Raw genomic sequence first — 144,179 nt, 5'->3', positions numbered from 1 at the left:
TTTAGAAGAAAATTACATCTTTATTTGGTGAAAACCCTTGATAAAGCACAGGTGTGGGATATAAGATCCAAGCATACAAGTGTCAGTAGGAGAAGCTACTATTAAGGCGAGGCTTAAACAAGCTTGTTTGAATAAATAGGAAGGGTAGCTGGAGATTTTTTGGAAATAGAGAGACCAAAGACTATTTTAATGTGTTAGGGTTCGATGTGGGGTTCTAACTATTATAAATACCATTCATATGATTCATATGTTCCCACAACTCCCCAATCCCACTACTCTTGCAGATATTTGAAGGATGAAGTGCATACCTGGGGTAAGTTGCACAAGAGTCTATTTCATGTCTGCACTGGCCACTAAAGTGTCTGCATGTAAGAAGAGAAAGAAATGAGAGGAAGAGGGGCTCTGGAAACATGGGCACCACATTCTCTTCAACTTACAGAAGCCTGGAGAATTTATTTGGCTTCCTTCCGGTATTAACAGATGTCCAAGCAAGTCGGAAGGGGTCAGGAAATCCCAGTTGACATCTAGGTTACACTTGGTTATCTCATTTTCTAGCTGGGAACTTTCACCCATCTGTCAGAGTTTCAGGAATACAAAACATTAAGGCATCTTATGAGAGAGTATTTTCCCAGACTGCCTGGGAAAGCCATGCTCTGTGACTTCTTACTTCTACTGCCAGCCTTAATGACAATTTTAACAGGGACTAGATAAGCAATGGCCTGAAAGAAACTCAGTATGGCTTTATGAACCTGTAAAAATCAATTCCAACAGATACAGTATGTGCATAAGCAACCAGGACATTTTTAGGCAATTGAGAGTGGAATAAAAAGCAATCAATTATTAAGTGGGTCATTTTTGTCACCATCATCTCTGTCAGACTTAGTCTAGAGATGTATCATAATACAATGTATCATTTAACTTAAATAACAGTACAAACTAAAGGAGTTTTCTAGTCAAAAATACAAAGAGTTTCATCAACATTCTTTGAATTAATTAAAAAATCAGCCACTGGAAGAATTATGATGTCAGTAACCATGACGTACTTAGGGCAGGCAGGGAAATCTACCCCTTTGCCACCATATAAAAAAGAAAGGAGTATTTTCTACTAGAGATATAACTGTAAAGCATTGATTCACTGTTAATGTATCCAAGGTACAGAAGAGGGAGAAAAATACCCAACCCACTGACACACTTATTCCATTCTTTGTAACACAAAGGAGTTATAATGCTTCTTAGACGAGGGCTATAAAATACTGAGAGCTCCCCAGAGGAAAGAGTAGCCCAGGAACGAGGTTTTATTAATTGAAGAGTTTATTAAGCATGCATCAATATCTCTGCCTCCTCATATACTTAGGCTTGCTATTCATTTATAGGAATTTTTGGTCCAGAATAATTTTATCTTTCAGCCAGATGGAGGCTACAATGAAGAGTAGTTTTTACTACACCCACACGTGTGTGTGTGTGTGTGTGTGTGTGTGTGTGTGTAGTAAGAACTACTTATATACATATATATGTGTGTATACATATATACACACATCACCCACACACACACAGTTTCTATGTCGTGGAGCAATTTGTAAGAGAAGATTGAACCCGGGAACACCACAGTTTCTGTCAGGTAACTATCTCCATGTAACTGTCTTCTCTGTATACCTCCTCTGGGTCAAGTCTTGGGGGAGATATGGCACAAACTGTTGCTAACCCCAGCACACACCAGTCTACCTTACTGGTTTCCCTATATCCTGCCCATGACTTTGGAAATCTTCTCTTTTCTACACTTTCCTCAATTACCCAATTGATTGTTTCTTCTCAATCCTGCTAGAACCCTGACTAATAAAGCCTTTATAACTTTACATTATAAAATACTATCAAAGTTCAAATGGTAATTAAATGAAAAATTTAACTTCTGAACATTTTTTGAAATGACAGCTGGGTTTGTTGAGTATCTAATACCTCAGGCTTTTTCTTTAATTCAAGGCAGAATCAGTTTTCATTTCTTTCCTGAATAAATGTTGAACCAGTTTTATTAAACTAGTTATGATGTGAGAGCTTTGTTCTGAGGAAGGTGCTCAGAGTTGTTTGTAGTTAGTAGCTACAATAGCTGTGAAATATATTTCTGTTTAAAATATGTATTAAATTATACTTCTGTGAAATTTGTATTAAAGTGAGAAGATAAAAAAAAACTATGAGTTACCTTGTTAAGCAAAATTATTTAGATCATTTTACTTTATAATGAAAGTTTACTAAATGTTCATCTATGCTACAAATAAGGAAATTAAAGCAAAAAAGTCCCTTCAATCACTGTGCACTATATCATATTATGCATGATTGAATCAATGTGGTTTTTACATGTTAAATATATATAATATTATTTAATGAATTAAAAGAACAAAATTATGTTCTGTCTAGTGTTCTGAATTTTTTAAGTAACTCATTTGAATGGAATTTATTTTGCATATAATATCTTCATTATATGTTAAGAAACTAAATGCAACTCTATATTGATTCAATATCAGAAAAAAATCATCATTTTAAATCTTTTCCAAGATCTTTAAATTTTAAAAAATAGAAAAAGTCATAGCATTTTTCCATTCATCTTCATATGACTTTTCCCAATCAAATATGAAGATAAAGAATACATTGCAGGTAAAAGGGTGTAAGTAAAAAGTAGGGGCAAGGGAACCTCCAAACTATTATTTTTCTTTTATGCTCATTGGATTTTAACATTGGTACTCTGGACGCCAAATGGAAGCTTCTAAAATGTAGAATTACAGCTAGATTGGATTAAGCTGAAATTCCCCTTCAGCATGTCAGTGTTTTATTTTTTAAAATGTGGATGAAAGAACAGCTTCCTCCTCTTGCATTATCATTTTTTTCCTCCTTGCTCCTGTGTTTTGGCAGAATGGGAAGTAGAGGTGGTATGCATGGGCTACTCATATGCTAATCAATTATAAACTGGCTCCTCACTTTTTTCTGCTTACGGAGATAGTCTCTTTTTCCACTTGCTTTACACACTGGTCTGTGAACTTCTTGCTGTCACTAAATCACTTAACCTGGACTAAGATATCTACTAGGAGTGAGTTAGTGGACAACTCTGGAAGCACTGACCAAAACCTTGGTGCATGCTATCACTAAACTGCCACCACCTGACTCACTGACGTGTTCTTGTGCCATGTACTTGTCCCCTCATGAACATTATTCCTAACTTCTGTCCCTCCTTATTGAAGTGTCTCATATACAATGCCAAACTCAGTTTCCTAAGAGTTCAATTTTATAATTTCAGCAGCCAAAGATGTTCTTCATTGTATATTGTTTCCAGTCTAAACTTCAGGAAAACTTTCCTAGAGCTTCTGGGTTTGGTTGCTTTCTTCATGCTCAGTCAAATGTCCAGCTACTTCCTAGCAAAAACCTCTGCTCTGGTCATAACAGATCCAAGGATATTACCTGCATCTTACTCCCAGTAAAAACTACTCATTCTTGTTTGAACTACTGTCTCCTGCCTTTTCCGTTTATTTGCTTTCAGTTTTCTCTTTGTTGGTTTTATTGTTTCTTTTAAGACTCTTTTATGCAGTCAGTACTGAGGAGGTAGTGAGACAAAGCAAGTGGACAATTTGTTATCATGCACTGGGTTCTTAAAGCCATTGGCTTTTGACTTCAACAGCCTGGTCACAGAGCTGCGAAAGCCACACATAGCCGGCAGTCCGTTCAATTTGGAGAGAGTATTGCACACCTCCTGTATTAGTCAGGGTTCTCTAGAGGAACAGAACTAACAGAATATATATGTGTATATATATATATATATTATATATAAGATTATATATTATATATATATTATATATAAGATTATATATTATATATATACTTATATATATATTATATATAAGATTATATATTATATATATATTATATATATACTTATATATATATTATATATAAGATTATATATTATATATATATTATATATAAGATTATATATTATATATATACTTATATATATATTATATATAAGATTATATATTATATATATACTTATATATATATTATATATAAGATCATATATTATATATATACTTATATATATATTATATATAAGATCATATATTATATATATACTTATATATATATTATATATAAGATCATATATTATATATACTTATATATATATTATATATAAGATTATATATTATATATACTTATATATATATTATATATAAGATTATATATTATATATACTTATATATATATTATATATAAGATTATATATTATATATACTTATATATATATTATATATAAGATTATATATTATATATACTTATATATATATATTATATATAAGATTATATATTATATATATATATTATATATAAGATTATATATAATATATATATATTATATATAAGATTATATATTATATATATATATATATAAGTACTATTAACTCACACAATCACAAGGTCCAATCACAGGCCACCTGCAAGCAGAGGAGCAAGGAAGCCAATCCAAGTCCCAAACCTGAAGAACTTCGAGTCCAGTGTTTGAGGGCGGGAAGCATCCAGCAAACGTGAAAGATGTAAGCTGGGAAGCTAAGCCAATCTTGCTTTTTCATGTTTTTTCTGCCTGCTTTATATTCTACCCATACTGGGAGTTGATTAGGTGGTGCCTATCTGGATTACAGGTAGGTCTGCCTTTCCTAACTCACTGAACAAAATGTTAATCTCCTTTGGCACCACTCTCACAGACACACCCAAGATAAATACTTTGCATCCTTCAATCCGATCAAATTGACACTCAGTATTAATCATCACACCTCCAAATCTGTTGTTTATTTTTAACTTTATTACACTTCAGCCAGAAAACATTGCTCACATACCATTAATTCTTTGTTATTTCTTAAAACTTCCTTTGTGGGGTGGGTTGGGGTCAAATTTTGTAAATATTCCATGTATATAGAACAACTATGAGTTTGCTCTGTATACTGGGCAAAGTAGTACATGCATGCATGCATGCACACATAAATGCAATGAAAATAGTTCCTTATGTTCATATTCCCCATATTTTCTTGATATTTTTACCTCCTACAAGTTTCTATTAAAATGTATCAAAATATCCAAGGAATGCAGATTTGTCTATTTCTTCTTTTATATCTGCCATATTTTTATTTAAGTATTTTTACTTAAGTATTTATTTAAGTATTTTCAGGTTGTATTTAACTGTGGACTGTCCTTTGGGTGAGTAACATGAATCTTATCTTGCCAAATGAAAATTTTGGTGTAGCTCTACGGTAGGACTGTGATAAACCCCCAGATATACTGTATTAGGAAGAACAAATGGTGTGGTTGATACTCAGCAGATTATCAGAGATGAGCATGTGCTATTTGATGGTAAGGATGAAATCTAATTCATTTTTATGTTTGCATTGCTCAGCTTACTCTGTTTTTCTGGGAGAAAAACAGAACACAGGCAGCATATGGGCCTAGATAAAATATAATCTAGGCATTCACTCTAAAATTGTTTATTGAATGTCTACTATATATGATGTACTCTTCTAGACACTGAGGTTACAAATACATACAACATAATTCGCAAAATCAACAAAGGGACTGTAGAGGGTTTTTTTCATTTCAACTTTTATTTTAGATTCAGGAAGTACATGTACAGGTTATTTACATGAATATATTGCATGATACCGATTTTAGGGGTATAAATAGCCTCATAATTCAGGGAGTCAGCACAGTACCCAATAGTTTTTTAACCCCTGCTCCCGTCCTCCCTTCCCCCTCTATAGTCCCCAATGTTTGTTGTTTTCAGTTTTACGTTCATGTGTACTTAGTGCTTAGCTCTCACATGTAAGTGAGAACATGTGGTATTTGGCTTTTTGTTTCTTCATTAGTTTGCATAGTTTAATGGCCTCCAGCTTTATCCATGTTGCTGAAAAGGAAATAATCCCGTTATTTTTCATGGCTCCATAGTATTTTATGGTGTATAGGCGCCAAATTTCTTTATCTAGTCCACATTGATTGGCACCGAGGATGATTCCATGTCTTTGCTATTGGGGATATGCTGCTATGAACACACATACTCAGTAATGGTATTTCTGGGTTAAATGGCAACTCTGTTTTAAGTTCTTTGAAAAATTTCAGTGGCTAAACTTATTTTCATACCTACCAACAATATAAAAGCATTCCCATTTCTCTACAGCCTCACCAGAACCTGTTGTTTTTTAGACTTTTTAATAGTAGGCATTCTGACTGCTGTGAGATGCTGTCTCACTGCGGCTTTGATTTGCATGTTTCTGATGATTAGTGATGAAGAGCATTTTTACATATGTTTGATGGTCATTTGCATGTCTTCTTTTGAGAAGTATCTGTTCATGCCTTTTGCCCACTTGTTAATGGGCCTATGTGGTTTTTGTTTGTTTGTTGTTTGTTTTTGCATTTTGTATATGTTCTGTATATTAGACCTTTGTCAGATGCATAGTTGAAAACATTTTTTCCCATTCTGTAGGTTTATTCTGTTGATAGTTTCTTTTGCTGTGCAGCAGCTCTTTAGTCTAATTGGGTCATGCTTGTCAACTTTTGTTTTTGTTGCAATTGCCTGTGAGGACATAGTTATAAATTATTTCTCAAGGCCAATGTCCAGAATGGTATTTCCTAGGTTTTCTTCCAGAATTCTTATAGCTTGAGGTCTTACATTTAAATACTTAATGCATCTTGAATTACTATTTACATATGGTAAAAGGTAGGAGTCTGGTTTTATTCTTCTGCATATGGCTAGCCAGCCAGCTGTCCAAATACTATTTATTGAATAGTCTTTTCCTTGTTATTTTTATTAACTTTGTCAAAGATCAGATTGCTATAGGCGTGTGACTTTATTTCTGGGTTCTCTATTCTGTTCTATTGGTCTATATGTTCTGTTTCTGTAACCATGCTGCTTTGGTAACTGTAGCCTTACAGTATAGCTTGAAGTCTGCTAATGTAACGCCTCTGGCTTTCTTCTTTTTGCTAAGGATTGCTTTGACTATTAAGGCTCTTGGTTCCATATAAATTTTAGCATAGTTTTTTCTAATTCTGTGAAAAATGATGTTGGTTGTTTGATAAGCATAACATGGAATCTGTACATTGCTTTGGGTAGTAAAATCATTTTAACAACATTGATTCTTCCAATCCATGAGCATGAAATGTTTTTCCATTTTTGTTAATGGTCATCTCTAATTGCTTTTGGCAGTGTTGGGTAGTTTTCTTTGTAGAGATCTTTCGTCTCCTTGGTTAGATGTATTCCTAGGTATTTCAGGTTTTTTGTGGCTATTGTCAATGGGATTGCATTCCTGCTTTGGCTCTTAGCTTAAATGTTACTGGTTTATAGACATGCCACTAATTTTTATACATTGATTTTGTATCTTGAAATTTTATTAAAGTCATTTGTCAATTCTAGAAGCCTTTTTGTGAAGTCTTTAGTGTTTCCTAGGAACAGAATCATATCATCAGTGAAGAGAGATAATTTGAGTTCTTCTCTTCCTATTTGAATACCTTGTATTTCTTTGTCTTGCTTGATTACTCTGGCTAGAACTTTAAGTACTATGTTGAGCAGAAGTGGTAAGAGTGGGCATCTTTGTCTTGTTCCTTCTCTCAAGGGAAATGTTTCCAGCTTTTGCCTGTTCACTATGATGTTGGCTGTGAGTTTGTCATAAATGGTTCTTATTATTTTGATATTTGTTCCTTCAATACCTGGTTCATTGAGGATTTTTATTGTGAAGAAATGTTGGATTTAATAGAAAGCTTCTTCTGCATCTATTGAGAAGATTACATTATTTTTCTTTTAATACTGCTTATGTGATAATTGATTTTTATAGATTGAACCAAACTTACATCTCAAGAATGAAATATACTTCACTGTGGTGAACTAACTTTTTGATGGGCTGCTGAATTCAGTTTGCTAGTATTTTATTGATGACTTTCACATCTATACACATGAGGAATACTGGTCTTTTTTTTTTTAGAAAATGAATACTAGTTTTCTTTTTTTGTTGTGTCTTTTCCTGGTTTTGGTATCAAGGTGATGCTGGATTTGTAACATAAACTGGGGAGGAGCCCTTCCTTCTTCATTTTCTAGAACAGTTTCAGTGGAATTGGCACTAGCTCTTCTTTGTACAGCTGGTAGAATTTGTCTGTGAATCCATCTGGTCCAGGGCTTTTATCGGTTGGTAGGTTTTTTTTAATTATCCATTCAGTTTCAGCACTCAATATTGGTCTGTTCAATGTTTCAATATCTTCTTGATTCAACATTAAGAGGTTGTGTGTTTCCAGGAATTTATTCATTTCCTCTTGATTTTCTAATTTGTGTGCATAGAGGTATTCATACGAGTCTCTGAGGATCTTTTGTATTTCCATGGGATTGGTTATAATATCAACTTTATCATTTCTGATCATGCTTACTTCTTCCTCTTTTTTCTTTGTTAATCTAATTAGCAATCTATCAATCTTGTTTATCCTTTCAAAAAATCAAATTATAGTTTCATCAGTTCTTTTTATATATTATTGGGTCTCCATTCAGTTCTGTCATAATTTTGGTTATTTCTTTTATTCTGCTAGCTTTGGAATTAGTTTGTTCTTCATTTTCTAGTCCCTCTAGGTGTGACAATAGTTCATTAATTTGAGATCTTTCTACCTTTTTGAGGTAGGCACTTAGTGCTATAAACTTTCTTCTTAATGCTGCCTTTGATAAATTTCAGAGATTGCAATATGCTTTGTTTCTGTTTGTATTTATTTCAAATATTTTTTCAATTTCTGCCTTAGTTTTATTGCTTACACAAAAGTTATTTAGAAGCAAGTTAATTTCCATATAATTGTGTCATTTGGAGAGATCTTCCTAGTATTAATTTCTGCTTTCATTCCACAGTGTCCAAAAGACTTGCATTATGGCTGGGCACACGGTTGATCTTGGAGTATGTTCCGCATGCAGATGAGAATGCATATTCATGGTTGATGGATGGGGTATTCTGTGGATGCCTATTAAGTCCAATTGGTCACATGTCAACTTTAAGTCCAGAATTTGTTAGTTTTATTGCTTGATGATCTGTCTAATGCTGTCAGTGGGGTGTGGAAGGCCTCTTCTATTACTGTGTGGCTAAGTCTTTTTGGAGGTCTAGAAGTATTGGTTTTATGAAGCATGCTCCAATGTTGGGGTCATATATATTTAGGATACTTGAATTTTCCCGTTGAATCAAAATCTTTATCATTATGTGATGCTTTTCGTTGTCCTTTTTTACCATTTTTTTTTATTTAAAGTTTGTTTTATCTGATATAAGAATGATGGCCCCTGTTCTTTTTTGTTTTCTTTTTGCACAGTAGATCTCTCTCCAACCTTTTATTCTGAGCCTACTGGTATTGTTACTTGTGAGATGGGTCTCTTGAAGTCAAAAGACAGGTGAGGGTTTCTTTTTGGATCTAATTTCCCATTCTGTGCCTTATAAGTGGGGTATTAAGACCATTTACATTCAAGGTTTATAGATATGTGAGGTTTTCATCCTGCCATGAAGTTGATAGTTGGTTGCTTTGTAGCTATTTTGTGGTTGATTTTTAGCATCTGTAGCCTATGTACTTAAGTAGCACAAGGGGTGGATTTTTGTTGTTGTTGTTTGTTTTTATGCTAGCAGGTATTCTTTTATTTTCATGTTTAGAACTCCCTTAAGGATCTCTTGTGAGGCTACTCTTGTGGTAACACATTTTCCTGGAGCTCACTTATCCAAAAAAGATTGTATTTCTCCTTTGCTTAAAAAGTTTATTTGGGCAAAATATGAAATTCTGATTTGGCATTTATTTTCTTTAAGACTGCCGATAATAGAACCCTAGTCTTTCCTGGCTTGTAAGGTTTTTGCTGAAAGTCGACTGATAGCCTGATGAGGCTTCTTTTTCCTACGATCTGACTTTTTCCCTAGCTACCGCTAAGATTTTTCTTTAGCATTGACCTTGGACAGTCTAGTGTCTATATGCCTTAGTGATGTTTGTTTTATACAGTATCTCGCAGGTGTTCTCTGGATTCCTTGTATCTGGATTTTGGGGCTTTTCTTCGAGATGGAGTCTCATTCTTGCTAGAGGTAGAAACCCAGATACAAGGATTTCTACCTCTAGCAAGACTGGACAAATTTTCTTGAATTACTATTCCCTCAGATATGTTCTCCAAATTGTTTATTGTTTCTCCATCCCTCTCAGGAATGCCAATAATTCATAGGTTATATCACTTTACACATTTTCATATTTCTTGAAGACTTTGTTCATTTGTAATATTCTTTTTTCTTTATTTTTATCTGACTGGATTAATGTGAAAGACTAGTCCTCAAGCTCTGAAATGTTTCTTCTGCTTCATCCTGTCTGTTGATAAATTGAATTGTATCTTGAAATTTCTCGGGTGAATTTTCCAATTGCAGTTGCTCTGATTTCCTTTTAAGACACTTATCTCTTCCTTCACTTCCTGAACTGCTTTAGAAATTTATTTCCATTGATTTTCTACCTTGTCTTGGATTTCATTAAGCTTCTTTGCAATTCATACTTTAAATTGTTTATCTGTCAGTTTTGAGTTTCCATTTTGGATAAGAATCAGTGCTGGAGAGCTCGTGTGATCCTTTGGTGGTATCACGAAATTCACATGTATCATGGTATCAGAATTACTGTACTGGATCCTTCTCATCTAGAGATGCTAGCACTTCTAATTTTTGTAACTTTTTTTTCATGCAGATAAAATATTTACTTTCTTTTTTATTTTCCTTTCTTTCCCCATAATATATTTTTTTCCTCCTCTTTCCCATTACCTGCTCCCTAGGGGATGTGACCATAAAGAATGCTAGGTAGGGTCTTTTGGCTTTGTTTCTATGGGCCAAGGCACTTCCATAGCAGGTTTTATATTGGGCTATGTGGTTTGACCTATAAGCCCACAGATAGGACTTATGGGTAAGAGCTGGGTGTGGCCAAAGCAGCTGAATATATCTTGATCCTTGTTTACTGGAAGAAGTTCTCTGTTGCCTCTCACAGTGGGCTGATCTGTGGAGTTCACAGTGGTCTGAACTCCCTGGTCAGCCCCACAGGAGTGGGAGGCAAGATGAGTAGAGCATGACTGGGTAGGTCCCACAGGTCTCCTGATGACAAGCACAAGCACCAGTGCCAAGGGAGAATCCAAGGGGTGGTCACAAAGAACCCAGAGGTGTGCTTAAGTGTGGATCTGGGAAAATTCTTCAGCCCATGCTCTCTACATCGGCAGAAGGGGAAGCCGAAACCCCTAATCCAGGAGAGTGGGTACTCCAGATACCTGAAGATCTGCCTGGGCATAAAGCATATAGGGTCCTATTGTACCAGTCTCTGCACAGGAAGGGTGGAGAGGCCGAGGCTGCTAATCCAGGCAAACAGGTGTTCTGATCACCTGGACGTGAGGTGGAGCCCTCCACCTCACAGTCTCAGCACAGGAAGAGTGGGCCGGTTGAGGCTGCTGATTCGTATAAGCAGGTGTCCTGAATACCTGGAGATCTTCCTGAGCATGGAGTGAGGGCCCCACATCACCACAATCAGAAGAGGTTTTTTTGGTTGTTGTTTTTCTCTCTCAGGGTGTGATGACAGTAAAGTAAAATCAGAATGGTTGCTATTCATTTGCCCTATCTACTGTCAAAATTCTGATTCCCAACTAAGTTTATGAAAGAAAAGTTTAAATTGTGGGAAAATCAACAAAAGAAGGAGAAGGATAATGAATATAATATATAATGATGTGAATAATAATATTTGAATACTTTCTGTACTACAGCACCAATAGGTACTTTATATTGCATATCTCAATGAATATTCTTAATGGTATTATGGTTGCTATTTCTATCTCCAATTTATAGATAAAAATCAAACAACAGAATACCTAAATAATTTTTTCAAATAACTAAGAAGTTGAAAAAAGATCAAAAATATGTTAATGTCTTACAGCCAAAACCCACAAGGAATGCCTTCTAGTTGAAGAAGATTTGGTTTGTTAATTATTGCATCAAAAATCATGGGGTATCTAAGTTGTCTTTGGCTGGGTGATTTTGGGGTGAACCTACAGAAGTGGGGGTTCACTCAAGGTTGTATGCTGTCCAAAGCAGGGACCATCTATGAATGGTATCTGATAAACTTTACTGATGAGAAATAGATATAATTTATAAATAACAGTGGCAAACTTTGAACAAGTAAAAGGATGTTTGATACTCTGTGGGAGTCATAGTGACCTTGCCTCTGTCTGTACTTAGAATTATGAAATGGCCCTCCAGCCTGGGTAACAAGAGCGAAATTCCGTCTCAAAAAAAAAAAAAAAGAATTGTGAAATGACCTTGATTTATCTCCTTTTATTGTGATCTTGTCTGAGGTAGGTAAACTCGTCTGCAGTTAGTAATCTGTGAGATTGCTTATGTCTAGTTAGACAATAATAAGACCTAGGATGAGGGCCAGGCCAGCTTCCAAATGTGAGACTGCTCCTTTTTTCTCTTTTCCAATCAGAACTCAGAAAGTCATCTTTCTCCTAATTATGCTGTAGAACAAAAATATAAAGAAAGTGGAAGAATTATGCTGTATTACAAAAATATAAAGAAACTGGAAGAGTGATTTCTGCACGTCTGTTTTCTACCACATTACCACCACTTAATATGGACACATTGAGAACTATCAGAGAATAAAATGTTCTACTCCTATTTCTCAAAGGGAAAAATAATACTCTGAACCAAACTTAGTAATTCTATTAGGAACATAGACCTCTTAACCAAAGGGATATATTTATGGGCTACTTTTTCATTGAAAAACACTGCCTTTTACCACAGAACAAAAGGAACCTTGTAAAACAATGTAGGAGTAATAGTTGACAAAAGCTGTCTATGTAGGTGCTACACTTTTCTGCCTTCTCCAAGATTCTAGAACACATTCAAGAAGAATAAAAATTGACTCCGATGGCTGTAAAATTAAGTAGTTCAAAGGATAAGGGTGAAAAGCAATGGTCTTTCCTCCTTCGGAGGAAAAGAAGTCTTTGTACTTTATTAATGCACTGACAGCTGTCACTTATCCCTGATGGAAGCCAGAAAACAAAATCTTTGAAAAAAATACATCTAGTTAAACATAGAGAGATGAATCTTGAGGATATGGTTTAGAAAGAATCAAGTTACTGCACAAATTGTCGCATGAATTATCCATTAAGTTATCTGGTGAATTTTGATGAGCTTTTAAAGAATGTATTTTTTCCTAAAGCAGTTACTCTATTAAAAGTATTCACAGACAATACTCTTGGATGTTTGGTGAAAATGAATGTAATGATTCTGTGTTCTATCATATTCTTGTTTAGCCACCTATTAGTTATGTGAAGTGATCAAGTAACTTTCTGAGCCTCAGTTTCTTTTTAGATAATAAAACTACCTGCCAGTCATCCCCACAGGGCTTTCTGGTGATCAAATAAGAAAACACATATGGAAGTACTTGGTAAACTATGAAGAAGCATACATGTGTAAATTATCATTATCTAAGATACAATGTGCCCAATATCCACAAAAAGTCATCTCTACTAATTTATTCACAGACAAGACCTCTTTATATACTTTTACTTAATTTCCTTCAGTATCATCTTATACCTTAAACTCAGTGTGTTAAATATTGGATTGTCCTTACTGAATATGGGTTTACATACCAAATGTATAAACTTAACACATTACTGTGAAAATTTAGAAACATCACCATTTATTTTCAAATACATATGAGCATAATGAAGGTGGCATCTGAAATGTCGAAAGTAACAGGCCTGAAAAAAAAAAACTTATTTTATACTTTCAACATTTACATATTTTGGATGGTTAAATTAGGTTTCTAAGGGCCCAGTTTATATTGTCATATAAATAATAAAATCATGGTATGCTTCCTAAGTGTCATTACTTTTACAAAATTTTCCCTAGTCTGTGAGGATTGAATACAAGTAAATGTCATTGTATTAAAATGCTAAGAAAAAGAAGCATAATTGAATGATAAAAGCTTGACTTTTTATACTTATTTCTCATAATGATTATAACACTATTTCATTTACTTTAATTTTTAGAATTTTTCAAGATAACAGAAAGAAAAGTAGATTCTGAGATGTTTGTTGATAAACACACATATCCTTAGGAATGGTAAAGTGCTCTGTCTATAGTACATATCTAGTTTCAGCACACTACCTCCGTGCAAATCAAAACACAGAGATGATCCTTGCTATGGCAGAAATGTTAAAATAATGTATTAGGACCAGCTTGACACATATTTACCTGTTCCTTTTACCAGGCATCAAGTTAGAGCCAAATTTAGGTTGATGCAAGTAGTTAGAAAACAATTTCTAACAAAAAGATGTCTACAAACTTGTTTGTGACATGTTCTCTGTACCCACATAATGAAGTTGATATTAGATCCCTGACTTTAAATTTATAACACCTGGTTGTGTTTATAACTTCCCTTGCCATTAAACTTTAAAATCTTTTAAGAAAATATTTCCCATGAGTGATTTCCTGATAGGGACCCTTTAAGACAATGTCTCCTTTTCTGAAATTAACACTAATTTTGGATCTAATTCCTAACTCTCTGGAGTTAACTAAATAATTGAAGTCAAGATTATTTAATTAATCTGAGTATTGTATTAGCTGTCATTATACTACTCTACTATTTGAGCTGAGAAAATACAGCTGTTGAGTCAGCCCACAGGTGTAACCTTGTTCGTTTCTCTCTGATTTATATAACAGCTGTACTTTTTAGTTCAACTCCACACAGTTCAAAGGCGAGTCTTCTATAGAGTCCACTCTTGCTGGAGGCCATTACCTAATTGGCTACCCTCTTGTCTAGATCTATCAATTCTCAGACAGGTTCTTCATAGGTGAAGCAAAGTATAGGCATGTCACTATTAACGGAGAGACTCGGGCAAATATTATTGAGGTTATGATCAAAAGATAAAGAAATATGCACACTGTTTTATGATGTTATTCTCTGACAGGCTAGATAAGACAGGAGCAGTACAAGTGATTTCAAATGATCTCTAATGTTGGATTTGTGCTGCTGCTGTTACTGCTATTAGTGGTAGTAGCAGTGACAGCTGAGGTACCATTAGCATCTTAGTCAAAGTCACGTGCAAGTAAATGGAAAACTTTGGAATTAATTTATCAAAAAGATTAACTGAATACCTTCTATGGACCAGAATCTGTGCTAGGATTACAACTTGCAACATAATACAGGGACTACCACTGGGCCCTCCAAACCGCAACCACTCAAAGCCACAATGACTCATTGACCGATATTGAGTGAGAACCACAGTTCATTGCACTGTTAAAGCCTAGCTACAGATAGATAAGTAATCAAGTAAGGTACTGTCTAGAGGCTGATAAAAGATATTGCCCCATAATTTCCTTATCCTGAATCATATCTTTATCCTGATTATGGGAATTTACATATGTGAGAAACTATTTATCACAAACTTAATCTGATAATTGTGATCCCTAATAGCATTTATAAAGAGCACAAATAAAGTGATGGATGGTACAATTTTCTGAATATTAGACAGTCAGCAATTATTGATTGCTAAAGTAATTGTGGGATATGAAGTAAGTGTATTGTACTTCTAGAATCAAGGCACAAATGTATCAAAATATTAGCAATGATTCAAAATACAATAGAAGTCCTGAGTAACATTATAGAGAATGAAACTGTGAGAGTTGAGAGGAGGGGTAAGTGTAGACAACTGTGTTCAAAAAGTCTTCAGAGGGTAAAAGGAACACATTTGATTTCTTTAAGAGTAGAGCTAAAATAGAGGAGGAAAGTTGTAGGTGTAATCTTTGATTTCAGGTTATTTTGTTTACAAATTCCAAGCCAATGTTAGAATTAATTACTTCTAGGCAGTATATTCAGAATTTAAATACTACTAACTAAATAAAATGGGTTACCCTATATTAATTCTGGAAAGTGCAGTAACAGTCATCTGAGTCTTATCACTTAGTATACAACTAATCAGTTATGTCTTTTCTGTGAAAACACATGCATTCATTGAATGATTCAAATATATTTATTAATTAATAAATATAATCAGATGTCAAGTACTAGGCTGAAAACTCAGTGTGAATCTTGACAAGCAAAACAATCTCTGCTTTAATAAATATTTTTCAGTACAATGGGAAAAGTATATAATAATCAACAAATAAATACTATTTAAAAAAGTGTATAAGTACCAAAAAATAAGTAAGTTTCCACAATGCAAATAAATGCTGGATTTGGAGGGGCAGCAGTACTCAAAGTAATTGGAAAAGAAGATGATTAAAAGGAAAATATTTACCTAAACCTGATGGATAAGGAAACAACTTTGAAAAGAGGTGGGGAGATTGTGCATGCAAAGGCCCTAAATGGGGTCTTCTGAAGGTTTCCCAGGAGGGATTGTTTTGGCAAAGGCTCTGAAGTCAGACAGACCTCGGAGGATTTTCAGAATAGTCATGAACTCAGTGCAGATAAAGGAGAAAAACAGCAGGAGATCAGGATGTTGAGACTGACAGAGGCTTATTAGATTCAACAATTGTAAGCTTCCTCAATAGATGCAGAAAAGTCCTTCAATAAAATGCAACATCCCTTTATGTTAAAAACTCTCAATAAACTAGATATTAATGGTACATAGCTCAAAACAATAAGAGCCATTTATGACAAACCCATAGCAAATATACTGAGGCAAAAGCTGGAAGCATTCCCCTCGAAAACCGGCACTAGACAAGAATGCCCTCTCTCACCACTACTATTCAACATAATATTAAAAGTTCTGGCCAGCAAAGTCAGGCAAGAGAAAGAAATAAAGTATATTCAAAAAGGAAGAGAGGAAATCAAACTGTCTCTGTTTGCAGATGACACGATTCTATAGCTCGAAAACCTCAGCCCAAAAGCTCTTTAAGCTGATAAGCAACGTTAGCAAAGTCTCAGGATACAAAATCAATGTGCAAAAATTACAAGCACTACTATACGCCAACAATAGACAAGTAGAGAGCCAAATCATAAGTGAACTCCCATTCACAACTGCTACGAAGAGAATAAAATACCTAAGAATACAGCTAACAAGGAGAGAGAAGGACCTCTTCAAGAGAACTACAAACCACTGCTCAAGGAAAACAGAGAGGACACAAACAAGTGGAAGAGCATTCCATGCTCATGGATAGGAAGAATCAGTATCATGAAAATATCCATACTGTTCAAAGTAATTTATAGATTCAATGGTATTTCCATTAAACTACCTTTGACGTTCTTTGCAGAATTTTAAAAAACTACTTTAAAATTCATATAGAGCCAAAAAAAGAGCCTATGTAGCCAAGACAATACTAAGTGAAAAGAGCAAAGCTGGAGGCATCATGCTACCTAACTTCCAACTATAACACAAGGCTACAGTAATCAGAACAGCATGATACTGGTTAAAAAAAAAAAAAAAAAAAAAAAACAGACAAATAGATGAATGGAACAGAATAGAGATCTCAGAATTAAGACCGCACATCTACAGCCATCTGACCTTCGACAAACCTGACAAAAACAAGACATGGGAAAGAATTCCCTATTTAATAAATGGTGCTGGGAAAGCTAGATAGCCATATGCAGAAAATTGAAACCAGACCCCTTCCTTACACCTTATACTAAAATTATCTCAAGATGGATTAAAGATTTAAATATAAAACCCCAAACTATAAAAACCCTAAAAGAAAAATCTAGGCAATGCCATTCGGGAGATAGGTATGATGAAAACATCTAAAGCAATTGAAACAAAAGCAAAATTTGACAAATGAGATCTAATCAAACTAAAGAGCTTCTGCACAGCAAAAGAGCCAACATTAAAGTGAACAGATAACCTATAGAATGAGAGAAAAAGTTTGCAACCTATCTATATGATAAAGATCTAATATCCAGAATTTACAAGGAACTTCAGCAAATTTACAAGATAAAAAAACTCCATTAAAAAGAAAGCAAAAGATATGAACAGACTCTTCTCAAAAGAAGACATTTATGTGGTCAACAAGCATATGATGAAAAGCTCAACATCACTGATCATTAGAGAAATGCAAATCAAAATCACAATGAGATAGCATCTCATGTCAGTCAGAGTAGTAATTATTAAAAAGTCAAGAAATAACACATGCTGGTGAGGCTGTGGAGAAATAGGAATGCTTTTACACTGTTGATGAGAATGTAAATTATTTCAACCATTGGGGAAGACAGTGTGGTGATTCCTCTAAGATCTAGAACCAGAAATACCATTTGACCCAGCAATCCCATTACTGGGTATATTCCCAAAGGAATATAAATCATTCTGTTACAAAGATACATGCATGCATATTTTCATTGCAGCATTATTCACAATAGCAAAGACATAGAATCAACCCAAATGCCCATCAATGATAGACTGGTTAAAGAATAGTGGTATATATACACTATGGAGCACTATACAACCATAAAAAGGAATGAGATTACCACCTTTGCAGGGACATGGATGGAGCTGGAAGCCATTATCCTCAGCAAACTAAAACAGGAACAGAAAACCAAACACCATATATTCTTACTTATAAGTGGGAGCTGAACAATAAGAACACATGGACACAAGGAGGGGAACAACACACACTGGGGCCTGTCAGTGGGTGGGGGAAGGGAGAGCATCAGGATAAATAGTTAATGCATGCAGGGCTTAATACCTAGGTAATGGGTTGATAGGTGCAGCAAACCACTATGGCACATGTTTACCTATTTAACAAACCTGCATATCCTGCACATGTATCCCGGAACTTAAAGTAAAATTAAATTACATTAAAAAATAATTGTAGGCTTAGTGCAATTGGAGATGCATTGAATAAATAGAAGTGGTGATATCTTATGTATGCTATGAAAAGATGACTTTGGTGAGAGGGGAGCCATAAATGGCAGAATTCAAACCAAAGACTACCACAGTCATCTAAGCAAAGAAGGAAGAGGGCTGAGACTAAAGTTAAGGTACAGAAGTAAATTATTTCAAGGTATGTATTAGAAGTAAAACCAATAGGACTGGCAGGTGGATTGAATGTGGTAGATAAGAAAGGGGGAGGAACCAGGGATTGAACAAATGAGGGAGCAGTGGTGCCATTTGCTCAGATAGGAAATATTTAGGAAAGGTTAGATTCTGAAAGATAAATCAAGAGTTAACTTTTGGCTACTGTTATGTTCTGAATATATGTGCCTTCTCCTCAAATTCAGATGTCAAAACCTAACCCCCAAAATGATGCTATTATGTTGTGGACCTTTGGGAGATGGTAAGGTTAGCCCTTTGCATCCTTATGAAAGGGGCTTGAGGGAGCTTGTTAGCCTGTTTTTGCCTTTCTACCAAGTAAGGACACATAGAAGTCACCATCTATGAGAAACTGGCCCTCACCAGACACTAAATCTGCTGACGCCCTGTATCTTGGACTTCCAAGCTTCCAGAAATGTGTGCAATAAATTTTTGTTATTTATAAATTACCCAGTCTATTTTTATAGCAGCCCAAATGGACTAAGACAGCCATGTTACTTTTGACATTCCCAAGAGACACAGATATGAAGATGCCAGTGAGACTTGTCCTAATCTTGGAAGAGACATTTGAACCAGAAACATTTAATTGGCATTTTTTTGGCTATAAAGTTAGTACTGACATTTTGGAAACTAGATGGCATCATCTAAGTGTATGGTTTAGATAGGAAAAAAAGAAAACCTGGAAAAGTGCTAAAAAATGCTAATTTATAAATGTGTTATAAAAAAGATGCAGCCAACAATCCTCACTAAAAAGAAATGACCAGGTAAATAGGATGAAAACCAGGAGACTATGGTGTCTTAAACCTAAAAAATTAGAAGTGTTTCAAGGTGAAGAAGTGGTGAACCAAGTTAAATGTTGCCCAAAGTTCAAACACAATGAGGATAAAGAATCAAATTACAGGATTTGGCAACTTGGAGGTTCATGATTAACTTGACATTAAGTTTCACTGGAATTTTAGAATTAAAAGCCAAATTTAATAGGTTGATTAGTGAATGAAAATAAATAAATAGATACAATATGTGAAGACAGCTTTGGGTTTTTATAAGCTTCCTACTTTAGGGAGCAGGGAATTGGGGTTGGTGCCTGTATGGTATAGGATTTATTTATTTTAAGGTAAGTGTTTTGCTAGAGATTGCTTTCTGGTAGAAATTACTAGGCAGAGATGATGAGGCTAATTTAAAAACTTCAGTGGATAGCGGGAGTGCTGGAAGTCCTTGAGAAGGAGACGTGAAACGCATAAGGGGTTGGCCTTTGACTGCAGGAGGACAGAGCCCGCCTCATCATAGGAAAGCAAGATCTGACAGATGCATAAAGAGTCAGGCCTGCTGATGTGATCACAGTAGATCAGGAAATCTACCAACAGCTCCTTTTTTTGTTTGTTGTTTGTTTGTTTGTTTGTTTGTTTAGCAAATGGTTAGTTTGAAGAGTAGGGAGAGTGAATGAGGTAGGAAATTTAGGGAAAGAAGAAAAGTGTATCAGTTGCAAATGTGTTCGGTTATGGGTACCGAACATGGTCTTAGATTTTTTTTCTATAATTGCAGGGTGGCTGCTTCAGCCTCAGCCATTATGTCTTTGTTCTGGAATAAGGAAGGAGGGTATATAAATAACTTGCCCAGAAACGTCTGGATTTCCATATGTGTAATAGCTCAAATAGTCACATGGCCACTGATTCTGTGAAGAAAGACTGAGAAATACAACAGTTTGGTATTTGCTGCCTGAAACAAAATCATGGAGTCATTATTGCTGAGGAAGGAGTGAAAGGATATTGATAAGAAATTAGCAATGACTGTGAAATGAACCAATATAATAGTCATCTGGGAAAGAAAGGAAAAAAAGGATGGAAGAAAGAAGGGAAGGGGAGGGGGGAGGGGGGAAGATATAACATCTAGTAACAGCCTGAAAGGCCAGATGCAGCAGCTCACATCTATAATCCCAGCACTTTGGGAGGTTAAGACAGGCAGATTGCGTTCAGGAGTTCAAGACAAGCCTGGGAAACATTGACCCCCAACTCTAAAAAATATATAAAAACTAGCCAGATGTGGTGGTGCACACCTGCAGTCCAGCTACTCTGGTGGCTGAACTGGGAAGATCATGTGAGACCAGAGGTCAAAGCTGCAGTGAGCCATGATTGCATGATTCCACCACGGCACTACAACCTGGGCAACAGAGTGAGACCTTGTCTTAAAAAATATATAAATATATAAATAAACTGAAGGAAGTGACAAAATGAGGCAAGTGTGTATGAGGAAAGGGCAGTCCAGCTAGAAGAAAGAGCCAGTAAGGAGTTTGACTGACAGGCTGGGGCAGAGGGACTGAGGGAAGATCATTAGACAATGCAAGAAGGGAGATAATGGGGACCACATCACATTGAGTTCTGTAAATTCTTACAAAGACATTAGATTTTACTCTTAATAGTGTAGAAGGTTTGTGAGGAGATAAGTCTAACGATTTGGCCGTGTGTTATGTTAAACTTAGATTGCAGAGATTCAAGGGTAGAAGCAGGAAAACCAATAGATGATGGCAGTCATCCAATGCAGACATGACAATAGCGTTAACAAGGACAGTGGCACTGGATGGAGTGAGAAGTGCTTAGATTCAGGGTCTGTTTGGAAGACACAGTCAAGAGTCTCCCAATGTATTTAATGTGGATTCAAGAAAAATAAAGGGTAAAGGTAACTCCAAGGCTTTCCACCTTAACGAGGAAAGGAATGGAGATGCTACCAAGTACAAATAGAAAAGGTGTGGCCGTGGAGACCAGTCACGTTTATTAAACTTGTTCGGTCTACGATGTCCATTAGATATGCAACTGTAGACAATTTACTTTTACTTTCTTTTTTAAGTGATTAAACCTCTGCAATATTTGGCACAGGAGATACTAAGACCACAAAGCCATGGAATTCACACTCTTTTTTGTTTTTTTATTTATTATACTTTAAGTTCTGGGGTACATATGCAGATCTTGGAGGACTATTGCCTAGGTATACACATGCAATAGTGGTTTGCTGTCTCCATCCCCACATCACCTACATCAGGCATTTCTCCCAGTGTTATCCCTCCCCAACATCCCCACCCCCTGCTGTCCCTCCCTAGCCCCCACCCCCCAACAGACCCCAGTGTGTGACATTCCCCTCCCTGTGTCTGTGTGTTCTCATTGTTCAACAAACACCTATGAGTGAGAACATGTGGTGTTTGGTTTTCTGTTCTTATGCCAGTTTGCTGAGAGAGATGGTTTCCAGATGCATTTATGTCCCTACAAATGACATGAACTCACCCTTTTTACAGCTGCATAGTATTCCATGGTGTATATGTGCCACATTTTCTTTGTCCAGTCTATCTTTGATGGGCATTTGGGTTGGTTCCAGGTCTTTGCTATTGTAAACAGTGCCGCAGTGAACATACGTGTGCATGTGTCTTTATAACAGAACAATTCATAATCCTTTGGGTATATACCCAGTAATGGGATTGCTGGGTCAAATGGAATTTCTAATTCTAGATCCTTGAGAAATCTCCACACTGTCTTCCACAATGATTGAACTAATTTACACTCCCACCAACAATGTAAAAGCGTTCCTATTTTTCCACATCCTCTCCTGCATCTGTTGTCTCCAGATTGTTTAATGATCACCATTCCAACTGGCATGAGATGGTATCTCAATGTGGTTTTGATTTGCATTTCTCTAAAGACCAGTGATGATGAGCATTTTTAAATATGTTTGTTGGCCTCATAAATGTTCTCTTTTGAAAAGTGTCTGTTCATATCTTTTGCCCACTTTTGAATGGGTTTGTTTTTTCCTGTAAATCTGCTTTAGTTCTTTGTAGATTATGGATATTAGCCCGTTGTTAGATGGGTAGATTGCAAAAATTTTTTCCCATTCTGTTGATTGCTGGTTCACTCTAATGATTGTTTCTTTTACTGTGCAGAAGCTCTAAAGTTTAATTAGATCCCATTTGTCTATTTTGGCTTTTGTTACCATTGCTTTTGGTGTTTTAGTCATGAAGTCCTTGCCTGTGCCTACGTCCTGAATGGTTTTGCCTAGGTTTTCTTCTAGGGTTTTTATAATATTAGCTCTTATGTTTAAATATTTAATCCATCTGGAGTTAATTTTAGTGTAAGGAAAGCGTCCAGTTTCAACTTTCTGCACATGGCTAGCCAGTTCTCCCAACACCATTTTTTAAACATGGAATCCTTTCCCCATTGCTTGTTTTTGTCCGATTTGCCACAGATCAGATGGTTGTAGATGTGTAGCATTACTTCTGAGGCCTCTGCTCTGTTCCATTGGTCTATATCTCTGTTTTAGTACCAGGACCATGCTGTTTTGATTACTGTAAACTTGTAATGTAGTTTGAAGTCAGGTAGTATGATGCCTCCAGCTTTATTCTTTTTTTTAGAATTTTCTTGGCTATGTGGGCTCTCTTTTGGTTCCATATGAAGTTTAAAATGTTTTATTCCAGTTCTGTGAAGAAGGTCAATGGTAGCTTGATGGGGATAGTGTCCAATCTATAAATTACTTTGGGCAGTATAGCCATTTTTATGATATTGATTCTTCCTAATCATGAGCATGGAATGTTTTTCCATCTGTTTGTGTCCTGTCTTATTTCCTTGAGGAGTGGTCTGTAGTCCTTCTTAAAGAGGTCCTTCACATCCTTTGTTAGTTGTATTCCTAGGCATTTTATGCTATTTGTAGCAATTGTGAATGGGAGTTCACTCATGATTTGGCTCTCTGTTTGTCTGTTACTGCTATATAGAAATTTTTGTGATTTCTGCACATCGATTTTTTTTATCCAGAGACTTTGCTCAAGTTGCTTATCATCTTAAGGAGATTTGGGGCTGAGACAATGGGGCCTTCTAAATATACAATTATGTCATCTGCAAATAGAGACAATTTAATTTACTCTTTTCCTAGTAGAATACCCTTTATTTCTTTTTCTCGCCTGATTGCTCTGACTAGAACTTTCAGTACTATATTGAATAGGAGTGGTGAGAGAGGGCATCCTTGTCTAGTGCCAGATTTCAAAGGGAATGCTTCCAGTTGTTGCCTGTTCAGTATGATATTGGCTATGGGTTTGTCACAAATAGCTTTAATTATTTTGAGATATGTTCCATCAATACCTAGTTTCTTGAGAATTTTTAGCATAAAGGGCTGTTGAATTTTGTCTAAAGCCTTCTCTGCACAGTCAGAACACTTCTTTGATAAAGGATAGTACATATTTTACCAGGCTTTACCATTTCCTTTAGAACTACTCTACCATATTAGTGTGAAAGCAACCATAGAGAATAAACAGGTAAGTGTTGCTATGTTTCAATAAAACTTTATTTGCAAAGAGTGAGTTGGATTTGACCTGCAGGCTATAGTTTACTGACTCTTGCTTTAATGTAAATTTAAGAGAAAAATCTTGAACCCTACATAAAATTATATAGTTTATCTCCAACTGTAGATGTACATTGTCAACAAAATTATTTTGGTGATACAGAGATAGGCATTAAGTAGCCTTAGAAAGCAAAAGACATACTTATTTACCAACAACTTTTATTTGTACTAATCTATCAATTTATTGATTACATCATGAAAAACGCTCCATTTAGTAGAGACATAGCTTTACCAGCAGCTTGATACTTGAGATTATCCCTTTTCAATATAAATAAAGAAAGTCTTTGGTCTGAAAGACTTCTTCAAGCCAGAAATGTAGCCAGAGTCTAATAATATTGTTAAGTCTTTATCAAATGTATTTGCCAAGTTTCCAGTATCAATAATTATTTCTAGTGTAGATAGTGATGTGATGTATTAATGTGATTAAAGATCTTTAAATACATTTAAGAAAAAAATGTGAATGGTTCTCTGAAAATACAAGTAAAATATAGTAAAGGTGATATTCAAATATAATAAATATCTGAAAGCTGGCCAGTGAAGCACTGCTCTAATTCAACCCTTTCAAATGAAGGCGGGGGGAAGTGGCATATTGGTTGGTTGGCTTGTTCTTTGTTCCCATAGCTTACAAATGACATGACTAAAATTAGAACCCTTGAATCTCACCCAAGTACTTTATCCACATCATTAAAATGGCCTGGTTTCCTCATGCTGGCATGGAATTGTAGAATTATTAATTAGGTGCTTGCCTAGAAAAACCACTGTTAACCTCAAACTGCCATTTCCTTATTAGGTCATAAACAGAAGAGGCAATAGAAAGAGTAACGATTTCCTTTCCACTCAGACGCATGGGGAGCCAGGAGGTGGATGTGCCACGAAGCTAATGAAGCTGAAATTTTCAGGTCTCTCACTTTTCAAGGCCCTAGTAATGTGTACGCTTAGTCACATGTTTTGCAAAATTTATAAAAATAAAAAGTTTGTGCATGTCTTCTTATATAAGTCCTTCAAAACTATATATGCTTTGGGCTCTACAAAACCCAGATCTGCTTCCATGTGTCAAATCCTATGACAGTTTCATTCCAATTTCAAGAAAATAAAAGGTTTTATCAGCCAGACAACAAGCTTATTCTTCACTTTTTCTTTATCAATCGTTTTTGGAAAATTGTAAAATGTTGGGCTCTGTAATAGGTATCATAATCTCTGTGAGAACAGGGAATTCAATTCAGTTCAATCTGTGTTTACTCTTGGTCTAGAATGTCCTCTCCTAAATATCTCAGGAGCTCTCTTTTTGCCCCTGGGCTTTATGTAACTTTCTGCTCGACTGTTATTCCCTGAAGAATCCTCCCTAAACACTGTATCTAAAGTAGCACCCCTCAACCCTGTCTCCTTAAGTGGTATTATTTTTCTCATTAAATTTATGACCACTAACATATTTTATATCATTTGTTTATATGGGTGTGTCTATCTCCCTCCTCTCCACATCCCTCCTGCCAATGGAAACATCATGCATGAAGAGTCTTCCTCTGTTTTACTTTATTGCTGCAACACCAATGTCCAGAACAGTGGCTTGTATACTGTAGAATATAAATACAAAATTGTGCAGTAGATGAGTATTTATAGAACACTTAGTCTGTGTCAGGACTGTGCTAAGCACTAGGGATTCAGCAGTGATATTCTCATCATAGACGTTAATAATTAATTGCTGGTGCAGTGAGTACTGCAAACAGAGCTGCAGGTGTTAATGGGTTATATACCAAGAATATTGGCATAGTCTACTGGAGTATGGAAGACTTCTCTGGGACAGTGATGGGCATTTTATATGATTCCAAAGGCCTGTAACTTATAGGTGGTTATTAAATGCAAGAGGAGGGGGAAAAATGAGGTCCTCTTTCAACTCATTATAAGTAGAAACTTTCTTAGCATGAGAAAAATGCCATCATGCCAAATGAAATGTGCTGCCTAGATATATACTGAATTTTCCATATGACAAGAAATATTCAGACAAGCTGTCAGATCACTTGATATAATAAATGAAGGGTTAGATTAGTTGATCTTGAATTTACTAACTCAAGGAGGCTATAGTTAATTATTTTATTCTTTCATTACATAAATATTTATTAAGCACCTACTAAATGTCAGAGACTGAAAAGCTAAAACTCAGAGTGTTGTCTCTGTGAATAAAGAATGTTATAATTGGACTCATCTCTTCCTCTCTTGCTATATTTCAGCTCACAGACAACTGCCAACTAATCTCCAGACACATCAAGGCTCAAAATATTCAGCAATTCCCCTGCCCAAAAAGCAATCCAAACCCCTTACCTGGCATTAAAAGCCTGCTATTCTTGGTCCTAAACTTATTTTCCAGTACTCCTCAACTCTGTCCTATGCTGCAATTCTGCATATTTCTCAGAAGCACACAGGAAGGGATATTTCTCTACACTTTTGTTTATAAACCTTCCTCAGCCTTTGCTTTTCCCAGGCCCTTGCAGTTATACAGAAAATCCTCAGTCTGGGAGCATCAGCGCTTCCTAGGGCTGGAACTAAATATGGACAATCCCCTATATGATGTCGACTTTGCAAGTGGTTTGGGAATACAAGAGCTTCACATGTAAAATGAGCATCTACTGTGGGCTCCTGAAGTTCAACCTTTTTGGGCACTTTGCAGTAATGATCATGTGGCAAGGCTTCCACCTCAATTTTTGTTTGAGTTCCACTTCCTTATTAATACTAGAGTTCTGTTCTGAGCTCTGGCTTTCTTGGCTGGGACTCTGGTCCATGGCCCAATTCTTAATCAGCATCCATCTAAGGCAATCTGGGCTCCTGGGTCCCAATTCCCTTATCCACAGCTGCTGGGCTTGGACTCCACCTAAGATGGGCTGAGATAAATCTGTGTGGTGAGGATCTACAGATGGGAACTCAGCCAGGCAGAGGTGTCACCTGGAATGAATGCATGTCAGCTATGCCAAAGAGACCACAAATATAAAGAAAGAAGGGGTGGTAAATGGAGTCAAAAACTGCCAAAGAAATGGAGGCATTCAGGAGCTAATTAGGTACTAAGAGATGAGCTGGTAGGTAAAGCCATGTGGGGAAACGGAATTGGAGAGAGTGAGAGCCTTGCCATGATGGGGGCTGGTGTGCCCAGTTTGTCTTTTGGTGGGTGCCAGCTTCACAACTCGTTGGTAATTTAGCAGAGGATGCAAGGTGAACAGCTGATCTTGTTCCAAAGTGGATTGATCATCCTGAAACAAAAAGCTGACATCTGTGATCACTGAACAGCACAATGGCCTGGAAAACCGAGTTAATTTTCTTCTTAAACATCAGACCCATCTCTAAAGAGGTTCGTGTCCTCAATGCCACAGCCTCAGACTTAGAGTTTGATTGCTGGTTATTCCACCCAGAGGTAAATCCTGTTTCAGGGCCAGTTTCTGCAGCCTCAACTCCACCATTCTGCTCTTTGTATGTTTGCTGCCAAAAACTTATTTGCCTTGCGATCAAGCCTGCACCAGTAGGACAGCACATTTCACACTATTCATCTGAAAAGTCCTCCTCTTTCTGCTTCTCTTCTATCTTAAAGATCTAACTCAAATTTTGTCTCCTGCAAGTTACTGGTACCATCTCCAAGTAATCTCTCCATCTATTGAAAAGTATAATCCCATTTTAAAATATCCATGAGCGTCTTTCATTTACATGGCACTTGCTATATGCCAGCTGCTAAGTATTTGATATGTATCAACTCATTTAATCTTTCTAGTAGCCGTATGAGGTAAGCACTGCTACAATCCAAATTTTGCAGACTAAGAAATCGAGTCACAGACAGCTTAAATAACTTGCTCAAAGATCCCCAGTTAGTAAGAGCCAGCTGGAATTTGAACTGAGTCAATTTAGCTTCAGAATTCATGCCCTGAACTACCTCCCATTCTAGGGTGCTTCTCAGATTCTGCTGAACTTGATTTGCAGACTGTACTAGCTGTAAATACAAAGAAAGTAAAGACTATATCTGCAGCTTTTTGAAGGTAGAGATTGTGTATTTTCCTCTTTAGTGGATGGTCATTGTATACATTATACATTCTGTATCTAGCCACAAGCAAACGCTCTTTAAAGACATTGATCCATACTTTATGCATATAAGACAGCAAGAAATGTTTATTGGTTATGGTGATATTGAAAATAATTTTGATAGAATTAAAGATAGCTCAGATATATCCATGGATTAATTAGCTCTTATCATCGCATGCAGTCAGGAGTAGGATGGCCTTGAATAATTCAGCTAACCTATTTATTTTTCTTTGAAATTTTCAAATGATTTGCACATGCCACCTTCTATTTGTACAGGGCTTTTATAAATCAGTATACTAACACCTTGGGATGACATGTCCATGAAAAGTGCTAGAGAGAATGAAATTTTATATCTTTGCCACTTGACAGAAAAGTAATTTATAAATAACCGTAATTTCTCCTAAAGAAGGAAAGGCCTAGGTTTGGTCAACCCATGAATTATGGGAAAGGCCTAGGTTTGGTCAATCCATGAATTATGGGATATATATTGTTTTACCTCTGCTGACAGTTGCCACTCTTGTGATTTCCAGAAACTTGTCTATTCCTCTTGATAGCACAGCAATTCTACAGCAGAGTAAAAGGGGCAAAAATGTAAAATAACTTGACACCAAAGGATCAAATGTCTCCTAGCAAAGTGCCAAAGAAAAGATTTGGAGCTTTCCTTCGTGAAAATTGTAAAATGAAATAATAAGCAATAGGCAATTTTCAGGTTGTCAAATATCCATAATCATTATTATTTCTGAATTTAATACAATGTGCTATGATTATTGTTGCTTTTCTGCCTGAAAACATTATACATTTCCACTTAAACATACATTTTATAGTTATAAAAACCCACTAAAAATGATGTAGTCAAATTTCAAAATTAGGGGTTTCTTAACTTCTAATATGTAGTTTCCAATTCTTTCAACGAAGCTATTATAAGGCTATCATAAGGATTTTTTTCCTATTACCAATGCTGAAATATTTAAACATCTGAAAGAAATACGCAAATGTTTCTATGTAAAAAGAAACACTGTTCTTTGGAAAACATGAATTATATAAACTATAATTAGAGCGTCAAAACTGCAAGTGTTTAAACTAAGATTACAAATTGCTGTGTTAAAAAGATACTGAGATGCTCAGGGGGGAAAAAAATTAAATGCCGACTAACTAAATTAATTCTCCCACATCCCAAGCTGTTCTAGCTCCCTTATGCCTTTCCCTCTGCCATCACTGATGATCACGTATCTGTTAAAACCTGCTTCTATAATGAATTCAAGCTACAATGAATTCAGGATTGATTTGCCTCCTTTTCTTACCATTATGATTGGCAGTGTCTACTTGAAAGTATACATTTCTATTAATAATCTTTGACTAAATATGGTGTATTGGAAAAGGTAAACTGAAATAGGTTAAAAAAATGCAATTGAATTCTAGGTTTCAAACCAAACTAGAACTTGTTATTTTTTTAAAAAATAAAATGAGTTTTGTGCATTTTGGGGGATGCAGAGTAAATATCTGATTAATTGAATTTTTCATTAATCTAGATTCATACCACTAATATGTAAGAAGTTATGGTCATGGGTATGAGTGGAATTAGGCTTGAATTTTCTGAAACAATCTCTCTAAATCTAAATAATATGCACTTACACAGATAACTACCAACTTATTATTTATATGGGGCTGCCTGGTCTGTTTTCCATACAATAATATTTCAGCTGCATATTAAAGTAAAATTTCAAGTTAATTTTACAAATCCAAAAATGATTGAAAATCTCCACATACACATTAATTAGCCATATGATTATACACTTAAATATTTTGGTCTGGGGCTATAGGACTAGTGACCTCTGCATTGATTTCTAAAAAGCCATTATACTTTATGTTTGATAGATCACAGGAGTTTGTTTAATTGTTACACTGCCAAAATACACTTTAAAGAAAAAAAACCATGGCTAATTGTAGGAACGAAGCTATGTGATCAGTTTTCTCCTAATTAAAATCAACGCATGCTTCAACATCTGATTTCCTAAACTCCGTTGCCACTGAAGACGCTTTGAGCGCATTGTAGACACGTCACAACTTTACATGACAGGCAGCTTTAAACCTAAATGCTCTACTCATATTATCTCCAAAAACTTTTAATCCATTACTAGAGCAGTAGTGTCTAAAAACAAAAGCCCTTTATAAACAGTGGGACACATCCTTTAGCAGATTGAATGGATTGGGGTAATAGTGGAGGCAGATCAAGAAACCGAAGAAAACATGGAAGAGAACAAGATCATTTCAACAACTGTGCTGCATATTCCTGACTTAGAGCAGACAGGTATTACTCATGAGAATGTTTAAATAGTTTGAAATATTCAGTCTATATTGTTAAGTGAGAAAGGCATTTGGCATTTGTCTCCAGGCTTTTGAATCCTTAGTCACTGAATGAAGATGACTAATATGTCATGGACATTGACTAAGTGATCTACATGAAATTAACCTTCACTTGGAATAACATTTCAAGGTACCCACAAAGCAAAAGGTGGGAGAAGAACCAATCACAAGTTTTTAACTGACTGAGAACAAAGAAGCACTGGGCTAATTCTTGTTTTAATAAGCTGTTATGAAATTTAAAATATCGACACCTCCCACCACAATCACACATGCAAAATTTTAAAAATATTATTATCCTTGTAGTCAGGAGTACTTCTTTCTCCATTACAATTCAAAGTTCAGAAGGAGAGGACTCAACTTTATTTACACTTTTCTCAGTGTCTACCACAGGAGGTTTAGTCCCAGTAGACACCAAATTAGAAATGCTCACTTCCTTCTATTACTCATCAGTAGGGAGTGCTGGGGTTCTTCCATTTCTAAGTCACTTTTCCATGTTTCCTGTTAACATAACACTAAGTGTTACTGTAAAAGGATCGTGGGAATAAAGTAGATTGTTACCTACACATCAATAAAATGAGGACTGTACCTAAAAAGATGACTCATTAAACCAGGAAGTTGTTCTAAGTATTACCTATGTTGAAGTAAGACACATATACCCTAGCACCCTAGACACCCTGCTGGTCTGTAGGAAAACAATTTGTTTGAAGAGTGTTCTCCCTCCAGTGTTGTAACACAGGTTTACAAGACACCAATCAGAGTCAAGTAGCACCAGTTAAGAATCAATTTTCCTGGTTTAACAAATGCCCCAAAAGTTTACTGTCGCTCTGAATTTATATTCACTCTTTGGAAGTATTTGTAATGGAATCTGGCATGCTGAGCAACTGCAGAAGATATAACAGGGTTATAAGATGACAATTTTATGGAAATCCAGTTATTAAATCAGATTTATTAAAAGTGCACTTACAGAAAAAGATTATAATGATTACAGAAAAATTTTAATCCATTAGTGCGAATAATTTGTTTTAGGGAGCATTTCAGCAATTCAGTGAGTGGCACCATTTTACAAAAAAAAAAATATTTCTAGAGCCTACATTGAAAAATATGAGGACCTTTTATATATTAGAAATAATGGAGAATATTTCTATATGAAGCACATTTTTCACAACAAAGAGGAGAAAATATATGAAAAGATGCTTCTTCCTTCATTTCAACATCACTACTTCTTTGATATTGATTTTTTCACTTAATCTCTACAGGCTAAAAGTCAATCTGAACTTTTGTTCTCAGTTTCCCTCCAAAGTATGCAGAAATTCACAGCCTTGATAGTACCTCACTGAATTCACCTTATCCCTTCAGGTAAATAGTCATTATGCCTATTCTCCTGAGCATCCACAGAATCACTACAACCTAGTCTACATAATTTGGTTAGCTCACATAGCTTTTCCTCCTAACCTACTGAACTCACTTTCAAGATACCAGTCTTTTACTTTTTCTTTTTAATGTGTATGTTCTTGATGCAATGACTTTTTAAATTCTCTAAGCTTCTTCTCAAGTCTTAGCCTTATCATATCAAAGAAAAGAGTTGAGATTCTTTTCACTGGAGGCTTTTTCAACAGATACTTGGAAATGTACAATCCCATAATTGATCAGTCAGGCTCAACTGCGTAGTGCCAAAACCTAGTCAATAATTCCTAAATTTATATAATATCTAATAGTTTACAACGCACCTTCACAAATATTATTTTATTTGAGAATCATAAAAACCTTTGCGGTGGGCAGGGCAGATATGGTCACCATTTTATGTGTGTGGAGTAAAATCATGATGTGATGCAAAGGCGGAATTGAAAATAGAAGGCACTTCTCAAATTTTTGATTTTGTCTCCCACCTACTTTTCCCTAACATGCATAGCTCCTATTATATGTGGGGAACTGCATAAATATTTGTCATGTCTTACTTTGATATGTTTATATATTTCAGTACCGAGATATGAGGATCTGCGGTGTTATTCAAATAAATTAGTAAATAAAGATTTTATATCTTCTGAAGTTGGTGATATATAAGGAATGAAAAGCAATTCATCTTCCCCCAGTATAATTAATGTTTCAAACAGCAAAACTAATGAGAAAATTTATTTTCAAACTATAAATATTTAGTATAAAGTCTTGTTCTCCAAGTTTCAGTTTTGCATTTACTTTTGATACAATAAATCAACGTTATAAAAACTTGATGCTACTGAAAAAAATACATCCACTGTGTAATTTTGGTGAAGGAAGATTTCCATGTAACCTTTTAGTTTTTGATGCTTTAAATATTTAAGCATTATATACAAGTATATGACATATGTTTCTCATCCTTGATACCTTACCATGAAAGTTGGGTGTTCATATTATGGGAAAAAAAATTACACTTAGGTGTAAATATTGCCAAAAATCGTAGGCTGAATGAAAATGGGAAATTACCAGCAAAGCCTTGCACAGCTTATTCAGACAAGAAACAGTCAGGAATCATGCATAATGCAGCAGTGCCTCAGCGAACAACAGACCCAGAAGATCATCCCCACCAGAGCTGGACAAAAGTCAGGAAAATCCACCTGGTAAACAAAACCCAATAGTTTCCAGTTATCTTGTAAGTCCAGACAGGTCGTAGTTGAAGCCAAGTGTTCATATCCAAATCTGAGACCAAGGAAAGAAGAGCCACACACAAAAAAAAGAAAAAATAATAAGTACAATTTGGCTCGCCATCCCCTAACTCAATGAGAGCTTATCAGGCCAAAGGGATGGAGAAGTGCACAATTATCCAGTAAATTAGTTTTGATCAAGAGAGTCAATCTGGATAATTGAGGCCTTGTGATTCACTTCCACTTGAATCATCCTGAACACATTCAATATAATATATAATTATGCAACTCTCTGCTTCAGCTCCTGGTCATGGATTCATTGCTAAAAATGTGCATTAGGATTGTGAGAGTACATTAATATGAGATGATTATAGACATCCTCAAAGTGAACTTCTTTTGTGTTCTTTTATTTCTGAGCTTCTAGTTTCACATGGTGTCTTGTCTGTCTCTATATTAAGGGAAAATCTCAAATGTTAATCAAAGACTGAAAATTGAACTAAGCCAGTCTTCTCCCTACCAAATATATCTAGATGGATTTTACATTGCTTTGATGCATCTAATTAGTCATGTTTCAAATATAGAAATGAAAAGATATTTTCATTCAGTAGACATTATGGATCCCTCAAAAACTGAGTTCAGAAATGATTTATTGACCTTGTATATATCTGTATTTTATCACATTTACTTGGCATGTTCTTGAATTTTTCCCCCAAAATGATGGCTTAGCATTCTTCTTCAGGAAAAGCAGCAGAGCAAAGGAGGAATAGAAGTCTAGTCTATTCATTTGGGATGAGTCAGAAGTCAACATGCCACAGTAAAGATGACTTTATGCTATTTCTCAGTGGAATGAAGTTCAGAAGATATCCCAGTGAGAATCCATCTCTGTAGGTTTCACAGCAACACTGAAAATTTTATCATTTCTTTAGGCTTTCTCCCATATATGAGTATTAAATACCTCAAAACTTGGACTTAAACCATGTAATTATGAAGGTCAGAAAATATTACTTTTTTATTATTATTGGAACAGATTCTCTGAGGCTATGTTTTTTGAGAATAATTTTAATTAGCTTTCTGAATCAATGACTGGTTTTTAATTCATTTTCTTTTTATAGTTCAACAAATATTGAGCATATAACATGTATTAGAAGCAGTAATATGTGTTGGAGATGTAAAAATGAATACAGTCTCATCTCTAACCTCAAGGAACCAAAACACACAGCAAAACACACAGGCACACACACACACCCCTTTTCAACAAAGTGAAGTAATGGTTTGCATAAGGTGCCATCAGAGAACACACGAGGGGAAATATCTTAGTTTGAGGTGGGGATAGTGAGAGATCACAGAGTTCAGGAAGCCTCTTTGGAATAGATAAAGCAGGAATCTTGTCTTGAAGCACAAATCAATAGTCTCCAACAAACATAAGTGCAAGGTTGGAATTTACACAAACCTGAGATCAAGAGCCCCTCCAATTTTGTGCCCGTCTTTTACCTATCCCTCTTTCTGATCCCATTTCGGAGGCTCAGAAAGAAGAACTTTACATCACATTGGCTTAAAATAGATTTCATAGAAATATTATTCAAAATAATTCTTAAATATACATTTCTGAATAACTTGTTTTATGTGCTATATGGTAGCTAAATTCATGGGAAAATATAGACATGCAATGCTGGATTTCTTTTTGCTCTATACATGGTCTTAAAATATACCTGCCGGGGACGCTCTTTTCATTCCAATCTGTAGAGTAGGGACCCAATCATTCATCTGATTGTTAGAGAAAAGGGGCATGTGGCTGGGCATGGTGGCTCACGTCTGTAATCCCAGCACTTTGGGAGGCCAAGGTGGGCAGATCAGCTGAGGTCAGGAGTTCAAGACCAGCTTGGCCACCATGGCAAAACCCTGTCTCTACTAAAAATACAAAAATTAGCTGGGTGTGGTGGCAGGCACCTGTAATTCGAGCTACTTGGGACGCTGAGTCAGGAAAATCATTTGAACCTGGGAGGTGGAGTTTACAGTGAACTGAGATCATACCACTGCTCTCCAGCCTGGGTAACAACAGCCAAACTCCCTCTCCAAAGAAACAAACAAAAAAAGAAGAAGAAGAAAAAGAAAAGGGACATGCATATACTATTTACTATTTTCACAAACAGAATTTCTAAAATCTTAAAATGGGTAATTCCTTGGGACATGGTATAATTTACCATCCAAGCCAAAACACTTTTGAGAATGAAAGAAAGTGCCATTTATCATTTTACTGTAACCACAGGCATAAAGCATGACTGTTTCAGTCAAATCAGGATGCATCGCTACCCTAATTATTCCCACTATTCTCGTCAACTAGAGAGCCATGCAAAACTAGCAGCAGCTTTTAAAACAAAGGAAACCTCTTCCTCAACATCACCACTCCAGAAGCTTGAAACCAAGCAGAGACATTCTTTTACCTTGACCTCAAACAGCATGGATTCTCGGTGATATCTGTCTATGTACTACTTTCCCAGACAAGGGAGTCATGACCACAAACTTGGATGTGTTTTGACTGTCCCTCCTCAACCACTCATGTGTATCAACAAAGGGTAGTCCGGGGGAATTAACCTCACACAAACAGATATGTCTGAATAGGTCACATAAGACCACGCTGTGGAGGACGGCTTCCACTCAGTCTGTTGAAGAATATTGACTTTGAGCTACTCACTTCCTTCAGCAAAAATTTTTATTTCATTTGTCACTCTGACCCATCTCAGCTGGGTCATTTTTTTTAAAGATGTTAAAGTTAAAAAGGAACTCTTGTTGCTTATATAAGAAAGAAAACAAAGGTGGGGGGAAATAAACTCAAAACAGGTTATTTGAAGAATCTTCTCCTTCAGTAACTTGAGATATTTAAAAGGAGAACTAGGGTCAAAGAGTAAAGCAAAGCAGCAATTTAGATAGCACTTTTAGCCAACTTCTTGCTACTCCTTCCGTTTTTACCCATCGACTGCCTCTTTGATATTAGTCTTCATTCTTCAATCATTCACTCCCTCTTGATAACAAGGCAACTCCAGCTGATACAGAAACTCTAATATTGACTGCAAGACATTTTCTCTCTTTATTTTAAGTGGAACATGGACATAGTGTACCAAAAGGTGGTCATAAGTAATTAGGATTTCTCTACCATCTCTCACATGACCCACTGAGTTGGCTTTACCCTGCAGTTGAATTATTGCCTCCTGAACACCATGTTTCACTTTAATTATTCAGCATTAAATTCACAACCTCAGATTTTTCACATACTGGGGAAATAAGAATGAAATAGGCATATTGTATACCATCAATGGAGTTTCTTATGACCACTTCGAGGGATAAAAATATCATGATCAGAGGGTCCTACTTCCTAGACTTTCACTGCCACAGAGCAGGAAAATCCCATCACACAATGTGTCAACTCGATGTGAAATTGAAAGTCTAGTAATTCTCAACATTGCTCTAGGGAGACAATCCACCAAAGGCCAGACTGTGAAAGCAGTCACCCTTCGCTGTGTCAAATGTCATTAACTACTATGATATTACTCTGAAAATAGTCTATGCTTTCAAGTTCTTATGAAGTCATATCAGAGCTATATATTCTATCTCATTTATAATGGTAGTACATCATTAACTGAGTGTTTAGAATCCCCTTGGTAAAAAATATTTTCTCCTCCTAAAAATTTGTTACGAAAAGCAATCTCAGAGCTAAAGTTTACAAATTCAATTTACTTAAATAATTGTTTTCATTTAGCTTATATTTTTGTGCTTACTTTTTAAGTAAGTTATTTGTCTACACAGTTCAAAAAGAAAAGAAAATAGAAATACGTATAAGAAGAAGATGCCTTCCATCTCATTCCCTCATCTAACTCCCATCCTTTTAAATACACACAGTAACCACCATTGTTTATTGTGTATTTCCTTGTCATATGCTTATACAAGCTGTACAAATATATTTTTAATTATTCACTCATTTTTAACTTAAACATTAGCAGAAAATGCTTTTCTTGCTTTGAAGGTTTATTAGTTTTATTAGTTCTATAATTTTTCTCTTTTTATATCACTAATCCCTGATTTGTATCTTTTTCTATTTTAATTTTCCTCAAATTCATTTGCTATCCTCTTTTTTCCTTTTTGGGTTGAAAGTTGTAACAGAGACTATAAGCTGGCCACCAAATTCTCTCTCCTGTTCTTCCTGAGTTACCTAATTCAACTCTATACTTCCCAGTCTCCACTGCAGTTAGGAGTGCCCATATGAGTGTTCAAGCCAATGGAAAATGAAAAAAAGTGATGAGATCTTTCTCGGGCCAGGCTTTTAAAAAGAGCTTGCATCTCCTCTGTGGTCCTTCCCTATTTGCTGGCTTCAGGCAAAACCCTAGGATATAAAAGCCTGGATGCCTGAATTGCTGCACTTAGAAGAGTTCTCATTGACCAATAACCTCTATCTCGAACTATTACATAAGCAAGATATGAACTCCTTTGTCATTTGAGTCTAGTTACATTTTGTATACATGTTAGTAGTATAGATAGTATGTTTAGCTCTTCTGATATTGAGAAAGCACATTCGTTTTGCTGGATGTGTTACCATTATAATTGATTTATAATTTATGCACACCTATAGTGCTAAATTTTTAGATAGCATTTTTCTTCCCACATTTTTTAATAATAATAGCTATTCTGTATTTTCTTTTGAATACAACATATGCTTTATTCTCTTATCACAATTTATTAAATGGAAGAAGCCCATTTTTTCATATTAACACCTCTATAATTGAGATGTGTTTTATAATCCAGGATATGTTACAATTACAATTGGAGGTGTGGGGTGTGTGTGTGTGTGTGTGTGTGTGTGTGTTTGGACTCAGTGAGTGGCAGATCTTTCCTCCTCTGTTATAACCACTGACACTGACTTTCATCACACTACTCCCCATAATCATGTTAATTTTTGCTCTAGAAGCAGACCTATTCAGTGCTCATTTCTGTCTCTCGGCTGAAGTTTCCCCAAGTTGACACTCATGACCTACCAGACAGCTCTGTGACTGTTCCCTCTGCCTGCACAGAGGCAAACTGCTTCCTGCTAGCATTGCATCCCTCTAGGTAGGCCCACCTCCTTTCCTTCTCAGAGACAAACTGAGTCCAGAAAGGCTTCTGTCTCTAGCCTGATGACCCCTAGTTTCAGCAACTCTGTTAAAGCTAAGGACAAAGCTTTCCCCATTCCATAAAGTGCATATTTGCTTCTCTTTTCTGAGATCTGTTTTCCCCAACTCCTCTTTCTCCTCTGTGTGCTTCTTCCAATTCCTTTTGCGTGGCTTTCATGAGATCTCAGATGCTCCTGGCAGTTCTTACATATATTTTGAAGGATGTACATTATATCTGTCTCCTGGTTCAATTGAAAAGGAAATTTGTAGGGTTTTTGCTTCTTGGTTTTCTATGCTCTTTATTGCTCTTTTTATGATTTGCAGGAGAAGAAGGATAAAATTGCTGACTTCCGCAGCCATGTTCACACTAGAAGTCAACTTTATTTATTTCAGGGCAGTTCTCCGTCTACAGACGTGATGATCCAATTGTAAAAGAAAGCAGAGCTTTATGATTTAGAAGTAAACTGAATTCACTTGAATATAACAAATGTAGTTTAGAACAGCAATTTATATCTCATCAATCTTAAATCTTCATGTGGTGGTAAAAGACAACTTTATGAGACATGGGCATGTGTAACTTGATGCAACATTTGGAAATAAGAATAGTTAGTTATTTTCCTTGGAATTGTTTAGTGCTTAAGTAAGCAAATCCAAGATATTGTTACTTTTAAAAAGTATTTTAAATTAAAGCATATGTATTTTCCCAAATGCTCAATAGGTCTATAAACTGAAATGTCATCTTGGTTGTGGAAAAAGAGGATCGTAGGTGTATTTACTGATTTCTTTCTGTAATCCATCAGTTAACACCTGGAACAATACATGTGCAGCCAATGTGAAAGCGGTTATCTCTACATTTGCTTTGTAAAATTGCTAGTCCTCAACTCGAGATATTATGAGAAAGAATTTACCCACTTCTCTATTAAATAAGGATCAGTATCATTCAAGGTTAGCAGCACATCAGTCAATGCAGAAATAAAACCTTTAAAAACTCCTCACAGCACTAATGTTTCCATAATTTATTTTTTTTCCTTTGGAAATGATCCATGAACAGTAACATTAATATAAAACAAATTTGAGAGAAATTAAGTACAAAACTTAGTTTTATACCATTCTATATTCAAAGGATTATGTTGCCTAGTATAATAGGGAAATATTGACTCATTCAAATCCAGGGTCTAAACTGTCAAAATGTTCCTTGTTGCTAATCCTTCACAATTTACTGTCATTACTTAAATATGTGATATTTATGTTAGTAATATAGTAAATTTTTCTAAGAAAAACGTTCAACCATCTCATAAACAGATTAAATATAATGGTGTGTGGGCATTTCTTCTCAGAAACCAGTTTTTGTTGCTTTTGACAGAATAGTGCAGCTCCTTGACCATAGAATAGTTATTTCAAGAGAACACACATCTTCCGGGGAATGCATGAAGATTAGTGAGGAAAGAAGACCCACCTTAGCAGCCAGGAGGATTTGCAAAATTAATTCATGGATGATAAATGTCACATTCAAACTGACTGAATATTCTGTTACTGCTTCCAGCCCAGGGATGACAAATGAATGGCTTGAATGACACCAATCCCCCTTTTCATGGCCATGCCCGACATTGCTAATTGACGACAGCAATCTTTCTTCTGTGTTTGAATGCAGCCTCACAACCTTTTCAACATTGCATGGCAAGTGATCGGAGTGGGGCTCACTGCAAGCCCATTTCTCAATCTCGTGAAAGTGGCAAAGCCATGATTTGAATCTGGAAAGTGCGTCTCCTCAACCCTAACCACTATAATCCTTAATTATTTTGCATAGACAGTTTTGTTCCTTACATCCCAAACTAAAAAATCTTTTATTGTTTCTATAAATGTCCTGGCTTTCTCTGGACAAATAATTAATGAAGTGAACAATTTATAGTCTTCATAAAAGAAAAAATATCCCCCAGTGACCATGCCTGACTGTTTCTATTACTATTACTGTTACTGGCATTTATACATTAAAATATAGCCAAGGCCAATAGAAAGGCTTGAACTAGAATGTATCACCAGAGACCAAGGTCATTTCCACCTCCAGAACCAAGGCAGATGTTGTGGAGGGAAAAAAGTTTGAGCTGAACCTCAGAACTGTTTATTTGACTTATGGTAAAAGAAGGAAATCCTTGTTATAAAAAAAACTACTCTTCTGCAATTGGATCAACAATTGATAAGACTTATGCTTGCAATCGAACTGAACATGTTTTCATAGTTTAGTGGTTCACAGGTTGCTTGTTTCTGCCTTCTCTACTACTAAAGCTAGTGAAACTCAAAGACAGCTGCTTTCCCCCTCAGAGTCATTGAAAATAAGACACCACAATAATCACATGAGCCTTTTATTTCTAGCCTTCTTTCACTGCAATCTGAACAAAAGCATGGTCCCTATAACACCCAAAGAGTTGGATCCTTGCTGTGTTATATTCTCAGTAAAAAGCAAAAGCCCTGTGACCCTTTTAAGGCTCCTTCCATGAATCTGTTAAAGAATTTTTATAGAATTTTATCCCACAGTCCTCTAATCTCAATGCCTTAAATTGTGAAGAAACTCTTTTATAATCCTATTTTTTCTATTTTCTGAAATAAAGGGTGATATGATTTAGCTTTATGTCCCCACTCAAATCTCACCTTAAATTGTAATCCCAATAATACCCACATGTCAAGGGAGAGACCAGATGGAAATAACTGAATCATGGGAGTGATTTTCCCCATGCTGTTCTTGTGATAGTGAGTGAGTCTCAAGAGAGCTGACGGTTTTATAAAGGACAGTTCCCCTGCCCTCACACACATGCTCTCCTGCCTGCTGCCATGTAAGACATGTCTTTGCTTCTCCTTCATCTTCTGCCATCATTGTAAGTTTCCAGAGGACACCCAAGCAATGAAGAACTGTGAATTCAGTAAACCTCTTTGTCTTATAAATTACCTAGTCTGGGGTATTTCTTCATAGCAGTATGAAACCAGACTAATACAAAAGTGTTGGTCTCTGTTTGCTTATGAATTTTGTTTTAAAACTAGAGTTATAGATAGTTTGTAGTACAGTATTGAAAAAATGATACATGTTTCTCTATTACTATATAAATAAGATGACACCGCTGAGTTCACCTGGAGTGAGTTCTACTACATTTAGTGTTCTTATTGTGAATGTGAGCCCTGAAATAGCTACACATTACCCTTTCTATTTCATGTAGCATTTGTACCCTGCCCAGCCTCTCTAACTCAAAAGATCTCGGGATCTCCTGTACATGAACCTGTACATTGTTGATTTGCTTTTAATTTTTTCAAAAGGCAAAAAATGTTGAGCATTACAGTCCACTCAGCTGTTGAGACACCTGTTATAGTCTGATGTTTCGACATGAACAATCTGCAGAAACCCTTTCTTTCACTGCACAGGAAATAAATCAGCCTTGTCACAAAATTATTGTTCTAGTTGTGCTAGCCCCTTCAGATCAGATATCTATTCACTTCTCACAGTAGTTAGTTCCTCTTAATAATTCTTCTCCGGTTTTCATGGCTGCTTTTGACATTGCTATTGCTCTTGCTCCAGCACTATATAATCAATAGCTGGAAGAACCAAAAATTAAATCATTTAATGGATTTCTGGTTGAGTTCATTTAGGTCACTAGGTTTCTACTCCTGCTGGCAGCCAGCATGATTTTATATCCCTGTATTGTCATAACAATACACATTTCTACTTGGCTGCTGTCCTATGGCATGTCATACCAGGAGGCAGTTTAGCTGTGTTTTCTAGGACTATGCAAAGATGCTTGATATTAGTTATGCTTAAAGACACCTGAAGAAATACTGGTGCAGAACACATTTGTTTTCTTCCTCCAGAGAAAGCTATTATAAGAAACCACCCTTAACCTGCAGGCGTATACATTATCTGCTTCAATATAAGCCTTACAGAGTGAATGCATGCGTAAAGCAGAGGTACTACAAAGACTTACAGCTTCAACCAAATACTATATAAGCCTTAATGTTGTACAGCAGATGCCTGCTGAAATATTGGGTATACAGGACCAGCCAGAAAAGAAATGCTTTAGTTCACATTACTAGTCACATCCATAAGCAAATTCAAACTGAAGTATCATAACTACTTCTTATTTGGTCATTAAATTTTATCTTTTCAAAGGAAATGTCATGCTCATGAGATGGCAGATTCACTCCCTTGTTTTTTAGACTATTCTTTGTAAGTAATTTGACCTAAAGAGAAAGGAGTCAATTAAATGGTAACTTTTAACCTCTAGAGTTGATCTCTGGCCTATCTGTAAGATACCTCACAAGGGTTCCACTGTCATCTTGTGAAAACCTTCTTTCATAAAGCCTAGAAGGCATTAAATAGGCACGCATGTGTGCCCTGGTTGAACCCTAGCTGACTAATAGGCAATCCACAGCCTCGAACCCTGGCTCACTGCTCCTCACTAAATGTGCCCGTCAGCACCTGACTTGATCTGTGACCTCTGCCTCTGACCACAGGGTGACCAAGCAGTTCTCCCTCTTGCTATTCAAGAATTAAGACCGTTCTATCCTCCTGGATATAACTGGGAAGGACAAAGAGGACTCAGAACAGCCAATATCCATCAAAAAGGGAATATTTGTTCATTCAGTGTGTCAATGGTTCTCAACCTGGGGCATTTTTGACCCTACCCTCCCCCACAAATATCTGGAGACATTTTTGGTGTCATACTAGAATAGTGGTACCACTGGCATCTAGTGGGATATTAATGATACCTATTAATGATACATGCACAAGACAGCACAAAACAAAGAAGTGTTCATCCCAAAAAGTCAATAGTGTCAAGGTTTAGAAACTGCAATAATGCTTACCAGTGAATAAAACACTTTGTGTCAGGCACTTGTAAGGTTCAGAACTGACCTCATGTAAAACTGTTAGCCAGTCTCATGCTTACTTTTTTCAGCAGCTTCAAGATCACTGTGGTAACCTCATCTCACAGACACCCAACAGACCTTGATTTGAACCTCTTCTTCCACAGTAACCCAAAGAATAGCATATTTTATCCTATGGTCCACGTTGTAAGGACTTATTTTCCCAGTTCTGAAGTTCTAATCTTGGGAATGCTTCTGTATTATTACATTAAATCTTATTTTAAGAGCTGTGAGATTTTGATGGAGAAAAGCTAATGACCAAGTGGTGCAGCTACTGTTCACATGTTTAACACCCAGCTTAATTCTCTCTTTCCCCCTTTCTCTCTTACATGCACACACACACAAACACACATATCTTCCTACACACATAAAAAATCCATAATTATCAGAAGCCCTTGAGAATATCAAATTCTGGTTTTGGGGTAGGAAGAGAACATTTCTATTTGATAATGATTTGGACAAAATATATTCCCAATGTTGCCATTGCTGAAGTCTACTTAGGAATCTTAGCCTACGAAACAATCTTGATAAATTATCAATGAGCAAGAGAGTCATTATATGTTTGCTCTCAAGCAAAAGTATATTTAATCAGCTGATTTCAAACAGACCCAGCTTAGACCAGGAAAGATAAAGATCACTCTTTTAATACATGTTCTGCAGGGCCTCAATTGGCAATCTCTTCCATACTTGGCCTCAAATGCCATCTAAATTTCACTAACTTCCAAATGTATACCTTCCAGCCAGACCATTTCCCTGATCTCTAGAGCAATCTACATATTGTCAACTCAACTTTGTCATGTAGATGCTTTAAAACCAGTTTCAATTCAATAAATCCCCAACTGTTATAATTCCATGATTTCTGTTTTCACTCTATTTCTGTCCAACCACAAGAAAGAAAAAAAAGATCTTATTCACTTATCGTGTTACAGCTTTTTACTATCTCAACAAATTTTATTCATTTATTCAGTTATATAAACCAAAAATTCGGAAGTAATTCTTGAGAACTCCCTTCTCTTCTTTCCATATAGTAAATCTATTACCAAATCTTGTAAATCCTCTCATTGTCAATAACCTTCACATTCCATTGTCTCTCCTGATACCACCATTGAGAAATCATTAAGGGACTTTAAATGATGTGTTATAGTTTTATAGTTCTTCGTGCTGCTATGTGGATTTAAAGGAGAAAAAGAAGGAATAGGAACTTGTTTGGGGCAACTACCATAGTCCAGAAGATAGATGAGGGTAACCCCAACAAGGTGGCAACAGAAGAAAAGTGGAAAGAAGCAGATGATTGCAAGGTGTATTTTGAAGGCAGAACTGACATTAGTTGCTGATGAGTTGTAAGAGTGAGGAAAGCACAGTTCACAATGACTCCCAAGATTCTGGTTTTAAAAAGTAGGTAGATGGAGTTTCCACTTACTGCATAGACTAGCACATTGGCTGACAAATCAAGACTTCTCTTCTGCAATTCTTGTTTAGTTTGAGATGTCTGTGAGATATCTAAAAAGAGATGTCAGGTAGGCAATTGAATATGCAAGTGCAGAGCTCAGGGGAGAGATCTGGGCTGGAGATGCCACATGAGAAGTTAGTTGATGTGAGTTCCTTATATGACTGCAGCAATCTGCAGGAAAGAGGAGAGAAAGAGGAAAAGACCCAGGTGTGTCATGGGAAGATTTTGATGTGCATTCAGTAGGAGGAAGCAAAAAGAAGTCCGAGAAATGTACCACAGGTAGGAGATTAACCAGAAGACTGCCAGGAAAGGAGCATGTTTAAGGAGGAAATGACTGATTGTGTCAACATCACTAGTTTGAGTAAGATGGAGAATATCTGTTGGATTTGGCAACATTTTGGGAAACTGTTATGGTCCAAAGCAGATTAAAAGGGTTGGAGAATTAATGAGAGCCAAGGAAGTGGAGACAAGAGATATGGACAACCCTTCCAGATGGAAACCACTGTCAGCCTCACTGGTGTATATTGTCCCACAGGCTCTAGAAATTACTTTTATTAAAAAAGAAACACAGAAATATGAAATATGGTTCACACTAGGAAAATGGAAAGCATTAGCCAAAAAAGTAAATAGCAACAATCTGGCTCTCTAAGTTGTAAGAATTGAAGAAGGAGAATTATTTAAAATAAATTATCAAAAATCAAGCAAGTGTACGTTGCTCCTTTGATCATTTTGACTGGCATGATATTTGATGCAGTTAAACAGGACACATATCAATCAGTTCTGGTCATGGTATACATAGGTATCCAATCATCCTACCAATGTTTATTTACTACATTCTGGCATTGGGCTGCACGTTAGGGTTCAAAGGCAAAGAAGTGAACAAAAGACAAACCCTATTCACAAGGAGCTAATGGTTTAGAGAGAAAAAGAAAAAACATCATCGATTATGGAAATTTTAATTTTATATCAAAATCATAATGTAAAATCAGATGCAGCAAAATGACAGGCTAAGGAACATGTGAAGCCATGTCTTTAATTTGCTATTTGGGCCCATCCCTTGAGACTTTTAACAGTTGTCAATCACCTGAAGTAGGACCACTTCTATGGCTATTTTGAACAATGAGGTAAATTATGCTAACAGTATGCCCACTTTATTCTAAATAATTACAGTCTTTTGGACAGAGGTATTGCTTTAAACATAATTATGGCATTTTAGAACATGCATTTTCTTGATAGCTAAAAATATATGCACACAAATCTGTATCTTTGCATACCTTGATTACTTAAACTTCCAAAAGAAAGAAAGCACATTACTGGACAGGAAACTTTTAAATCTTTTAAGTGAAATAAAGATGATTTATTGAATAGAACAAGTATTTTTAAGTATTGCACAAATATATATCATTTACATAAATTACAACAACTTATACACTATCTTTATGATTTGCCAAGTATGTTCAGTAGGCACCCTAATAAATTTTGTTTCTTTTAAGACAAAAACAACTGTTCTAAAGCATTAACAGCCATAGCTAAATTATTCAGCAATGGCAAACATGTTTTGTTTCCATTTCTCATTTAAAATTGCCCAACTTCTTCAGACAAATCAAGAAACAGCTTTGGCTGCTCATGTGGGAGAGGAACAGGGTAAAAGATGGTGCATTTCTATGAAGTGTAATTCAACAGAGCAGCTTCAGAAAGTGTGAGACAAAAATTGGAAACAATCCAAATGTCTATCAACATGAAAACAGAAAAACAAATTGTGTTAGTTCCACATCCTAATTAGCAACAAAAAGAGCAAACTACTGATACAGACTCTATTTCTACAGGCACACTGGTGAATCTCGAGAACACTGTTTTAAATACTTACTGTACAATTCCACTTGATTGAAATTCTAAATCAGATAAAACTCATCTTTGATTACAGAAATAAGAAAGTAGTTTTACCTACTGGGGATTGCTTAGGAAGGATCCTGAGGAAACTTTCTGAGACGATGAAGCTTCCTCTTTTTTACAAGTGCACGCAATTGTCAAAACCTATCAAACTGGAACACTTAAGGTCTACACATCTTATGCTATGCAAATGTGTCGTTTCTTTTAAATAAAAAGTTACTTTTTTAATAAGGGAAGAAAGATGGTTTGGAAACAGACTGATAAAAGACAAAGTACCCCATAGTTAAGAAATCCTCTTTAGGATTTATAAATAATTATACCTTCTAAAATAATCTTGTTGAATTTATTATTATTCTTTTTTAAAATTAAAAAGAGCAAGAATTACTAAAGATCCTATAAATAGCTCATCAAGTCTTAGCCTTTCTATTGATGGAGGTGCTTAATATTGTTTTTCAGAGAAATCAACTGAAACTTTAATGTTTATTTCAGAGATGCAAAATTCTCCCACATTAAAAAAAGTTCCTGCATCAACAATTTTGGAAATAATGAAGAACCTTGTTTCTCATTTTGACTTCTTTTATTCTTTTCATGGAACACTTAACTCAATTAAAGTTGTTGACATGTCACATTCCAATTTTTAATGTCATGATGCAGCAATTGACCTCTTTTACACCAGGGTGTTTTTTTTTTTAATCGTGTTTATATAGCACATGTTGGCTTGAGACTCAGAATGACAGACCCCCGATGACTGACTTTTAGTTAATTGATTTTACCAGAAATATCTTCTCAATACTGCAAGACACAGAACATTGAAACAAATACTGGGATTTAATGTTTTGAAATTCAGATGTGCTGGGCTCATTAAAAATTAAAGAATAGTAGGCAACTCTTATTAAATTACCACCCATTGGATATGGGATTAATAAATGAAAAGAATGAAGGTTACTGGATGCCTGTCTGACAAGAAGTTCCAGGACAACGTTGTTTCCCATGAAAATACCCTCCAAACTGGTCCTTCAGGTCACTGTAACAGAGACCAAAAGAGGGAGAAAGCTCTCAGTAAGTAGCACCATGATAAAATTGCCAGTTCAATTTCATTTTAAATATCTTCAAAGAATTTGCACATCTTTAAAAAAAAATACAGTGTGGTATATCCAAGAGGGTTATTATAATTTTTTCATCTACAAAGACATTAGCACACCATGAATGCAGATTGACCTTCTGCCCCATACCAATTTGCTCATCTTCTCACCAGGACATCAAGTCAATTGCACAAGTCCCCTGATGGGAAGAGCAGACTTTAGTGTGTCTGATATACGCTGTTTAAGTTATAGGTTGTAGAGCTCTGAAAAAAGCTGGAATATAGAATTAGAAGTATAGAAAAGACAAAAAGAAGGATCACTGTCACAGCCCAGTTGACTTTGTAAATAATGCTGGGCTCCCCTGGGGGATTTATTGTTATCACCGAATTTACATTTTAAAAACCTCCAAAATTTGGTTGCTTGTGAAGCTTTAACCTGAACTATAAATCCTACCCAATTATAACATGTGAAAAAGTGGTTGTTAGCTAAACAGTAGATCTCATTATACAGAACATGATACTTTATCTTTGTGTTACAATCATTGTTTTTGCCAACATTATTCAATTTAAAAAATACTTTTTCTTAGGCAAAAACCTAGTGTTCATGGTATAGGTATTTATTATTTCAACATAATACTGCTAATGCGTGTAAAAAAATAAGAAATTCATGATAGGCAACCAAAGGAAAATAAAATTGTAAACTAACATCCTTTTTTTCTAGATAATGTGTTTCTATTACCTTACTTCCACTGGATTAGAAAACAAAAACAACTCAACCTCTCCTTTATTTCAGACCTAGTTTATATAATTGCTGTCATATTGATACAATTATATTAGAGTTCTTTTTTGTGCATGGAAGAGTAGTCTCACAAATTATAGAGCAAAATCTTGTTTTTTAAGAATTGCATCAAGATCAATGTCAAGACATCAAAAATATAATTTTTCTGAATATTTGACTCTCCAAAAATATTATAAGAACTAAAAATAAACTTATGGCTGTATCAAATATCTTTCAGAAATAAATTTAAGTGTGACAAGAAAATAAATGTATTTCACAGAAGGGGAAGAAAAATCTTAGTACATACCTCCCACGGAGAGAATTTATTCTATTCCAGAGATGATGTATGAAAATACAGAAAGACTTTTTATCCACTACCTTTGGGAAACTTTAATGCCAGTTGGAAAGATAAAATATGCAGCTTTGAAAATAAAAGTAAAAATCTTGGAAGGGGGAAGGTATCTAGAGCGGGAGAAATAGTATGGTTAAAAAAACAAAACACTGTCTTTTTATAGAAAAATATAAATTGTGGGATAAACTGCTATGGGCTGATTTTCTTGTAGAAGGTGTCATAGAAGTCATCATTGTGATTTGGACCTTTAAGAAAATAGAATTTCAATTAGGCACCCAAAAAGTGAAATACTCCAGCAGAAAAAAAGAAGTAAAAATTACTGGAGGAAGGAATGAGCATGGATTCTAAAGGTCCTTTGTAAATACTAAACACTTATCGAAAGGTGAAGGTTGATAATTATTGAACTAGGACAGATGGTGACAAAGGAGAACTCAGATGCTGAAAAGAGCATCTGAATTGAACAATCAATTTGAGTGGATTTGAATAGGTGAGACAGAACCACTCACACCAGGAAAGACAGATAAATTTGATCCTAAGTCTTCATAAAGCATTGTGAAGCTTTTGTAGATTTTTAAGTAGGAGAAAAAACCATAAAAGCAGTGCTTTATTCATCTATCAGCTGTGTGCAAGATGGATTGTGGCAAGAATGCTTTGGAGACAATAAGATGAGTTATGAAACTATTGTGGTAATCTTTGAAATCATAAGAATCTGGAATATCGTTGGTCAGATTAACATTTATTGAGCAACGAGTATGGTCTAGGCACCACAGGAGACTAGGAGTAGAAGGATGCAGGGATTCTGCTATTGAGGAGCTTGCACGATGTTGGACCTCATTCTCCTGCAAGCTGGCAGTGACAATGTTGTGTATATGTAGCTTTCGACGTAGGAGGAGAGACACTTAGCCAAGCCTAAATGGGAAAAGGAAGGTGACTTGAGTAGATTATGCTTTGAACTGAGTCATTAAGGTTGAGTACAAGTTACTAATGTCGGATGAAAGGGGTCAGTTTGCAGGAAGAGGGCTTTGTGATATAATACAGAAGACAAAGGCATGGCCGGGCGCAGTGGCTCACGCCTGTAATCCCAGCACTTTGGGAGGCCGAGGCAGGTGGATCACGAGGTCAAGAGATCATCGAGACCAACCTGGTCAACATGGTGAAACCCCGACTCTACTAAAAATACAAAAAATTAGCTGGGCATGGTGGTGCGTGCCTGTAATCCCAGCTACTCAGGAGGCCGAGGCAGGAGAATTGCCTGAACCCAGGAGGCGGAGGTTGCGGTGAGCCGAGATTGCACCATTGCACTCCAGCCTGGGTAACAAGAGCGAAACTCCGTCTCAAAAAAAAAAAAGACAAAGGCAGTACCCTGGGTCATATTATTGGGCTTGATATTGACTTTTCAGATAAAAGAATATTATTCTAATTATAAGAGCAGTATGGTCAGATTGGGTTTTAGAAGTCAGGCATAAATTAGGACAAGATGAAAGTGGAAAAAGGGAATCTAGTTAGGATACTGTTAGAAGAATTCCAATGAGAAAGGAGCATTAGACTTGTGCAGCAGTGGAAGTGATGGAAAAATAAGAAGAGACTCTAGAAATATTTGAGAGTGAAAATAGAAGATACTGACTGGGTTATAGGGCTGATTGGATAGAACGAGTAAAAAAGAAAACATCTAAGATGATTACAGACATTCGTCTTTGTCAGCCAGCTCAGTGGGTGGGGTGTCAGTAATGGTCATTCAGAATTGGAGAGGATGATTCAAGGGAGGACAGGACAGTGGACTGAGTTACGAACAGGGTCAACCTGAGGTGCCTGTAAAACTCAAATGGGTAGGCGGGACGGACTGCATTAATCCAAACATCACTGGGGCAGTCCAGATAAAATGTAGACATGTGGCAATCATTAGCATTTAGGTAATTATCAAATGAGGGTAAGATGAGATTGCTAAGTAAAAGAACTTAGACTGAGGAGGGAAGCAAGCACAAGGTAAATTTCTGGGAATAACAGCAGCTAAGGGATTAGAGGAAGAAGGGGAGGTGAGGAAGGGGGCTGAGAAAAAACTGGCAAAGTTGTAGTAAGAAAACTCATAGCAATCAGGAAGACAAAAGCCGAAGAAGTAGGAGACTAGCAAAGAGAAGCCTGTGCTGCACGTAATTGACAGAAAACAGCGACTGACGTGATTCAGAGATGGTGCTAAAAAAAAGTGAGTTATAATTCCTCACAAGGACTTAGTCCAGAAAACTGGGACAAATATGCTAACACTGATAGAAAACACTTGAGGTAGATGAGCCTAAGAGATAATCTTATGGGCATGAGGTTTTTTTGCCTCTCCTCATTTGCTGGGCTGTAATCAATGTGAGTCTACAAAATCCTGTATAGTTTGTGACTCAATTGCATTGAAACTCAACTCCATCCCTGTGTTCAAGGACTATTAGGCTCAATCAAGGAACTCTTAGCAATTGGTAGACTTCACAAATCAGAAGGAACAAGACAATTTCCAAGAAGGACTGTGATTCTTATAGTTGTTTCCTTTCCTCACTTTATAATGGTATCATTAGTTAGACTTCCAGACACTACATAAAGTGAAACCATTCACTCAGGCTGACATTTATACAGGCTAATCAAATGCTTGTGAGGTAGAGCAAATAACTAACCATAGTACCTGAAAGAGACTGAAAAAAATGATAAAACACACTCACAGTGTATTCTAAAAAGCCAGCAAGTAAGTTTTCTCTTGGCATTGAGACAAACTTGAAGAAAGGTAATTATGCAGGCAATTCAATACCTACTGAAGAAGTGGGTGTGCTGAAAACCCTCCCCCGCTTCTCCACCAAAGTGTAAGACACCCTAAAGCAAAAACAAGCTTAAATTGGTGACAGTTTCAACACATGTTCTCCTCCTCTTCAGCTGCCATGTGAAAGCCACTCAGCCACATTTCTCACAATTTGCAAAATTATACAGATGAGGACACCTTTGAAATAGTCATATTGAAGGGAGATTGGGATGCAGGAATATGCAACACCCTTTCAGAGCTACTGCAGGGCAGCCCTGCGTCTCATTTCAGCATGTTTCCAATGCAAGAGAAAGACACACTTACCTGTGCATGATCGATGCAGGAACCTCCTGGGTGGCCTTACCTCTCTCCAAAGTTATACTGAGGACATCCCTAAGGTAACAACCTTTGTTCTTAATTTACAGCTAGATCTAAAGATATATAAAACTGCTTGGTTGTAGGTATCTGCTTAGATTCAAGAAACACTATGTAAAGCAAAAAGAATGCCCTTAAATTCAGTGTGAAATTTGCTATGGGGCAGGAAGTTCTTAATAAAAAAAATATTCTTTATACCCTCTGTATTTCTTTTATGTCTAGCGGTCAGCAAAACCAAACACAAGAAGCATTAAGTAAACTACACAAACTACTTTAGCCTGTGGAGTTCATGGGTACAAGATGAGCAGTCACTTGAAAATAGTACTTTGTTCTTCAATACCGTCTTTAAGGCAAGGGTCGTGGAGTATTTACAAACATGAATTACCCCTGCAAAACTCTGTGAATCCACCCATGTTTTGCACTGGCGATCTTCAGAGAGATTTCACAGTAGCATGGACCACTGCATTGCAAGTCACTTGGAGGGTCAGAAATAAATCCTCAGACTTTAAAACTTTTTGCTGCCTGTGTTCTGCTCAAAGCATGATTTGACACTTCTGTCCTTATTTTGAATCTCTGGTTCTTCAAATATTAGATGTGATTCAAAGAGGAAATTTGTAAAAGTGAAATGTTGAGTCTGAAGACAAAAAAAAAAATTACTACAGTGATCTGAAGGTGCCCAAATTCTTCCCATTCAACATACTACTTTCAGGGTTAATGTTTTAAAATCCAAAGCGTGTATACTATTTCCTCATTTATGCAGAAAACCTATGTTTTCTTTCTCTTTCTTGGTCTTTATCTGTCTCTGTCTGTTTCTTTTTTATCGCTCTTGTTCTCTTTTTCTCACTTACTCTTGCTTCCATTTCAAATTTTAAAAACACACACATACATATTAATGACTTCCTTGGGTATTTCTTTTCTAGAAAAACATATAGAAATCTCTAGAAAATAAAATGACACATAGGTGCTCAAATACATGTCAAGAGGCCCATGTACCAAATCATCCTCCTCTCCCTCCTGGAGCGTTCTTTAGTCTTTGCCTTTCCTGTGAGCAGAAAGTCTCGGCAGAGCTTATTCTGTCCCCTCTTCAAGGGTTTCGCACAAGTTTCCAATCAACGTTCAAGTAGAAAAGCTCTGCCTCCATGATCAGAGGCTGTTGGGAGGATTCAGTACGTCTCAGGCTATTGAACTGGATTCAGTTCCTCACTAGTTGATGGACAGAGACTGTCCTCAGGTCCTTGCCATGTGGACTTCTCTATGTTAGTCAGGATTCTCCAGAAAAACAGAACCAATAGGAGATTCATTTTTTATAGAATTGGTCCATGAGTTTGTGGGGGCTGGAAAATCTGAAATGTGAGGCACAGGACAGGAGGCTGGAGGGCAAATTGATGTTGCAGCTCAAGTCTGAAGGCAGTCTACTAACAGAATCTTTCTTCCTCTCTTAAGACCTTCAACTGATTGGAAGAGGCCCACCCACACTATGGAGGGTGATCTGCTTTACTCCAAGTCTACTGATTTAAATGTTACTCACATCTAAAAAAACACCTTCAGAGTAACATCTAGACTAGTGTTTCACCAAAAACTGGGTACCATGGTGGCAATAGGCCAAACGTTTGTGTTCCCCCACAAATTCATATGCTAAAACCCTAACCCCTAATGTGATGTTATTAGGAGTTGGGCCTTCAGGAGTTAATTAGCGAGCCCTCGTGAATGGGATTACTGCACCTACAAAAGAGATCCCAGAGAAATTCCTTGCCCCTTCTGCCATGTGAAGTTATAGTAAAAAGATGGGTTTGTATGAACCAGAAATCAGGCCCTTACCAAGCACCAAATCTGCCCAACACCTTGACCTTGGACTCCAAAACTGATTAACAAATTTCTATTGTTTATAAGCCACTCAGTCTGTGATAGTTTGTTATAGTAGCCGGAGTGGACAAAGACGATGACCTAACCAGGTTGACACATAAAATTAACCATCACATGTTTCAATATGACAGTTTCTTTCATGAAAGCCTGGAAGTCAAGAAGACCTTAAGGAATCTGTTGGCAAATTGAGAGGTACAGTCTTCATAACCTAATCATGGATTTTGACAATATTTAATTGGTTAGAAGCAAGTCACTAGGTGCAACAGGCACTCAAGGGGAGGGGATTATGCAAAAGCATGAAGACCAGGAGATAAGGATAATTAGATGCCATCATAGAATTCTGACTATCAGCAGGATACAGTAGCTCACGCCTGTAATCCCAGCACTTTTTGGGAGGCTGAGGCAGGTGGATCACAAGATCAAGAACTCAAGACCAACCTGGCCAACATGGTGAAATTCCCTCTCTACTAAAAATATAAAAATTAGCTGGGCATAGTGGCATGTGCCTGTAGTCCCAGCTACTTGGAAGGCTGTGAGGCAGGAGAATCCTTGAACCTGGGAGGTGGAGGTTACAGTGAGCCAAGATTACACCATTGTACTCCAGTCTGGTGACAGAGCGAAACTCCATCTCAAACCAAAGGAAAAAAACAAAAGTCTGCCTTTCACACTAATCTGCTTTTAAAACTCTTATTAATAAACTTTGTTTTAATAACTTTTATTTTAAAATGCTAATGCAAATTTAGAAAACACAGAAATCTATGGAAATTATTTCACAATTTACAAAAAACACTTTCATTGTTCTTTCTTGTCCTCTCACAGAGTTGAAATTATACTGTAAATATAATATTAATCACAGGCTTTATTATTGAGCAGTACCTCTTGATCTTTAACTATAACCTGGAATCAGCAGAACTACTGGCATATTACTAAGCAGACACAGGTTTATAATGAGATATTAGAAGGACATAAAAATTGAGAGGCCATGTGGCCCAGTCGTTTTTGAACTTTTTAAATTGTGGCAATTATATATAACATTATGTTTGTCATAACCATTTGTAAGTGTACATTCAGTGTCATTAGATACATTTATAATGTTGTGTAATTAGTACTAGTATCTATACTCTCCATTTTTTCTTCATTCTCAACAAAAACTCTGTACCAATTAAATAGTAAATACCCCCTTCCTTCCTCCCCCCAGCCCCTGGTAACCTCTATTCTTTTTTGTATCTCTATAAATTTCACTACTCCAAATATCTCATATAAAGGAAATCATATGATATTTTCCCTTCAGTATCCGCTTATTTCACTAAGCATAATGTTTTCAAGTCCATCTGTATTTGTAACATTAATCAAAATTTCATACCTTTTCATGGCTGAATAATATTCCACTGTGTGTTTATATGACATTTTGTTTATTCATTCATCCGTTGAAAGACACTTGGATTGTTTCCAGCTTTTGGCTCCTGGGAATAATACCATGATGAAATTGGTATACAAATATCTGTTCAGGTCCCTGCTTTCAATACCTTTGGATATATACCTAGGAGTGAAATTACTGGGTCATATGATCATTCTATATTTAATCTTCCTAGAAACTGCCAAACAATTTTCCATACCATTCCCAGACTTATGAATTTCAGGATACAAACACACAAGCACACCACACACACACACAGAAATGCACACAAATTAGAATCAGCATAAAACTGTTCTTACTGCTGCCATGCAGAAAAGTAAAATCTTAAAAATATGTAAATAAAACTCTTTACAATTATCATCTAAAACAAAGAAAGCATAACCACCAAAAAGCAGGATAAACATAATCTTAGAACAAAGAATCCTAGTTCAAACTTTCACCTTACTGTCCACTTGTATCTATTTTTAAATGTTATCACTTTCTAATTTTAAATTTTGCTTTAGTTAGATTTTGTTAGGGACAGCATTAGGCTATAGAATGACAACTGAGTGTACTGAAGAGCCAGTGCAATGCCTCATGATTTTTGGTGACAATTCTCCATGGTCTTTCACATTTCTGCACATACATCCTCTGAGTGCATTGTTAGCTTTTGTTATCAATCTGATGAACACAACTTATATATTAGATTAGGAAGCCGAGACCAGGAGAGATTAGATTTATCAGAGATCACAGGGCTCATTAGAAGCATGGAGCTACGACTAGAAGGTGCAGCAAATTCTTAGTTGGGTAAGTCCCCCACTCCCACCCCCACCCCCACAATGCACCATTCCTACTAAACAGCCAGAGGCATAGAAGGTGAATAACTAATGATCATCATCATCATCATCATCATCATCACTGGATGTTCATGAGGCTGCTAGAAGTGATTGAATTAATTGAGAATTGGAATCTAGAAATTTCTCCTGTGCAATCCTCTAAAAACTGGCATTCCTTCAAACTTTGCCAAAATACTAAATTTCTGCTCTGCCTCTCCCTTGCTTCCTTGGCATGGCTCGTCACTTGCATAAACACCCTCGGCATGCTCTGCTGGCCCCGGGCCTGGAGGTGCTGCTGGGACACTCCCCCTGCCCCTGTGCTTGTACCACAGCTCTCTCCACTCACATGGCTCCGTTCTGATGAAACTGTGAGTGATTCTAGCCTTTTGAAATCATCAGCTCTTTCACACCTCTTGATTTTTTTTCCTAACAGTTCTTGGACCAGAGCTTTTCTCAAAGCATCAAAGATGCTCAAAGTGTAAAATAATTTATTCCCATACTTTTGCTGAAGCTGTATTGTCTTCCCAGTTAAAATGACTGGGTTGTCATTAGAATGTTCTTCAGCTCCTTACATTTTAGTTGTTAAATGTTTTCTTCTTAAGTCATAAATAACCAAGTATTAATAAATGTGAAAATACAGTTAAAATCTGCAAGTACCTACTCCCAGCTACCCTTTAAAATCACTTAATTTAGAAGATTTTCAAATTAAGTGCTCCAGAAATACTAACCCTCTTGAGTAAGAACCTCTGAGAGAGAAGCTGGAGAACCTGAATATATATATATTTTTAATCACCAAGGGATTCTGATGTACAAGAAAACCTGGAATCCAATAGTCTAACAACAGTGATCCAAAAAAAGTGAATATAAAAATATAAATCAAATGACAGATGTAATTTATTATTAAATAGCTTCTCTTGGTTGGAAATACAATAAAATATCCCCCTGCATTCCTAGTGTGTACATAAGTGGATTAAATTCATTAATGAATCTATCTCATATGCCACCTTTGCAGAGTTTCCCATTGAGTGATTGATGGTTGAGCAGAACAGAAATCCTCAGGAAAAATAGTGACTTACACAGGCCTCAGAATATGAGACCTTTGATTAACTGTTTAAAGTCATTTAAAAACATGTATGCCTTGGAGGGCAATTTGAATACAGATATAGATATATTCTATCTACATCTATCTATCAATAGAGACAGATAGACAGACCAGTCAAGAGCTGGTCAAATCTCTTACATTTAAAGGACCACTGTCCAGGGACAGGGAATTTCTATATCCTTATATGAAACACCTTTGGCTTTTGACTGGGCTGATGATACAGATGGATATATCTATATCGATAGTAGATAGATATAGATAGATATATCTGTATTGATAGATATAGATATATTCTACCTATTTATAAGCACAATCAGTGGAGAGGTGATACTCCCAAGAAAGGGTAAAATATTAGCAACTGAGTGTATTGAGGAGCCAGTGCGATGCCTCATGACTTTTGGGTGACAATTTTCCATGGGTTTTTCACATTTCTGCACATACATCCTCTGAGTAGAGGCATTGTTAGCTTTTGTTATTATCTTTTCAAGAATGTTTGGGTGGCAAACAACTTTGAAAGATAGAGAGAAGGTTTCCACTGGGGCAAAGGGCAGATTTGTTTCCTGACCAAAATAATAGAGTATCTTTCCCGAGGAAAAGGGGCAGCTTTGTTTGCCTCCCTTCACAAGATTGGAGTTTCCCTAAGCTCAGGTTGTATCACCCACTGCATTCAGAGAATCCACCTGGATCCCTGTGGGATCACTGGGCAAGAGGAATGGATCCTGATGTGAAGCTCCCATGCCCTGCTGTGCCAGGCTGTGAGTGGTAAAGTCCTTTGTCCCAAACCAGGACTCTGTGTCTTCTGCCTGCACCCATGAAACTGTGGCAAGCTCACTTTTTAACTTACCATTTGTGTAAGATCTCCAACCCTTTACAGTTCTAGACAGACTGTTGTGTTTCTAAGCTCTGCTTTATAACTGACACCAGATCTCTATGCCCCTCATGCCATATCCAGTTTCTGCTGTTTCCTTCCAATCAAGAATTCTCACTCTGCCAGGTAGGGCTGGTTCAACATACGCAAGTCTATAAACGTAATTTACCACATAAACAGAACCAAAGACAAAAACCACATGATTATCTCAATTGATGCAGAGAAGGCCATTGACAAAATTCAACAGCCATTTATGCTAAAAATCCTCAAAAACTAGGTATTGATGGAACATATCTCAAAATAATAAAAGCTATTTACAACAAACCAACAGTGAATATCATACTGAATGGGCAAAAACTAGAAGCATTCTCTTTGAAATGTGGCACTAAACAAGGATGCCCTCTCTCACCACTCCTATTCAATATAGTATTGGAAGTTCTAGCCAGAGCAATCAAGCAAGAAAAACAAATAAAGGGTATTCAAATAGGAAAGGAGGAAATCAAATTGTCTCTATTTGCAGACGACATGTTTGTATATCCAGAAGGCCCCATTGTCTCAGCCCAAAATTTCCTGAAACTGATAAGCAACATCAGCAAAGTCTCAGGATACAAAATCAATGTGCAAAAATCACAAGCATTTCTACACCAATAACAGACTTAAAGAGAGCCAAATCAAGAACAAACTGCCATTTACAATTGCTATAAAGAGAATAAAACACCTAGGAATACAACTAACAAGGAATGTAAAGGACCTCTTCAAGGAGAACCACCAATCACTGCTCAATGAAGTAAGAGAGGACACAAACAGATGGAAAAACATTCCATGTTCATGGTTAGGAAGATTCAATATTGTGAAAATGGTCATACTGCCCAAAGTAATTTACAGATTCAATGCTATCCCGATAAAGCTACCAATGACCTTCTTCACAGTACTGGAAAAAACCACCTTAAACTTCATATGGAAGAGAAGCCCGCATAGCCAAGTTAATTCTAAGCAAACAGAACAAAGCAAGAGGCATCACACTACCAGACTTCAAACTATACTACAAGGCTACAGTAATCAAAACAGCATGGAGATCCAAGATGGCTGATCGCTAACAGCTTGGGATTGTAGCTCCCAGGGAAAGCGCAGAGAACGAGAGGACGCCACACTTTCAGACAAATTTTCGTCACTCATGGACCAGAAGATTTCCAGTGGAGAAGCCCCACAGGTCGCCAGCGTGACTCTTGTGGCCGGCGCAGCAGTTTTGCCAGCACCTCAGCGTGGCAGCTCTTCATGCAGAGTAAACAGGACTGGTTCCCCTACTGACTGGTGTTTGGAGTTCCGGGAAGGCAGAGCCACTTGTTGCGGACTCAAGAAGGAAGCCAGACCAAAGATTCCGGGGCAGAAGAACACCATCAGTCTTATCACTGCTATTTCAGCCAGGGCAGTGGGTTGCTCGGATCCCAGCACTGGGAATCAATAAATTGGACATCCACTCAGAAACCTAATTAGAAAGGTGGTAATTGTAAAGATGACAGATGGATAAATTTATAATAAAGGGAAGAAATCAGCCTAAAAAGGCCGAGAATACAAAAAATCAGAACCCCTCTCCCTCTACAGGGGATTACAGTTCCTCATCAGCATCGGAACAAGCTCTGATGGAAAATGACTGTGTTCCATTATCTGAAGTAGGCTTCAGAAGTTGGATGATAAGAAACTTCTGGGAGTTAAAATAACTTGTTCTAACCCAATGTAAAGAAACTAAGAACTTTGAAAAAAGGTTTGATGAAATGCTAAAAAGAATAGACAATATAGAGAGGAATATAAATGAACTAACAGAGTTGAAAAACACAACAAGAGAACTTAGTGAAATATGCACAAGTTTGAATAGCCGAATTGATCAAGCAGAAGAAAGGATATCAGAGGTCGAAGACCAACTTAATGCAATAAAACGAGAAGACAGGAATAGAGAAAAAAGGATAAAAAGGAATGAGCAAAGTCTCCAAGAAATATGGAACTATGTGAAAAGACCTAATCTACGTTTGATAGGTGTACCTGAATGTGATGGGGAGAATGAATCCAAGCTGGAAAATACTCTTCAGGATATTATCCAGAAAAATTTTCCCAATCTAGCAAAGCAGGACACTATTCAACCCCAGGTAATACAGAGAACCCCACAAAGATATTCCTCAAGAAGAGCAACCCCAAGGCACATAATCATTAGATTCACCAGCGTTGAAATGAAGGAGAAAATACTAAGGGCAGCCAGAGAGAAAGGTTAGGTTACCCACAAAGGGAAGCCTATTAGACTTACAGCAGATCTCTCAGCAGACACCCTACAAGCCAGAAGAGAGTGGGGGCCAATATTCAACATCCTTAAAGAACAGAACTTTCAGCCCAGAATTTCATACCCTGCCAAACTAAGCCTCACAATTGAAGGAAAAATAAAATCTTTTATGAACAAGCAAGTACTCAGAGATTTTATTACCACCAGGCCTGCTTTACAAGAACTTCTAAAAGAAGTATTACACATAGAAAGGAACAACCAGTATTAGCCTTTCTAAAAATATACAAAAAGTAAAGAGCATCAACATAAGAATTATTTTTTTGAGGCGGAGTTTCACTCTTGTTACCCAGGCTGGAGTGCAATGGCGTGATCTCGGCTCACCGCAACCTCCACCTCCTGGGTTCAGGCAATTCTCCTGCCTCAGCTTCCCGAGTATCTGGGATTACAGGCACGCACCACCATGCCCAGCTAATTTTTTGTATTTTCAGTAGAGACAGGGTTTTACCATGTTGACCAGGATGGTCTTGATCTCTTGACCTCGTGATCCACCTGCCTCATAAAGAAGAATTTACATCAATGAATGGATAAAATAGCCAGTTAACATCAAATGGCAGTAACCCTAAATTTAAATCAACTAAATCCCCCAATCAAAAGATACAGCCAAAACCTAATGGTATGCTACATCCAGACCCATTTTATATCCAAAGATACACAAAGACTCAAAACAAAGGGTTGGAGAAAAATTTACCAACCAAATGGAGAGCAAGAATAAATAAATAAACAAAAAGCAGGAGTTGCAATTCTCGCATTTGATAAAATAGATTTCAAAGCAACAAAGATACAGTGGTAAAAGGATCAATGCAACAATAAGAGCTAACAATCCTAACACCCAGATACATAAGAACCATAAAGAGACAGAAAATTAATAAGGATATCCAGGACTTGAACACAGATCCAGAACAAGTAAACTTAATAAATATTTACAGAGCTCTCCACTTTAAATACACAAAATATACATTCTCCACTTTAAATACACAAAATATTGATCAGCCATTATCAATACCCATTTTTAAAATAAAGCAATATTCCTGTTCTCTCTCCATCCTTTTCTTCCTCTCTCTTCCTCTTCTCTCCTTTTTTCTTTCAAAAAAAAACTCCCCTATAGATGTATGTATGTATATATGTATATATATGTGTGTGTGTGTGTGTGTGTGTGTGTGTGTGTGAATATATATATATATATATATATATATATATTCCATTAGTTCTGTCCCTCTAGAGAAAACTAATTAAAAAAAAAACAGCATGGTACTGGTACCAAAACAGAGAATATAGACCAAAACAGAGGCCTCAGAGGCAACACAACACATCTACAACCATCCGATTTTTGACAAACTTGACAAAACAAGCAATGGGGAAAGGAGTCCTGTTTAATAAATGGTGTTGGGAAAACTGGCTAGCCAAGTGCAGAAAGCAGAAACTGGACCCCTTCCTGACACCTTACACTAAAATTAACTCCAGATGGATTAAAGACTTAAACATAAGACCTGACACCATAAAAACCCTAGAAGAAAATCTAGGCAAAACCATTCAGACATAGGCATAGGCAAGGACTTATGACCAAAACACCAAAAGCATTGGCAACAAAAGGCAAAATAGACAAATGGGACATAATCAAACTCCACAGCTTCTGCGCAGCAAAAGAAACAGTCATTAGAGTGGATTGGCAACCAACAGAATGGGAAAATGTTTGCAATCTACCCATCTAACAAGGGGCTGATATCCAGAATCTACAAAGAACTAAAACAGATTTACAAGAAAAACACAAGCCCATTCAAAAGTGGGCAAAGGATATGAAAAGACACTTTACAAAAGAAGACATACATGAGGCCAACAAACATATGAAAAAATGCTCATCATCACTGGTCATTAGAGAAATGCAAATCAAAACTAGATTGAGATACCATTTCACACTAGTTAGAATGGCGATCATTAAAAAATCTGGAGACAACAGATCCAGGAGAGGACATGAAGAAATGATAACACTTTTATACTGTTGGTGGGAGTGTAAATTAATTTAGCCATTGTGGAAGACAGTGTGGCCATTCTTCAAGGACCTAGAAATAGAAATTCCATTTGACCCAGCAATCTCATTACTGGGTATGTATCCAAAGGATTATAAATTGTTCTACTATAAGGACACATGCACACGAATGTTCACTGCAGCACTGTTCACAATAGCAAAGACCTGGAACCAACCCAAATGCCCATCGATGATAGACTGGACAGGGAAAATGTGGCACATATACACCATGGAATATTATGCAGCAATCAAAAACGATGAGTTCATGTCCTTTGTAGGGACATGGATGAACTTGGAAACAATTATTCTCAGAAAATTGAAACAAGAACAGAAAATCAAACACCACACATTCTCACTCATAGGTGGGTGTTGAACAATGACAACACACGGACACAGGGAGGGGAGCATCACACATTGGGGTCTGTTGGAGGAAATAGGAGAGGGACAGTGTCAGGTAGGGAGTTGGGGAGAGATTGCATGGGGAGAAATGCCAGATAGAGTTTATGGGGAGGAAGGCAGCAAATCACACTGCCATGTGTGTACCTATGCAACAATCTTGCATGTTCTTCACATGTACCCCAAAACCTAAAATGCAATAAAAAAGAAATAAAATATTTTTTAAAAAAAGAAAGGAATTCTCACTCTGTATCCACGTTAGCAGCAGCACTTTTCTGTATAATGTGGGAACAGAATCTTCAAATGAAATGACTCTACCTACGAACTAGCTTTTGACTGAACACAAGTATGTCCTGTGGCAGTAACTCTGCATTAGAAACTGTAAGAAAAACCCTAGCACTGTCCTTTACTGCATAAAAGTGAAAATGTCTGGTCATTCTGGCTCTGTGTATGACATTTATGGTCCTCTGTTGAAGGCATAGAGCCAAAGGTGCTTCATATAAGGATATAGAAATTCCCTGTCCCTGGATAGTGGTCATTTAAATATAAGAGCTTTGATCAGCTCTTGATACTGGCAGTAGAAGCCAGTGACTTTTGAAAGTGTAAAGGGCATTAGATAGCTAAGGACTGGGCTGAAGTATTTCAAGCTTAAAATAGCTTCATGTGGGAGCTACACTGTCATGTCAGCTTTGATACACAGAGATCAAATTCACCAACGATGTTTCCCCTTTAATCTCCCCATCATCACTATGAAAAGCAAAAGAGCAAGTATCATTATTTCCATGCTGCAAAAACCAATTGGCAAAATAGTATAGTAATATACCTGCTGTTATATTAATCATGGGCTAAGCTGAAATTTCCTCCCATCGACTTCTCTTGCCAATAGTTTCAAAGCTACTAATTTAAAGCTGGAGTGTATTTTTAAAAAAGAGAGAGAGACTATATTTACAGTATAGATTCCAAATCTTTAGCCTAGAGATCAGACTTGACAGGTGGGAGTTCTACTTGCCAAAGAAAAATAAAGGTTGTTTTCTCCTCACAATTCTATAGGGCAATGTTTTTCTGAGCTACAAGTGGAAAATCCATTAAAATTGATTAGTCAAAAGTTAATTTTGATCTCTGGAGGAATTATTTAATTAACAGAACAATTAGCCATTCAACCAACAAGTATTTGCAAAATGTCTGCAATGAACCTAGTCTGGCACTGTTAGACACTAGGGATTCATTGCTAAATAAGGCACCCAGTGACAGCAATGTGAGTCACCTGACAGAGATGTGGTGATGGTTTACTGCAGAAAAAGTCGGCCAGATACATGACAGATGTGCAGAGCATCTTCCAGTGGGAGGAAATAGTAGTTCTTTTTTTTGAAATGGAGTCTCCTTCTGTCACCCAAACTGGAGTGCAGTGGAACCATCTCTGCTCCCTGCAACCTCCACCTCCCAGGTTTAAGCAATTCTCCTGCTTCAGCCTCCCAAGTAGCTGGAACTACAGACACCTGCCACCACACCCAGCTAATTTTTGTATTTTTAGTAGAGATGAGGTTTCACTGTGTTGGCCAGGCTGGTCTCAAACTCCTGACCTCAAATGATCCATCCATCTCAGCCTCCAAAAGTGCTGGGATTACAGGCATGAGCCACCACACCCAGCAGAAATAGCAGTTCTTAAAAGTTATAAGTCTGAGAATCCAAAGAGATGATGGTAGATAGTGGTCTAAATGGACAAAGACCATGTGTCAGTCTATTTGCCTCACTATGACAAAATACCTGAGACTTAGTAATTTATCAATAATAAATTTATTTCTCATGGTTCTGGAGGCTAGGAAGTCCCAGATGAAGGTGCCAGTAGTTTTTGTGTCTGGTGAGCACCCTCTTATTGTATCTTTACATGGCAGAAGGCACAAAAGAAAGAAACAAAAAATGCCGCCCTAAGCTAGTTCTGCAGTCCTTTTTATAGACTTAATTAGTTCCCAGCAGGTCCCACCTATTAACTAATACAGTTATCTCCCCTTACCACTGTCTTTGCTTTGCACAGTTTCCATTTTCTGCAGTCAACCATAGTCCAAAAATATGTGAGTACCATACAGTAAGAAATTTAGAAGAGACCACATTCACATGAGTGTTATTCTTTCATTACAGTATATTGCAATAATTATTCTATATTAGCATTAGCAACTGCTGTCAATGTCTTATTGTGCATAATTTATAATTTATAAATTAATTTATAAATAAAAACTTCATTACAGGTATGTATATTTAGGGTTCAGTACTATCCACAATTTTAGGCATCCATTGGGAATCTTAGAACACATTCTCTGGAAAAGAAACCCAGTGGGGTGTGGGCCTCACTGCTACAGTATTAATGGATGTCTAAAATGTAATATTATGGTTTTTGTAGTTAACACGCAAATAGTATCAGACTCTTTATAGCATGGGCATTTCACATATATATCAACATTTTCAAAGCTCAGTCATATCAATTCTTATTGCAGTAGTTTGTTTCATCAGAGGCTGGGGACACTCCTCATGTTAATTAAGAGATGAAAACAGATAGATAGAGTTTCATCTGGAGTTCTAGTTCTAACATGGAGAACATAAACTGGTCCTGTGCTGAATGTAGTTTATTTTTCCCTCCAAATGAGTTCATCACCTTCTGCATCCTATTCTGGCCTCAAAAGCTGGCCTATATGAAATTGATCAGCAGGTCCCTCTGCTCTTTTGCTTATAGCTGACTGCAGCCATTTTGAAGGCAAAGGGAGTATAGGTTGGTATTTATCTCTCCAGTTCTCTGTCTGCCATACTTATAAGTCATGAGGCTTTCCTAAGGGGAGAGGCACCATTCATCTAAGGCAGATCACTCCATAAAGTCACCCCCTTGAAGCTGGCACCAGGCATGGTGAGAACTCTTCTAACTCTGCTCAGAGTATTTCAATCTCTTGTTGATTTCCTTTAACTCTGCTGACACCTTTACAAATTATTTCAAAAAAGTTGATGTGTATGTGTGCACAAACTGACTAATGCCAAGACTCAAAAGAAAAGAGTTTCATAGACTGAACTTCTTTCTAACTTTTCACTAACATACATTACCCTTATAATAATCCTAGAGCAACCAAAGCAGGAACTAGACCATTGTTTCCACTTTCGACATTAGCATTATATATGTTACTATCTCCAGTAACTAAAATTACACACTATTTGAAAACACAGTTCCACTAAGAAGACATTTCTGGAAATCACTGGACAATGATAGCCATTACCAAAGCATAATTATTTCCAGATTTCCCATTGCTGTGTTTTTTAATTCACGAAATAGACTGGTTCATTTATGCTGCGGAAACTTATGATAACTTACACACCTTTATCTCTTTGGTATCATTCAAATTCATTGGATGGTAAAGCACTTATTGAACTGAAATCAGGATCCAAGATCAAAAATATCTTTGAAATATAGGATTAAGAATATTTATACATTATTATTACTGGGCTTCCCAGAGCCAAGAGTGCATTGTACTACTTACCATGCACTGCTAATCTCCAAGAGAAGCGACGCTGCTATGCAATGCTTTCCAAATATATTTGACCACAGAACTTTTATTGTTTTTACAAAATACCGATTAACACCTCTTACAAAATGAGGATTTGGCAGAACTCTGTTAGAGAAATAGCACACAAGGGAGTAATGGTTCTCAGTGGTCCACATCTCAGCCACCCCCTGGGCTGTCAGCAATTTGATGCCAGAGACTGCATCTTTACTGTCACTTTATATCTTGCAGTTCCTTCTATACAAGGAAAATCCCCTTGTGACTCTCTATCACAGCCTCCACTCACTCATTTTTAGCATTTCACTCTCTACAATATTATTTGTTTGCACTGATTTATCGTAGTCCATGTCCCCCTGCTAGGCATACGTAAGCACCACGCAGGTAGAGATGTCTATTTTGCACACTGCTGTCTACCCAGCATTAGAGGAGTGCCTGGCATTCAGTAAACATTTGAAATAATGAAGGACTCCTGCAAAAGATGTAATTAATATTTTGTCAGTTTGGTATAATTCAATACTTGTGTGTAGACTGACTCAATCAAACTACCAGAGAGTCTATCAGTCCCAGAATGGAAAAGCTCTGTTTGTGTGGAAATATGCAGATCATATTAATGAAGCTTTATTTTTTGGCTTTGACTTTATTTACAAACAAAAATATTTTAATTATGTATGACATTCATTATACCACATATAATCTTTTTAGAGAAAGCAGAGTGGAGAAAAAATATCAATAAACTGAATGCATCATTGCTACTATTTCCTCTGTAACCTGGGTCATTATACATGCATGCCTCACATATACTGGTGACAAGGTTGATTAAAAGATGCTATATCAAAGGATATGAGGTTTAGAAGCAGAGAAGAAGTGTGTATTAATATTAGTTTTTCTTTTTAATCGGTCTCTATTGGGTAATTCTTGGTGAAGATATTCACAGTAACAATTGGCTAGGTCGGATGTTGTAGCAGAAAAGAGGGATGTTAGGTATGTTATATAGCATGCACACGGCAGTATTTCACAGCAAACAGCCGTCCTGGAGGTAAGTAGGTACTGATTCAACTGAGCAATAAAGCAAATCTCATACGTTAGCCACCAACCCTCTGACAAGCCATGCCTGCCATGAACTGTGGGAGAGAAATGTGGTCATGCTTCTAAACTAATTATTCTAATCAAGGGTTTGATTCAGTGTGCTCAAAATAGAGAAGACTGGCCAGGGAATTTCCCATTCAAGAAAGAGTGTTGATCAGTATGAATCTGATGCTTATCTTTAAGAATAAGATTATATATCACATGTAATGACACAATAAAATATATTCTACTCTAAGAAATATATAAAGTTTCTGAAAGAGGTTTTTTAACTCTGTTTAATCATCATATATCTTTCCTCTTGTCACTCCATTTTTCAACCCTTGCAAATGGGAATACTACAATATTTAATGTTTAATGCTATGAAAATAACTGAAGGAAATAGTATGTGTACTAGTCAATGTTCTCCAGGGAAACAGAATCAATTCATAATGAGACCTGGACTATCCAATGGGGGAGGCTGAGAATTTGCAACAGCTGTTATCTGCACACTGAAGAACCAGGAAAACCCATGGTGTAATAAGTCTGTGTCCAAAGACCTGAGAACCAGGGGAGCTGATGGTCTAAGCCGTAAAGCACAAAGACAGAGACCCAGAAGCTGCAATGCCTACAGATAGGAACAGATGGATCTCCCAGCACAAAAAGAGAGAATTCACTCTTCCTTCATCATTTTGGTCAATCTGGGCCCACAACAGATTAGACAGTGCCTTCCTACACTGGTGAAGATGAATCTTCTTTCCTTAGTCCACTAATTCAACCTTGTTCATAAGCACCCTCACAGACTCACCCAGAAATAATGTTTTCCAGCTATTTGGACCTCCCTTTTCCCAGTTAAGGCGATACCTGACATTAACCATCACACTTGTAAATCCCAGAACATTGTTTCTATACAAGTACTTCAGTGAAAATGTTCAATGTTGCTATGTCAAGCATTTCACATAGGTAATGAAAGCCTAAGAAGCCAAATGTCCCCATTGACCGTATTCATATTTTTCAAATGATTTTAATGGTTGAATGGTAAAGAAAAGAACTTCTCAATAATGCAGACAGACTCTGAGGAGTGATGAGTCACGATAGAAAACACCATAACCCAATCAAGAGGGAAATCTAGTGACTTGCAGCCCCATTTGTCCCTTGAAGAGACAGACGCTTGGAAATTTGGACTTCACTTTCTTTTCTGGTCTCATCGAGCTGATCAGGGACAGTCCTTGAGTGGCTTTATCCCTCAGTTTCAAGTGGATACTTTGGAAACTGAGGGATACCACTACTGGCCAGAATCGGGGGCAGATCAATGCTGTAATCAATGCTACTGTAGAAGGTTAAGACCAGGAAAGTAGTACTGAGAAGGGAACATCTCATCCAGCTGGATACAAAATGAATCGATCAGTAGAAGAGAATGAGAATGTACAAAAGATAAATGTAATCATTTTTTCAACTTATTTGCATCACGTTGAAGAAACAAGGCAGACTTAATGTAATTTCTCTGCCTGGAGAAACCTGATCATGGTTTACACTCTCTGCACTTTTTTCTGTCTAACTTAGCCAATCAGAGATATGTCCACTTAGTGCTACAGCTATGCCTCAAAAGCTATGTCTCTCCCACACCACGGAAGTAGACCTCCAACATAATTATACATTTCTTACAATTAAAAATCAAGATCAAGAAATTTGCAGTTAAAATTTAGAACTTATTAAAATAAGGTACCATAATTCATTTTCAAAAACAATTTAATTGAATTGTAAATGAACATATTATAAAATATGTTACAGATAAGTAAACCCTTGAGAAAATGTTTGTGTTATAAAGGGACTATTTTCATATCCAAATTTCTCCATTGACCATATATATATCTTTAAAATTAATTTTACTGGTTTAATGGTAAATTTACCAATTGGATGGGCTCAATAGCTCATTTGAGTTTTACATAGGCTGACACAAACTGTATGAATTATTCAAGAAATTCGGTTTGCCAGATGGTAGTGTGTACCGCTCCCATCCATTAAAATGCCAGTTGAATACGGCTGTTGTCCACACATATCGTGACCATTAAATTAGCTGCACAAGATTATACATTCTTAATAAATTTTGACATTTAAAAGTTAACTTCTGTTTTTAAGATATTCCAAAAAAATTAAAAGTTTTGTAGCTCTCTTCCTTTTCATATCACTGAAACAAATGTGAATTATTTTACAAGGAGAGAAAAAAAGAGTGAGTCAATCAGCAACAGGCATCCTGGTACTTAGATAAGGATTTCAGATGCCCCGGTTCTTGACAGACTGTATTTTTTGGTCTAAGATTTGGTTTTTCTTGACCTTAAATATTTTCTCTACAGACACTTACAGGCAATGGATTTGAAAGTGCATTGTCCCGAGAGGAAATTCTCTTCCAAGAGCAATAGTTCAAAGACATGTGTATAGCTTTGTAAATGTCCATATTAACATTTTGGCTTAAAAGGAATACAATGATTCACAAACCATTGATATCATCTCAGCATGTTTCTAAAATTATATATGACCTATACCCTCATAAAAGCCAATAAGAATTTGTTTAACTACTACCAAAAAAATGTTGTATCCTGCTGGAATCAACAAGGTTTGGGAAATTATGACTAATTTGTTAAGAATCAATTCAAAAACATTTTAGCCCTCTGTTAATATACATATCAAATACAGACATAATATTAATAATTTATGCCTACAATTTCACAACCCCTGTAACCCAGCTACTATTATTTGTTAATCATATATATACATATACATATTTATATATATACATCCCTTGAAAAATTATAGAAATTAAGATCCACTATAAGTATGTACATATCCTTTCACTTCATGTGTGAAACTGTGTTTACAGAGCATTCAGATATTAATGGAACAGATTTCACTTACTTCCAAACCAAGGGGGTTCAAATTCTTCTTCCAAGTAAAGGGGCCCTCTGATCTCCATTAAGTTTTGTGATTGCACTTGGAAACATCCAGTGAGCTGCAGGAAACCAAATGGTATTGTCATGATGGTTTGTCCTGCTCAGCATGACATGAAGAAAGAGTGATAGAAAAGCCATGGCCAGCACAGTGTTCTGTAACATTTGAAAATATATTGTTGATCTTCTCTCCATCATTCTCCAACCTACAGAACCTTATTCTTACCACTCTTTATTGCTCTTACACTTTCAAGCTACAGCAAATGCATATTCTATTTTTTTGTCCCTCTTGCCTGCCAACTGTTTCCAAGGACTTGTTGGACACTCCTTGACTTTTAAGATAGCCTTGAACATGGAAGAACCTATTGAACATGATTAGAAGGATCCTTGATACTCAAAAATGTTAGCTATAAGAAGACACTCAACCTTCTTAAGTAACAATAAAAACTAATATTCTCTTAGAATTTCTTATGTGCCTGGTGAGCTAAGATTCTCTTTGAAACCTCAAAATAATTTAAGAGACAAAAACTATTTATGCATCACTTTATTCATTCAAATGAATAAAGGCAAGTACCCCTGACTTACCAGTATCATGCTACATGTAAGATATGCTATGATAACCCAGAGATCCATTACAGTGCCTTTACAAAGCTCATAGAAAGACAGTTTCACATATAAAGCAACAGAATTGTGACTTTAATCTTATGATATGGTTTGGCTGTGTCCCCACCCAAATCTCACCTGAAATTATAGTTCCCACAATTTCTACATCTCATAGGAGGGACCCAGTGGGAGGTAAGTGAATCATGGAGGTGGGTCTTTCCCATGCTCTTCTCATGAAAGTGAGTAAGTCTCATGATATCCGATGATTTTATAAATGGGAGTTCCCCTGCACATACCCTTTTCCTGCCACCATTTAAGACATGACTTTGGTCCTCATTGGCTTTCTGCATGATTGTGAGGCCTCCCCAGACTTATGAGTCAATTAAACCTCTTTCCTTTATAAATTATCCAGTTTCAAGTATGTCTTTATTAGCAGCCTAAGAACAGGCTAATACACTTTACATCCTCTCAACCACTAAGACATATGGCCCTAACCACATATCCCATTAAAGGACATGTCCTTTTCCAGCTAAATAATTGATCAGATGCTGAAACTTTAAGCCAAAGATCCTCATTCAAAGCCCTCCATTGGGTAGTTATAAATGTTGTTCCTCACTGTAACCTTGGGGAAAGCACTTGTTCTCTCAGAGACCCAATTTCCCAATTCCAAAATGACCTTGCATGATTAGGTAATCTTTGAGTCCCTTCCAGCTGTGGAATTTTTAATTTCTTGATCGAAATTGGTTCTACATAACAGATGGGCCCAGCAAGATTTTTAGCTCAAGCAACCTATGAAATATGGCCTGTCTATTCACAGCTCGGGACATGGGCGAAGAAGGGTAGTTTAGCAGAATAACGGGGTCAGTGAAAACAGGAACTCATTCTATGACATGATTTTCTTTTATAATATAATTCTGCTCTTGACACTTGGCATGCATTTTGATGACCACTGTCCACTGCACCACTATATTCTCAAATGGTTAGAATCATCTGCTATTTTTAAGGTAGGGAAAGAAAGAGAGAGAGAATTAGGGGAGAGAGACTGGTAGAGATGTGATGAGAACAGAGATAGGCCAAGGAGCCCATCTAGTAAATTACATAAATACAGAAACCCAAGAATACAGAGAATGGGTAGAGAGAAACCAAAGGAGGTGTCAATAACATTAAAAGATTCCTCTTCAATCCTTTTTCTGGATGTAAGATTTCCAAGCTGAAGAGTATTTAGAAGATTAATATGTTATGAAAAATGCATAGACTGAATTAAGAGAGATCTAGGTTTGGGGCCAAGCTATATAACATTAAAATTCTGTTTTAATTTAAGTGACCCTCCATTTTATCACCTAGAAAATGGGAATAATAATATCCGTTTGAAATTTAAATAAACAATGTATATAAAGATAATGGCACTCAGAGCCACTCACAAATGAGGTTCCCAGCTGCTTTTTTGCTTAGAAAACTGCAAATCAAAGAAATTAAGTCATCTTCCTAAGATCCCCCAGCTAGTGATAGAGTCAACTTACTAGAAAAAGAAAAAGAATGTCTTTCCTACTACTACTACTTCCTTCCTACTACTCTTTTTTTCTTCTCAAATTGAGATTCTTTTCTCATTGTAGAAAGCCAAGAGTGTTAAAGGTACTAATCTAAACCTTGTACTAAACGATGAGTTTATTCAAAACTTTATCCACTACTATTGCTACCTCACATACTTGCGTTTCTGTTCCTTGAATCTGTTTGCTGTTCTTCACGAAGTTTGAAACAAAGGCTTATGAGAGCAAGTAATGTATTAACCAACTCGGTATTACTTGGCACTATCATTTCTTTTTTACAAATGCTTTATGACATTACTAAGGGTCAAATGTTTTAACCTAATACCTTTATGAATTTGTCCACATTCATGACTTACAGTATAACTTCTATCATTCATAGGGTATATTTCTATGACACATTTCTGAGAAACTCTAACCAAGCATACTATCTATGCATAGAGCCAAAGACTCTATTTGTTGGACAGAGTAAACGTACGAGATGTGTTATAAGCCTAACCCTTATGAAAAGAGATTTTTTTCTGGATTTGGATTTATTACTGGAGCTTCCCTGTATCACAAATCTGTCCTGTTCCACAAAAAAATACAGAAACCACTAAAAATATATGTCATTAACTCACAACTCCCAAACTAACAAAGACACTTACACACTTTGCCTTCTTATCATGAAATCAATATGCTGACATAACAGGGATTCTCCCACCCATGATCTCCATGCCATCACCCTTCGTTAGCTTCTGTCCCTGGCTTGGTCATTTATAGTTTCTCTCTCTAGTATAATCAATGTGGTTTCTCTCCATTGTCTCCTTTCTCTTCACCTCTAGACACACAGACGTCACCCATCTTAGAAAATCTTTCCATGTTCCCCCATCCAGCTACTGTCTTATCTCCGTCCTCTCCTTCAGAGCCAACTACCTTGAAACATCTTTTTATGTTTTCCATTTTATTTTATCCACTTTATATGTACTCTTCAATTCACATCTCTCTTACTTCTCTCCCTACCACTTTCCAAAGCATTTGCCTGTGTCCGCTTTCGATAAATCTATTAGAGGCTTTTACTCTTTATATGACCTCACAGCAGGATTTTTTTCACTAATGGCTACTTCCACTGTTTTTGAAATATTCTCTTTCTATCACTTTTAAGTCATCATAACCTATGATTGTTGCTGCTGTCATTTGTAATAGTATTAGTAGTAATAGCAATAGCATATGATGACTTCTGAACCCCCTTTCGTTTTTTTCTGAGATGAAGTCTCACTCTGTTACCCAGGCTGGAGTGCAGTGGCGTGATCTTGGCTCACTGCAAACTCTGATTCTCAGTTTCAAGGAATTCTCCTGCCTCAGCCTTCCAAGCAGCTGGAATTACAGCTGCCTGCCATCATGCCCAGCTAATTTTTTTTTTGTATTTTTTCTTTTTATAGTAAAGACAGGGTTTTACCATGTCAGTCAGGTTGATTGTATTTCTGTCATGCATTTTTAATTCACTTATTAATCTCTATCCTCACTATCAGTCTCCTAGCTCAATACACTACCATCTATTGCCTTGACATATTCACTAGTCTCTTAACTGAACTTGGACTTTAGTCTCATTCCTTCTAAAACATAAATCCAACTATATCACTACCCTACTTAAAATTAGCAATGCTCACAGGCTCAAGTCCAGACTCCGCAACATGTCCATCTCCCTATCACTAAGTCTTAGCCTATCTCCTTTGCATTCTTTGGATTTTAGTTTAGATGTCACTTTTCAAGGTCTGGATCAGGTTCTTTCCCATATGCACCCATAGCATCTCAGTTCCTACATTTGCTCTGTGGCATGGACCCCTGCAATTGTCAGTTTTCCTGTTTATAATCTTTTTCAGAAACCAAGATTCAGAGAGATGGAGCTGGTCTATCTTGCTTTTGCCATGTCTTCAGCCTTCAACTCAGAAGCGAGCATGAAGTTCTCTTCAACAAAATTTATGCTATATTGACCCTCCTACCAAGGAAGCAATTTTTCCATTGTTGAAACTACCCAAGCTTATCACCTTAACCACACTTATCCCCAACACACTGCTTGCCTTGTCAACACTGTACTCCTTTCTCTATGTCTGGGGACCCTTGCTAATCTAAACTCATTCTTTTTTTTTTTTTTTTTTTTTTTTTTTGAGATAGGTCTTGTTCTCTCACCCAGGATAGAGTTCAGTGGCACAATTATAACTCCCTGCAGCCTCAAAGTCCTGGTCTCAAGCTATCCGCCCACCTCAGACTTCACAGTACCTGGGACTACGGACACATGCCACCATGTTCTAATAATTTGGGAGATGTTTTTAATAGAGGAGAGGGTCTCAAAATGTTGTCCAGAATGGTCTTGAGCTCCTGCCCTCAACTGATCCTCCCAGCTCTGCTGCCCAAGTAGTTGGGATTACAGGCATGAGCCACCACACCCAGCTTGAACTCATTCTTTTGGAAACAAACATTGGAACACAATATGTAGAACTTTGGTAGGAGAGAAGCACACAGGCACTCACTCTCCCCTATGTGTTCTTTTCTCTCGATGTTTCTATCTCTAATTCTGGTGGGGTATTTTTCAGTTCTTAGAAAAGTCCACCTATTTTGTCCAGATGTACTTAACAATAGATCTTTTCTCGAGACTTCAATAACCACATCTTCATGAAAAATCCCAACTCTAAACTGTTTTCTGGGTTCTGTATCTCAACTCCGAACTCTTTTCTAGGCTCTAGATCTGCATCTTCATCTGCCTCTTAAATATGTTCACTCAGATTTCACAACAATCTTAAATTCAGAATGCTCCAAATAAACACAAATTTTTTTAAACAAACCAGCACTCTGAACCATGCTCTTCCAACTCCCTGCCCTCTATGTGCAAAAAGCCAAGACTTGCTTTCTCAGCTGTCTTTCATTTGTTTTTAACTTTTGTCTTTTCTCACTTGGAAAATTCCTCTTTTTATAAAAATAACGTATATTTGTCACATGGCATTATTTTGGGCTATCCAGGATCTGTGGACACTTGTATTAGTTTGCTAGGGCTGCCATAAGGACTACCCCAGACTGGGTGGCCACAGAATGGATCTATGTGTCAACAAGATTGGTTTAATTGGAGGCTTATTCCTTGGCTGATAGGTGGCCCTCTTCTCCCAAGTCCTCACATGATCTTCCTCTGGGCACCTCTGTGCCTTAATCCCTTCTTCTAAGGACCCCAGCTGTATTGGAGTAGGCCCCAATCCCTAAGACTATATTTAATCCAAATTACCTCTTTAAAGATGCTGTTTTCAAATACAGTCATTTGTTGAGGTACTAGGAGTTAGTATTTCAACATAGGAATTTTGAAGGGGCACATTTCAGCCCATAACAATATTCTTCAATAATTGAGGGACCTCCTACAGTATAAATCTTTTCCTATCACCACTGAAGTCAAATTTCCAGACTGCTTTGCATGTGATTTGAGTTCACTGGTAACTTAGTGATATAAAGAAGGTAGGATTCTGAGCAATACAATCTAGGGAAGACAAAGTAGGTATATCTAGTTTCCAAGGGCAGCAGTACCAAGATTCTAGCTTTGTATCTAGTGCTCAACTATGATATAAGTGCTACTTCTCCTGGAAAAGGTCTGTGGTAGAGTTTGGTGTACTATTCTAGAAAGTCTCCACAAGTTTTCTGAACCTCTCAGAGAATCCATGAGTTATTTTGCATCTTTCTTAAATTTATCTTGAGCTAAATTAAGAGTCTGTTTCTGTTCTTTACAATGAAGGACCCCAATTGATACCTTGAATTTTAAAGTGATTTACATAATCCTTCTCTTAATTTAAGTATTGTCATAAAAGAGATTAATCAGAATCTATCAATATTAACTTCATAAAACTACCTTTTTTCTTGCTTTCATTAATTATAAAAAAGGCAATTCATAGCTCATTATAAGTACCCTAATTTGGATCTTATGAAATGAATGTATCTTTATCTAGCCTTTCTGATTCACTATCACTCAGTACAATAAATCCTGCCTATTATCACCAGGTAGATTTGTTTAAAGTACATTATTTTTTAACCAGTACACTACAGTATCTTATTACTCTCAAAATCTAGCCATTGCCTGTATGATAAAGTTTATATGCCTCTTGTATGCATTTAGGTTTTCCTCAGTCTAACTCAAGTATACTTCACCTTCCGTTATAAACTCTCTCCTCCTTTTAAGAAAATTAAAATCGAGTAATCAAATTTATTTAACACATACAATGGATGGTATTCTCAAAAACCTGTTAATAGATGTTCTTTTCTTACTATTCATAAAACTCTGTAAGTTGATTACCCAACTCTGTAGGTTAATTGCATATAAGAAATCTGAGACCAGAAAAATTAAATTTCCTAAAGTTACACAAATAATAAATGATAAAACTAGGTTTTGAAATCAAGTGTTCTCTAGCCTTTTCTCACCTTGTGATTCTCTTCACTGTTTGACATACATTTTCCAGCCTCTAAGCTTTTCTTATGCTCTGCTGTGGCCTGGAATTTTCAACCAATGCCTCCTTTGCTTATCCAAATGCTCCTCATACTTTAGAGTCCAGCCCAAGACCTTCAGCCTCAATGAAGTTTTTCTGATGCCTTCGGCTAATCTGACTTTTCTCCTGAAACCTAGTAGTTTTTATGATCACTATCACTTTCTTTGCTGTTTTGTTATACATGATAGCCTATTAACCACTTCCTATGTATTTGCTTTTCCTCCCGTTTGTGAGAGTCAAATCTGATAGGTATGAGATTGTCATCCTTTGCATACCCCTAGGTACCCTGCACACTGCTAAGTACAGAGGGAGTGTTACTACACAGCCATCTAATTAAATATTCCCCATTCCTGGGCCATAAAAAAAGGATATTAGCATCATGTTTTACATTACTTTAGCCTTCAGGTGAAAGATCCCTCCCAGAGGCCTTGAATAAGCGTATCTTTGTTATTAACTTCTTTTTTAAAAGGGAAAAGATTCTTATACATTTTTATCATTTACCTTCCTTTAATAGGAAAAAATATATTTTCAAAAACACTTTTGGTAACTCCAATCCAGTAGGTAACAAATTCTAAATCTATTTGTCAGCTGGGTGATTTGAGTTTAACTGAAAAAAAAAAATAGTCTGTGATTAAGAAGAAGTTAGTGTATATCAGTTTATAGCAGTTTTGTCTTTTTTTTAATTCTTGGAAGTCAAATGGGATCATTTCATTGCCTCTGCACCATAACACACTGAAAGCAATAGACTTGCAGAGATTTAAGGTAGGTTTTTAAAAATGTGATTTTAAGGCCAAGGAAATATGACTATAACTTGTTAAAAATATTTTATGTTTCTTGCTAATCTGCAGACCGCAACCATATGAAATTAGTCACCCAACCTCTGTAATTAGACTCTTATACATCAGAAGACATAAGAAATAAGATATTCAAAGATGCACTGGTACATGACTACATTAAATTTGCTTTTGTAAAAAAATGTAGGTGACCATATGAAATGGCCCAATTACTATCTTCTTTTGTGTAGAATTCCAAGCTCCACTTTATCGTTTGTGTGCATATGAAGTACAAAAGAATGACTGCTTGAACTATAATTTTGTGCTTTTTATCCTCAGTAATGCAAGCATTCTTTCCATCACTGATATAAAATTCTAAATTTTAGTTTTGAAAATATTGGCAGTAATTTAAAATTATTTTAAAATTCTGTAGAAGACTATTGAAACTAAGTAACTTAATTGCTCTAACGTTTACTCTCTATTTTGATTGAAAATCACAGCACCCCTTAAAAAGAGAGTCAACAGTACTGACTCTGGCTGCCTTAGTGATTATACAACCGTTACCTAGAAACGGAGGTTGGGAAATCCCAACAGATTTTCTTCTTTATTCATGATGTAGCCCGTGTCCACTTAAATATTTGTCTGGTGTCTTTTGGTGTCCAATTGATGTGAGTAGATTGTCTGCAGGAGAATCAAGTCATACATTCTAGAGAGTCTTTGTAAATAGTTTTGCCTACAACTAACCATGGTATGATATGACACGATGATGGGAAAGAAGGGCTACACTAATTATGTTCCAATTATGTTATCCTGTCATGTAGACCTAGAGGTATTAGAAGCAAAGAGTTTAGAAGCAATCATACAAAAATCTAAAATTCTGTTAGCACAGTGATCATTCAGGTTATGTCTATCATGGGACTGGACTAATATGAATCGGTAAAGCTGTAGGCACATGTGCAGACTACAGGGTTAGGCGTTTAGGAAACGCCCCTCAAAGTTTGTGTTGGGATAAAGCTAAGTCATTCCTTTCCTTCAACCTGGGCATACAAAACTCAGAGTGGAGACAAATGAACAACAACAACAACAACAATAATAGATGAAGAAGATAAAGCCTGATAACATGTGTGAAATGTGTAAGTCTTCTTTCCATCTGGCACATCTTTTAAGAGTCCAGGGTACATTCAGGAATTTTACATGTGAGAAAGATCACATATATCAGTTGAGGACCATTATGTGCTGGGCACTGAGAATTCAGTGCTATGGAGACACACAGCTTATGAAGAAGTTACAGTCCAGCAGAGAAGGAGCTCAATAAACCAATCAACTCACAAATTACCAACAAATAACATTTGCACTAAGTGCTCCAAAAGTAAATAAAAAGTTTTGCATAACCATAGATGTTACATTTGCATAGTCAGAAAATATTTTCCCAACAGATAATATTTAAGATGAGTCCTGGCAAATAATTAAAATTGACTTAACAAGGTGTACTGTGCATTTAAGATTATTTTATTGTTTCATTTTATTTTAAACATCAGAGAGCCCTGAGTACATCTAAAAGCTGTTTGGAAGGACTAAATAAACAGTAAGAGACTAAAGATAGGGAAAAGAGGAGGGTTAATGCATAGATTAAATTCCCTGTGAAGTGAGGAGAGAAAAGAACTGACCTTAGATAAGAGAAGAGATGCCTCCTCTTAGAATTTGCGCCAAATAATTTAAAATTTCAACCTCACTATGGTAATTTGCTTCCTATGTTTTGTTTTGATTTTTTTTTTTTTTTTTTTTTTTTGAGACGGAGTTTCGCTCTTGTGACCCAGGCTGGAGTGCAATGGCGCAATGTCGGCTCACCACAATCTCCGCCTCCTGGGTTCAGGCAATTCTCCTGCCTCAGCCTCCCGAGTAGCTGGGATTACAGGCACGCGCCACCATGCCCAGCTAATTTTTTGTATCTTTAGTAGAGACGGGGTCTCACCATGTTGACCAGGATGGTCTCGATCTCTTGACCTCATGATCCACCCGCCTCGGCCTCCCAAAGTGCTGGGATTACAGGCGTGAGCCACCGCGCCCGGCCGATTTTTTTTTTTTTTAAACAGAGTTTTGCTCTGTTGCCCAGGCTGGAGTGCAATGGTGCAATCTCGGCTCACTGCAACCACTGCCTCCCAGATTCAAGCGATTCTCCTGCCTCAGCCTCCTGAGCAGCTGGAATTACAAGTGCCTGCAACCATGTCCAGCTAATTTTTGTATTTTTAGTAGAATCAGCGTTTCACTGTGCTGGTCAGGTTGGTCTTGAACACCTGACCTCAGGCGGTCCACCTGCCTCAGCCTCTCAAAGTGCAAGGATTACAGGCATTGCCACTGCACCCAGCCCCAATGTTAATTACTTTACATGATTTCAGATCATGTTAACACATCATCTTTTTACTTCATACATGATATTCACACATATATGAATCTATGAATATCCATTAATATATATTGTAAGTCAAAAGTTTGAATACACAGACCTTGATATTCTTTCACATCAAACACATTTGCAAAGGTTGATAAAATCATTCTTTATATGCAGTAAGTATTCTGCCCAGTTGCTTCTGCTAATATTTACAAACTTTAGCTCTGCCTATGGTCATCCATCATCTGCATGGGCTATTCCTCTGATTTCCAGATGTCAAGATTGTCTAACTACTTTTCTAAGTGTGTTATTGTAGTGGTATTTTTTCTTTATTGATGTCTACATAGCCAATTTTCAGTAATACTACATAATTGCTAATCCAACCAAGATAAATTTAAACTTTTTCCCACAATATCATTTCAAAAAACACTTTAATGCATAGCCCAAGATCTACTTTACTCACACAGCCCAGGTGCTACAGCTCGCAATGGAACTGCTTCTTGTGAGTTTCTTTAACCCTTCAAGTTCTGTTCAGAAAATTTTAGATTTGGGCTGGGTGTAATAGCTCACACCGGTAATCCTAGCAGTTTGGGAGGCCAAGGAGGGTGGATTACTTGAGGTCAGGTGTTCAAGAACAGCCTGGCCAACATGGCAAAACCCCATCTCTATTAAAAATGCTAAGAAAAATTAGCCAGGTCTGGTGGCAGGTGCCTATAATCCCAGCTACTTGGTAGGCTGAGGCAGGAGAATGGCATGAACCCAGGAGGTCAAGGTTGCAGTGAGCTGAGATCGCACCATTGCACTTCAGCCTGGGAACAGAGTGAGTGAGACCCTGTTTCAAAAAGAAAAAAAAAAATTTAAATTTGACTAAGAACTGCTTTAGAGATTCATTATTTTTTTCTGCCATGCATGTAAATATCAACATTAAAATAATTTAATTTGGTCTTCCTTTTTTTTATGCTTGTTGGTTTTTCCCAAAATGCCAGGCAAAATCTGCAGTACATGATAGATGCTAAATAGATACATTCTGTTTGGACTTTGATATTCCACCAATGCTGGTGGACTGGCCAAGATCCCAAATGCTATTGCTGCTTCATTTGTATTAAATGAGATTTACAAGCTAATTTAACAAAACCTCTCAAGGAAATCAGAACAAATTTTGTCACGGGGCCAAGTTTCTGAGTTTCACAATCATACTGAGGTTGACCATCACTGAGAAGGTCTGTAGGTTGTCTACAGGCAATTTAAAGTCACGTTTCATGTCACTGTGAATACATCCTCCTCAAGCATAGACTGGATTTATAGATTTGTTTTTGTCTTTTATCAGGGCATTGTTTTACATCACACTGCTGAAATGGCAGAATGGTAATGATTTTCTCTTCTGTGTAGTTAATGGAAAATTTTTACTGCTTTTAGACTCCTTATATAACTACATTTTCTTCAGGCTTAAGTCCATTTGACTGTCCCTATTCTGAAAAATTATCTGTAATCTCTTGTGAGTCTTTGTGTGGGAGCATTTCTAGATGACTGACTCAAGATCCTTTCAATGACACCAATAGCATATTGAGTCATAAGAGCTTTGCTGAGGAATTAAGTGCAGCAGAACAAGAGACGCTCTTGTTCCGTGCTGCATCCTCATCTAAGCAAACAAGTATGTATATGATAAATCTGCCCCCACTGAACAATTTATTTCACTCAATTTTCATAAAAAATACATCCGTAGAATGCAATCAAGTCTAACACAGCCTGCCACACATTCACAAAGTCCCCGTAGAAACTCAGTGATAATCTTATGACAACCAATTCTACCTCTCAATAATATGCCAGGTGAAGTGTTTTTGTGAAACTAATTAATACTACCTCATCATTATTGAGAGACATATATTGAGAACCCATGACATTGTGACACTTAAATTTTTGAATAATAAGCATTGTTCCCATAGTAATTCCCAAAGCCTACTTGTAGAATAAAGTCCTTGATACTTTATTTCTCACGAGTCATTCTGCTAAAGCAAACTATCTTCTCGATTAAAGAAAACTTAATGTGGAAACTGTGCAAGTAACAGCATTGTTTACCAGAATCTTTGAATCACAGAGAAATGGGTGCTCAAACAAAACACAATTTGAGTTCTTGCCTTCCTTTTCAAAACTGGTCATGATTCTCTTTGTTGTGTGTGTTGAAGACAAGTCTCACAGGCACTGCCGCCAACTTCTACCTTGCCTTCTTATGTTAGCTATTCTTCCTTAACTCTTCCAAAAGAAGAAAAGGAGATTCATAAAAAGAAACAACAGCAGCAATTTTCAGGAGGACCAATGTATATCATTTACAAGGAGGCTTTACTGGAGCTCATGAACACCAATAGCAATAAAGATGCTTTTCATATGGTGAACTTTACCATATCAAAATTTAAATTCATTTTTGTTTTTCCTTTGAAAGTATAAAAACAAGGCTAGATCAATTTCTAAACCAATCGGGAGACATAAAGGTGATTGTTAGAATCAAAACAGGTATAAAGATTTATATTCTTTAATGCTCCTGAAGCTCATGTTATGTCAATAGTAGAAAATTCAGTGATGAAAAAAGTTTCACATTTAGCTTAAAAAAAAGAAAAAAAAAGAATTATCTAGTAAATATTACTAGAACAACATGCCCTGTCTGGTAGCAGTAAGAATGTATTGACTAAGAACTATTGTAATTTTATTATTTGCATTAACTTTTCTATGGTAATGCTACTGTTTCAGAGAAAAAATTCATTTACTAAAGATTGCATAAGTCAGAACCAGAGTATGAAAGATTTTCTCAAACAACTACCTGATAAAGTTCTACTGCTTTAAAAAGGACAATGTAACAGACTGTCTGTCCTATGCGGCATTTCAATTTCCTCAATTAGAAAGGGCTAGTACCATCTCTAAAACCATTTTGTAACCAGTGTATTTACAGGGGTGGAATTGTCTCTATTTGTGCATATATGTTCATGCTGATGTTTAGTCTGTGGTATGAATGACAGTCCTTGACACTCCGTTTCATTAACCTTGTCGAGTGCTGTGCCATGCCATGCTCAGACGGACAGTTTAAAAACTGCTGCTTGATGATGTTGATGATGATGATAATGATGATGATGATGACAATGACCACTGGTAGGTTAGTTGGGGACCTTCTGCTCTCCCCTAAATATGATTTCCTCCAGTTGGTCAATTATTTTCCTTGCCCTACTAATGGCAAAGGGCAATTATAAAGTGAATACTAAAAACTGTAATACCTTCTCAAAATATTAGTTATAGCAAAGCTGGTAAAGGTAAATTATTACCCAGTGTAGAGAAGCTCGCATAGGCCAATATATACGAAAACATTTTTAAGACATTTACATTTAGGAAAATATTTTTTAAAAACAGAGATAGCATTTTCATTGTAACAAAAAATTTAAAATATAAAATACATTTTTATTTTTCTTTAAGACCTCTTCTCAATTTCTCCTCCCCTCTCTAAATGCTTTTGCCACAAACAATAATTAATATAAATATTCCTAGAAACATATTTCTTCACACTTAAATTTTGTGTAGCTGCTCGTGTAATCTCCAGTTGGCAGTCTCATGCTTCCTTCCATTTGGAGGAGATAAAGATATTCTTGAGCTATCACATCCTTATTTTAAAATGCTCTGAGTTCTCTCTCAGGTAAAATGGCACACTAAGGAGACAGCTTCTCACATCTTCCTCCTAATCCCTCAGCCTATAAAGGACTCTATGCAACTCATAGCACCTGTCTTGTTGCTTAGAACTGAAATTAGAGAATGATCCCTCCTGGTTATCAAATACCTTCTCTTGTCAGTTTGCAATGTATTCGTCAATAAAAGTCCTGCTGCTGATGCATTCAGTCAAGGTGGTCTGACTCTCAGCAAGATGGAATGGCAGCCTACGGGGAACAATTGAGCCCTTTATAAGATGCCCAGGCTGCAGCAGAAGGGCCACCTGCCGTCTCACAGCCTCAGGGAGGCTCAATTCGCTGCTCATTCTGAAATAATTTAGAGGCCATACTGGAGCAAGGGCACACTAGCACTTAGCTCTTCAATAAATGGAAATAATTAAAATAAGACTATTAAAGTATTGGGAAAGATTTTTTCTTGCTGTAAAACTTGTATTTTATTAGTGTAGGATGACTCTAAACCATGTGTCTATAAAACTGTTCTTTTTCTGTCTTTCTATTAGAGATTTAATTTTTTTACAGGCACAAACCTGAAAGATGAGAATTTTGTTCTTTGTGTCATATATCTGAGGTCTTTGATATTTCACTGTTGTTACTTAAAATGAAATGTTGACTGGATTTTTCCAGTCCATCATCCGTAAGTGTCAGGTTTAACATGGAATACAATGACAATAAAAGTTCACATGACTAAAAAAATCTAAGCCATGAGCACCTCCATATGAAGAACTCTGGTGTGAGTTCATAACTCAGTAAAGCTTTACCTTCAAAGGGAGGAATCGGTGATCTGGTATTTCAGTTAAGGATTAATCGTAGGTCAGAAAAATAAGAGGAAATATATTAATGAGTACCATATTATGATGTGATACAGAATTTCTTTTCATTAAAACCAGAAACAAAATGGCTTGGTCATATTTCTCACATCTCAGAAAACAGAAAATAATTTATGATTACTCCAAGACAAAATGAATGGTCCATCGAAGAAAGTACCGATTTTATAATGTGTTTTTATCAAAGAAAAAGAGCACGTAATGAAGACTAATCAATAAATATGGAAGGTGAAGATCTAAAGTGAGATTAAACACAAAGCTGAATAAAGGGTTGAACAATAATTTCCTTATTTTAAAACTTTACAGAAAAAGCTGACATATTTGGAATTATAACCTTCGAAATCTAGAGAACACTGTTTCTGCATACATGATTCAGTCTGCTTTGAATGAAATGCAAAAAATAAAAAGATAAGTTTTCAGATAAATGGAATAAAATAATTTCTAAGTAAAATTATCCAAAAATTTTGATTTGTAGCTTTTAACTTTATAAAGACAAATTCATAAAATAATGTTATTAATACACTTTGGAATATTAGAATAAAATTGGGAGGCTAAAGACCAATTTCTCTCACTCATATCTGAAACACCTGAAAACATGGGCTAAGCCTTTAACACAGCAATTTAATTCTCACCTACCTTCACTCCACATTCATGAACTGTCTAACCAATGTGCTAGGGACCAAGGAGACATATATTAAGAATGTCACCCTTATCTTTCAGGACTGACAATGTTAAGGGGAAATGGCCACGTGTAGATAAGTGATTACAAAAATTCAAATGCTATAATAGAAGCATGGACAAGATAAAGTTATTTGGTCTTTTTGGGGAGATAAAAATGACGAAGCATTCAAAATTTCAACCAAAGATTCAAGGTTGAACTGGAATTTTCCTAGTGAACAAAAATTTAAAAAGAGGAAGGGGGAGACAGACTTTCTAGAAAGTGGACACAGCAAGCACAAAGACATAACATCAAGAGAAAAAAATTAAAACATCATGAATTCTGGGAACTATGCATGTGTCTGAAATGGCAGAATGCAGGACTCTGGAAGAACAGGTAGGTCATGAGGGCTTTGCATATTATCCCAAGGAATTTGGACTGTATGTTATATACAGTGAGGAACCAAGTCAGGGTTTTAGTAAGAAATTTGTCGGATCAGATTTGCATTTCAGAGATTAACGTCTTGGTATGAATGAAATTATGAATGGCTGAATGAAAGTACAAAACCCTGAGTTTATTGTAAAAGACTTTCTTGCAATTCTTGACTCTGTGCATAAGGCATGGTTTAAGATAAAATCTTCAAGACTCAGTTTGGATGGAAATGAAACCATTAATTTACCCTAGTATTATAGTCTGCTCAAAAATGGATGGAATCCTGTAGATTATTTTTCCTGCCCCCATTCTTATCACTAATTTATTCATCCGTTAGTTTCTCAAATATCTGCTGAGCATCTACAATGTACTAGACATACTCCCTGCTGCAATGAAACATACAGCCTACTCCATCCAGACAATAAGGAAAGAATTATGAAATTAAACATACATTTATAAGCAGAGTAGTAATGCACAGCATATGATTCTATGAGAATGTTATACAGGAGCCTCATTTAGAGAGTAGACTTGGCTAAGACCTATTTGAGAAAGTGATTATTAATTAAGACCTGAAGAATGATTAGGAGATAATTAGATAAAAAGGGAAGAAGGGAAATAATGTGCTAAGGCAGTGAGGCAGAAAAGAGCTTCTTTCATTCCAGAAATGAAAGAAGCCAGACAAGTTTGGGGATGAGTAAATAAGGAAGAGGACGGCAAGGGAGACACAGGGTGGGAGTTGGTGGCCATGATCAGGGAATTGTAGCAAAGTGACATAATGTAGCCAAGAAAAATCTGTATGTATGAGTTCAAAGTCAAACCCAGGTCTCGTAATTCCTAGTCAGTGCTCTTTCTTTTAGAGCCTAGAAACAAAAATAAATGAAATAGACATACAGGAGTTTCCTATAATTCAGTATCTTTTCATGTCACCTACACTGGAAAAACAAATATTTTTGCTTCTAGTATACTGATTACTTTTTTGGGTACTATTTTTAAAAATGGATTATACAATCTCATGGTGATCTGTACCAATTTCATCTACTCTGGCTGGCCATATCATTTCCCAGACCTCCTGAGTAAGAATTCAAATAAAAAAATCATAAGACTATGATCCAAATATCAGAGACTTACCAGGATTGTGAACAGGAAAAGAAAAAAAAAAAAAAAAAAACAGGATATGAATGACTAATAAGTTATTCATGAATTTAATTATGTAGAATAATTAAAATACCTACTTTCAGCAAATAAGCCATTAACTGCAATTTCACTATTTTTTAATGATCTAATTCACACTGTTTCAGGAAGTTTCCCTTAATCTATGTACATGATTATGTAGATCAATGTTTACATTTTTGCATTCCTATAGACATGTAGTGAAAATAAAGTACATAAATAAATGTCCCCTGATTACCAGAAAATGTTTATATGTATGAAAAGTATTTAGACTATAATAACATAGATAAAGGTTTTAGGGGTTGAAAGACCAAGCAATTTCAGTGCCCAATGTTTTTCTCTATTATTTGTCGGCATGGTGGAACTAATATCCCAAACACATATCCTCCTTATAATGAATTTCCCAAACTTCTCAAATAAGCACAGTGTTTTAAAAAGTGGTAGGTTTCCATTATATGAAGAAAAATGTGTGATTTTTTTGTTCACATAGCTTTTTACTCAAGTAACTCAGAGAAGGAATTTATTTTGCACCACTTCAAGCTTGTCATTTATTTAGCCCTCAGTGGGGAATAGTGTCTTTGCTTTGGTGGAACTGAGCAATTTGTAGAGGAAAGGATAAGGTCCCTGTAGTAAGTTCTGAGGCCAATCTTTTATAGATCTCTAGCACAGGCAATGATTGATTACCTCTAAAGATAAATACACTTAGTTTGTAAACCTCATGTCTAAGTTAACTTAATTTTTATATCTGTCTTTACCCTTTCAGTTCTGAAATGATAATGTTAATTCTGTTCTTGATGAATATAAATTCTGATAGTAAACAATGTAGACTATTCTATCTGCATGTGTTTTAATTTTGGATTTGGTGCCTTTAGTGGAAAAAGGAAAGTCAACTCTACTTAGGTGCTTTGATTTTATCTTGCATCTGTGGCCATGAATACTGCACAGTCTATGTACTCTAAGAACAAAGTGGAATAGAAATATTCTAAGGGTGAGCTTTTGAGATATAGTTTCCATTCAACAAACATTTGGTGCCTAAATATTTGCCTAAAATCATTCTGCTTTCCTGTGAGGATACAGGGGAGGGAGAAGATCCTATAAATAAATTGAAATAAAATAAAATAAATATATTAATATCTGAAGTTCACCATAGGTATATACAGATAGTTGGTTAAGTAATGCATGTATTATACATAGAGTTCATTCTTTCTAATGTATTAATTTAAAAACTGCTTCAGTCATTTATCAGTAATTTATCTTAAGGTTGTTATTCACATGTTCACAACCTCAGTTTACCTACCTTATAGGGTATGTGGATTGACCATCTGTTATACCTATAAATGCCAGAGTTGATGAAAATTCTTTCTTTTCTTTTCTTCCTTTCCCAGAGCATGAATAGGAATAAAAAATGAGGAATGTAATAACACACAGGAACTAATTCATAAAGTAATCTTCAAATCAGAAAGGAGGAAAAGAAATCAAAAGATGAGGTAGAGCTTTAAAAGGGAGGAGAAGCAAGAGTTGTGTTGTGTGGTAAGCAGTGGAATCCAAGCACAATGTCTATTTAAAAATTTCTCCAAAATCTGTGCCAAGAATTCCCTAACCTAGTTACATTGAGAATAATTAGACGTAGATATACCCACAACATGGCAAGGACTAGAGCTTTTCAATTAGAACTGAGTTGCCATTTGCATGATGGAGTCTTCAGCACAGAACCTGTTGTTTCTAGTTTCTGGTAACCGAGATTTTGTATTATATTACCTAATGGGCCTATTGAAGATGACAACAACCACAATCCTCAGAGCCTTTAGCCATTTTTTTCCCAGAAATTTAAATAACATCCTGAACTCTGGGGATAAATTAAGATCAATGGTATATATCCACATAAAAGAGAAAGAAAAACATATTTTTTTTCTTTCTCCAAACAATGGATCTCTTGCAATACAGAAATGCATCCTATTTTTCACAAGTGAGAATCTGTCATTTGCCATTTTCCTGTAAGAAGTTAATGGCCAAAAATGACCACCTTTAATCCAAATTCAGGGGATGATTGACATAGAAATCAGAGCACTCCATGAACAAGATTTAAATATCTACTTGCCTCAAATCAGTAGTTACGCAGCTAACAACTTGCCAGGTGCAACCTGCTTCCAATACACTTTGCTAGGACTCATCTCTTCCACCTCTTTTTGGACTTTAAATTGTTAAGTAACCTTGTTTGCAGAGTGATCTACTAGTATTTGATCTATTTCAAACAAATACTTCATTATTAATGAACCAGTAACAATTAAGTACTGGTAGTTGTTACTGACAAGAACAAAAACATGAATTCAGACTTTAAGTTAGAAGGGAGTACTCATTTATAAGGAGTCATCAGATGATCCAGAATATGCATATATTATAAATATTACCGTTTCAAAATTAAATTTTTCTAGAGAATTCTCAGACACTGAAATTATATCTGCATTTTGTTTAATGATATAATTTGTTAAAAGTCGGCTAACACATTAAATAACTCAGGTACATCTGCATTCGAAAAAGAAACTTTTTAAAATGAAAAAGACTTTAAGACTCCAAGCAATTAGCTTCAAAGGCTGAATAACAGACAGATGGTGAGGAAAGTATTTGAGGCCTATAAGGCTTTCCCAGGGCTTCCTGAATCCCGTCCTGGAGTCAGCCATTCACTGTGTTTTCTCTTAAGACATTTTTGGAGAATAAGCACCTCCATATGTAAGAGTTCTTATCATAATAGACAAAATTCCTGAAGCAAAATGTGATATCATGTACTGTTATTAATACCTCACTAAACTGTAATTGGATATAACTTACAAGAATGTAATCTTTCACACATCTCTGTTCAAAGGCATAATTTCCATTATCTTTTGAAAAGCAATCTGGAATCTATGGCTTTGAGATGTACACAGGGAGTTCAGAAAAGCATTTTTTGACCCCCATCTAACCCAAAATTCATTTCCAAATAAAAGAAACAAGAGTGTCACCTGAAACTGTAACTAAAAAATCAACACAGAACAGATTGAAACACATGTGTATAAAGTCACATTAAACGTAGAAGTTCACCCTAAGCATATATGAGACAAGGTAAAAAATATATATATTAAAAACCAACAGCATCAACCATGCCTATAAAGATTCTTCAGTGCCTAAGGATTTGATTTGCTTCATTGGTGTATCATGTGTATGTTTTGAAAATGGATGTTCTATGCTAATTTAACAGATGCCCTCAATACCCATAGAATTATTAATTTCTTTCTGTTCTATCTCAATATCACTTTGTGATTATAATGTAGTCTCTTAAGACACATGTCTACAAAGAAAGAATGTATTGGCCACAGGCTGTGTGTCCAAGATCCTGGCCAGTTTGCTGTTTATTATAATGAAATCAACTGATTTTCTGGTTTTATATATCACTGTCTACAAATGCAGTTAACTGAGTCCAGCATGACAAACAGTCACTCCCATCATTCCCAAAACAACGTGGTTCTGAACCTACAAAGCTCAGAGTTAGATTAAGGAGTATAGTGAATTTTTAAAGGCAGAAGCACCCTGAGGTCTACTCTAGACAACTAGCTGACCTGTTTTGGTGATATTCTGACCCTAACACCCTTCTTAAAATTCTGACATGAATGGAATAAAAGTGAAACAATTGATGGGAAGAAAGAATAAAGTCCAAGCAGTCTGAGATTAGGAGAAATATTAACATGACCAGGAGTCGAGTGAGAGGAACAGGAGTAGGAAGAGCCTAAGGTAAGGCTTGATGTGATAGAAAGAAAGCAGATTTTGAGCGAGCTTATTCATACTCAATTTCTCTGAGCCTGATCCTTTAGCTAAATAATAAGGATGCCTAAATCACAGGGTTTTATGGGGTTTCTTTTATGGAGGAATTAAATGAAATAATAGATGTTAATGACAGAACATGACATATGTGCTTAATACATAATTTATTTTTCCCCTTATCATAATTTTATTCATGTGTATTCATATTAGAAGACCCTGCCCAATCCAATAGAGAATTTGAAAACAGGCATCTCTAGTCTCCATATGGTACCTTTTCTGCCAAATTGCCTGTTTTTCTTGTGATATTGCTCTTCCACCATGAATGGAAGAAAGCAGGACAGATATAGCAATTTGTTCTCAGATGTTGGTAACTTATATTATTATTAATGAGTATTTCACAGAATCCAAGGATCTTTGAAATCTTTTTGTCCAACCTGTCACTTAGCTTGATCATTAGGCTTAAACCAGTGATAGTATAATTGGCTCACTGTTTTGCAAGTCATTGTAAAATATTGAGCTGGGAGAGAGCACTGTTTAACCCTGAGGATGAATGGCTACTTTGGAAAGCTAAGCATTTAGGAAAAGATATGTCAACCCAGACATCCTAATTGATTTTTTCTTATTCCAGTTGCTTTTGAGGTACAAGTTGTTTTGGGTTCCATGCATGAATTCTATAGTGGTGAATTCTGAGATTTAGTGCACCTGTCACCCCAGTATATTTGGAAATTATGCATCTGACAAAGGACTCATATCCAGAATCTATAAGGAAGTCATACAAATCAGTAAGAAAAAAAGAATAATCCCATCAAAAAGTGGGCAAAGGATGTGAATAGACGTTTTTCAAAAGATCTTACTTTTAAAAGCAAACTCCAAGGACGCCACTTATCCATTTTCCCACATGTTCCCAAGAATATAAACATTGCTTGAGGGACTAAGAGGTTTTAGTCTTTGTGTTAATCTTTGTTTCTTTTCAGCCTTTCTCTAGAATAAAAAGAAAGAAAAAGTATACTTTATTTCTGTATCACTTAAATTTGGACACGTGCTTTGCGATTTTAGCTGTGTTTGTGATAGATCATGTTATTGATATTACATCGTGTTTCCATTACACTGTATCAATTTCATATATAAGGTAATTGGCATAATGAGTCAGTATTTATCAAAAAAAAAAGAGTAAGAGAAAATGTCAAATAAGAAGAGTAAGTGTGTTCTGGCTCCACTGTATGGAGCACAAGTAACTTGAGGAAATCCAGTTTCAAAGTTATAATTTAATTTAAGTCAGTCTAGTGACTCTAAACAGAGAAGAATTTTTAAAAAGCAGGTTGGGGCCATAGTGAATACAAATTCAAAAGAGAACTGGCTCCTGAAATTTCTACAAAGAACTATATGTCAAGCCTCAAGGAAACGCCTATATGAAGTTCCCAGTGTTGAAATCCTGCTGTCTCCACATACCAAGGAGAACCATGTGTTATGTGGCCTAGTCAGGAAATAAGCTGCCTTATTCCATATTAATGATTAGCATTAGTAGATTGACCGCCTACTATATGCCTGACACTGTTCTAAGCTCTTGTTATACAATAACCCCAATGAAATGGATAATAATATTATTATTTCCATTTTACCATTGTGGATACAAAAGCACAGAATGTTCAGTGCCATACTCAAGTATATTCCACTTGAAAATGGCAAAGCTGAAACTTAAACCTAAGCAATTTTGCTCTAGAGCTGAATTCTTAACCAAGTTAATCTATTGCTTTTCTTTTAAATACATGCATTCCTGCTGTCATACTATACACTATATCTGTTTCTAGGGGGCAGAAAGCACACGCTTTCTGTAAAATCACATGGTAAATAAAACATTGGCTATGGGGAAAAAATAGTGTTGAAACAGAAGTCACAAAGCCTATTGTACCCAGAGAACACAAAACAATAGCAATCTTTTTTAAAAACTTCACAAATACATTTAAAATATGCTTGGGATTGGTGTCTAGTATTACAGTTAGTTCTTTGCAACTTAAGCCCTGAGGCTTATGCAGTTTCCTGAAATGTACCTCCTGGAGGGCATTTGCTTCTAATAGAGACATGTTCACCAGAATCAAAAATCTTATCCAGACTAGCCTATTTTGTTAATCCATTGTTTTAATAAGCAAAGAAATGTCAGCACATCACTTTCGTGTACACTTGTGTTCCACTGTAGCTTTACATAGTGAAGTGCGGGCATAGTTTGCACTAAATGAGACAATTTTGTAGAAATTTGTAGTTTATATATTGCTAAAACTTTCCTTTAATTGTGAGGGAGCTCATTCCACTTAAAAAAATTAACACTCAGAAAAATTATGTATGAATCAATACCTCTTTCACATTATAACAACTTCCCTATCTGTCTTCATCTATTCTTGCTACTATAAAAAATACCAGACACTGGGTAACTTATAACTCATAAATGATAGAAATCATTTATCATCAAGATCAAGGGACTGGCACATTTAGTGTCTGGTGAAGGTCCTTCTCTGCTTCCAAGATGGTACTGTCTTGCTGTATCTTCACATGGCAGAAGGGCAAAAGGGACAGGACAAATGCCATGTCATCATGTAGCAGAAGACATAGAAGGATGAGGCAGGTCTCTGAAACCTCTTTTATAAGGGTATGGGTCCCATTCACAAAGGCAGAGCCTTCAAGACTTAATCATTTCCCAAAGGCACCAGTTCCTGATTTCATTCCCTTGATGGTAAAGCTTCAACATATGAATCTTGGAGGAAAACATACATTAAAACCATAGGATTCCCACATTTACCAATCACGTAAGAAGTAATCAGTGTAAAAACAAACAGTAATCATAGAAGAACAAACATGACTGTAACTAGTTGTGATTAGTTCTATTATTCTACATACCAAAATGGTCAAAGTGCTGTTTAATCATATTTACTTACAGTTTAAACTATCTTGCACATACTGTCTTTCATTTTTTTCAGCAAATATTTATTGACCATCCACCACTCATGAGGCACGGTGTAGAAGGCTGAAGATAGAGTGAGGCACAAGATGGACATGACCCCTCCCATCCTAAAGACCAGAAACTCTCTTAGGTTTTTCAGAAGAAATATCCTGCTGCGACTCCAGACTACTATAATTTTACCAGTGAAGTGTGAATGTTGGATTGTTGTGCTAACTAATTGATAACTAACGTTTTCTATTCCAGGTTTTGCTCCCAGTCAATGACAACTTTTTCACTGTACACATCTACATATATCTAAAAACATAGAAAACAGATGAGTTCAATCTAAATATGCATTACTCAACCCACTGACTTTTTTTTAATATTACCACGAAAGACCTCATCCATCTGACATGTTATGCAAACTTGGAGCTCTGTGTGATTTAATTGTCCTAGAAACTGAAATACATCCCAAACTTGGAAATCCTATTTTAAAAAGAAAGAATTCTCCTAAGAGTCTAATATTCTAAGATTTCTGCTCTGATTTCTTAAATGAAATGTGGTGCCCAAAATGTAACCTCACTGAGATAGAACTGAGCAATCTAAGTCTCCCAATGCCGTGCCCACCCTTCTTACCTTTCCAACCTCTGCAGGCTGATTTCAGACACTGAGTATGCTCATTATGATATTATTTGGCACACTTTTCACTTGGGAAGGCGTATTTACCGCATGGGCCAGTTTAGGTCCTCTGAGATGTTGATGCAAAGATGGCATTAGACTTGTTCAAGAGAACCAGTAGATCTATCTCCCATGAAGGCCAGACGAAGAAAGAACAGAAATAGGTGGGAAGAGCTTGCAAGTAGTGACGCATATCTGACACCTGTGAAAGGAGAGGCAGCGGAGAGAATTGAGTAGGAATAGCTTCATACCACAGCTCAGTACTGAGAAAGTCTCAGCCAGGCCCGAGGTGAGTTCCTGCCTATTAGAAGAATGTTGCATTCAAGAGAAATGACCCCACTCTTAGTATCACTGCTATGCTCAGTCATTGGCTGGCAGCAGCTTGGGGAAAGCATTGGTCTCAGCTCCCAGGCTCTCAGTTAGCAATACATCCTATAGCAGGCCCTTCTCAGCAGTGCTCCTCCATGGCCTCTGTGCCATCTTAAATGTTGCAAGAATTGGCAATTCTTTTCTGGAGATTAGTAAGAATAAACTATGGGAGGAGAAAAGCATCTATCACTTGGAAAAGTATGTCTAACCACACTTTTGGAAGGTATCAGGGGCTGGTATTTTGTTGAGGTTTCAGTAATTCTATCTATTGACAGAGACACTGTAGCCAGTTCTCCTGTGCTTTCAAAGGCAAGACCAGTCACCTTGTGATATCGGGTGATATCACTACTAACTTCTGCTAGTTTTTATGAAACATTATCACTGCTCTCAGAATCTCAACTACCACATATACACTCATTCATCAATCAGAACAAAGGCATTTATTGTCACCAATTATATTCCTACATTATTAACATGAAAAAAGAGAAAGCTACACTGATGAGAGTAAAAAGAACAGTTTCACATTATCCACATCATCCCTCCTGAGAGGCAGCACAACTCAGTGCCAAGAGATGTCCCCACTCTCACCTGTTCAACACAGTACTGAAAGTCCTAGCCAGAGCAATTAGGCAGGAAAAAGAAACAAAAGGCATCCAATCAAAAAGGAAGTAATGCATTGTCTCTGTTTACAGATGACATGATCTTATGTATACAAAACCCTAAAGACTCCACACTATAAAACTGTTAGAATTAGTAAATGACTTCTGTAAGGTTGCAGTATAAAAATCAACATACAAAAATCAGTTGCATTTATATGCACTAAAAACAAACTACTCAAAAAAGAAATTAGGGAAACAATTTCATTTACAATAGCATCAGAAAGGAAAACATAGATAGTAATAAATTTAAAGCACTGAAAGATCTGTACACTTAAATCTGTAAGATATCACTGAAAAAAATGAAAAAGACACAAATAAATGAAAAGATAACCCATGTTCATGGATTGAAAGTATTGATATGGTTAAAATATTTATACTTCCCTAAGTGATCTACAAATTTAATGCAATTGACATCAAAATTCCAAGGGCACTTTTTATACAAATAGAAAAGCAATTCTAAAATCTGTATGGAATCACAAAAGGTCTCAGATAGCTAAGGAGATCTTGAGAAAAAAGAAGAAGTTGGAGATATCACAATTCCTGATTTCAAAATAATATTACAAATTATAGTAATCAAAACTGTATGGCATAAAAAAAGACATAGAGCAATGGAACAGAATGTAAGAGACCAGAAGTAAACTCACACATTTAGGGTCAACTAATATTTTGCCAAGGCATCAAGAATCCACAGTGGGCTGGCCAAGCATAGTGGCTCATGCCTGTAATCCTAACACGTTAGGAGGCCAAGGTGGGTGGATCACTTGAGGTCAGGAGTTCGAGATCAGCCTAGCAAACATGGTGAAACCCTCTCTCTACTAAAAATACAAAAATTAGCCAGGCATGGTGTCAGGCACCTATAATCCTATCTGCTCTGGAATCTAAGGTAGGAGAATTGCTTGAACCCAGGGCAGAGGTTGCAGTGACCCAAGATCATGCCTCTTCACTCCAGCCTGGGTGAAGAGTACAACTCCATCTCAAAAAAAAAAAAAAAAATACATGGTGGGGAAAGGATGGTCCCTTCAATACATAGTATTAGGAAAACTGGATCTCTACATGCAAGGGAATGAAATTGGACTCTTATCTTACAAAAACCAACTCAAAATAGATTAAAGACTTAAACCTAAGAACTGAGACTGCAAAACTCCTAGAAAAAAAACACAGAGCAGCCTGGCACAGGTACGGTGGCTCACACCTGTATTCCCCACATGTTGGGAGGTCAAGAGGTGGATTGCTTGAGCCAGGCATTCAAGATCAACCTGGACAACATGGTGAAACCCAATCTACAAAAAAAAAAAAAATGCAAAAATGCCCAGGCATGGTGGTGCACACCTGTAGTCCCAGGTACTGGAGGTCTGAGATGGGATGATCACCTGAGTCTGGAAAGGTTGAGGCTGCAGTAGGCCATGATTGCACCATCCCACTCCAGCCTGGGCAACAGAGTGAGATCCTGTCTCAAAACAAGAAAAGAGGAAAAGAAAGAAAAAAGGAAATAGAAGAGAAGGGAAGGGGGAAGGGAAGGAGGAAGGGGAGGGGAGGAGAGGGGAGGGGAGGGGAGGGAGAAGGGAAGGGAAGGGAGAAGGGAAGGAAGAAGGGAAGGGAGAAGGGAAGGGAGAAGGGGAGGGGAAGGGAGGGGAGGGGAGGGATAATTTGATAATAAAAGCATAGGCAACAAAATAAAAACGAAACTACTAAAATTCTGCACATGAAGGGAAACAATGGACAAAATGAAAAGGCAACCTATAGAATGTGAGAAAATATATGCAAACTATATATCCAATAAAGGAATAAGATCCAAATTATATAAGGAACTCATACAACTCAATCGCAAAAAAATAAATAACCCATTTAAAAATAAGCAAGAACCTGAGTAGACATCTTTCCAGAAAACACAGACAAATGGCCAAGAGGTATATAAAAAGATGCTCAACATTACTAATTATCAGAAAAATGCAAATCAAAATCACAATAAAATATCACCTCATACCTGTTAGGATGTCTATTATCAATAAGCCAAACAATAAGATGTGTTAGTGAGAATGTGGAGAAAAGGAAATCTTTGAATGCTGCGGATGAGAATGTAAACTGGTACAGCCATTATGAAAAACATTAGGGAGTTTCCACAAAAAATGTAAAGTGGAACTACCATATGATCCAGCAATACCACTTCTGGTTATATATCCAAAGGAAATAAAGTCACTATCTCAAAAAGATATTTGCACTCCCACGTTCACTGCTGCATTATTCACAATAGCCAATATATGAACAATCTGTGCCCATAAACAGATTAACATTTTTTAATATTAATGACAGACTATTATTCAGTCATAAAAAAGAAAATCCTTTCATTTACTACAACATGGGTTAACCTAAACGACATTATACTAAGTCAAATAAGCCTAACACAAAAAGATAAATACTGAATGATTTCCTGTATATGTGGAATATTTAAAGAAAAGGAAGTCAGACTCATAAGAAACAGAAGTAGGAGGGTGATTGCCAAGAGTTGGGGAAGAAGGAAATGTGGAGATATTGGTCACAGGGTACAAACTTTCAATTGTAAGAGGAATATATTCTAGAGATCTAATGTAGAGCACAGTTAATAATGATGTACTGTGTCCATTAAATTTGTGGAGAATAGATTTTAAGTATTCTAATCCACAGAAAAGGGGTTAACTGTGAGGTCATGGATATGTCTATTAGCTTGATAGTATGAATTGCTTCACAATACATGTGTGTATGAAGATATCACATTGCGCAACTTAACTCTATACAAATTTTGTCCATTATACATTAATAAATCTGGAGAAAGAAAGATGGACAGCAGTCACCTCCCCTCATGTTTCTTAATTATGCTCATGATGGTTCCCAGCATGCTCTCTCTGCCTCCGCGTGTCTGAAAAATCCCCTACCTTTCTGTCTAACCTCCCATATGACATCATTGTAAAATGCTCTTTTCATCCACTATCTGTTCATAGTCAAACTTCAAATAATTATTAATTTCAAATAATTATTTTATAAATAACCCTGTTTCTCAAGCTAGAAAGTTTTGATTGGGCTTCTCACCTACCATTAAACTTTATAATTATTTAGTCACCAGAGTCCTTTAAGGAATCTATAAGCGCCTGGTGACCAACCGAACCCAATGCCTGGCACACAGATAAATAACACATTTCGGTTGATTCTAGATCAAAGAGATATAGGTTGCTGTTGGAGAAGTATATCAATAATTTTGTATTTGCAATAAAACATTTCATAATTCAATTACTTAGAAGGCTTATAAGTTACAGAGCTAGTCCCAGATTACAGAAGAATCTTCCCTGACTTTATAAACTAGACCTTACGTCAAGATTACCTGTAAAATAATCTTTGTGCCACTGAAGCAGCATTTTATCTATTGTGCAAAGTCTGATAAACCTCTATCTACCCACCATTTCTATACAAATCCCCCGAACCCTTTGGAAACATTAATCATTTCTGAGTACATTATACTTCCAAAATAGTTGTTAGGAAAAGCACAGTGGAGAGTTATAACACTGTCCTGGGTAATCCAATTATTGGACACCTAAGTTCTGAGTGCCTCTAGAGAGCCAAATAAAATAGAGTCTATCGCCCTGTGAAAGGCTTTCCCAAGTTATCTTTATATTTCCAGAAAAGATATCTTCTCATGACTTTTTCTGATTCCAACAGCGTGTTCCTGCTGAACTGCACTACCCTAAATGTAGAACTTAGTCCCATCCTTGATTACACACATATTCACACATACAATCAAAACACCAACAAACAGATTGCAATGGGTGACTTCTAAGTTAGCCCCCCACAGTTCCCTACCCCTCTGTATTCATCCCCAGTGTAATCCCTTCCATTGAGTATGAGCTGAAACTAGTTACTGGCTTCTGACTGAAGGGATACTGAAATGGTGATGGGATGTCACTTCCATGGTTAGGTAACAAGATTGCAACTTCCATCTTTTTGGCAGACTCTATTGCTTTCTGGACTACACACTTTGATGAAGCCAGCTGCCATACTGAAGAGACCTGTGTGGCAAAGAACTGACAGTGGGCTTTATCTAAAGCCATTAAGGAACTGATGGCCTCAGTCCAACAGCTAAGAAGCAGATTTTTTCCCAGTCAAGTCTTCAGAAAAGACTCTAGTCTTGGCCTATACCTGATGGCAGCCTTCTGTCAGACCCTAAAGTGGGGAACCCACTTGAGCCATACACAGATTCAAAACCACCAAAACAGTGACATAGCGACATACTCAATGTATTTTGGTCTCCAACTCCTGACCGTATGATCCACCTGCCTCGGCCTTCCAAAGAGCTAGGATTACAGGCATGAGCCACTCTGCCTGGCCCAGGATCTTTTTTTAACATACAGGTTAATTTTGGTGGTGACTTGTTATGCAACAATAGATGACTAACACACATAAAAACAGAAACGCAAACACATATGCCCTTTATGTTTGGCATATTTACTGCAGACGTGGAAACGTTAAATAGGAGTTTACACCACGGACATTTTAAAAAAATTTCAAATTGAATGTTAGAAATTATACCCATTCCTTCAACAGCTTACTATAGGGGTTTTGTTTTAATGTGATTTGGGTTATGTTGGGGGAGGGTTTTTTTGTTTTGGGGTTTTTTTTTTTTTTTTTGCTTTTATTTATCTAACCAACAGCTGTTCCTTCTCTCTCTATTTTTCTTCAGTTCTTCCCTCCCAGATTTCATTTCAGTTTCTCCAACTTCTACTCCCAGTTTATCTCCAGGATCTTTCTTTTTCCCCCAAGACAGAGTCTTGATCTGTCACCAGGCTGTAGTGCAGTGGCTCAATCTCTGCTCACTGCAACCTCCACCTCCCAGGTTCAAGCAATTCTCCTGCCTCAGCCTCCCTAGCAGCTGGAATTACAGGTGCATGCCACCACACCCAGCTAATTTTTGCATTTTTAGTAGAGACGGGGTTTAACCGTATTGCCCAGGCTGGTCTTGAACTCCTGACCTCGTGATCTGTCCACCTCAGCCTCCTAAAGTGCTGGGATTACAGGAACAAGCCATTCTGCCCAGTCCAGGATCGTTTTTTAATATACAAGTTATTCAGGGCATTGCAGAAATAGGATCTGCCTCCCTTATTGTTCATGTGTTTATTCAGCAATTATCCATTAAATCTGAGGCGGAATTCTCAGCACTAAGTTGACAGTGGTGAGCTCAAAAGATCTGGTCCATGTCCTCATGTAGCTTATGAGGACAAACATTGAACAGGCAAATGAACGTATAAATGATTAATTACGCATGAGGAAAGTACTCGACAGATAAGAAACATGGACTGTGCTGAAGATAACGGGAACAGACCTGCTGAGATTTGTCTTCATTAATCCCAGAAATGTTATTTCTTTTCAGGTAACATTTAGTTTGAGATTTGAAGAACAGGGATTGGGGAAGAGACATCTTGGATAGAGGCTCTCGGGGGGAAAGCCTGTGTATGAAGGCTTTGAGGGAAGACACAGTGTGGGGTGCTCTAAGAACTCACACATGGATAATTGGCTGGAGCAATTGTGAGAAAAAGTGGCTGAAAATGAAGCTGGAGAAGAAAGCAGAGGTCAACACAGCCAGGATTCTGAAACTCAAGGTCAGGAGGTTACACGTGATTCAACATGCAATGGGAAGGCATTGAAGGGCTGAGTGAGAAAAAGACAAGATTTGATTTACCTTTTTGCAAGGATGGAGATGGTGAATGGAAAAAAAAAAGAATACAAATGTATTTATTGCTACTGAGTGGCACACTTAAAAGTAGGAAAGATGGTAAATTATATTTGCATATTTTACCTCAATAAAGATAATTTGTAATTTAAAAGATTTGCCTTTTGATAGAATCACTGTGGCTGCTGCATAAAAAATGGGTTGGAAGGGATATCAAAAGGAAGCATGTGGGCCAGTTAAGGAATATCTAAAATAGACAATAGAGAGAAGCTGATAGAACAGATAAGAGAGGGGAAATGGAATTGGGAAAAGATAGACAGGTTCAAAGACACTGGTAGAAGCAACAGGTTTGGTAAGTGAGAGAAAAGAATCAAAGACAACTCCCAGATTCTAAATAATCCAGAAGGTAGTTGTGATCATATATAACATGTTCTTTTGCTTTATTACCTAGGGATGTAGAACTCTTCAAAAAAACAAAAAGGAAAAGAAGTTCCCAGCAATACCCTATATTGCTATTTGGTGTTTTTCAACCCCTTTCATTAAAATATTTGGCTTCAAATTGCTTCAGATACTGTGGTGGCACATCATTGCTGTTCCTTGTTCTTATTTTACATAAATAGACGGTAAAAAAAAATGGCTTTAATTATTTACATTATATCTTCTTGCTTCCCTCCTGTGCATTGAAGCAATAGGACATAATTTGTCAAGAGAAAAAGAACCACAGAAAGGGTCAAGTATCACAGATGTTCGAAAGAGATCTTTTGCCGAGCACATCACAAGTTCTTCGGCACTTTTTATGTGCTAAACATTTGGCTAACATTACCGCTGAATCTTCAGAAATTTCAGGGCAGGTAAGTTTCATGCTCCCCAGTTATAGAAGGAGAGAGGTAAAGAGGTTAAATGACATACTTCTAAGCAGAAAGAAGAATCAGACTCAAAGCTAGAGGAAGCCCTCAGAGTATCTTAATCTTAATTATATATTCATTATATTCAGCAGAAATTAAATATCATTAATTGATGCCTGTGTGAAGTGGTTTAAATTCACGGAGGGACTTTGAGAGAACAGACCAGGAGGACGTTATAGGGAGAGACATCTTATTTTGTTCTAACTGTACACCAGGTTTTCTGACATGCAGGCTTGTTTCCTATTAACCACTGTAAGATCTTGTAGGTAAAAGAAGAAGATTGTACCAGCTTTACAAAACAAATGATGCTCTGTTTATTAATCAATAGGAAGAGAAAATATTATTTCAGTAACAGAGCAGTACTAACAGTCATGGATGCTTTGAAAGTCGAGCTATGAAGAAATTTAGTTACTGCAGTGAGAAACCCAGAGGATAAAGGAACATGTAAGAGTATGCAGGAAATCTGACATCAGCATTCATCCACACTGCAATACAGTGCACAGCCTGCCTTTTCCTCACGCATCCTGAGTGCATTGCTATTCTAACTTCAGTGTGTATCCAAATTACCTGAAGGTGCTTATCAAACATGCTTAATCCACTGTGCTATGCCCAGAGATTCTGCTCTGGTAGCTCAGGTCTGGGTCAGAATTCAAGAATCTGGGCTTAACAAGTTCCAATGTAGACAGTAGTGCAAGGTTGACTCCATCATAATTTGGAGCACACACCTAACATTGTCACTCTGTCTAGGTGAATATCCTCCTTTCTTCTGCCAGTCACATCCCCCTGAGCTGATGGGTTCCAAGCATCATGAATCACACAAAACAGTCATCCATGTCACCTCCCTTGTGAAGTGTTTCCCGAGTTCCCCCAAGCTAAATGAGCTGCTTAGTGCTTCCAAAGCTCTGTTTAATACTTTTATTATAGCACATATGAAACTATATGATAATTGTCTTCTCAGTGAGTCATTCCCCTATCAAAATATGGGCAACTTAAATATGGTGGATTCATTTTTACAACCCTGGCATCCTGCACACTTCTTGGCACAAAGCAGGTACTGAAACAAAATGTTTTTGCACGGAAAAGTGAAAATGTAAAAGAACAATGAAATTAAAGTGTGACAGGTCTTGGTTAGTACTTCTATCGCAATGGTTGAGCAATGCAGGGGTTAGAGGTGCCAACTCCCTCAGCAGCCAAACATCCATGTATAACTTTTGACTCCTCTAAACTTAATTACTCATAGCCTACTCTTGACCGGAAGCCAAAAAAAAATTGATTAACACCTACTTTATATGCTATATGTATTATGTACTGTATTCTTACAAGAAAGTAAACTAGAAAAAATAAAGCATTATTAAGAAAATCATACGGAAGAGAAGAGAACGTACAATTACCATTTATTGTACTTTCTCTGTGGAAGTGGATCATCATAAAGGTCTTCATTCTCATTGTTTTCACATTGAATAAGCTGAGGAGGAGGAGAAAAGGAGGAGAGGTTGATCTTGTTATCTCAGAGGTAGCAGGGGTGGAAGAGATAAAGGAGATGAAGGAGGAGCCCGGAGAGGCAGACACACACAGAGTCAATTTTACTGAAAAGAATCTACATGTAAGTGAACGCACAGAGCTCAAATTCGTGTTAAGGATCAATTTTATATGGTTTACCTAGATGAAAGAGTGTCTTATCTTGGGGAGGCTGCCATTAAAAAATACCATAGACTGAATGCTTAAACAACAGAAATGTACTTTTCACAGTTCTGAATACTGGAAGACCCAAGATCAAGGTGCCTGCAAGGTTGATTTTACTCTGGACTTCTTCTCTTGACTTGTAGGCTGCCACAATCATGCTGTGTGCTCACGTGACCTCTTCTTCATGTAATCTTGGGGAGAGAGAGAAAAAACAAGCTCTCTGATGTCTCTCTTTTTTTTTTTTTCTTGAGACAGAGTTTCAATCTGGTCATCCAGGCTGGAGTGCAATGGTGCAATTCCGGCTGACCTTGACTTCTGCCTCCCAGGTTCAAGTGATTCTCCTGTCTCAGCCTTCTGAGCAGCTGGGATTATAGGCAACCACAAACACACCTGGCTAATTTTTTTATTTTTAGTAGAGACAGGGTTCACCATGTTGGCCAGGCTGGTCTTGAACTCCTGACCTCTGCGATCCTCCCTCTTCAGCCTCCCAATGTGCTGTGATTACAGATGTGAGCCACCGGGCTCAGTCTGATGTCTCTTCTTATAAGAATACTAATCCAATCACGAGGGCCCCAGCGTTATCACCTTATCTAGTCTTCATGACCTCCCAAAGACCCTCCAAATACAATCACAGTCGGGATGAGGACTTCAACATATGAATTTTAGGGAGACACATTAAGTCCATAACAAAAGGCAATAAAACAGTTATCTGAATTCGCTCTGGCTTGGGCTTCTTCCCTTAATATTAAACCACATGGAGTTCTAGATTCTGCATCGAAAAAAAATGAGGCCTTACTTTCCCCATCACAGTTACTGTTGAGGAAACATGCTGAAAGGGCCCTGAAAATCGTAAAGCATTATACACAGTGGGTTAATATGAGGTCCTCTTTAATTCAGAGGCTGCTGCAGTCTGTGAAAAATTCCTAAATTGCCAGTAGTGCCACACAGAAACTCAGCAGGACTGACAATCAGTAAAGCTTGTATTTTCTCTCTTTAATGGCTTAGAAATTTTTGCCACGATGTAATTTTTATTGATTTATTTGAATAATTTGATAAACATAATTTAATCTGCATAATAGTTGTCATTAGCTTTGTTTGTAGGCAAACTAATGAGAATGCAGAAGGAAATTTTGTACATTGCATTAGCTTTTATTTGCATTTTTTGGCAGTCATAACACAAGGTTGGCTCCTTATAGTGAGGCTTATGCTGAACTAAAACCCTATCCATCGCCCCAATGGTATGCCACGGGCTGACCATACTCTTTGTTTTTTCTAGAAGGAAATTTTTATTGTCATGTAATACTCAGGTTTATGCCACATAGGGGATAACAGAGAGATATATGTTATCCTCTGTTATCCCCAGAGGGTGGCAGGAAGGAAGAGGATAGGAAAAGAGGATAGATGAGTTCCCGGTCTTTCTGCATTAGCCACTTACCCAGGTAAGCAACTTGTCATCTTGGGAAACATTCAGGAAGTACAAGAGGAAATAAAGGCATTAAAAACGGCAATGAGATGAACTATGGCAGTGATCATCTTTGGATGACTTAGTGGAGTCAAAGGGGCCAAGAAAAAGATGAGATAAACTTGAAGCACTGACAAGAGGGGGTACTGCAAAGAAAAAAAGTGCAGTTCTGTATAAGTAACGAGGTGTGGCTAGCCTCTTCTTTGCAGTGCCCAAGACTTTCTCTCTTGCTTTCTCAAGCTTTTTCTCTTATATTCCTTGCCTTATTGTGGGCTGGTCTTTTCTTCCCTTGACTACTCTCTGTTGTATGTTGTGCATAAAGAAAGGGCAATGATGCTTTGGGAGAATTTCTACCCAAGTATCTTCACTTTTATCATCTCAGCACACAATACATCTAGTCTCCCTAGCTCTGAGATTGTTCATTTATGATACAACGTTTTGATCTCAGAGTGAGACAGAGAAAGTCAAAAAAAGGAGCACTTCTACATCTACAGAATAAAGATAAATCTGATGACTCTGACCCACAGGCCTAGCCACCTGAACGGACCACATACAGACAGAAATAAATACTCTGTAAAGATTTCTAGCTGATCATTTAAATTTTAATTTGATCCAAAATCATTCCATGTTCTACATTTTTGTCTGATGTCACACAAACAAAATGTTAATGTTATCAATGAAGAAGAAATGGAGCAAAGGCTTTTTCAAAGCAAGATCACAGCTAAAAGTTTAAGGCAAAGGCTTAATTATAGGTTCAAGACTTTTCACTATCCATAACTTTCATATTTACATGAAGTGCTGGAAAAGAAAAGTGTCTTATTTTTGGGAAAATCAATTTCAAATTTAGCCTGGCCTTGCTTGTTATTTTGCATCTGATTTTTTAAAGAATAATTTAAAAACCTGAAAGCAGACAACATTATTATCATTATTAGACCTATTGCTTTTGAAGTTATTTTTCAAAAGTAGTGGGTCTAATAATGATAATATTGTTGTGAAATTATGTCCAAGTCTGTCTCCTTTCAGTTCTCCTTTCTTTAGTTGTGAGATTATGTCCAGGCCTGTCTCCTTTCAGTTCTTCTTTCTTTAGAATGAATTTTCATGTCTGCATTTTTTTTTTGTCCAGAATGATTGTGAACAACACTTAATCACTGGAATAGTCCAAAATTCCCTTTTTGAGTCACTTCTCCTTGTCCTTTTCTTGACTTATTCTTCTTGTCTCTAAAGCCCCTGATCTTAGAAACAAACACTTCTCTTCAGTTGATATCCCATTGAGTGCTATAGTCTTTGCAGTATTGAAATAGAGAAAACCATGTACCTAGGCTTCCAGAGTTTGCAGCAGGTTCTTAGTAAACATGCAGGCCAATAAGAAAAAACAAGCAGAATTTCAATTTCCTGACAAATCTTTGACTAATAAGGGTTTCTCATATCTCCAGGTTACATCAAGCTGACTCATGAGAGACATTCGGAGCACCCTCAAGAGTCTCCACAAGGCTTTGCTTACTGTATTAATCAGGGTTCCCTAGAGGAACAGAACTGCTAGGATAGATGTATATATGAAAGGGAGTTTATTAAAGGAGAATTGACTCACATGTTCACAAGGTGAAGTCCCATGATAGGTCATCTGCAAGCTGAGGAGCAAGAAAGCCAGTGGAGCAAGAAAGTCAGAGCCCCAAAATCTCAAGTCAGGAAGCTGACTGTGCACTTTCAGTCTGTGGCCAAAGGCCCAAGAGCCCCCAGCAAACCACTGCTGTAAATCCAAGAGTCCAAATGCTGAAGAACCTGGAATCTGATGTTTGAGGGCAGGAAGCATCTGGCATGAGAGAAAGATGAAGGCTGGAAGACTCAGCAAACCTGCTCTTCCATCTTCTGCTGCTCTATTCTATTCACGCTGGCAGCTGATTAGATGCTGCCCACCCAGATTGAGGGTAAGTCTGTCTCTCCCAGTCTATGACTCACATGTTAATCTCCTTCATCAACACCCTCATGGACACACCCAGGAACAATACTTTGTATCCTTCAGTCAAGTTGACATTCAATATAAGCCATCATACTTACAAATTGCCATTTACTTGCATGTTGTATTTATTAGACTCCTGTAAGCTGGTAATGTCCTGACCACCACCTGCACTGTCAATTAACGTAGGAAGACTCATGTTTTTATCATAGTATTTATTTTTGATTCTTTTCTTCATTCTTTGAATTGCACACTGAACAAAAATATATAAAGTACCAATGATGTGCCATATATATGCTTATATTCTTGAAAAATAAATATTAATGTTCTACACTTTCAAGAAGCTCATAGTCTAGTGGGGAAAAAAGGCATAACCAGATCTATCCAGTTCAGAGAAAAATATCATGCAAGCATCTTTAGAAACTTATCACAGTACCTTCTAATAAATATGGATAGGGATTGTTTTTAATTGGGAAAAATAAAAATGAAATCAATAGTCATTACCTAGTACTTATATATAAACAAGTTCATGTGACTGGTAATCACATGACGAGTAAATGCTTTCATTTATTGAAAATCTACTCTTGAACGTGGCATTCAGTTTCTTTAAAATCTAGCTTTAGTCCTCACAGAGAAAGAAAGAAATATAAATAAGTAAATATTTAATATTTTTAAAAATCTAGCTTTAGACTATTTGGAAATATCACCTACTTTCTCTAACACAGATGCACCTGCAAGTTTAAACTCATTTCCTAGCACTTCTCTAGGTAACCAATGTACATTCATTTTGTGATTCATTTATTACATATTTCTGGAGCACTGATGATATGACAGATTCTGTGTGAGAAAGCATTGAGAATGAAAGGGTGAGCAGGAATTACTAAAAGAAAGAGGTTAGGATGAGATGGGGCTGTGATTCAGAATGAAAAGCAAATGCAGAAGCCCCCCCCAAGAAAGATACAGTACATTGACACTAAAAAAACTATACTTCATTCCAGGGAGCAGAGCAATAAGAATTGAGTCTTCAAGGGAAGGCAGTGCTAGATGATGAAGCATGCTTACACTCCATGCCAAACAGAATAGACCAAGACAGCAGACAGGAGGGCCAGAGAACACAGGGAATGTGTTCTCTTGCAAAGAGCCAAGGGAAAGAAAATTAACTAAATGAGAACTTTATTGGAATGAGGAGAAGTAAAAGGATTTGAGAAATGCTAGATGTAGAGAGGATATATTCTGAGGGATTATTTAATCTAGTGTTGGGAAGCAAGAAGGGAAAATGAGATGAAAAACGTGAGCTCCAAGCAACAAGTTGAGTAATAATGTTGCCATTTTCTGAGATACAGGCCAGAAGTGAAGCTGTTTGGGAGGGCAGGGGGCAAGGGAACATTAGGATTTCAATCTAGACCATGCTGGGTTTTGAGGCATGTATCTGACACTATGCAGACACGGTCTCTAGAAAACATGAAACTTGAGCTCAACAGTGCACCAGATTGGAATAAAAGAAATCTCCCAAAGTTTTAGAGTAGAAAGATAATGTAGAGCAGAATTTCTCAAATATGATCTGAGCTTTATATTAGTCAATTATTCAAAATTACATTTTCATATGCAATAACTACAGTTTTAATTGCTCATTCATTCAAGTTTATTAATTCATTTCTATGTCTTAGATGCTAGACACAGAGTACCGAACAAGATGTAATCCTGTTAAGTCCATGTCCTCAAACTCAAAATGTGCAGAAAAGCCTTTTTGGCACAGAAACTGAAAAGGCCTTCCCCTCAGTCTCACATGGAATGAAGTAAAGTTTAGTGTCTGCAGAAACATGCCTAGAACCAGACTGGTTGGATTTAAACTGCAGTTTCACCACCTGCTGGATAAGATTAGAAAGTTTCTTAAACTTTCTGTGCTGCTTTTTTTCCCACCCATCTCAAAAGCAATAGTAATAATAGTTACTCTTTCATAGGGTTGTTATGAAGATTAAAACAAAGCACTTGGAATACTCCCTGGCACAGAGAAAATGCAATAAAAGTGCCAGCCATTATTGGTGCTACCTAAGTACATTCAAGGAGCTCACTCGAGAAAGCACGTGAAGAAGAAACGTACACACAGCCATTGCTGACTTTGTATAATTTGCCTGTCAGTAAGTGCCAGGCTAGTGGACTGTGAATCATAATTAAAACTGAAAAAATTAAGTATAAAATTTTGAGCAATTTAAAGTTAATTTCACTAATAATTACACCATGAAACATGAAGCATTATGAAGACTCCTGATAAAAGAACAAAAGAGAAGAATAAATGCTGCATAATCATTTGACTCACCCTGGAGTCAGGTTCAGTAGTTACACCCCAAACATGGAGACTCCCAAACGCCACAGTTTTCAGTAAAAAACAAAGTGGCTGTACAACATGAATTTCTAATCTTGAAGCCCACTATTGAAAAATGCGGGCACACCTGCTCTATAAAGAGAGCTGCTTTAAGCTGTGCTGATCCAGACTTATGAACTACCTCATTTCAAAGCACTCCAGATTTATCGACTTCTTTCAACACACCCTGGAGTGGAGCACTTTCCACTGGTTTGCACAGTGCTCATCTTCTATATTCAGCTGATTCTTCCTTCTCCTCTGTAAATAGTTGTGAAGTGTGATTCATTCGATTCCTAAAGGACTCCTTCAATCACAGCACAGGTCCCAAATGAGAGGATGGCACTGGATCTGGAAAATAAGTTTACTGTGATCTAGCATGAACTAACACTGCCTATATCATTCAAAATGACTGGCTTACAGTCATGCATGTGGTGGCTCCAATTAACCTGCTCCATAAATACTTTTTAGTCAAGTCAGGCCAAAGAGATTAATGTATTTCAATTTGGAAATATTATTTAAAATTGACTGGTCCTGAGAGAGATTAGAAATACTGCCACTGACCACACACAGAGTCATGAACCAATTATTTAACAGGCAATGTAATAACTGAGAAACTATTCCTATCTTCCATTCCACCGTATATTGAAAGCCACAAAAGAAACTTAATAGGCTGCATGTATACTGAAAAAAAAGGTGGGGCTGGGGGGGAGCCAGCAATATCTGGATACACACATCTCTAGAAGATTTATGTGCAGTACATCCTATGGTGATTCCAAGGTAAAAATGACTAGAAACCAGTATCTAGATTCTTCTTACTTATTATGTTTTGAAAATGCAATGAATAGGTACATTGGATATTTGTGTTGTAAAGGACTCTGAACATTAAAGTGTGAAGATAAAATTCAGTTTCCTACTGTTTTGTCTATACAACCACAGAATGCTAGCTGTGATTGAAAGATCTTTTATCTGCAAGAATCAATATTTATGAGACCTAACAATTGTCTTAGAGAGACTGACTTAATGAACTATATACAGTAACTTAAATTGACTACATATTTCAATAGATTTGTCATGGAGTCCAAAATCAAGTGAAGTAATATGTCAAACAGTTTTATATTAACTTTTAAAATGGATTAGTTTCAATCTTTTTATGACAGTGCATTAAAAAATAATAACCCATTCTCATCTAAATTTCTGTTCCTCTGATCACAATGAGCCTCATCCCTACCACACTCTTCCATCTCTGTGTGCTATTCTATCAGGGAATTCTCTCTGTGATCTTCAACTGGTAGCAAGTCATAATTAAATAATTAGTCTTATTTAATTTTTATTTGACTTCAAATACTTATTTTTTCCCTTCAAACTCTTAAAATAATTGCAGTATTGAACTCTAGCTGACAGAATTGTTGGGAAGGTCATGGAATGTCTGGATTTGTCAGCCAACTCATGTTACTTCCAAGTAATTCACTTTGCTGTTTACTAACTCAGAACTGGGTGGGGGGGAAAGAGAGAAAAAAAAAAATATATATATATATATATATATAAATTTAAAGTCCTGAACTCACAACCTAAGGAGGGTACTAAAAGTGTAAAAGTGCTTCAAAGTACCTCCAACCAGTTGGCAATTTCAAGTTAGAAGGTTGAAGATCCTTAAAACTAAGACATGTGCAAAGAAATTAAATTAATTGGCACTGCAAGTTCCCCAAATTTATGCCATTTCTTATATGATATACCTACTAATATAAAACTGAAAACATGTCAATAAAATCAAATCTGTCCTTCTGTATAAAGCAATGAGAAAAGAACAGTGAAACATAAAGAATAAAAGCACTAACACATGCCACAACTAATTGTGACAATCTTTATAATATCCATCTAGTTTTCGAGTTTATCTAAAGCTGTCATTCTTACCATATTTTTCTTTGATATACTTATCAGATTGTTTCAATTGTTTTTATGTAAAACCACATCACATCCACTGAACACTCTGTTATCATTGTCTTCAAACCATTATTAAAGTAGAAATTCAGTCCCTGGGTTCAAAACATCATCGAAAATATTTCAAGTAACCCATAAAAATGTGAAATGCAAAAGTCAAAAGTTAAAGGAGCCAGTGTGACATTTTAAATTACCTTTGCTATAGGCTGAATTGTGTTTCTCAAAAAGGATATGTTGAAATTCTAATACCCATTTCCTCAGAATATGATCTTATTTTGAAGTGGGATTTTTTTTACAGAGGTAATCAAGTTAAAATGAGGCCATTGGGTGGACCAAAATCCAGTATGACTAGTGGCCTTATAAGAAGGGGAAATTTGGACACACAGGCAGACATGCACAGAAAAACAATATGGAGGGACTCAAGGAGAACATCCTGTGAGGACAGGGACTAGGGTGATGCATGCACAAACCAAGTAATTCCAGAGATTGCCAGAACGTACTGGAAACCCGGAAGAGGCAAGGAAGGATTCCCCTCTAGATTTTAAAGAAAGCATGCCCTGCTGGCATCTCAATTTTGGACTTCTAGCCTCCAGAACTACCACACAATAAATTTCTGTCATTCTAAGCTATGCAGTTAATGGTTCTTGGATACAGCAAGCCTAGGAAACTCATATGCTTCTGTTACAAAGCTAGTGCCAGAGCCCAAAAATAAATCCATACATTGATGGTCAATTGATTTTCAACAAAAGTGCAAAGAACACACAAGAGGGAAAGGACAGTCTCCTCAGTAAATGGTGCTGGAAAAACTTAATATCCACGTGTAGAAGATTGGAATTAGACGCTTACCTCATACTACATTAAACAAATCAACTTGAATGGATTAGACTCAAAGGTAAGACCTGAACCTATCACACTGCTAGGAGAAAACATAGGGAGAAAGCTCCATGGTATTGGTCTGGGCAGTGACTATTTGGATATGGAACCAAAAGCACATGCAATTAGAGCAAAAATAGACAAAGAAGATTACATCAAATGAAAAAGTTTCTGCACAGCAAGGGAAACAATCAACAGAATGAAAAGATTTCAACCCACAGTCTGGAAGAAAATATTTGCAAACCATATGTCTTAGTCCATTTTCTGTTGCTATAACAGAATACCACAGACTGCGTAATTTATAAAGAAAAGGAGTTTGTTTTTAGCTCACGGTTCTGGAGGCTGAGAAGTTCAAGAGCATGGTACTGACATCTGGTTAGGACCTTCTTATTGCCGCATAACATGACAGAGGGCATCACATGGCAAGTGGGCAAGAGCAAAAGAGCCACAGAGCTTGACTTTACAACAAAGCCACTCCCTCAATAACAAGCCCATTCTTGTGATATTAGCATTAATCCATTAACCCACCATGAGGACTGAGGAATTAAGTTTCCAACACGTGATCTTGTGTAGAACACATTCAAACCATAACACCATAAATTTAGTAAATTAATAATATCTAAATATATATAAGGAACTCAAACAACTCAACAGCAAAAAAATTAATAACCTGATTTAAAAATGGGCAAAGAACCTGATTAATGGGTTCATACCCATTAATATCTCATCCGTATAGTAAAATGGCCATTATCAAAATGATAATAACAAGTGCTAATGGGCATGTGGAGAAGAGAGAACCCTTGCCTGCTGTTGGTGAGAATATACATTAGTACAGCTATTATGGAAAACAATATAGAGGGTCCTCAAAAAATTAAAAATAGACTTCCATATGATATAGCAATCCCACTGTTGAGTATATATTCAAAGGAAAGGAAATCAGTATGTCAAAGAGATGTCTGCACTCCCATTGTGATTGACTCTTTCATAATAGCCAAGATTTGAAATCAACCTAAATCAACCTCAATGAATGAATGTAGAAAGAAAACGCAAGATAAATATATATATATATATATGAATACTATTTAGCCTTTTAAAAAAAAAGGAAATCCTACCATTTGCTGAACCTGGAAGACATTAAGTTACATGAAATGAGCCAGGCTCAAGAACACAACTACAACATGATCTCATTTATGTGTGGAATCTAAAAGAAGGTTAATTTATAGAGGTGGAGAATAGAATAGTGGTTAACAGGGGCTGTGGTGGAGGTGGGGGCATAGAGGAAGAGATGCTGGTGAACATACAAAATGTTAGTTAGATCAAAGAAGTTCAATAAATAAATAAATAAAGCTAATGTCCTTAGTGTCATTAATTTCTCAGAAAGCAGTTTCGTTTTTTCAGAGCTTTATATTATACAATGCCATTTTCCTAGAGCAAAATAGTAAGGTAGAGTCAAGGGAAAAACATGAAACAGAAATGTCACAACATCTGAAAATCATGTAAAATTCACTTAGAAAAGTATAGATTAATTTTTATTCAAGTACAATAATAGGAAGCTTAAGATACATTAGTCTTTAAACAAAGCTATCATATATAAAAGACAAATTCAAATTGTAAAATATTATTGCCAAGATATGGTAAATATTTTAAACCCTAAAGCCATCACAAGTTCAAATTACCAAGAGATTAAAACCTGGGTGATCCATAAGAAGACAGGCTATTTTTTTTTTCTCTTTTAGAATTAGATCAGAGGGTGGAGGTTAGGAGAAGGGAGAGGATCAAGAAAAATAATTAATGGGTAGTGGGCTTAATACCTGGGTGATGAAATAATCGGTACAACAAACCCCCATGATGAATGTTCACCCTATGTAACAAACCTGCATTTATATCCTGAACTTAAAAGTTTTTAAAAATTATATGACAGATTTTTTTTTAATGTAGGAAAGTCTAATTAAGAGGCATTTATACAAAACATTCTGCAGAGGCTAACAAAACTGCCTGTATAAACTTAATCACGTTTAACAAACCACTACTAGTAATTTCACAGAGGAGGGGAATTATTCATTCTTTTCTTTCAAAATAAATTTTACATGTTAGCATAACCCTCTTCCCACTTCCTTGAAATTTTTATGTTTGTAACAATTATAACGATATTCAAGGTGTCTGCTTGCATGCCAAACGATAAAAACAAAGCTGGTGTGGGAGCTATCATACAAGGTTTTAATTCAAGCTATCACAAGCCAAGGTCACGCTTGATCTCAGCTCCCAGAGGTGCTAACAGGCAACTTTCAATGGATTCAAATTATGGGCCAGATCATTAAACAAGCTGACTGACTCACTCATTCTTGCTATTAATAAAGAACTCATCTTGGAGATTTTCCGCACGGCCGTATGGATAACCTGAATTTATGTGGACCTCAGCAGTTCAAAGCCTGAATTCATTTTCTTGAAACAAGCAGAATCTGAAGTTTATTAGCATGGAAAAGAGTTCTCTTTTCATTAGATTATTCTGAAGTGCTGTCCATTACATAATATGCCACGCATGTGGAACCTTTAGAATAAAAATTGTGATTGCCACTCAATGAGGGAGTATTTCTAAGATGTGACAGATTTTATAACTGTGAAGAAGGAAATATCTGCCTGTCTGGGTATCTTAGCCTTTCAAACATGCTCTTTAAATTAAAATTATAGCACATAGAAAACTTCATTACCTGTTTCAGTGGTAGATAATTGTTTCTCCTCTTTGAATATGTGCCCTTTTCAGGTTAAGTAGTCTGGACTATACAGAGCTGAACAAGTGGTAAATGGGTTTTCTCTGCTTTTCTATTGGCTGTCCCCAGGCAATTACCTACACCCTATTATAAATTAGGGTACAAAAAATAGTGACCTACATTTTAATTAGGTCTTAAGTAATTTTTTACTTATGTTTTTAATAAATACAAAAGAGGTTACGTTATTTAAAGTTTTTTTCTTGCCAAATTTTACTTAAAAGATACTGAAGTAATCAATGGCAATGAAATTGAATCAATCCTATTGAAAAGAAATAGTTAGGAAATTTAAAAGAAATGATAAAAGATTGGTTCATGGTCCTTAAAATTATTTAAAAATTGAAAATGACTCAAGGGTTTATGGTCTTTTTTATATTCTCATTTACTCATTTTTAATCCATTTATCAAGCAACTACTCTTGGGAGTATTAGTCATATCTCACTCAATGGGGATACAAAGAAAGCCTCCATCCTCAAGTCACTGTTTAAATAGTGCAAACCAATATTGAGGAATAACAGTATTTTGTGGTAAAGGTTGGAAAATGTACATTGATGGTACCAAAGGGTGTGTCCTGTTACTTCAATAAAAAGAGAGAGAAGAACCCTCACAGAACAGGATACAGTTGGCATCTTGAATGAAGAATAGAGCTTCAACAACTGAGAAAGGGAAGGAAGGAAGCCAATCATCATGGCATCCCAAATGGAACTCCTAAGACTTTGACATGCTTGAAGCATAGGTTGTCAGTAGTATCTTGGGGAAAGAAAGATTAGCAAGAGGGGCCAAAAGGGTCAGAGGAAAGAGATGAAGTCATGAAAGAATGAATGCAGAAGAACATAGATCTCTTTGTTGTCAATGGGATACCATTAAAGGATTTCATCAGGGTATGTCTAATGTGACTCTTATTATTAAAAGATAATCCTGGAAGTTGATTCAGTTAGTCGACTGATAAATCTGCATGTCTTCTTCTGGCCTAAAAATAAAAAAGTTATGTTAACAAAATAAATTCCTAAGACTAAGCAAGAATGGCAGAATGGTAAAATAAGTGGCAACAGTGGACTGGAAATATAAGAACACAGATAGAAGGGAAAACATCAAAAGACTATTATTCTGAGGTAGGTGTGTTAGTTTGCAAGGGCTGCCAGAACAAAATACCACAAGGTGGCTTAAAACACTGAATTTCATTCTCTCACAGGTCAAGAGGCTGTAAGTCCAAGATCAAGGTGTCAGGTTTGGTTTCTCCTGAGACCTCTCTCTGGTTTATACATGGCTTTCTTTTTATTGTATTTTATCTTGTTTTTATCATACTTTAAGTTGTGGGGTACATATGCAGATCATGCAGGTTACATAGGTATGCATGTGCCATGGTGATTTGCTACATCCATCTCCCCATCATCTACATTAGGTGTTTCTCCTAATATTATCCCTCCCCAATCCCCCAACCACCTACTGTGCCTCTTCTAGCCCCCCTACCCCCTGACAGGCCCCAGTGTATGATGCTTCCCTCCCTGTGTCCATGGGTTCTCATTATTCAACTCCCACTTACGAGTGAGAACATGCTTGGTTTTCTGTTCTTGTGTCAGTTTGCTGAGAATAATGGTTTCGAGCTTCATCCATGTCCCTACAAAGGACATGAATTCATCCTTTGCATGGCTGTATAGTACTCCATGGTGTATATGTGGCACATTTTAACTAGTTTATCATTGATGGGCATTTGTGTTGGTTCCAAGCTTTTGCTACTGTAAACAGTGCCACAATGAACATGCCTGTGTATGTGTCTTTATAATAGAATGATTTACAATCCTTTGTGTATATACCTAGTAATGGGATTCCTGGGTCAAATGGAATTTCTATTTCTAGGTCCTTGAGGAATTGCTACACTGTCTTCCACAATGGTTGAACTAATTTACACTCCCACCAACAGTGTAAAAGCATTCCTATTTCTCCACATCCCCGCCAGCATCTGTTATCTCCTGCTTTTTTAATAATTAACATTCTAGCTGGCGTGAGATGGTATCTCAATGTGGTTTTGATTTGCATTTCTCTAATGACAAATCATGATGACCATTTTTTCATATATCTGTTGGCTACATATTTGTCTTCTTTTGAGAAGGGTCTGTTCATATCCTTCACCCACTTTTTGATGGGGCTGTTTTTTTTCTTGTAAATTTATTAAAGTTCTTCATAGATCTGGATATTAGCCCTTTGTCAGATGGTACACTGCCAAAAATTTTTCCATTCTGCTGGTTGCCAGTTCATTCTAATGATAGTTTTTTGCTTATTGTTTTTTTTTCTGTGCAGAAGCTCAGAACATATCTCAAAATAATAAAAGCTATTTATGGCAAACCCACAATTAATATCATACTGAATGGGAAAAACTGAAAGCATTCCCTTTGAAAACTGATACTAGACAAGGATGCCCTCTCTCACCACTCCTATTCAATATAGTATTGGACAGTCTGGGCAGGGCAATCAGGCAAGAGAAAGAAAGAAAGTGTATTCAGTTAGGAAAAGAAGAAGTCAAATTGTCTCTATTTGCAGACGACATGATGTATATTTAGAAGACCCCATCATCTGAGCCCAAACTCTCCTTAAGCTGATAAGCAACTTCAGCAAAGTCTCAGGATACAAAATCAATGTGCAAAAACCACAAGCATTCCTATACACCAATAACAGACAAACAGAGAGCCAAATCATGAGTGAATTCCCATTCACAATTGCTACCAAGAAAATAAGATACCTAGGAATACAACTAACAAAGGATGTGAAGGACCTCTTCAAGGAGAACTACAAACCACTGCTCAAAGAAATAAAAGAGGACACAAACAAATGGAAAAATATTCCATGCTCATGGTTAGGAAGAATCAACATAGTGAAAATTGCCATACTGCTAAAAGTAATTTATAGGTTCAATGCTATCTCCATCAAGCTACCATTGGCTTTCTTCACAGAATTGGAAAAAAACACCTTAAACTTCATAAGGAAACAAAAAAGAGCCTGCATAGCCAAGACAATCCTAAGCAAAAAAAGCAAAGCTGAAGGCATCATGCTACCTGACTTCAAACTATACTACAAGGCTGCAGTAATCAAAACAGCATGGTACTGGTACTAAAATAGAGATATAGACCAATGGAACAGAACAGAGGCCTAAGAAGTAACATCATACATCTACAACCATCTGATCTTTGACAAACCTGACAAAAACAAGCAATGGGGAAAGGATTCCCTATTTAATAAATGGTGTTGGGAAAAGTGGTCAGTCATATGCAGAAAGCTGAAATTGGATCCCTTCTTTACACCTTATACAAAAATTAACTCCAGATGGATTAAAGATTTAAACACAAGGCCTAACACCATAAAAACCCTAGAAGAAAACCTAGGCAATACCATTCAGTACATATGCATAGGCAAGGACTTCATGACTAAAATACCAAAAGCAATGGCAACAAAAGCCAAAATAGACAAATGGGAGCTATACATGGCTGCTTTCTTGCTGTGACCTCGGTCTTAGTCAATTTAGGCTGTTAAGCCAAAATATCATAAACTGGGTGGCTTAAAAACAACAAACATTTATTTTTTATGGTTATGGAGACTGGAAGCCCCAAATCAGGGTGCCAACAGGATCAGGTTCTGATGAGAACCCTTTTCTGGGTTGCAGAATGCCAGCTTCTTGTTGAATCTTCAAGTGGCAGAAAGTGGAGAGGGAAAGAAAACATTCTTATGACTCATAAGGGCACTAATCCCATTTATGAGGGCTCCTTTTATATTAACTTACCTAATCCTAATTACATCCCAGAGGCCTACCTTCTACCACTATCGAAATGTAGGTAGGGGTCCAACACATCAGTTTTGGGGGAACACGCACATTCAGGCTATAGCACTGCTTTTTCTCTATGTGCACACCCCTGGTATGCCTTCTGCTCCTTACAAGGACACTAGTCATTTTGGATTAGGGCCACACCCTAATCCATATCATTTAAACTTAATTATTTCTTTAAAGGCCTATCTCTAAATATAGTCACATGCTTAGATACTGTGTGTAGAACTTCAATATATGAATTTGGAGAGCATGATTTAGTCCACAACAGTAGGGTAGAGCACCAATAGGTATAGTTACAGAGTTAGAGTTTGTCTGAAGGCATAGCATTCCTTTCCTCTCTGCAATCAGTGTGCACAGTATGTACAGTAAGCTGTTAAGTAGCTGCAAATAAGCTAACAAAGAGTACAAATGCTAAGATCATGGCGAAGGCCATGATAATATAGGGCTATGACCTCCTGGAGGAATAGGGAAACCCCAGTCTCAAAAAGCAAGCTTGCCATAATCAGGCAAATGGCAGAACATACATAGCAAAAGACTGCATTAATGCACAAAGGTATTAAGGCAATAAATTCTTCCAGAAGTCTTTGCAGACGGACATAAAGATGAAAGGTATGACTGGACAATTACATGTCATGGAAGGTATATAGAGAAAGTTCAACATCTACCTAAGAGGAGTTTTAGAAAGAACAGGGCTGGGAGACAGAGCAAGACTTTGTCTCAAAAAAACAATAGAAAGAACTGGGAAAAAACAACTATAGCAAGGACACTGCCAAAGCAAGAAATTTTTTAAGTCCCAGAAATGAAGACAAATGGAAGAATTCATTTTAAGAGGGCCTTTTGAGTTCTGAAGAGAATGCAAATAAACAGATTCACATGCAGACACATTGTGGTGACATTTCAGAATCCCGAGAATAAACACACATTTCTAAAAACCATCTAGATACATGTTTCTTAAAATCTTCTAGAGAAACAGGAAAGGAATAATCACATTACATTAGATTTAAGGATGCCAGATATAATACAGGATGCTCAGTTAATATATAAGTTCCGGATAAACACCAGGTAACGTTTTAGTATTGTAAGTATTCCCAAATTGCATACTGCATGGGAAATATTTATAATTTCAAAAGTACTGTATTCATTGTGTCTCTGAAACTCAAATTTAACTTGATGTCCTATATAAATATTTGCTAAATCTGGCAACTTTAATTACATTCCTCATCCACAAGATAATGCTGAATTGATATTGTCAATCTTCTAAATATAGGATATATGTCCAGCCAAATGATTATTCAGAAACGTTAACCCAACAAAAATCCTCTGAAAATTACCAAAGGATATATGTAGCAATTTCTTTTGTTAGCCTGGAATGCTCTCCCCAAATACCTGAACTCTTTCACCTCCTTCAATGCTTTCATTATAGATCATCTCAGTGGTCTTTCCACTCACCTTAAATAAAATTACAACACCCATTGGTACTTCCTATCATTCCCTTTTTCAAATTTAAATCTTTCCAAATCACTGACCAGTAGCAAGCATGGTGTGTGGTTTAAAATCTAAGCTCCATGAGTGATGGCACATAGTAAGCACTGGATAAATATTTGTTCAATTAAATTGTTGAAATAGACCAACAGATTTCAGTAAGCAAGGCCACTAAATCAGTGTATAGTAGTTATGGTGGTTAAAGGGGTGGGGGTGGTAAGAGAAAAAGCAGATAAAAAAATAACTGGCTAGTTATATTGAGGAGAGCCAGGTACTGAGTGAATGATAATAAATCCAGTCTTCAGGTCAAGATGCCCCATGTATATAGATGGAGATGTAAGTTGAAGACAAAGTCTTTCATTTTTCATTCGAATGAAAATGTGCTATGCTGGAAACTTGCATTTGGGCATTAAATATAAGTGACAGATAAACATGTAGATGAGCTAAGATTGTCCATTGAGTGTATGTAGAATGAAAAGAAGGCTAGGGATAGACACTCTGGAGCCAACAGTCTATATCAATTAAGGTGGAGAGAATTAAAGACTATCAAGAATGTTCACAGGCAGAAGGACAATGAAAGACAGTGGTGCTGTGGTAGATGTGAGGGTGAGGATGAAAACTCAAAAGCCTCCACTTTTACTTATTCTCTTGGAATGCTGCCACCAGGCCCATGATTGACTGCTGAGACATCAATAAGCATAGCTGAGACTAGACGAGTCATGCATATGTTCCATAGATATGTGAATAATAAATGCTTAGTAAGTCACTGAATTATGAGGTGGTTTGTTACACAGCAATAACTAACTAATATAAACAGTGAAATAGGGCTAGTCACTGAAAAAGAATGCACGGGGCTAATGGAATGTAGGTTTAAGGAAGATAGTAACTATGAAATACTCTTAGTGGCCAGACATGGCGGCTCATGTATGTAGTACCAACACAGTGGGAGGCTGAGGCAAGATCCTTGAAGCTCAGGAGTTTGAAGCTACAGTGAGCTACAACCGTGTCACTGCATTCCAGCCAAGGTGACAGAGTGGGACCCTATTAAAAAAAAACTTTAGAATTAAAAATAAATCAAAAATAAAATACTCTTAGAAAACTGTGTGAAGTAAAAAAGAAAGCTAAAGTCAAAAGAAGGATTTACATTTAATTTATGATCCTTAATCAGTGTTTATTCAAGGCTGTGAGAAAGGAACTGAAGGAGAATAAAATGCTTTGCATAAAGGGGAAGGCTAGAAAGATGATGATGAAGAAAATGCCTGGGAGGAAATGGAGAGCAATGAAATCTAGAACACAAGTGAATCAATTAACTGTGGAAAGCGGAAGGGACTCCTGGTAGCAATACAGGAACGCGGATAAGGGAGGAACAGGGATAAAGGCTTTAAGTGGAAAGACATTACATGCAAACAATTTGTGGATGAGTAGGGAAAGTTAAGAGAGGTCACAGCTGATAGCCTTTATTTTCTCTGTGGAAAAGGAGTCAAGGGGCAAGATCACCTTCTGCAAGAAAGTACAGTTACGGCCTTGGAGGGCTTACCATTGCATTTCTCAACTTTGGCACTACTGACATTTGGACCAGATAATTCTTTGTTGTAAGAACCTGTCCTTAACATTGTAGAATCTTTAGCAGCATCCCTGGCCTTCTACATACTTCATGCCAGTAGCAGCCCTCCCAGTTGTGAAAACAAAATATATCTGCAGGCATTGCCAATTGTCCTACTTCATTAAACACCTCTCCACAACCCCAGTGGAGAGCCATTGGCTTAATGGTTGGGAGAGGGAGATAATCCGGGAAAAACTTGCCAATGTCTGGGGAGTCACAATCATTTCCTACTTGATCAACTTTAAATAGATTAAGAATATATTCTGCGACATTTTCAAAAATAGATTAAGAATATGTTCTGCAACGTTTTAAAAAATGCATACCTGATGCCACTTGAAAAATCTCCAGCTTTAGTACTGTTTCTATGGTCAACAAAGATGTTCTTGCTAAATTTTCTCTTCTATGCTCAAAAGCCGAACCATGGGTTTTCTAAAGAGAGAAGCCTATAACATATACTTGGAATAAAATTAAATGTTCTCCAAAAATAGAATGCAATTTTCCCTGTTTAACATCTTTCCTTCATTTTACCTGTCAGTTCCCAAACTCTTTGTTCTTTATGTGCAATAATGAATCAAGCCTTTGTATCCCAGACTTCTTATTAAGACTCCTTTTAGCTCAACTCCAAGGAAGTCCCAGCAGAGCAGTACAATCTGGTATGATCTATAAGAGGTATAACTGGCTTCTGGAGCCTTTTCCAACAGATTGCATGCAAGGTGACAGGTCTGACTATTAAACAAGTGAAGGGGAGATGATACTCACACACATCATTGTAAATTGTGGCTTCATTCATAAAACCACTTAACTTAGCTCTAATTACTCTGCTACCCATTCATGCAAGTGAGGCATCCAGGAAACAAACTTGATCGGTGCATAAACGTAAATTAACTGACAGGGACAGAGGTAGGCATATGAAAACTGAGAGGAGGCATTCAGTATGCAAATTCCCAAGTCTGTATATACATCCATGCATAGCTTCTGCCTTAGAATCACTTGCAGAGCAATAAAAGCTACGGCTTTTCTCCTCCATTCTGATTTTGAAAGCCTGGGTGGCAGAAGAATGGGAGTTGATTCCCAGAAGAATTACAGAGTTCACTAGTATAACTGTCAGACTCTCTTAAAGGAAGGCAAACCTTGCTACACTATCTGTGTTGGGGAAAGTCTTTTCTTCCTTGATAGCCTATTCACAGAACTGGCATTTAACAAATATGCTAATTACAGCTCTAGACTACATGTTATGTTTGTCATGCATTCTGTGACAAGTTCTACTATGTTTTGTGTTAATATTATTTAACACAACAGATAACATTGTTCCTCATTCAGTCAAATCAAAATGTTGAAACTAGGCACAGCATCTAAGGAAAGAAATGAGGGCTTCTTCCTGCTCACTATGTTTGATTCTGATGGAGACAACTACTAAAAAACAAAAATACTCATTTTCTCTTAAGCAAGAGTGAAATCTCATTGAGTAGTTTTTTACGGAGAGAAAAGATGAAAGAAACAAGAGAAAGAAGAAAAGAAAAAGGAAAAGGATAAAAGAGGAGAAAATACATACTGATTTTATTATTCTGGGGGGAGAAAAAAAACAGAACTGTTTACTACTTTCACACCTTGCAGTAACACCCTGAATCGAGATTCTAGGCAAGGAGCAATTTCCATTTGTTATGTATATGTAGCGTTTTTCATCTAACTTAACACAGGTTCATACAACATGAGATTAAGATAAATTGAGGTCTTTCTCTTTCCTTAATTTACTTTCTTATTCAATACACAAGGAACCTGCTTAAATATGAGAGATTTGACCTAAATTCCATTTTATCAAGAAGGTTACCTGAAGTTTACAATGTGAAAACAAGGCGGGGGGGACATGCATTTGATTTCCCAAAGTTCAAATCTAGGAAATATTAGCATAAGCACTTTGATGATCATGACAGTAAGTCTGGAGAATTAATCTCTAAAGCAATCAGAATTCAGATCTTCTACAGCTTTATAGATCAGAATGACCTATTTTAATTATTCCAAATACAAAGAGACAGCTGCTTTACATAGAAGATTGGAGCTGTTATCTACTATCAGGGCTAGGTTACCTTGAGTAAATTGCTCTCAAAACCTGACTTCATATGTGATTTTTTTGAGTGATCTTTAAATTGGAAAAAACCTATGTGGCCCTGCTGTCAGGCAGCATAGCAACACAAGTAAGAGTCACACTGCCTGGGTTTGCATTCTAGCTTCATTGTTTATTAGCTGTTTGATATTGGGCAAGTGATTTAACCTCTTTGTGACTCCATTTTGTCATCTATTAAATGTTGGCAACTTATTACATTAATAAACAACTCAATCAGACCTATTATTACTTGTATGGCTATTATGATATCATGTATCTATGATTATTTATAAGACAGCAGAAAGACTTACAGATATATTTCATAAGTTGTACTTCATAGAGAAGCAGTTATTATCCATTGTGTTTAATATTGCTTATCTGCTTCATTCTAACTTTTTAACAGGTATATTCATGTCTATACAAACTGAATGAAATAATTAAAACAATAAGCAATTGTTAATACTTACTGATCATTTACTATGAGATATTGTTAAAAATGCTTTTTTAGATGTTATCTTATATAATGCCCACAATAAACCTATGGGGTGGGCGATCTAATTACATTTCCATTTTACAGATTAGAAAACTGAGGCATAAAGAACTTGCCTAAGCATGGGCACGTCGGCTCACACCTGTAATACCAGCACCTTGGGAGGCCAAGGCAGGACAATCACTTGAGCCCAGGAATTTAATGTCAGACAAGCATTAAGTGGCAAAATGGGGATACTAGCTCAGGACATCAGGTACCCATTGTCACACCCTTAATCAATATCCTGAAACCTGTTTCCTAGATTAAGAAAGATTACCTATTGTTGTTATTTATTAGCCATATATTTTTAATCTACTGGTTTGGTATATGATGGGAGATGTAAATAATTATTGAGAATTGGATGAATACATGAATTAATGCATTAATGATAATATATAAAACTTGAATCAAATAAGAAAGTACCTTTAGCTTCTTTTTAATCTGAGGAGGGCTAGATAAAAATCATTTTTACAGATATTGTAACCATTAGTTTTTATTTGCCCCCAAGGCCAAATCTTTAATATAGTTAATAATAGTGTATTTTTCTTTTGTGAGGGCACTATTTTGCATATTAATTAACTTTCATTGTTGTAAGCTATAAGCCACCACTGGAAAAAAAACTTTTTTTCCCAAACTTCCAGCACCAGAAACAGTTAAAAAGAATTTACTAAGTCATTGGGCAAATATTTCTACATGGGAATTGACATTTAATAACTTCCCTGAGTCTTTTTAAAAACAAACATAAAAAACTAAAATCATTATCAAGTCACAAAACATGATAAAAAAAAATCTATGAATGTCTAAGAATGTCATTTTATCCAGCAGTTTCAGCCATCATTAGCCAAACTGTCCTCATACTTTCAGAAGCTAAACCATGTCTAATGATATCCTTACTAATAGCAGAAAGACATTTGAGTAAATTCATTTTATAAAGGATCATTGAGTGCCTTAGCTAGTTAAACTGGAAGCCAACAGTAATCAGAGAGAGGCATTGCTTCTCTTCTCCTAGGGTTTCTTCATTAGCAGTGATGATAAGGACAATAGTTAGTTCATAACTAGTACATTGTTAAGACAATCACTGGGGTGTCCTTATACACTGTATTTAATTTTGGCTTCCAGTTTGGTCAGTTTATTTTGTGAGCCAGTTGCCTCCCTGCCATACCCAGTTCTCCAGAGTTTGCCTAACTTATGAAAATCAAGCTGTTTTCTTTCTGCTTCATGCATCACTGCTAACAACAGCCAAATAGTTGAACACAGAATTTAGTCTTCCACACTTAGGCTATGTGAGTATCTGAAAATTTACAACTTTATTTTTTAAAGTCAGAATCCAGTCTCTTCTATTTCATCTCATTATATTTGCATTTTAATGTGTGCATTAGACTCTGTTGCTTTGTTTTTAAATGATTATTCTCATGTCTTTGTGAAACATCTGGTCAGCTCTAAATATGGTGGTTTTTCTTCAGTACCTCCCAAAGTGTTTTACATGTTCTGTACACCCTACACACACCATCACACATAGCACCTACATGACTGCTTCATACACAGTAGGCATCTAATAAATGCTTACTAATTGACAGCAACTAAGCAACATAATGTATAGCTCAAACTATGTAGTAAACATGTGGATGCTGACAAACCCAGCTAACTCTATTATTTTAAATGTTCAAATTTGCCCCTCTCAAACAATGACACCACATAGTCTTTTTCATACAGTTCTTGAGCAGTGCAAATGAGTTCAGGTTTCCATTGATTTCTTTTCCAAACTAGACACAACAGATTACAGGATACAATTTCTCCAGTAATTCCTTCCCCATGACAATTTTTCATATCTCCCTGAATCTATATACCTTCTATGTATATTTTTCTAAGTAGAAGTGCTACAAAAAATGAAATGGGAAGAAGAAGTAAATCTTTTGAATAATTATAGAATAAAATAGAATATTGTTTTTATGCTTGAATGGTCGCAATTAGTTGCATACATTGATTTATTGTATTGATCATCAATATAAACTCTATTTTAATTCTTCCCAGGGAATAAACACTGGATAATAAAGCAGTCTAATCCCTGCCCTACTGTAATTGATATCAAAATTTTGCAACAAGCCTTCTGTTTAAAACTTTTGAATGATTATGGAAATTATTCTATAAAGTTGGAGGAAAATCAAAATCCCCGACCAGAGAATCCAGTGATTTGTCAATATGTTGCTATTAAAATGAAGAGAAATAAATGTTATTTGGGCATTGTTTTTATAAAGAAAGTTTTATAATGCTACTCTTTTTTCTTAGAATATAAAATGATTTCGAACTTTATGAAGGAGAGTACAGAAGCCATAGACTGTTCTGTTATTTTCCTTTTTTAGCAATTTAATTTCCTCCTGTCCTGATTCTATTAGAGTGACATAAATTATAACAAAAATTTAATAAAGTGGACAGTTAAGTGGATTTAATCTATCTTCTTCAGAATAAATAAGATTAACCAGATAAGATGCAGATTTGAAAAATATTTTAACTGTTAAGGTAAATCAGAAATCAAAAACATCCCTGAAACTACACGGTCAGGTAATCAAGAGGAATAATTTTAAAATGAAGATAAAGGGTAACAAGCAATATCTTAGTGATTTCTTCCTTTGAAAATTAATTAACCTTTGGAAAGGCTTTCCATCAATGCTGTCTTTGTCAGTTAACGGAGTCAGACACATTCCTGAAAAGCAAATAATAGGAAGCAAGTCTTGGTTGTATTCAGTCTCTAGCAAAGTAAGACTTGCCAAGTTTTTCTTCCCATTTTTAAAATCTACAATTTTTCTCTTTGGTCATTATTTCTTATTTGTCATTATGCAGATTAATACAACACATGAAAATCATCAAAATAAATATATAGCACCTACAGAATTTATAGCAGTGCTAAAATGTACTAACAATAAGAGTTCTCTATTATACAACTGGCTAAGAATAGATTTTTAAGTATGATGAATGTGGGAAGAAAAAAACTTTATGGTTCTTGACAGGCTTTTCAAGTCCTTTGTGAACCCAGTCTAACACAGATTTAAACTGATTTTTCTCTGCTTGCTATATCAGGAGATTAGCCTATTTCTAAAAGAGAATAAATGTTCAATAGATAGTTGATAAACAAAATATTAAAATAGAATTTAATAGAATCAAAATTCACCTCTCTGGAACAAAACTAACATGAGTTAGTTATCCCAAAGTATTCATTTTTTTCATATTTAAGAAAAAATTATTTTTCAATAACTGCTGCTGATCATTTTGTTCACTGTGGGTAAAATTAAATTGGAAGTCAAATTAAAATATCATCATTCTTTAGAAATAACTCTGAACCAATTTGAACATTATTGTTTATAAGTAAGTCAATATTATCATCTATGTTTGTATATCTCTTTTATGGAAAAGAAAGTGACTCCCACTATTGCCGAAATGTATTTGGCCTCAGACTCCCAAATACACCACTTCGGGTATGAAGAGAACAACTGGGAATATGTGGGGACTGTAGGATTGACAGTTTCAATAGGAGGGGTTTCTAGATATGGTAGTTACATACAAGATCAAGGCAACTCCAAAAGTTCCTGGTAACCAAGGAACCTACCTGCTCACAGCTTGGGTGACAGGGATGTTTAAAATTTTGATGCCAGGCCTGGTGGCTTATGCCTATAATCCCAGCACTTTGGGAAGCTGAAGCTGGCAAATAGCTTGAGCTCAGGAGTTCCAGACCAGCCTTGGAAACATGGTAAACCTGTGTCTCTACCAAAAATACAAAAAATTAGCCACTTGTGGTGGCACACACTTGTGGTCCCAGCTACTCAGGAGGCTAAGGTGGGGGGAATCACTAGAGTCCAGGTAGTAAAGGCAACGGTGAGCCAAGATCATGCCTCTACACTCCAGCCTGGGTAACAGAGTAAGATCCTATCTCAAAAAACAAACAACAACAACTACAACAAAAATCTTTGGAGTAATTCACTGAGTAATGATTCTGGTTATCGCTGAAAATTAGGCAACTTCATTATCATGAAGCAAAAGTCAAAATACACCTGAATGATTCTACTTCAAGTGAATTATCAAATCCTTCATGGGAAAAGAACATAGATGGAGATTTCTTTAGTGTTAAACATTTAAATTGCATGAAGGATAAAAATTATGAATGAAAAATAATAAAAACAGTTATAAAACACAAGTCATTGAGTTTGCCTTTTTAGTGCTAAAGAAATTAGGAAAATTGTGCTCACTTCGGCAGCCCATATACTAAAACTGGAAAGAAATTAGGAAAATCAATACATCCATTAATTTATCTAATATCAAATTCTTTGATTGGTTGGTCATATTCAAAGTAAAAAAACCTCACCTATCCCTAGTTAATTCTCCATTTTCGCATTTCATAGTTGTCTCATAAAGACTGATATAAACTTGATGAGCAGGAAAGCTCCTATGTCATCTACATGTAGACTATTCTATATCATCTACGTGTTTTTCTAAGCAACTCCTAAAACTAATCCTTTTTTATTAGCATTTGAATTTCCTAAAAAATAGCATTTATAATGAACCAATTTCAGGAATATGAAAAAATATTAATTAACTGCTTTGGATTTATTGCCTTCCAAAGAATGCAATTTTCAGTGCTTGTAACACAAAGGATAAATGCTTGAGGGGTTGGATATAGCATGTTACATGATATGATTATTATGCATTAAATGCCTGTAACAAAACATCTCATGTACCCCATAAATACATATACCTATTATCTATGAACAAAATTGTAAAATTTTAAAAAGAATGCAGTGTTTAATATAAATTTTTCTTTATTGTAACACCTCAAAATCGGACAAGAAGTATCATATCCCTATTCTCATTTTTTTTTTTTTTTTGAGACGGAGTTTCACTCTTGTTACCCAGGCTGGAGTGCAATGGCGCGATCTCGGCTCACCGCAACCTCCGCCTCCTGGGTTCAGGCAATTCTCCTGCCTCAGCCTCCCGAGTAGCTGGGATTACAGGCGTGCGCCACCATGCCCAGCTAATTTTTTGTATTTTTAGTAGAGACAGGGTTTCACCATGTTGACCAGGATGGTCTCGATCTCTTGACCTCGTGATCCACCCGCCTCGGCCTCCCAAAGTACTGGGATTACAGGCGTGAGCCACCGCGCCCGGCCATATCCCTATTCTCATTCCTGATTTATAGACAAGGAAAAAAATCTAAGCCTAAAAATAGTTCTCCCAAAGTAGGCATTGTCATTGACTTAAGACTCCTCCCATTATACAATAGCTTAAAAAAATATACAGTGCTGCTAAGTATGTCAAAACTAACTGTAAAACCCAGGACGCACATGTCTAGATTGGAATCTGAAGTCCTTGACAATTGTAACTGTAACTTTCCTCATCCTTGCTGTTATCTGAAGTCGATATGTGCAATCCCTCTGAAGACATAAAAGTACTTCAATCCTCCTTCTTATATTACTTTAAACACAAACACACAGAAGAATGCCACACAGCACCCTGCCTCCTTCCCACTCCACACACCCCAAACCCCACAGCCACAGAGGATAGGTAGTCTTGCCAGATTAAAGCAACAGGATGCCTTTGACACTGAAAGGAAGTTCTTTCTCCAACTGCTTTTAGTCAATATCTCCCTAGAGATATTTTTTGAAAGATAGATAATAGATTATACATACACCTATATATATGTGTATATAATTGAAACACGTGTATATAACAGCAGAAGAGCAACAAAACACATGATATTATTTTCGAGTAGTACTTGAAAATGGTCTTGTCAGTCGGATAAGATAGACATTTCAGCAGGAGGGCAATACAGGCTTGGGATTTGCTCGAGTCTTCTGACAGTGGACAGACAGGAGGGTTAAAGAGCATGCAATTTGCTTTACCACTCCAGTTCTATAGGAAACCAGTGGATGCTGAGACCCATATATTTTCCTTTCTCATGGACATCGACGGTCCTACTTCTTCCAGAGACATGCTAGGCTGACACTCACAGTGTTTTATGCACGCCATTCCGTAGCAATTCTGCCTAGGTTATGAATCTGTTAGGTAACAATGGCTCTCAGATTCACAACAAAAGCACTGGCTTCAAAGACTCCTCAGCAGCATTTTCCTCCAGAAGAAAATCATCTGCAATTTTTTTTTTCTATACAGATACTTTAATAACAGGCTGCTGAAGTTTTGAAGGAATTCCAATTTATGCAAAATGAAGAAAGGGAGGAAAAAATAACAATGATAATGATACTAATGTAAACTCCTACTTCAAAAGGCCTGCAGAGGCATTGTGTTTATTGCAGCACTAGACACCTTATCAGTTATCCCCCTAAAGGTGTTTCAAATGGGCTTGGGAGGTTTGAACCAAACTCTGTTAGCAGTTAATCAGCCACAGTTTAGAATATATTGGCATATTTTTCGACAGAGAAAGAAAGGAAGAAAATGAAAGCGATTAATTTTTTTTTAAGGAAAGCAGTTTTACTAACCCTGTGGAAAGAGATTTATTTTTAGACAAATGTAGGGTCTGACCTTTCATGTTTCAAGATATCCTGGCATAGTGTGGGCTTTGCAGTTATCTTTTGCTTCTGCTTGTCCCCTAGAGGCAAGTCCCTCCTATCAAGAGCCAGATTAAGGGAAATTTTGGAAGAAAGAAACAGGCAGGAATAAACTGGAACTAAAGCCCTTAATATCCATGAAGTGATTAAAATGCAGCCATGCCAACAAGACCACACTGCTGTTATCAAACAGACATTGACAACTTCTTTGAACTCAAGTCAATGGTATAAGGGGGAACATAAAAACTTTTAAGTTTGGGGTGTCTCCAGGAAATATACTCAGATTTCTCAACACACACTGGCAGTGTTCACACATTACCCATCGCTGACAGCGATCTCACACTTCGCTTGTCCTCTGCCAAATGGAGTCTAGGGAAAGCATCCAGGAAAGCAGCATGCTGCCCAGGTGTATGGGATGACTGGCTAGTTGATCGATTTGTGATGCTTCAAAACTTGGCAAATCAGACAAAAAAAAAAACACCCTGTATCACAGATGACACACATTTTAATCCACTGCTGTTACTGATCAAAAACAGGTTCACAAACTAGATTGTTTTTGGAATCTAATCCTCAAAGAAACTAATAGACAGAGGACTTTTTTTTCCATTTTGAGTTTAGCCATGACACTGCAGAAATACCTGACCTAAATATTTTTCTGTGTGGTTTTCTTTTTGTGGGGAAGGGGGCAGAAGGTCAGGAGAGGAACGTACATGCAAAATAAAAATAGCATCTCACTCCCATGTTTACTTAAGAAGAAAAATAGTATAAAAAAAAGCACTAGCATCTTATTCTATTTGGTTTTCTTTTTGCTAAATTGCTAAATGAACAACCAACACCACCAGTCCCAAAATAGAACTAATCACTGCAATCAAATATAAGAATATTTATATTTTAAAAGATTTACATTTAAGCTTCATATCTGTGTTAGATGATATGATTCATTTCACAGCCTCCAACCTCACTAAACCATCAAAAGTCTCAGTGGCTTATTCATCTGTTGAAGCATCAGCACAATGCTTGACAATCCATCCTGGAGCCATGGAAAAGCAAGACTGGGGACAGTACAAAGGGTGCTGTACCTTTGGAAGATCTAGCATGAAGAGTCCTTGATGGCTGTGTGCTGTCACTAGGACAAAAACCACAAGGTGCAAGCAGGTGTCACTTACTATTGCAATTTAGTATTAATGAAAGCACTTGAAAGCCAGTGTATGAGAAAGTGTGTTTGCTATCTCACATGGCATGGGCTTAGCTTCATGAAGACTCTTGGCACACTGCTGACTGGCAGTCTGTAACATCTGAAAATAGTGAATGGAGAACCAGTTGGTGGTCCTCAAATGATATTCATCATCACCAGTGCATTTGAGGGTGGCGCCTCTGACTGTTACATTTATACATCCATGATTTCCAAGTGTCAGTGTAACAACTCGAAATCCAACCATAGAATATTCTCCTTTGTGCACTAATGTCTTAAAAAGTGGACAAAAGTTATTCAAAGGATTGAACTAAAACATTCTCATTTTTCATTATTAAGTAAAAAATTGAATGACTATTTTAATGTTTTATTATTTGTATCTATTTTTAAACAAACATATAATTTTCATAACTAAATAACTCAATTGCCACCACCCTCCCAAGTACCCTGTGGGAGAATTGGTTAAGAATACTTATTTAATATAGTTCTAGAACGGAATTAAGAAAGATAATGAGCTGATAAATACTCAGTGCACTTTAACTGAATCTGCAGAGTCTTTGACATATGGAAATATATCATACTTTCTGATCATAAAGTATTCTTCTAAAAAATTTTCTGCATAGCTCACATTTCTTCTGTCTCTCATTATCTCCATTTTTAAAAAAGGAACCCCAGAATCTAAACCAAAAACATTCTTCTTAACCAAAACCATTTAGACAATTGGCAAAATAAATGCTAATAGGTCAACAAAGTGCTTTTATCTTTCAAATCAGAACAACTATAAAATGGGATACATTTTTCAATGTGTTCATTATTTATACCATCTCCATTTCAAAACATATATACTCTTCTTTTTCTCTCTGGCCTCTGCTTTGCTACTTTCACTCTGTTGAAGGTTGAGAAATCAGAAAAACTAGCTTAATTCATAAATAGGGGTGAATAAGCCCTAATAAAAATCCTGAGGGTTGGCCAGGCATGATGGCTCACACTTGTAATCCCAGCACTTTGGGAGGCCGAGACAGGTGGATCACCCGAGGTCAGGAGTTCAAGAACAGCCTGACCAACAGGGCAAAATACTTGCCACTACTAAAAATACAAAATTAGTCTGGTGTGGTGGTTCATGCCTGTAGTATCAGCTACTTGGGAGGCTGAGGCAGGAGAATCACTCGAACCTGGGCGGCAGAGGTTGCAGTGAGCTGATATCTCATCATTGCACTCCAGTCTGGAAAACAGGAGTGAAGTTCCTTCCTCTCAAAAAATAATAATAATAAATTTTTTTTTAAATCCTGAGGATCTAGTTAGGAGCATTTTCACCAAGCACCAAACCACACATTTTTCTGGGATATATGTCATAAGCAACTCCAACTCAGAGATCTTTTCTACTTTCAAGCTGTCACTGAAATTTCAAATAGTTAAAATGACCAGATAAGGGATGCCGCAATGAGTAAACAGTGATGTGTGCATTTCTTTTTCAACAGGCATATTTCTTCATTTCAAATGGGCACTTGGCATAAGTGCTTCTTAAGCTAAGCAGCATTCTTAAAGAAAAAAGAAAAAGGTCAGTGCTAACCCAACATGATTAAAAAGAAATACTCCATAATGAGAGGTTATATCAGTACTTTACAAAGCATTAGAAACTGCATTTAGGATATTAAAACAGTCCGGACATCATCCATTTGAAAAAAGTACACAGAAGTACTTCTAAAAATAATATAGGATCTTGGCAATATGAATTCTGAGGAAAGATTAAGTGAACAGATAATGTTTACCTCCTCAAAACTCACTTATATAGGTAGAAAAGAATGATTTAATAGAATATAAATAATCGACCTGAAAGGGAAATGCAGAAGGAAAACAACAGGAGATGCTACTAGTCAGAAACGAAGCCAAAAATAATAGGCTTACCATGTTTTTGTTCTGTTTTGAGACAGTCTCACTCTGCTGCCCAGGCTGGAGTGCAGTGGTAGGATCACAGCTTCTGCCACCTCCACCTCTAGTGCTCAAGCAATCCTCAGCCACCCAGGTAGCTGGGAGCCTCCCAGATAGCTGGGTCTACAGTCATGTGCCATCACAGCTGATTAATTTTTAAATTTTTAAATTTTTAAAATTTTGTAGAGACAGTGCTTTGCCATGTTGCCCAGGCTGCTATGGGCTCAAGCAATCATCTGCCTCAGCCTCCCAAAGTGCCACTGTACCAGGCCAAACTGAACCACTTTAACAGTAAGTATCAGATAAAGCAACATTCTTAGGCAGGAAAAACAAAAACGCAATGCAACCATATGCTTATTATAATAAAATCACTCCTTCCGTCTCCAGCAATAATCTAAAAGGTTTATCTTGTCCTCCATCAAGATCAATTAAATATCCACTCATTGGTTCAGAGGATGGTCCTGGGAATCCAGATATCTGGTGTGTACTTAATACACAATAATTAAAAGTTGTTCCTTCTTATAAATTAAAATAATCCACATGTATTTTTGAAAATATCCACTGACTGTTTTGAGAATAAAAGAAGCAACAGATTAAAGAGAGGAAAAATGAAAAGCAGACCTGTGAGCCTAATTACCAACTGAGCGTATTTGCCAAATTCTCATCATGCATCCTTCCTGAAGAGAGAATTAATTAAGCATTGTTTCAAAAATTCTGGCCCTTCTAAATCTATAACAACACAAAGGCCAAAATTTTCGAAACACAGAAAGTTTAGTTATCTAGACACATGAATTATATGAAAAATAGAAGAAATATTTGCAATGCTTTCAGTAAAGACTTCAAAAAGAAAAGAATATACAAAAATTGTAATTCAATCTGAGTATTTCCCATTAGGCATGTTACCTGTCTATATGGCTTACCCTATGTGGTTACCTGTCAATACCCACATAGGGTAAGCCATATAGTTTTCCCAGTTATTAGGGGTATTGGAGATCACTTGAGCCAAGTGCAGTAAATAAATCACAGCTCATGGTAGAAACTGTCCAAGTATCTCCTTCTGACTCCCAGAACCATCACAGCAAAACTTCAATTTACTTGATATTAGTAAGAGAAATCATATATGTATCTACATTATGTATAACCCTATGCTTAATAATTATTAGATACTAGAAATGAAATATATTCCCTATTCTCAAAAAGGCTCCAGTATAATCAGTAAGAAAGAAGAAAAATGATAAGAATTAGGGAGAAAACAATGCTTCTTAAATAATTCAGTACAGTAAGAAAATTGCCTTCATGATTAATAAATATTCAGTTAAAAGCACCTACCTCTCCTTCAGAGTTCAGCTCAAATGTTATTTACTCCCGGAAATCATTCTTCAATATTCCTCTTCCTTGACCTAACAGAAATTAAGCCAAGGACCTTAAATAGATGTTCTTATTGCCCATTCTATTTAAGAACAAAGTATTTGTACTTATCATGCTCTGGGGTTTTTTTTGTTGTTGTTGTTTGTGCTGTTTATTCTTTGACATCAGACATTATGTCATTTTTGTAGATAAATTTCTAATGAGAAAACTACATCTTTATGTCTGACATGTAGGAAATGGCTAATAAATATTCATTTAATTAATAAATAACACCTAGTATCTGCTTAATAAATATTTCTAAATTTTGTTAAATTGCCAAGTGCACAGATAAGAAGTATTTCAAGTTCAGAAAAATAGAACAATTTCAAACAAATGTTGGGAAACCAATCACTTGAAATTTTAACATTATCGCATTAATTTCTTTTTTTTGAGACAAGGCCTCACTCTGCCACCCAAACTTGTATGCAGAGGTGCAATTATGACTCACTGCAGTCTCCATCCCCTATGTTCAAGAATCCTCCCACTTCAGCCTCCCAAAGTGCTGGGATTAGAGACATGAGTCATGCCATACTATTCAACAGAGTTTAATGACATTTCAATCTCTCTAATCTCAAATTCATAGAAAGTATAAAATTTTTCACCACTTTAATAGTCCAAAGATAGTAGTTTGACTTCTCAGTTCAACGATCATACATTCTTAGTATAAGAAAGCTCATCATTGCATATAGGAGTTTTCTGACTTAAAACATCATACATACACCATATAAAGGACACGTGAGAATTACTTTTTCAGGAAACTTTAAAGAGGGCAATAATTTCTAATCTATTTTCTAAGGCAGAGGTCCCAAAATGGCCTATTTTGAAATACTACCTAGAGCTATATCAACTACTTAAACTCAGCGACTGAAATGCTTGAATGCTGTAGACATTAAATACGAAAACATTAGTTATTCATTCACTTATTCATATCATCAATCAACACATGCATTATGAGCACTTCCTATGTTCCCAGAAATGGGTTAAACATTTCAAACACAAAGGCAATTAAAAAATAGAAAAAGATATAGCCTAGTTCCTCTCCCCTCGACCAAGCTCACCATCTATCCAGTGGAAAGAAATGGATATTAACCACACATTTGCAAACATGGTTGTAAAACTGAAGCATGGTGCAAAAATACAAAGAAGATGTACTAAGAGAGCTGAGTCTCTCAGGGCCAGAGAAGATCTTCCTGAGAAACTCATAGCATAGCCTAATGAAGAAAAGTAGCCTCTTGGGGCAGAGAAAAAGGTGCAAAGAAACTTCCAGGCACAGGGAGCAGTGTATACAAATGACCTGTGATAAGAAGGAACTGAAGCCATCTGAGGGACTGAAAAGGCCACTGGAGTGGAAGTGCATAAAACAGCATCCTGCAGATGGAGGCCGTGAGATTCCCTGAACCAGCCTACAATCCTCTACAGATGGCAATTAAAGATTTTCTATTTATTCTAAGAACAGTGGAAAGTCATGGAATTTTCTAAGCAGAGTAGTGGCAAGATCTGTATTCTGAGCCTATCACTCTGACTGCAGAATGGAGTACAAATCAGCATGAGGATGGAGTGGCTGTGGAAAGCCCTTTTCGGAGGGATTTAGAGAGGTCCAGCAAGACACCGTGTCAGCTTGAAGAATAGTGTCTGTGGCATGGAAAGAGGAGAGAGACATTTAGGTGGAAATGTCTATAGCACTCAGTGATGGATTGAATCTACTTATGGGAAGTGAAAGCTAAGATTTATGAGTAAGTTCTAGCTTTATCTCATTCCTTGTGCTTTAGAGATAGAGGTTATTATTATTTTTTTCAGATGAAAGAGTCCCATTAGTTTTCAACCCCCAACTCCCAAAATGGACTGCATGAACCCTTCCTTTCACAGCACACCCAGGACACCTGGTCAGGAGGAGGAAGGTTTTATGTCAGACACATGTGCACACAGATACATGATGGACAGCCCATATCTAATCAACTCTGTTTAATATGGACCAAAATACATTGAATTCAGTCAGTTTAATCGAAATATAGTATCAAATAATTAAGGATTCTGGGCAGATGAACACTAAGATCCATTTGACAAAGAAAAACTGGTTTTCTTTCCCTCCTTACTTGCTGCAGATGCTGCTTTATGAGTGCCTGAGACCTGAGCCACAGCATCTGTCAACCATGTCACCATGAGCCTGGGGAGACGATGCCAACTACTAAGGCAGGAAAGAGATCATGGATCATGAATGGTGTCATTGAGCCATCCCAGAAGTCACAGACTTGAAGGTCATTTGTTATGTAAAATAATTATCCTGTTTGTTTATTTGTTTACAGACTTTGTTAACTTCCACCACACAAGGTATACTTTGGAGGCTGAAGTGCAAGAAATGTGAAATTCAACTCTTTCACATGAAAAAAAGAAACCCACACTGGAAGCAGTTCATGATATAGGACACATCCAAAACTCTACAGAAGAATGTCCCATGTGCCCAATTAAAACATCTTATTTGATTAGCCTATTTTTAGGAAAATATAATACACAGAATGAATTCCATATAAAACTGTTTTGAAATTTCCTAGAATGTTTTTGCTAGATTCTAAAGGAAAAAAATCTTAATATGAGTTTATGTAACCTGCCTCACTCAAGAGGACATGAATAACCTTCTCTTGTTTAAAGACTCTTACTTTCTATGTACATCCATTGTTCATCTATTCTTTCAAGCCATAAATTCTTTTAAAAGATAGAAGTTTTGCTTTGTTTTATTCTTTGATTTTGTCTCCAATATTATTAGAAATCCTATCAGAAACTATTGCTTGAATTTTTACAAAAATAAATTATTACCACATTAGGATCCGGGAGATGTGGTTGAATTTTCTTGGCCATGAAATAGATCTGTGGTATTGGGGAAACCATTTAGTTTATCTGGAGCCAAGTTTCCTCATCTGAAATGTAAGAGGCTTAATATCGTTTGGCAATGTCCCCACCCAAATCTCATCTTGAATTGTAGTTCCCATAATCCCCACATGCCCTGTGAGGAACCTAGTGGGAAGCAGTTAAATCATGGAGGCAGTTACCCTCATGATGGTCTTGTGATAGTGAGTTCTCACGATATCTAATGTTTTTATAAGGGGCTTTTCCCCCTTTTGCTCAGCATTTCTCCTTGCCGCCATATGAAGAAGGACGTGTTTGCTTCCTGTTTCACCATGACTGTAAGTTTCCTGAGGCCTCCTCAACCCTGCAGAACTATGAGTCAATTAAATCTCTTTCCTTTATAAATTACCCAGTCTCAGGTATATCTTTATTAGCAGCGTGAGAACAGACTAATACAGGTCTTATTAGCAGCAAAATTACACATCCCAAGAACTCTTACTATGTAAAATAGAAAATTCCCCTCATTGGGCCAGACACAGTGGCTCATGCCTGTAATCCTAGCACTTTGGGAGGCCAAGGTGGGGGACTGCTTGAGTCCAGGAGTTTGAGACCAGCCTGGGCAATACAGTGAGACCCTACCTGTACAAAAAAATTTAAAAATTAGCTGTGCATGGTGGTGCATGCCTGTGGTCCCAGCTACTTTGGAGGCTGGAGTAGAAGAATTGCCTTAGCTGGGAGGTCAAGGCTCTGGTGAGCTGTGATTGCACACTGCACTCTGATTTGTGTGACACAGTGAGACCTGTATCAGAAACACAAATTCTCTTCATCAGAAAGAAGTGGGGAGCACAGAGCTGTATGTGCTTCACTTCAACTTCATTCCTACTACCTCCACCCCATTTATCAACCTTATACCTCGTCCTTAGGGAAAAAATAAAAATTACTGAGTGTGATCATCTTTAAGGCACTTTCCAGCTTTTAACAGTGAAGAAAAATGGAAACAAGGAGCGTGAATACTTTGTTAAATTTATTGCATGATTAAAGTTCCTTCAAAAAGCAAGATAAACTAACAGCTTCATTATGGCACATGGAAACTTTCTGACTATCAAACCAATATGATTCTTAGACTACTATTGTTTTCTGCTTTTACATTCTAGGTGAAAAAAGTATCAGTCACTTCACAGACTTTAACATAAGAAACTCAGATCTATCTGAGTTTGGAAATGTTCTAATCCATGTACAAAGTTAGAATAACAGATTTTCTGAGGCCCAAGAGAAATATACTGAAACATTAAAATTCTGGTCCAATTTAGATACTGAAATAACCTTGCCTGCAAAGGCAAATATCATACCTTTGAGGTAGAATAGCAAAAGTAGAATATAATTTTATTTTGTTTAATAGTTTTTAGACCTATGCAGTTTCCTTTTTGTTTCCAACTCTCAAACTTTAGACCAAATATTACTGTTAATTTTTCTGCTCAAATTGAGTGACACTTGAGAGTCAGAGGCCCTGGTGATTTTCATATAGAACATTGCCCCTGAAACACAAAGTCCCAAGCAATTTAATTACTCTAGTTAATCCTCACTTCAGCAAAGTTGCTTAGTAGTCATTGTTCCATTTGCTGGAAAACATTTACCACAGTAACCTAAACCTTTCAGACAGTGCCAGAAAGCCTCAGAGGCCTGAAGTATTAAGCATTCCAGCTACAGCATCCACAATAGAAACTGTTAAACAAATGAGAAGATAAACATTACAAATAACTTTTAAAAATGTATTCCATTCATAAGACATATGCTATGTTATGCTGCCAAAGACGAATATTTATTTCAAAGATGACATTTTTTTGGTCTGTTGAAGTGACATCAGCAAGCAGGCAAGCAGAACAGCCCTGAAACCATAGCTGGTTACCTGGATTTTGCACCCTCCCATGAACAACTAGCACGACCTTTTACTGTGGTTTTAAAACTTAGGTGCCTGTTCATTAGGTTCACAAACTTGTCAAAAGCCTCTAGGACTTTGTCACTTATGTCAGAAACACTTACAAGAGAGACAGTACATGTCAGGACTCAACTGAGTCCTGTCAACCACTGCCAAAATGACAAAAAAAAACCCTTCTGGGGAAAAGGGTTGTAGAGAAATATGAGCCCTCCCACTCAGATTCTGTTGACTCACCAACCTAGTTACGCTTGTGCAGTTCAGAGCCATTCTGTCTCTGCTACTTGAATGCCTTAGTCTTTCTGGAAGTATTTTATAATGTATTTTAAGACTTTCAAATTCTTCTGAATGCTTTGGCAGTCAAGATGAAAGTTGATCAACCCTACTGTGTCTTGACAAAGGACAGTTAAAACAAAATTCATGATGTGAAACTCAGGAAACAAAATCCAAATTCATCTAAATAAACCTGGGAAAATGTTCAGGCATAACAACTAAATTATTTCTATCCCGACAAGTAAACACAGAATTCAGGTAGCTAACATAATAGAGAGGTGCATTTATTATTTTCATTGAGAACTTTACAACTTAAGGATTGGCAAAAGCCATGTAAGCGGCAATGAGATAAACTAAACTATTTCTATTTAGACTTCAGTAAGTGACATCTGTAAATGTTTCTGATGTAACTGAAATATTCCTGGAGCTGGGAATATTTTCATAGAATTTAAAATGTCTTAAAATTAGAATGCTTACATCATGTGAAAGAAATGCAGAAACAAAGTAACTCAGAATAAAAATTTTAAAAGGGTTAAGGATAGAAGCGCATGCAATAAAGTATATTCTAAATTCCCCCCAGGGCTGTCAGCATAGAAGCCTGACAACTGCTCTTCCCAGAATTTCTTGCCAGCTGCATTCCAGTTAAATTCTGCCAACAAGAAGGACTTGCATGAGATTAGAAGAGAACAAGAAAGATAAGAGAAGCATTGGTGAGACTGTGGGCTCCTTAGATCCTGCTCAGAGCAAGGCTTCTGACAGCATCAGAGATGAGGGCAGATTCATAAGCTCTGGGTAAAACCACTTTATCCCTTTTGATTCTCCAGCCCATTCTTCTCTTTGATAACCAATTCCTCATATTAAACCCCAACAGAGTAGTTTCTGTTTCCCTGATTAAAAGATCCCCAAAATTGTTTCATTCATGTTTACCATTCAGTTAAGAAAGTGAGAAATAAAGGCCTGTCATTCTACTAGCCTTGGGGCAAATGATTTTCATATCTATTTTATCAAAAATAACAGTAAAATTCCCCAAGTGGCTTGAAGAGTAAGGAGGCTGGCCATATACAAATAGTGTATTTATATAAAATAGCCTATTTTACACAATATGTATATATGTGATTGCTTTCAGTATCAACTCACATTGCACATTTAAAAACACAAACAATTGCCTTTGATACCATTTAAAAAAAAAGCTAAATGGGCATAGGACACTCAGATGTTAAATTTAAAGACAAACTAAAAATCAATTTGCAGCAACGCCATATATTTGAAGACATCTGGGAAATAACGTGACCTCAGGAACTTGCTGGATGCTTCTATTGAAGATGACTGAATCCGTATATCCCTAAAGCTAAAAGACAGAGCTGAAAATAAATGGAAGCTCAGAATGTCAGCAGAAAAGCAAACTTCACAAGAAATTCATGCTGGAAAATAATTAGTTGTACTGGTCATACCTGTCTACTTAGGAGAGCTCACAGCTCATATATGTTTGTTTGCTTTGGGTTTATTTTTAGGGCCCATATTGTTTCAAAAGAAAATTAAAGTGACTTGCAAAGATGAATATAATATAGCAATCAAGAATAAGAATTATATGGCAGAAAATAAAGACTGCGAAAATAAGATGGATTTAGAACAAAATATGTATGGTAATAAAACTCTCTAGCAGCCAATAAGAAGACACAGAGGTGATTCATTACAAGTTCTAGATTCTCCATAAAGTAGAAAAATATAATAGCAGGTGCAACTATTCCTATTTCTGAGATAGACAATAATAATATTAGTAATATTATTACTTATGGAGCACTTGTCTCTGCTAAACACCATCCTAAACACTTTATAAAATTCATATGTTTGATTGTTTGATCATAAACAAAAATCTTAAACAAGAAGTACTATTTTAATCTCCATTTTACAAATGAGGAAATTGAATTCAAGTAAGAGCAAATGCCAGGCCTGAGGCTTTCAGCTAGGAAATACAGGAGTTGGGATTGGAGTCCACACAGTCTGGCTCCAGAGTCTATCTTTTTAACCACTATCTTTATAAAATGTCCAAATAGTGATCAAAATATCCCTATAGTAAACCTGGAGACGGATTCCAGAGGGCCATTTTCTTGTGTCATAAGGCCTTTGGCATCAGACCAAAGCATAGATCTAGAAAATCAGTTCTAGAAAGAAAAATAACGTGGCCCAGTGATATAGTTTGGATACTTGTCCCTTACCAATCTCATGTTGAAATGTAATTCCCAGTACTGGGGTGGGGCCTAGAGGGAGGTGATTGGATCATGAGAACATATCCTGCATGAATGGCTTAGCACCATCCCCTTGGTGCTAAATGAGTTCTTGCTCTGAGTTCATGCAAAATCTGGTTGTTTAAAAGAACATGACACCTCTCTTCATTCTCTTGCTCCCACTCTCACCATGTGATGTGCCTGATCCCCCTTCACCTTCTGCCATGATTGTTAAGTTTCCTAAGACCCTCAGCAGAAACAAATGCTGGTATCACACTTCCTGTACAGCTTGCAGAACTGTGAGCCAATGAATTCTCTTTTCTTTATAAATTACCCAGCCTCAGATATTCTGTCGCAGCCATGCAAAAATAGACTAACACAACCAAGTACCCAGCCCTTTATTCTTTCGGCTTAATCCATAGTTAGGCTGTTACCCAGGAGTTGTAAACACCAGCACTTGTAGGGAACAAACAGGTAACCCCAATCAGACAGGCAACCTAAATCAACATTTAAGGAATAAAGACAATAACCTAAGAAGGAACTGTTTCTCAAGTCTGGGTATTTGTTGCCATGCAAAGATATGTGCCTAGTTGTAGATTTTTTTTTTTATTTTTTCCAGAGACATTTAGATTTTACACAAATTGTACATTCCCTGTTAAAATGTGTACACACATTTTATGTAAAACTTGGATACACACACACACACACACACACACACACTGGACAGAGAGAACATGTCCATATGGTGGTGGATTTGACCAACAAGCCTCGAGGTTATCACTCTTACTTTAGGGTAGCTCGACCACTGTTTCTCAAATTTTATCTGTATCAACATCTGAATGAGGCATGGCTCACACACACACACACACACACAAAATCATCCTCACCATGAGAGCAAGGCCTTCCTATGGAGAAGATGTAAGAGTTCCTCCTTTCCTCCTTCCCTGCTTGTCCTGTACATCCCCATATTCCATTCGCTGAGAATCACTGATTCACAGAGATGAATCTGTGTGATTCATCTCTCAGGCAATCCTCCATGAATGTTTTTTTTTCTCTACTAAGCTTTAGAAAAATATTGGAAGGGT

The 144,179-nt window shown here is 36.6% G+C and overlaps 1 long non-coding RNA gene across 1 annotated transcript; it reads right to left on the bottom strand.

Moving 5' to 3' along the window:
- Positions 1 to 46,284: 46,284 nt before the first annotated feature.
- LOC144581616 (uncharacterized) lies at positions 46,285 to 107,252 on the bottom strand. Its single transcript, XR_013532673.1, has 5 exons — positions 106,908 to 107,252; positions 94,508 to 94,751; positions 70,523 to 70,616; positions 55,422 to 55,521; positions 46,285 to 52,829 (listed from the first exon to the last, which is right to left on the bottom strand). It is a non-coding gene; the product is annotated as an uncharacterized LOC144581616 (long non-coding RNA).
- Positions 107,253 to 144,179: the final 36,927 nt, after the last annotated feature.

The sequence above is a fragment of the Callithrix jacchus genome, chromosome 2, assembly GCF_049354715.1.
Source record: "Callithrix jacchus isolate 240 chromosome 2, calJac240_pri, whole genome shotgun sequence".
NCBI classification, from domain to species: Eukaryota; Metazoa; Chordata; class Mammalia; order Primates; family Cebidae; genus Callithrix; species Callithrix jacchus.
The sequence above is the reverse complement of the archived record's forward strand: the minus strand, read 5'-3'. Positions and strand labels throughout refer to the sequence as shown.